Below are 140,246 nucleotides of genomic sequence, written 5' to 3'. Positions count from 1 at the left end.
TGTGAATCTTTGACTTTTTGTTATTATTTGCTATTATAGGCAAAGTTTGCGCTCACTTTTCTTGTAAAAATTTGTCTTCTTTCTCATTCTTGTCTCTTGTGCAGGGAATTGAACCAGACATAAGGATGGAGGTGTGGCCTTTTCTCCTTGGAGTGTAAGTTACTCTCTCTGCATTCTGCTCTTTGGAATTCTCTCAAGCCTTTTTTAATGTAGGGGCCTGTATCTCTTATATACTGTTTTGAGTTAGTGTTTTGGTAGCCTGTTGTTGAAGATGACACATCTAAAAGGTGCATATTTTCACAAGGTATGAAAATGTGGGTTTTCACCTTTCACGCTGTTTACCTCTACATTTCTGTATTTGCGATAGGAATCAAAATTACCTGTGAAAGTTGAGAAATCACAGGGGTAGCAAACATCATGCAACTCTTAGTCACAAGGGATGCATTTTAGATACTTAGCTTCCAGTTTGTGCAGGAGAAAAAATTAAGGTAGTGTTTGATGACACACTCAAAAAAATTGTTTTTGTGAAAATTAGTTTTATAAAAGTTTTTTTAGTCAGTTTTAAAAAACTGGTTTGTATGTTCGGGTAATAGGACCAAAACACAATTTTTTGTGAATTCACTCCCTCTTAGAAAACAGGTTTTGCCAAAAATGAGTTTTGGCAAAACTCATTACTAATGGTATCATCTAAACGCGCCTGAAATAGCATTTTGGAAGCAAAACCATTTTTTACCTCCCGAAATTGGTTTTGGGGTGTTATCTAAATGCTCCCTAAGATCCATGGGGTTTTTGTTGCAATGTGCAAGGACACTTCCTGCAGATGCTTCATTTCCCAGAGCTGAGGAGTTCTAATGCACCATCTGAATGGGATGCTTTTACAAGGAAAATTGGCTGTCTGCCCATCCAAGGGGGCATGTATTTAGCCTCCATGGAAAATGGTCCTTGTTTCATATGAAAGATCGCCTTCCTTTCATGATATCTGGTTGAAGCAAATGACCATGTGTTTTCTTCATCAACCTTCTTATTAATTTTTTTGCTGTTTAAGTGGACTTTGCTAGTTTTCTTTGGATTCATTCACGAGTAGTAGGTTTTGCTTTGAAGAGTGCTTGATGCTGTTAACCATTTTGGCTTTTTTTATTTTCATATATTCTTGATCATTTTCCTTTGTTTGATTAGCTACACTTTGCTTTTCAGATATGAACTGGATAGTACAAAGGTGGATAGAGATGCTACGAGGGCTTTGAGAAGGTATATTTTTAAACTCAATCAACTTTCTTATCTCTGTGCATGTGACCTTTAAAAGAACAAGCAGTTGGATTTAATTTTTTGCGATGGTTGTGCTTCTTGTCCATCTCGGCTTGCTTTTTTATTGCTTCAACCTTATTTGGATTTTGATTATATCACTTGATATGTTGTATACATAGAAAAGAATATGAAGACCTGAGAACGCGATGTAAGCAGCTGTTACAGAATGAGAATGAAAAGCAAAATACAAATGAACTACTTAGCAATAGTGGAGGAGAGGGTTCTAGTTCACTAGAGAATCTGGAACCACTTTGCTCGGAGGAGGTTAGTGTGAGGCAGTCGCTTTCCGCTGAGGAAGGGAGTGGAAATGACACCAGCCCTACCATATCATGTGCTGATGATCAACATGAGGACACAGAGAGCTCTGGTGAACATGAGGACACAGAGAACTCACAAATGAGTTCATGTATAACGGAAGAACCTTTTTCAGGCACCCAATCATCTCTTAACCTCACTGATGTGGTGGAGAGTGAATCATCAGATAGTGAATCCTCAACAGAGGAAATGGCTGCATCATTTCCCACCACAGGAAGAACTGATGAAACTGGCACAAAAAGTACGCCAACAGATCCACTTGATGAAAAAAGTTCATGCTTGAATATCATTGAGGATTATAGTACATGGCAGAGAATTATCCGGCTAGATGCTATCCGCGCCAATGCAGAGTGGGTACCATACTCACCTTCTCAAGCAGAGGTCTCAGAGGAGAGTGCAACAAAGTTGGCTGAGTCTGTGGGTTTGAAAGATTATGATGATTTGGAGCCCTGCCGAGTACGCCATGCTGCTCGATTGGTTGCTATACTTGAGGCTTATGCAATTCATGACACAGAGATTGGTTACTGTCAGGGAATGAGTGATCTACTTGCACCAATAATTGCTGTCATGGATGAAGATGACGAAGCCTTCTGGTGTTTTGTGGGGTTTATGAAGAAAGCTAGACACAATTTCAGACTTGATGAAATTGGAATCCGGAGGCAGCTCAACATAGTGTCCAAGATCATAAAGTCCAAAGATTCACACTTGTACAAACATTTAGAGATGCTCCAGGCTGAAGACTGTTTCTTTGTCTACAGAATGGTGGTGGTGCTGTTCAGAAGAGAGCTGAATTTTGAGCAGACATTGTGCCTGTGGGAGGTCATGTGGGCGGATCAAGCTGCTGTGAGAGCTGGGATCAGCAAATCTGCTTGGGGAAGAATAAGACAGCAAGCACCACCTACTGACGATCTATTGTTGTATGCCATAGCTGCGTGTGTTCTACAGAGAAGGAAGTTGATAATTGAGAAGTACAGCAGCATGGACGAGATCATGAGAGAGTGCAATGATATGGCTGGGCAGCTTGATGTATGGAAGTTGTTGGATGATGCTCACGACTTGGTGGTAACTTTGCATGATAAAGTATAGCTTTGGGAAGATTTGCTCCTCTTTCTTCTTTCTTGATCAATAGCCAGACTCCTTTAGCAACCCCAATATTCGCTGGTAGCTTTTCTCTTCCCATCTTTGGGTTCAATTGACCATGGGCAGCTGCCACTAAAATATTGCGGCACTATCTTCAGGTTACTGCTTCAGTGGTATTCCTTATGTAAGAGTTGGAGCTTCGCATGGACAGAGAAGCTATAGTGAAGAGGGATGGAATGATGTAATATCCTTGTACTGTTAGAACCCCCCATTTGTTGCGGTTTTCTCGAACAAAGGCATTTCATTTGATTGCCCTCGAGAAAGAAGGCATGCCGTTGTATACGGTTACTTCCAATACTCAATTTTCTGACACTTGTTTTACAATCTGTCCTTTTCGCTTTTTCCTTTTTGTCTACAATTTACCAGTATGATTCTCGGGGGAAGATAGACAACTTCCAAAACGTGCTGATTGAAATCTAATGTCTAAGATATCCAATCCTCTTGAATGAGAGCAACATTCTCCTCGGCCATCAGCAGGCATAGATACAGCTGTAGTCTATGGACTAAACATGCTTTAATATGTCACTGGATTTGATGAATTGAGGGCAGACACGAGTACCGGTTTGGTCCTGAGCCCTTGACTCCTGGAACCAGGTGGAGTGGAAGGTTCATTGGTGGTATCAAATAAAACATCCAGAGTTCAAAGACTGGTAGAGAGAGAGAGGTAGAGATAGAGAAATGGAATCCCTGACTCCTAGTTGATGTTATCAGATACCATTAATTTCACTGGAAAGTGAAAAACGTTAATATAGGAGGCATGTCTTCGGTGTATATGAAGCTGTTAATCTGATTTCGGTTACTGTCTCAGAGTCGAGACTCAAAGCATCCAAACATTGCATTAAATATGAAATGCAGTACTGGAAATTTAATGCCTTTGTAAGTGTTCCTGCTACTTGTTGAAAAGATGGTCCTTCACTCTGGCAGGAACAGGAACCCTAGAAGGGTGGAGTCAGAAATTTTTGTTTACAAGTAACTAAATTTTAAACCTTCAAAAAATGTAGATTTACATTAACAGTAAAACGAATGAGGGGCACAATATATAAATAAGGGAATGAATGGCCGCATATATATAAATTTTAAGAGAGGAATCCAACAAATGACTAGCTACGAAGGGCAATGGCCAAGCATGGTTGACATGTCACTTGTTAGAAAACAATAGTTCATTCTGAGATGAATCTTTTCGAAAAGAAAAGGCACGGATGAACCTTGAACAAAAAACTTACACGTTCGCATTTCTTTTACCACCTTTGCGGAAATTGGGGTACATTTGCGTGCATGAACAGGCAAACCTTTTGTTCTATGTTCTTAAACGGAGCAAGAAAAAGATTTGATCTTCTTGGATTTTAAGACATCCAAAGGAAACGACGCTAATGAATGAATCAGGTTTTGAACTTTGAGGCTAGGACAAAAAATCCAACCATTTATTAACTGGATTCAGATTATTGATATTTGGAGTCAGATGTAGTCTATTAAAATAAACCTTGTCAATAATAGCTTTAGACCCAAACTGCAACAGGTGAAGGGATTTGGGATTCTGATGCAAAATTGCATACTGAACGTATCAATTGGGAGTTATTTTTCTTCCCAAATCTGATGTGTCTAGATTCATATTCAGGGGCAGTAATCAAATAGATTCAAACATTGGCATTCCTCTAATCCGCAATGGGCTGATGTAACATGGGCCTCATGATTAAGTTCGAGACATTTCAAACGCATGATGTAAAATGTCGTTGCGCGAAGGTTTTATAGAGTATGACTAGACTACATAACACAACATATGCATAATTTTATAGCTATTGCAGTCCGAAGAAAAGGAATAGAGAGGTGATATACGATCAGCAGACATTTGTGAATGAAATTGATAACCGTTCGGTGTGGTGCTTTTAGAAGCACATGCAACCAGAAGAAAAAGGTACATGCAGTTAATGGAAAAGCAGTCCACTGGTAGCAATATTAGTTATCTGCCGGTCACCGGTAGTTTCACATCAGCATCCGATCATTTCATCATCAATTTGCAAGAACATTAGTTCGAACTCGGGCAACATCATCATAGAATTGCCAGGCAAAATATCCAAGCAAGCACAAGCCAGTAGTTTCAGGGTTTAGCGCACTAAGCTAACACCAAGGAAGTTCTGTGTTTGACAGGTTCTCAAATAACCAGTCCAATCTATTGGAATTTGAAAAACCAAGTTCTCAACCAACAACGAATTCCCGTTGTTCCATTAATGTTTTGAATTCACCACACTCACACTACGGAAAAGACACAGAAAATTCTAACAGGTCATTTATAGTGAAAAAGAAAAAAAAATCTGCAGGGAACACATTCAGCTGCTCTTGGTGTAATATCTTACTGCAACAGCCAATGCCAAAATCAACAATGGCACCAGGAACTGCAAAATCTTGATCACAAACTCAGGTGTCTTATCAGGGTTGTAAGGTGCCTGCTTGGCTGGAACGTATGTGCGTTTCAAGGGGATAGTTGAGACATCAATCTTGCCTATACAGTACTTGGCCATCATATCCCTCGCAGCCTTGCTATGACCAACATCTTCAAAATCATTTGTTGCATCTTTCCCTGCAAAAGAAGGGAGGGTACACTTAGCCTACATATTGTGTACATGACAAAAACCTTGTCCAAGGGTAACAGTTTTGTGTCTATTTCCCATAAGGCGATAACATGGTATCTAGTAGAAAAATATAAAAGATGACTTTTATCTGTGACCACATTACATGTTTAGCACTCAATCATTTAAGAAGCACCTTACACAACCTGACCGCTAAAATTTTAATAAGCATCATATCGATGAGTATTGAGTTACAAATGTCAGTTTACAAGTAAAAAAAAAAAAAAAAAAAAGATCATTTATATGCACTTACCAAATAAACTACGAAAACAAAATTCATGGGGCTCATTTACAATATTTGGAAGCAAATAGAAGAACCCACAAGTTAAACAAGATGATGCAGTAGAGAGATAAACATAACAGCCACCAATTACACAAGCACACACATGTATCCTGACATGTAATAAAATGATGAGTACAGATTATTCAGTATGAAAAGAAGTGTGGTGCCTACCAGTTGCAGATAGAAGGACCTCGTCTCCTCCAGGATGGTCATCCATGAACGAGGTCACGTCATATACCTAGGAAGAAGGAAAAAGATGGCTATTAATATATATAAATATTTGAAAAATGAATTAAAATGTAATGATCTGTATAACTTATTAAAGTAAATACAGGCATTGACACACCCAGTCTCTAAATACAGAGAAACCAAATCAAACTACAGCCACAACTTCAGTGTCACCATCCAAATAATCCTTACAACCAAAGAACCAAGTAGTATCAAAACAATGTTTTCCATGATACGGTCACAAATGTGAAGGAACTAGTTCTGTGCCACTCCCTTTTTGACATGGTAGATGGAAAGTTTAGCTTTCCCTCTGCATGACAAAAGGGAAGGAAGAAATATGTTGAGGTGAAATTGACAATGGAAATGGTGTTACATGTACAGCACATCAGTAGAAGTAAATTTCAATTTTCTAAGAAGAAATGAGCATTTGCCATGAAGGGGCAAACGACATGAACATAAAATTCTGGCCAAAAACTTGACTTTTCTTTTCCAACTATCAGCCTCAAAGCATTATCGTGAACATTGTTTTCGGGCTTATACCATTAAGGTTTTCCTCAGATATCAATCATGAAATTCACTTTTCTCAGGATAAAAAATATAAAAAATTAACAGAAAAATTTATTAAAATTTGAATTTTCTACTATTTTTCTTACAAAAAAATTGACAAAAAAGCAAAACAAAAATTATAATCCTAAAAAGAAACCTAAAAAATATAAAATATAAGAAACATATCATTTTGGAAGAATGTGAAAAACCTGCCATATTAAAATTTGGTGTTTTTTTGCAAAAAATATTGTGATTTCTTTCACGTTTCTTCTATTTTTTGTCTGTTTTTCTAAAAAGCTGATATTTGTCACAGTAGTACAACGTAAAATGATCAATACAGCAACACAATAGCCAATACATGTATTACCGATTCTTACAACAATTGGTTCAATATATCCTCCAACAGATGAGAGGCTGAAAAGTCCTCAATCTTCACAACTATAATTTTTCATCTCCTAACATTATTATCCTTTGATGAGAAATACATATTTTTGTCATTAAGACGGTCATGGTCCTTGTTCGTGCGTTCTGGGAAATAATCAAGAAATTATAAAATTCTCTTTCTTATTGCCATCCTGAAACTAACCCTAATCATTAATAAAGTCAAAGCAAAAGTTCCACCGAGTAGGGATCACATCACAGATAATGCTGCAACAAAGTAACCATAAGAATGTTGCATTATTCACAACTAATTGCCACAAATGATAGAAAGTGCATGAACATGTGCAGTGATCACGTGAATGTGCAACAAATATAGAAAAGGTAGCCTATGAATTTCAGTTTGACTTTCACTTGGAAAGAAACCAAAGAGAGCTTCAACAAATTTCTAGTGTGATAATGCCAAAGCGTAGTTTCACCACTGTAACAACCATCAATACTAAGGTAGAGCAGCAGTGTACATTCATATAAGAATCAAACCAAAAGCTTTATCCAAATCAATCATCCTTCTTCTTAAGTAGAATAAGGAAGAGCAGAATGTACAATATAATGAAATAAAACATGGGCTTGAAGTCAACAAGAACAACGATTCTAGGCAATCTGTGTCGGCTACATATCCGTCAAATGGAATCAAATGCACTAAAAATTGTAATCCGTCAAGTAGAATCAATTTATTCTGCATGACTACACCAAAAAGGATTAGGAAAAAGACCGACTGAAAAGGGTCCAAGGAAGAGAAAGAGATAATGGACATCTGTAGAAGATATAACTCCACCAACAATTGCTAAGCAAAATCCCGGTTGTGAGAAGTTACAATTAAATGCTAGTTAACGAAAGAAAGCCGCTACTGCCTTGAAAAAAGATCATGGACTAAGCAGCGGGGCAGGATCTCTGACATTGCCCTCTACTTAATTTACGACAGGTTCATCAGTCAGGCTGAGGCAGATCCATTCACCAAACGGTCTTTCAGCTTTTCTATCTAGGGGACAGAACCATGCATGAAAAAGCTACTGCTTCAGCAAAACCTCAAGTGAGTTGATGCCCACAAAGCTTTTCATCAGATGATGAAGAGGCTTGTAACAAGTTGGGTAACTAAGACTACCGTGAACCTGTTTCATGGGCAGATCTGATCGAAAGAAGGCATCGTTTTAGCCACAAACAGGTGGTCAGGAAAAGAGGCAGCTTTGCATGGTGGACATATATGTGGACAACTCGACAACGCACAGAAACACACAAACAGGAACATAAACCAGCAAAACCCAAAACAAAAAAACCAGGGAATCCAAGCACTCATGATCTAAATAGAAATAAGCAATACAGTGATCCCAAACAGAAACTGATACCACTATATCTCAACAACCAAAAAAGATGAGCACGAAACCGAGAGGCGAGAATCAGATATTGGGCTTAGAACTCAAAACCAAAAAACATGCAAATCGACCAAATCCAACACAGATCGACCAAATACAAAGCATCAACACAGAAAAACGCATACGGGCCACAAAACAGACGAGAACAAGTCCCAACCTTCCCCTCGATGATGAGCCAACAATCCTTGGTGAGATTGTGCTTGGAGACCTCCTCAAAAGTGTGAACCTTCTCATCAGAAGCCATTTCTGCTCCACTGCAGACAGTACAACAGAAGATCACGACACAAATCTTCCACAACAAGAACAATCTTCGGATCCAAAAGTATGAAAGGATTACCGGGAAGAAGAGATCTTCACTGCACTGTGGAACGCAGAAGGTCAGCGAGTTGTGATGGCTGGAAGCCCAGCCAGGAACGGCAGCTATTTAGAGGAGCCCCGACGAAATGCCAAATGCCCAAATGGTGCAGGAAATTAAGAGGATGTAACGAAAATGGCCTCCTCCTCGTGTTACTTTCTCCGCAACGTTGTATTTCAATACCCCGCACGAACTTTCCTTATTTGCAATTCACTTATTATATTGCATTTAATTAAGTATCATTTGATTTGACGCTTACTTATTTTACGTGCAACCGTTGTTATAAATATATTGTCCCGTATCCAGTATCCACTCTTATTGTATTTAAAAAGTTAATTTAAAATATTTTTGAATTAATAGAAGAATAAAATCCCCTTAAGAGCAGCCTCTTATTTTGTCATTGTATTAAGAGTGGAGTTTCCTCTAAGTCAAACAAGTGCTGCTCAAATGAAAATCACAACTTGTCCCACTACACCAAACCCCTACGATATTCTGATAGTTGGCATTAGTGCTTATTAAGTAGAGATTATTGATTTTATGTGCATACCAGTTAAATGCAAATAAGGATTATTCGTCTCATCTTATATATGACATTTACAAAATGCATAAATTGAAACACATGTGGGGTCGTGTATACATAAATATTAATTAAGTTAACGATAGTTTCGAAGGTTCATTCATACTTTATGTGATTTCCTCAATCCATAAATATTATAGGTACAATTCTTCCTCTGTCTCTCTCTCATTATAATACTGGCATTTACTATATGGCTTGGATTTTCCTGCAATTTAAAGCTGTCTTTGATTAGTTTGATTGAAGGAGTCACTTAGAACTATAAGATTCAAAGGAATCGGAAAAAATACTTTCCCGAGGGAGTCGACCGGGGATCAAAGGAAGCTCGCCGCCGGAAAGACTGATTCCTTCCAATTTCATATCGTAAAGATGGGACCGCCGCCATCAAGGCTTTGGTAGGTATTACTACTGCCGGACAAATTTTTAAGAGAACGGCGGGGCCCCAGGGTAGGTGGCGCTCAACCTAATTTGAATTCAAATTGTGTTCTTCTTCTTTATCCTGGTGTATATATTTGCATGATTTACTGAAATTCGACCTTCGAACCCGAAACCTGATGGTAGTTGGGATGACTTATGACCACCAAGCTAGGGGAGGACGTGTGCAGAGAGGGAGAGACTGGAATTTATTTGAGTTAATTATCTGGAGTCTTACAACTCCTCCCATTTGGTGGGTGCAGCTACCAAAACCAGCCTGCTCCACAACTTGGCCTTTAAAGCACTCCGACACTGGCACTAACATTAGGAGACTAAAGCTAACTGATTATTTGGCAACAGCGACAACATGTTGTTATTGTATCTGTTTTAAAAATCAGGGAAGATTTATTATACTTTGAATTGTTTCGCCAACTTGCTTAATTTTTGAGACAGATACATGAAACGGTAACATCTTGTTATTATTCTCAAACAACTTTTAAAAGAGCCAATGAGATTAAATACCAACATTCATGGTGGCTTTTTTTTAGTTATATTAGTTATTTTTTGGGTCATCTGGATTGCCAGCCAAACGAGAGGTGGTAAATATGATCTAAAGGGCACAATATTTTCTTTGGACCATCCTCCATTTGCCTGCCCCTCTTCGGGACCACAAACAGGAGAGAGATTTTGCTTGTTTCTTTCTCAATGGTAGTAGATGGTGGATCTGATGGACATCTTTAGATTGTTTTTTTCTCGTAGATTCAATGTTTGGGACACGGGCAGAGTAAAAAAATTTTCATGAAAGGGGCACAATTAAATTAAAGTTTCTAAATTTTGGCATAGGCCGAAATATCATTTTTTTAAAGTTTTGTTTATGATAAGTAAAATTTTCTAAAATTTACGTATAAATTAAAAAAAACTGGCTCGTGACATACTAATTAATATTGGTTGACGCACTCATCTAACTCAATTTTACAAAAACAAAGTTTCTTAATGACTTTTAAATAGTGGGTTTATATGATGGGCGACACACTAAACGTAGTCTTCATGAATATCAATTTTCAGTCCCTTTTGTAAAACTATGCTTTGAGAAAATTGGGTTTTTTCCCAAAAAAAAAGAAAACCAAAATTTTACCCAAAACTTGGCTTTAGGATATCATCCAAATGCCCTCTTTAATCACTTTTACATGATCTAATAATCAAGAATATGCTTAACTACTCATGGAGACAAATGTGTGCGAGGAACATAGACTTGTAAACCTTTTACAACCCTTCTTGATTATGTTAACTACTTGGTTTTAAATTGAAAGAAAGAAAAAAAAAACACTGCAGATATAGTTTCAAAGCCAAAAGGAGGTTTTTATAAACATTGTTAATTTCATCGTCATCAAAATGAAAGATTCAAGACCACAATCAACGTACAAAAATATTATTGTATTCATTTAACAGTATCTTATAAAGAATAATCAAAAGAAAAAATTTAACAGCAACAAAGAAAAAACTGGCGGGTTCAGCCCTCAGATTCCGATGTTAACAGTAATAAGAAAAATGTTTTTTTTTTTTTCAAAAATATATATACATTAATTACGAATAAGAAAGCCAAAAACAAACAAAAGAGATGGCTTGGGTTCTTCTTATACGTTCGTCTACTGTACACTTACATTTTCCATGGGCAAGATGACAAAAATACCTCGAAGAAAAACCAAGAATAAAATGAAAGAAAACAAAAAAGTTTTTTTTTTTTTTCATTTTGCCTACAAATGTAAGCGTGTACAATGAGTCTTGCCAACTCAAGCTTGACTTGAGTTCCACTCTTTGTAAATGAGTCGAGTTTGAACTTAACAGAAAGCTCAAACCCACAATTGAACTCTATTTAACTCAAGTAAGCTCCCAACTTAAAACTAAAAAAAGAGAATAAGTCAAATGAAGAGTTTATAAGAAGGCTTAAACTAATCAAGTAGTGAACTCGACTTGACTCGAGCTCGACTCGAACTGAACTGAGCCAAATTAAGTCAAACTGACCACGAAAATGTTACTTTCAGAAAATAATCATTTAAATGAAGACCCCAATTGACCTACGAAAGTGTCCCATTTTTTCGAGGAACTTACGTGAATAGGATCTAAACGGGTCCACCCCGCACTTGCTTTTAGCCGGGCTAAGCCTCCGGCCAGGCCTCTTGGTCGACGACGGTCCAAAATCAACGGCGTGGCATATACGGTAATTGGAGGTGCTCCTCCGTGTCCATTTTCGGCAAGAACTTTTTGGAGGAAAACCACGAGCTGCCCGTGCCAATGGGCTCTCCCACCACATCGCCCACAGGAACCAAGTCAACGGTCAAACAGGACGTGGACCTTTTGATTGGTCCAAGCCAGCAGCCCACCAACCCCCAACTCCCATGGAATGTTTTACGTATCGGCTGCAAGGCGAATCGCCCTGCAAACAATGAGGCGGAGAATCGGGATGTCTTGTCCCGAATTGACCAATCTAAGGTTAGTTTTGAATAATTTAAAATTAAGAATCAGTACAAGGTGGCTTCAATTCATTTAAATTGATTTTTTTATTATTTTTGAATATTTAAATGAAAAGTAGTGCATGTACGCCAAATGAACTACCATATCACGTGGACTCATTTGCCAACAACTTTTATCAACTCCTCAAACTAAACTCATATTAAAGTCTTCATTTGGTCGAACTATAACTTTGCTCATAATTATATTAATATGGTTTTTTAATAAACACAAAAACCGCCAGTCATGATCCTTTTGTCAAATTGAATAGTTTGTAACTATTACATTTTAATTTTGGTTCAAATTGAATTCAGATTAAGATGTGAATGTAATAAATCAGATCCGGATTAGATTCAGATTGTGAAATCAGATTTTAGATTCTGATATGACTTTTTTTTGTTCGTATTTAAATTCGAATTTGACTTTGAATGTATGAAAAAAGTGGATACAATTATGGGCATATCTGATTTAAATATAATACATTGACATCCCTATGAAATGAGGTTGTGTTTGATATCCTCGTATTTGCATCAACAGACACGTTTGAGATATCATCGGTCTCAGTAGCATGGATTTCAAATCCATTCTACATGTTAAAAACTGTAGATTTAAGAGCGAATGTGGGTGGGGTCCGATCTTAAATCCATAGATTTGAAATCTTTTGGATCTCAAATCATCATAGATCTCAGATCTGCAGTGAATCAAACACAAGCTAAAAGAATTCCAACACATAAGAATTGTGTCTTGGTTTATTGGAATGTTTACTTTATCTCCCTTCTCATATAAAAAGCTTCATCGGCTAGATGACAGAAACAACCAACATTTAAGTTCCTTTTAGCTTGTATAACTGGTCGAGCTCGATATTGAGAGTAATGACCGCGTTTGTGCAGGCAGCTGCCCACACATGACATGCGTATGCCTAGCTCTGCAACTAAACTGATTGATTGCACTAGTTGGCAAGTCAAATGCAAAACTAATGAAAACTTTTTAAGTAATAACTAGTTGGCTGTTACATTAATTGATAAACCTATATATTGGATCATGCAGTTAGCTATAAGTGTTCTTGAGTATATATTTAAAATCCACTCAACTCAAGAACTAGTGTTGCTAAACAACTTGTCCTCGTATTTCCTTGCAAGCACATAATATTGGACCCAGACAAACCAGTAATTAATTTAGAAATTGGCTCGATAACGTTGAAGTTTTCATCTCGCCAAGAGATCTAAGCCAAGTAAGTTGGTGTTTATCTAGATTATTATTCAGCCAGAAGTCAGAAATGAATCTCTTTCGGAGAGAAAGAGATTGCTAAACATTCATTTGATCTTGATTCTTGTGGACAGAACAAGACACACACACACACACACACACACACACACATATATATATATATATATATATATATATATATATAGAGAGAGAGAGAGAGAGAGGTGTAGAACACATAAACTAGATACCTTATGACCAAAGTGAACTGGTACCGATCCAATGAGATCCCTGGAGAGCAACGATCAGGATAGTTACAGGATTTGGTAATTGGATCTGAATCTCCTCCAAAGCTAGACAGCGACGGTGTTTTACTTCCTTAGTGAAAATTTTCCTCGCAACCAGGTAGCAAGGTGGCTTACACTGAAGAGGATCGAGGTACGAATCTCATGGTTGCTGTCATGCTCTATGAATTCCATGGTTGCTGTCATGCTCTAGTGTTTTACTTCTTTGGGCTGCAAAGCATGGCACCCGAGTTGACGGATCTACTATAGATGCACCCAAACCCTGAACCAAGTCGGAACTTCAAAGGTTTAAGGGTATGGTCTTGGAAGTTTGATGCCGAAAGTAGTTTCTCGTAAACATTCAAAAACGAAGGCAAAACTGAAAGAACCAAACGGATCTTCCATTCAAGACTGGAATGGACTCCTAATGGCCAATTTACTCACAAAATGCTCCTCACTGGAGTGATATGGAATGAGTTATGATCTGGAGACTAGGAAGGCTAGGTTATTCTGAAAATCGTCTCTGTAGAGAATAAAAAGGGGATCTGATCATGTCATTTGGTTGCAGGAATCATGTTTCGGAATTTACTTGTGCAGGTGTTAGAAAGCTTTGTTTGCCATGATAAAATCTTTCATGAAATTGATTAATTTGTTGACCCAGTTTAGTTTCTCTTGACCACCAACTTTCTCTAGAAGGATAAGAACAATTTTTGAATGTTTTTAGTGAATAAAACCAAAAGATATTGACTGGATCATAACTTATAACCAAGGAAGCATAAAAATCGTGTGATATTCGCGTTGTTGTTTGCAAAGTCTGCCGAAACATGCATTCAGGATTAGCACTTCAGTAACTTATGAAGTTTCTTTGACACGCTGTGTAGCATACAGGGTAAACTAGAGACCAGATGAGCATAGTTTAAGATCGTTTAATTAATTAGACGTGACCTATATTGCGTATTCTGAAACAACATAAGATATAACTTAAGGAAATAACCTGAAACAGGCATGCCTTGAAGATGTAAATATGAAAATAAAGAAACATCGACGGGATGGTGTGGGCAGTTGCCCACACCAGTCTCAATGCTGTTGATTGCAAAAGGCGATGGATCGTGCTGTTGCCTGTCGGGCAGAAAAAGAACTTTGTTCGACACAAAATTCATGTTTTCGGCTGTTCAAACAGACCCATTTTTTCAAGGGTGAATCTGAACAAGAAGGGGTGAAGTCGGGAATCTTTTGTAGCAAAGGTCAAACTATAGTTTCAAAATTTTAATAGAGGCCGAAATAAAAAAAAAAAATCAAATTTTTTATATATATTAAACTAAAATTTTTAGATTTGCATATAAATTTTTAAAGTTTTCAAAATCTGAATGCATGCTTGTGGTGCATCCATCACTTGTGCTAGGATTAATGGAACCAATGAACAGAGTTGGGCCCAGGCCAGCTGGGCCATGTGTAAGAGTTCCAAAACAAATGCACGGGGACATGAGGAAATCTGTAAAGCGGAGCTTCACCATCGTCTTCTTCGCCCAGCGGAATCCCGTTGTCCCCGAGAACGAAAGAAACGGGAAGGTACTGCCACAGACAAATCCCACCAACGCCTTCCCTACTTTCCCTTGTTTTCTTCACGACCAAAAGTATTACAGCCTGTGTTTGGGAGTAAACTGACATAAACATTGTCTGGATCATTAATCTCTTGAGAAGCGTTTCCATGAATGCCAACACTAACTAAGATACAATTTCGACGTTAAAGATACAATTACACTACTTGAACAAGTTGGTGATCGACGGACTTGCACAGGTTGACGGATTCTTTTTTTTTTCTCGTTTTATTTTGAATGGTTTAGATCATGTTGTCTAACCTATCAATTACTTACATTTAGGGGTGAAAACCCGTAATTCCCTACGTACTTCCTGTACTCAAACTGAATTGTCCAAGTGTTCTCCCGCTTTGTCTCACTTTGTATCCCGTGGACTCGAGCTCGACTTGTTAAAGCTCGACTTGTGAACGAGTTTGAACTGAGTCATTTGCTTAACGAGTCAACTCATTTAAATAATCAAGTCGAGTTTGAGTTCACTGAACTCGAACTGTTAAAACTCGATTTGGCTCGAAAATGATGTGTAACGATTTTTTAAATATCTAACTCGTTTTTTAATTAAAAAACCGGTATATTGACGTTAATTAATTAGGTAAGTTTTTACAAAAGTTTCTTCAAGTTTGTCAAGCCTTAATCGAGTTCGAGCTCGAGCTCGAGCTCAACATGTAACTGCCGAGTCAAAGCTTGAGCTACTTCGGTCGCTGCTCGAGAGGTTTCATTAGTTCGACTCTGCCTACTTGTTTGTTTGTGTGAGTTTGTTAGATCCTATATATCTATATCTATATCTATATATATATATATATATAAATAAATAAATCGGTGGATATGTAATCTGTTCATGTTTCTTCATTTTCAACGTTGTGTATTCCACTTAAAAAGATGATCAAAACAGTGACGAGCGGCAGCCATGCCTTGCATTTTGGAAGCCATCTTCTCCGACTTGTCCCATCAGAATCACGTGGGTGCTCAGAGAGAGTACTTATCATTGCTTTTGTGTGAATCAGCTCATCAGGGATTGGGATGCCATCAAACGCGTATAAACATAATTGGCCTTCACATCAATCTATTCTTTTATCTCACTCATTTCAGCTTTTCTTTGATGTCCATGCTGCAGTTTAACACCTGGGAGATTGGCAGTCCACAGCCAATGTCTGAATTTGACAGACTCCTGTCGTCTACCTAAATGTCTGAATTTAAGCACTGCACTGCATGAGCAAAATATCTATATCTACATGTACTGGAGGAACTGAGAGCCGCCCACTGTTACAATTTAGGAGATGAGATCCTTTAAGTATGGACTTGCGTTACTACAGAGCGTATATGTTTCTGAGAGAATATCCTCCTGATCATCTGTAGAAATAATATTGTGAATTGATGTTCGGATTCAGATTAGATACGTGAATGAGAAATTGAGCTCAGGTTAGATTCAATGCAACTAAAAGATGCGAAATATTTTGAAATGCATATCTCGATCGACAATTTACATCCTGCTCAGTTGCAGGATTGAAATTCGATTTGCTTGCCTTCATTGGAAAGCAGGTTAGCTTCGGTTCCATCTCAAAGTTTATCCAGCAGAAATGGATCAAATTTGTTGGTGGGTAGATTTCAAGTCACTGCATGCCACGGGAATGGAAGTTCTCGTTACTGTCACGTCACTTGACAGGGCCACCCATCGAGTTTAAATTTCTACAGGAGTGGAACTAAATCTTAGTAGAATTATTATGCACGCCCTTCTGAAAATCCAAGTTTTCAAATGCTTTAGAACTTAAGAATTAAGCAATTTCCTACACATCTTGCAGATCAGTACATCTAATATTATAGCTTTTAGTACAAGAAACACCATTTTTTCTACAAAAAAAAAAATCGTTTATTTTTCAGATTATTCTAACTTAAACTTTCCCCCGTTTTAAAGCTTTTATTGAGATAAAAAATAAAAGACAGAAAATTTCAAGAGGTAGCACTAATCAAAATTAGGGAGGCACTCAAGTGATCTTTTAAATAAATTAAAACTCTTAAATTACGGTCAGAAAGGGAAAAATTGTCTACAGTACTGGTTAACGTCTTTCCGCCGGAGTTTGAATCTCTTGAGAACGTACTTTCTCCACATTATGAAAGATGTCTCCACAAAAAAAAAAGACTCAAACGAATCGACGAGTACCACTTCATTCACCAGTTAAGAGCAGTGGAAAACAACTTGAATTGGCTGATTTAAATTGAATATTCATTAGCAAATCATGTCGGATCAGAAAAAAATCAGCCGCCTTGCAGATCCAATCGATTTAGTTTTTATTTTTACAACACTGGTTAGGAGCTGGGATTCATGCTAAACAAGATCCAGAGCCCAATACTGGATGACGGTTTTATATATATATATATATATATATATATATGTATATATATATATATATACCCAAACCGAAAGGACATAGCACAGCTTGTTGAGTGAGATGATCAAAGGTGACTCTAGTCGGATAGCTTTCACTCACCTAGAAAATAAGGGCCTGTGGATGATATTTCATAGTGTTTCATTTAAATTACTAGCAACCACATATGTGAAATCCATCACGGAGGCAGTTAGCCCAACGGATGGGGCGGGGGCTGGTAGATAGCCAGTCTTTATTTTGAATCTCCGATGCACCAACTTCATCAACTGTGAAAGAGCAGCCAAGTTGAATTTCAATAAGGTTGCTGCCTCGAGGCATTGAAAGCAAGTCTGTATCTTGGGGGATGAGGGGAAAGGTATAAGGGCTTCGGTCATTTTGTTGGGTAGAATGAAATACTCATCCTATTCACCAACGCATATATGAAATCCATACCTTTTCCATGATAGGGCGGCGGACCATGAGTTCCAATACTGAGGGATTTGTGCCTGCTGAAAAGATACCTAGTAGTCTCTTTTTTGGCCAAGAACAGGACAACTAGACCCACCAACAAACAACAGACCAAGATCACATGAACTCAAAGTCCTAATGAAATCATGATACATAAAGCCACACAAATATTACAGACTGCATCATTCATTTGCAAAAGCAACCAGTTTCAAAGTAACATATGAGGGAGAGTAAGAGAGCAATCATATCATGCTGGTGAAGCCAGTGTGCGTGATTGCCTGTCTAATATGCTTTAGATGACGGAGATTTTGTTCATCCAACTCTTCTTGCTTCTTTGAGTGGAGCCACCGAGCATGGCGTATTTGCGGCTGCTAGATCCATCAGCCTCTTGATAAACAGTTGCACATTCCTGGATTTCCTTCACCTTGCCGGCGCCCTTTGGACCTGTATAATTTTCCGCCTCGGGATGGATCTTCCTCTTCATCATCTTCGCCATAAGCTGCACCTCGACCCCAAGTAACACATGAAAATAAGAGTTTTAGTGATAGCCATTAAAGGTCTCTTTGGTGACGCGTAATACAATTGGAAAGATACAATGATACGAAATGAAAAAAGGGTATGGTTTTTTTTTTTTTTTTAAGTACGAAAATTGAAACAATCAATACCATGTGAAAAAAGAACATGATATTTTTGGAACATGCATTTTAAGAACATGTGTTTCAGCCATACCATGCTCATGTTGCTTTGATTCCAAAAGATTAACGCTAGCAATGTTAAGTGCTACTGAGACCAGTCCAAATAATACCTGCCATTACTTTTTCTAATGGTGAAGTCACAGGACTGCCAATTTGCTGATATTATGTCAGACATAACCAATAATAGTGAACCTGGTTATATGCACAAGCATGGTGTATAGGTTCCTGTACATGTACTCATAAAATTAAAAGTGGGTCGCGGCCCAATGCAAGTGGGCTAGGGGTACAATTAGCCTTTTTTTTTTTTTATAAAAGTGGGTCGGGGCCGGGCCCAATGCAAGTGGGCTAGGGGTACAATTAGCCTTTTTTTTTTTTTTATAAAAGTGGGTCGGGGCCGGGCCCAATGCAAGTGGGCTAGGGGTACAATTAGCTTTTTTTTAAGCCTGTGCACCGTGCATGTAACTCCTTGGCCTACCACGACCCGGTCAAATCATGTGAGCCCAGGCAGTAGGGCCATGTCTCGACTCATATCATAATTCACTATTCAGTGGGCCTTCCACCAAGGATTCGACAGGACTCGACACAAAATTGAAGCTGACCCCACCACCAATCCAAGATTCTGGCTCGATCAATGTCAAGCCAAGCCATGCCCATGTTGGCTCGGTGGGCCGACCATATGATCAGGGAATGTACCATCTCGACCAGGTCTGACCAAGGCTGGGACCCATTTCACAGCGACCCATATCTAGGCTTAAACTTAGCTCAGTTGGGAGTTAGATCTAAGTCCATTCGCATGTATGACGGTGTAGTGTTTGATAAGAAGAACATTATGTTTTTGGATCACGTAACCGAATGATCCAAAATTATGATCTGATGCAGTAAACCTGGCACCACATTCAGATCCGTGGCTCATTAGACACCCAGCGTTTTAAATCCTGGGCCTCTGATTCTGCAGGTGCTCCAGACTTAAAAGCATATAGGATTTATAATACCAAGGATCTGAGATCTCAGATCTGACTCATGTCAGATTTGAAGATCGGCATGCTTCCAAATTAGATCGGGATGGTCTGACTCTGACCTTAGTTTAGATCTGAGAATCTCAGTTCTGAGTATTTTAGATTTTCTCAGATCTGAAATGATCAAATGCGTCCACGTTCGAGAGTTTAAACCGTCACATTTTCGGGTCAAGCATGGCACCGACCCATAACTCAACGAGAGAGACGACCATACCTTCTGGATCTTGGCGCTTGCTCCGGTTTCCTCTCCTTTGGATCCGGCCGCCGCGGCGGCTTTGGCCGCAGCCTCGCCGGGCTTAACACAGCAGGTCGGTTTCTTTCCACCATCCCGCGCTCCTGCGTCCTTCTTCTCACCGGATTCCGCCGATGGCTCGTCGTGAACGTCGTGGCGCGAGAAGAGGTCGGCCAACGTCGTCCTCGTCCTCTCTTCCTTCATCTCGCTCTTCGTCTCCACCTCCAGGATCGAGTCTTCTTGTGGGTGCTGCAACAAAGAGAGCCGGTGCGTCTCGTAGTCATCGCCATCGGCGGAGCCCAGACCCACCTGTGGTTTCGAGCCCAGGACGTTGATTGTCTCGTCCTTCCTGCGCGCGAACCCCGCCGTCGCTTTCAGGAGCTCTCGCGTCTTGGCTTCGTCGCGGCCCAGAGTGGGCTCGAAGACGTCGGCGTCGTCTTCCTCCACCATGATCTCGTCGAACCCGAATGTCCCGATGGCCAGGATGCCGTCGTGCCACCCATTCAGCGTTTCCACCAGGCCTACGTGCTCCAGCAGCAGCGCCTGCTTGTCTTCTTCGTGGTTGCTCTGACCACCTGCAGCTGTGAGCTTGTCTTCGTCCTCGCCACCCGGGACTATCGACAAGCAAATTATTGACAGAAAATGATCAGACTCTTGTTCGTTGGCAATAATGAGAAAATCAAAAGGGTTTTTGTTGTTTTATACACTAAGCTCAAACAATTTACAATTTTACAATTGAAAATGGTAGCTTCACACACACACACACACACTTAGCACAACTTTTGTAAATTATGTGAAGAAAAAGATGCATGATATGAATTTGGGGCCTCCCCTTGGACTCGAAATTTTTAAATCATCTTGACAAGTTCGTGTATATAACCTGTTTTGGCTTCCAGAAAAGAGAATTGATTACGACGTTTCACAATTTAAATACAACAAATTTTGTGTTAAATAACGGCAGAAGCAGTGAGCCAGAATACACGTACATATGATAACATGTATCCATTTTTGGCTCGTTTCTTTTGGAGCCGTGCTCCTTCAGCGGGGCCGCAGAGGACCAAGTACACCGAGCACTCTCCCTTCTAATAGCAACAGAGTCATATATTGATGAGTGCTACCCAATAGTATTAGTAGAATTGACTTGCCAAGCCGTTTTAGCATCGTAGATTGTCTTCGGTGCAACATATCATGCTTTCTTCTAGTAGAGTAATCGCACACTTTTTCATTGCTTATATACAAAGACTTCTAACTTCATGACCCTTCTGACAAGCAGAGACTGAGTCTTGAAATTCTAAGTAGTTTTGCATATTTTCGGCTTTAAAAGCATGAAGGCACTCTTGCCACTAACTCTTACACAACAAATTTTTCAAGTTTTAGATCTGCTACCTACGGGTAGTTGGCATACCGGACTCTCATCTAACCACTACCAAGAGAAAAAAAAAACATTTACTGACGGATAGAAAGTCATGTTTAATAAACATTTGTCTTTACTGACGTTTCCGTCTGAATGTCAATAAAAGAGAATCATGTTGTGCATGTTTACTGATTGAAGAGGATGCTTGATAAGAAGGGGGCATAAGTTTGCAGCTTGACGAGACATGCAGTGTTCCGGTATGCTATTTTGTCAAATGGGCAGCAGGGAATGGAACATATTATGCAATAAATAAAAGAAAAAACCATGCTTTTGAACTTGTATTTTAATCGGTTCTGACTGCTGAAAAAGAGTCCTGGCTATTAGAAAAAAGAAGGGAAAAAGCACCATTCTATAAACTAAGAATGCAACAGTTTACTACCTTTGCTCCGAGCAACCATAGCAATATAGCCCTTGCTCTCGCGCGGTTTGCGGTGCATCCAACCGAAGATCTTGCCACCAAAAGAATCAACCAGAAGAAAAGAAAAAAAATCATCAGTAACCAAAACTATCGATTCACTAAAGCAAGGAAAGCAATTTCAAAGCTAAAAATGTACGGTGAGTTTGCAAAGAAAGCAATTCGAAAAGGTGATCTTGTCCGTAAAATTCTCAAACTGCCGCTAAAAGGAACCGTCCACCTAGAGAAGGAACTATATTCCTCTTAGCAGCCTAGCATATCAAAGGACCACGATCAGAACATCACGTCCATGATCATCACCTTCATTTTTCCTGGGAAGGAAAGCTCCTTGGTCGAGTCAATTAGACTGAGGGGGATTGGAGAGAGTCGTAGATCTCAAGAGATGAGGAACTGAACGTAGGTGAGGCGCTATAAGGAAGGTGATGTTGATATAAGATACAGGCTTGTAGTCTTCTGGATCGCAGGTTTGTAGTTTTCTGAAGACATGTGTACTGTCGGTCTCCATAATGGAAATATTTTGGACCCACCTCTGAGTCCAACTCACTCTTGGTTAGAAGTGTATGTATGGCACACTCACCCCCATCTGGCTATTTGTCAAATCTAGCATCACATATGAGCCAATATATAATATAAAGGCTTCCCTAATCAAGCTCCATTCAAAAAGATGCATTCTGTTTGTAAGCTAGTGCAGTAATGGGTTAAGCAGCACCACCGTTTGCCCAAGGAAAACAAAATGATAAGGAGACCGAAAAGGCATGTATAGTATATCAATAAAATAATGAGAATAACTTCTATTTTCACTTATAATTTTATTGTGGCTGAGGTTTAGCAGTACAAGATGGAGACCGATATTTAAGACATTGAGGCTGCCATCCTGCTGAATACAAATTGCAGTACTAGCTAAGCTCTTGGCCATGGCTAGGGTGTATTTAAGTATGGCTTGTTTAGATAAATGAGATTGGAGCTAGAAACATATAACAAGTTGGACTAATAATAGGAACTAAACCATTATGGCAAGGAAAAGTTTTATACATAGAGAGAAGAAGAGGCAGAAACTAGAAGAGTTGTCGACCATGAAAAGAGAGACAAGCGAAGTTTCATCGATGAATTCATGCAAAATTGGCGAACTTAAGTTGCGCCAACTTGGTTGGCACATTCGAAAATGAACTTACATCTTACCGAAGAAATTTAGGCCCCAAATGTCCGAAACATGCAACCTTCTGAGCAAAGTATTTGGTCAAAGACGTTCCTCAGACTTGCTGACAAGCGTCCCAACTTTTCAGCGTTGAACGGCATTAATGGACTGCTATGTGACATATCTAGGACAGCCTGCATTCAAAATCCATGGCTGGCATCCCTATTATCAGATTCAAGCTGGTGCACTCTCTGATGGGCAGTGGGGGCCTCAAGAGCTAGCTTTTATGGAGAAGAAGCTGCCTACTATATATCTGGTTCTGGCTAAGTTTGTTTTTGAATTACCCATGTCAAATGATCAATTATACCTGGTCAGAAAAACTAATATTGGGTATCTAAAGCAACAGCATCTTACTATTATTAACCTCGATCTACCCATCCGTAGTTCTATACTATACTGTCAAAAAAAAGACCATATATATGGATCACTTCTTTATTGCCCATTTCGAAACAACACAAGAAAATGGCAACCGGATTAATGTTGAATGGTATGGGTATAAGACTGAAGATGGAGGTCGCAGAATTTGGCTTGCATTCTAGCACTATTACTTGTCAAGTAGCCCACGTCTGCTAAGTTTTAACCTGGTTAATTAGCTGCTGTTCCTAATCACCAGAAGGTTTGATGTTGGCTCTCTAGGGAGGTGGGTGCGTGTGGTATGCTTATGTTTGCATTTGCGTAGATTTCAGAATATTATCAATAAACTTGATGTTCTGTGAACTATATCATCCTCTTGATCTTAAACAGGTTACAGAGCAGTTTGATGTGTGTTTCCGTACGGGCACGCACAGAGTGATTCGTATTGGTGGGAGCTTTACGATTCCTCTCTGCAACTGCTTCTTCTCCCAGCTTCACGGAGGAGAGAACATGTCAAGTACTTCCTTACAGAATTTTTACTTTGGTAAAGGCAGGTAAGTCAGGTAATGGCAGAGAAGAATTCACTATATCTGCAGTTTAATTATGCTGCTGATTCGCATAAGGCGGGACAGGGTTCCATTACTGGTCAAGGGAGGAGGCATTAGCTTCTTGGTCATAGTTCCTCATCGTAAAAGAGGATAAAACAAAATAAAACACAAATGCAAAAGCTGCACAGGATAATCTGGATTTTTGATTTCCTAGTGACGTCCGTAATCCTTATCATGAACTTTGACCTCTTCATCCTGAGCCACAACATTGTAGTCTGCAGATCATCTGTCGAAAAACTGAGCAGATACAATGACCATGGAATCAAGATGGGATGGTCACATGAAACTGGAAAGGAGGAGGCCTGAACGCATGACCAGAGAACATGGAAGCATCCACGTGCTCTGTGGTGTGGCTAAGGGTGAGGTCCTTTCTCAGGCAAGGCCAAAAGATAGGAAAATGCCTAGCGCATAACGTCACAGTCCCCATTCCCCTAGCGTTGAGCAGCTATTCAACAAGCTGGGAAGCATCCTAAGAAGTATGTTGGCAACCAAAAGTACCAAAATGCCCGGCCACACTCTTCTATTTCTCTCTGTTTTGCCTTTATTCTTTCTTGTGCCTTGTAAGATCAAGAGTTTAGTGTAAGAAATGGTCCGGATTATCTGTATTTCTTGTTTACAGGAAAAGTGACTAGAGATGGCATGATATAATTGTCATGCTAGAAAATTTTGCTTCATACAGTTTTAACATTTTCTGGACTAGTGCAAAAGAAAATCTTGAACCTGAATTCTCCTTGAGAAAAGGGGCATGCAAGAAAAGTAATTCAAGTTCTGCTTTTTCCTCTGCGTGTGTTGGAGTGTGACCGTTTTTGAGATCATGGCATGTCTCTCTTTTTCACATCTCTTTGCATGAGTAAACAGTATTTCTACATGATCCATGCTTTTACAGAAAGATTCATATTTCAGTGAGCCGCACCTGCCACATATCCTCAAATTCGAGATGTAAACTCATAAACCACAGCTTCTAATGATGATGTCAAATTAAACTGTTATTGCTGAACCCTCCACAAGGAAACTAACAAACTCCAGCTACCCAGCTAAGAATTCGGATTACAGACTGTTAAGTTGAAGAATTCAATATCCCAGATGCATGTCTAATGTCATAATCAAATATGGGTTGCCTTCGTCTATTTGAAGTTTTTATATTTAAGCACTCCAGCTATTAATAGGAAAACCATTGTTCGACCTTTTGGCTCATTTGTGAGGGCAATTAATGATAACTAAAAACAAACAAGAAAACCAGGCTATGGCTATGTTCATCCTTCATCTAATAGTTCTGTCATCTTTCCATCTAATAGCTCTTTCTTCCCTCCTGTCAGCTACTCACTGTTACCGGCTATGGCCCAAATTCACAACCTTCCTCTCTATAGCAGCTTGAAAGAAAACCACCAAAAAAAATTCAGTACTATTTACTTCATCAGTTGGCAAAATCAAGATTCAAAACAAAATATTTTTTTCTTTCCTTTTAATCAGTAGCACCAAACAAATTTTGCATTTTTGCAGGGAAAGCGATATCATTCTCTTTAAATTCTTACTTTGAACATGTGCACTGCTCAATGGGTATGGAAGGCGGCCACACCATCAGAAAGGAACAAAGTGAACTCAGACTCTTCTTTCTTTTATTTTTCCAATTATTTACGTGAGTCCTATGCGCAGTGCTGGGGATACTTATTTGCCATATGCCCCAGTACTGAATGGCAGAAGCTGTCAACGTACTGGAAGATATTAGGGTGTGGTGACAATGACTACGTGCCTACGGCAGGTACACACAATGGCAGTATTGTCGCGTTCTTTCATACATTTGCATGATCAGTGTTATTATCAACATTCGGTGCATATCCATTGTATTAGGTAGTACAGATATTGATTAATCTCGCATTAGGGAGAGTCCTTTCGCAAAAAGATTCGGCATCTGCATGAATTCAATGTATGGCATCAGATCAGTACTGACATGTTAAAATACTTCCATTTTACTTCATATTAAAGGCAAGAATGATTTTTGACATAAGTTTATCAAAACAAGGGGCTGACAGATGCTGATTTTTGCTTCCACAAAAGGAATTCGGCTGATACACAAACCAAAAAAACAGGGCAGCCCAATCTTAATCTTATTTGAAGAGAAAAACTTTGTTAGTTATTCAAGGTTAGTTTAAATCATTTTAGTCCTGAATTAGAAGTATACCAATTCATCAAGATCCGATACAACAGATTGTTTGAATCAGTTTGCAGAATGACTCAGCCTTTTGACTGGCAGTAGATCATTATTGCTCGGAATGGTGGCACTGGTCAAGGGAAGAGGATGAGAATGAACAGAGCCTGCCAAAATTTCTTTGTCCGTTGGAAACTCTGTAAAGTGATTAAACCTTTCCGTTTAACACTAGATGTGCGGTAGCGGCGCACTGTTACTGTGTTGAAAAAATATAAAAGAAACAGAGTAAACAAGAAAGTGCAATGAAAAGTTTATTTTCATTAAACATGCATGGTTTTCACCATGGAAGGTCATCATTAACATTCTTCCTCAAACCGAACGATGAATCTAAAAGTCTAAGTTTGCTGCAGAACTTTGTAAAAGCTGATCATTTCATCTCTTTGGCGGTGATTCGGCAAACCCAAATTTGTTTCATAAAGTTTTTCTTCAACAAGATCAAGTCCTTGCTTTGATGAAGAATGCAGCAATCTCTTTGGTCATTTGCAGGCAAGCTTTGGGTTTTGATCTTCTTTTCTTGCTCTGATACAATGCTGAAAAAATATAAAAGAAATAGAGTAAATAAGAAAATGCAATGAATAGCTTATTCTCAACTAAAGAATGCCTCCTTCAAATCTTAGGCCCCTCGGCTCATAAAAACCAAAGACTTTTGGCCATTTGAAAATATATGCAACAGTGACATACTGTTCCTTGGCTTATTTGGTAAATAAAACAGTTTATAACTGTTTCATGAATCTATCTCAAAAGTCGATGAAGATTCATAAAACACTTTGCAAGGTATTCTATGAGGCTATTCTGTAGTATATTTATGAAACAATTACTTATTGTTCTTTTTTACCAAAGGAACCCTTAGGAATCATTTGGAAGTAGAGACTTTGCGGATGTCTGAAGCTGCCTTAAAGATTGATGCAAGTTTAGAGGACATTAAAAGTATTGTTCTATGAACGTGTCCCAACCTTTGGAGCTAATTCATACAATACTTACAAAGTGTTTCTGCTGCCAATGCCAAACTACCCCAAATGTCCTCCTCATTGTTTGTTGAAGTTTCATTGCAAAATATACCGAGTAGTCTCTTCCTCTCCATGCAATGGAAATCAATCCTAGTGCCGTGAATAAAAGGGATTTACTTAAGTTGCTTCAACTGTCCCAACAAAGCTATCAATAGTGTTTATCAAAATCCAGCTATAAGTGTCTCTACTACAATGGGCTTCAGCATTTTTTGTGCCATCTGATCAATTGGCCTGTAAGGTATAATAATAAAGCAAGGTGATTCAAGCTAGAGAACAAATCCACATGTCCTGTTAAGCATGTGCCAACGTCCAATTTGAAAATGGCCAAAGCCAAACTTATTCACATCAAAAAATGTTTGAGTTGAGAAAAAAAAATGAATATCTAAGACAGGAAAGCAACTCCCGATCACAATCACTTAACCGGTTAATGTAAACTAGCTACTTTGTAGATGAGCATCTTCATCTTCCCTTTCATTTTTTTGATGCTCAGAATCACTGATTATGGCTTCTAGCTGTTCTCGCTAATGCCAAAAGCTAGCAGTTGCTGTGAATCTTCCGATTAAGCAGCAGTCATGCATGACAGTGTCTTTTAACCTGTTACTATCTAATAATGAAATGATATTGCATCAAAGATTCAAATGACAAAGACAATGTAGAGGAAGAAATGACTTTATTTGATTTATGCACCTTGAGAAAGATGTTTAATTAGCTAGAAAAATATGCAATTGTGAAAGAAAGATCAAGTAGAGCAACATTGACCAAACGGTGGATTATTAGAAGTTGTATTTCATCTATAAGATTATATATGAGATTTAATATTCCTTTTAGAACAATACCATATATACCTTTAATTCCGCAATTCAGTTTTTGGTACCGATGCAGTTCTGAACCCTATAAACAAAAAGAAGTGGGGGAGCTTCGGCTCTTGTTTGGACGGTAGAATAACCTCCCTCACCCAAATTACTATGAATGATATCATTTAACATAAACATAAAATTCTTCATGTCCCTGCGTTACTAATGTACATTGATCAAGGGAAAAACAAAGTGATACGAGCCTGAATATGTTCCCTCATAACATCACATCAAAATTTCTTAAGGAGCAGCTTATAAAACACAATTATTTTTTTTTATATACAAATACTCAAATACCTATGTTCAGGACGAATACTTCAAGTGCTAAGGAAGGAGTGCTAGTTCTATAAGAAGTACTTTTATAAATTTATATGAAAAAAACAATGCTTTCTGTTAAGGCACTTCTTTGAAAATTTCTGTCAGAAATTGAGTTAATGTATTAACTTTTAAAAGTTGAGCTTGATTTGTTATTTACTCAAATATTAAGCGCATTTTTTTAATTTTTAAATGATAAAATAAACCTTTTTTTTTTTTTACTTTTATTTCGTTTGTTGAATGGAACTTAGATCTCATGCGTGCACTGTGAAATCGATTTTGGATCAATTAGCATAACACAGCTTCAACTCGATCCACCTTCAGGATTGCTTCATCTTTTTTTGGATCCCAGTATGAATTTGATCAGGCATTTGTTGGACATAGATAGATTTAGAGGTCAAAGTTTTTTTCGAATATAAACAACATTTATAGACATTTAATTTCATCGTACCTCTAGTGGCACAATGTTAGGATCCAGATCTGGAACCAACTATATCTCGTGATCAGCTCTATTCCAAGCTTGAGCGCTACAAATAAAATCAACCAATGCGTCTGCACTGGATAACCGGACTTGTAAGTGCATTCGTTCTAGCGTCAATCTAAGTACGGATGGAACTATTCGGATCTCACCCACGCATGCTCAGTTCTCAAGCAAGTCCATATCTGAAATCCCGTAAATGTTGAGCCTTTGATCCCGTATGGAATTTCCTATGTACCTATGCCAGATTCTTGTGGGCCCGAGATTCAATTTGGAGATCTGAGATGGGTCTCGTTTGGAAAACCAAAATTTAGAAACATATCGGATCTGGTACACCAAATGCATAAGAAATCAGATCCGAATTATAAAATTTACAAAATCCTCCAATAAACAAGTCCAAACCACTTTCACCCTTGAGTAAGGTGTACTATCAAGTCTCAACCTTCGATCCCCTCAATATATATATATATATATATATATATATATATATATATATATATAGTTTGGTTTTTTTAGAGTTACTCAACTGTTTAATCTATCATGACAAATGATAAACGATTAAGAGAAAAATAAAAGAAAAGTGATGAACATTTTTGTCATCTAGTATTAGTTTCTACTTTTTTTTCTTGACACTTTTCTTCATCTATGTACAACAGATAAACAACTCTGATTAGATGACTGAGTGAATTTGAATAACAAGAATCACCATTCACTCGTGTGTGTGTATATATATATAATACTTGATTCTGACCAACTTTACCCAAGGAGTATATTATATATATATAAAGCTTAATCGGACCCCTAATACTCGACTCTGACCAACCTGACCTGACGAGTTTTGGTTCAAAGATTAAATAACCAGCATACGGCAGACTCAAGTATCCGACAACCTATGCCCAGCTCAATGCCCATCTAAACTCAATTTATTTGGCCTTCCTCAATCTTCTTAGTCCAAAAACTGTATTAACATTTAAATGAGAAACATTGAAGGCGGTTTTCTGGAATTATGCACAATGAGGGGAGTCTTTTCCTACCGACCGAATTCCAGGGGGTACCCATACGAGATTTTGAATCCTTACGGTTGAAGTGGTAGTTTGTTTCTAAAAAATGGGTATTTTCGTAGTATGGGCTAATAGACTGAAGTCCAACTGGGAGAACGCCCCCATCCCCGCCGGCTCCCGCGCTTGGTTCGTGCGCAATCCGGCAAGTGACCGGGAGGGTTGCGAATCGCATTTTCTGTCTAGGATTCCGGCAATCATCTCCAAAGCAATAAAGTTCCGGCGATCCGCTTCAGCAAATCAGGTGATTCAGCGATCTACTGCAAAAAAGGAAGGAGGTTGGCCTCCTGGACCCACTCTGCCGACTGGATCCTCGGGGCTCGTGTTGATTCTTGCCCTAATTCTTCGAGATGTCTGGAGATGCTGACGAATCCGAGCCCAATAAGAGCATTAATGAGCCAGATTTGCGGTCGGATCAGCCAGAAACCGAGATCGTTGAAAATGCAGTCCACAGATCGGATTTACGGACTGGAGGTCAGCCCGTTTCTGAGATTGTAGAAGAGACTGCAGATCCAGGGGAAGGCGGTGCGAAGTCTGAAATTGAGGCCGAGGGAGACGGCCAGGAGGAAGGTGCGCAATCTGAGCCGCCGCTGAAGGAAGGCGGGCGAACATTCACGATGAGGGAGTTACTTGACGAACTAAAGGAGAGGAAAGGGGAGAGAAAGCAAGAGACGAGGTCTTATGATGGAGAGTTTGTCAGGAATGAAGCGTCTCCGGATGTAACTCCGCAGAAGGAGAGTCCGTCAGCTAGGTATTTTATTTCTCTGGTTCATCACAGTTTATGTGGTCAGAGTTATTTTATTTTTCTTGTTCACCACATTTTATGTGGTCAGTGCTTATTGAACTTGTGGAGGATTTGTAGCAAAGTCGACGCTGTCATGCTGATTTGATGCCTTGCGTGCATTTCGTCTAAACGTCCTGTTTCAATCGTGGAATTATTTATCCTCTTCTTGTTGCTTTTCATTTTTTGTTGTGGATGGAGAGATTTTTCTCTGTAAACGCTGAACCAGTTCCATGTACTTCTTCCTATGCGTATCAGACTATCACTATCTGCAAGCCAGAAGGGTATAGTACTCGATTTTGAAATAAGCGTATTGTGCAATTCTTCTTCATTTAGGTCACTAGATATTCAACGAAGCTGCCATCTTGAGGTAGTTGATTGCCAGTAGGCTTCAGGCCAACTCTTCTATTTATGTTTTTCTTCTTTTACTTGATTAGATACAGAGTATGGATCACGGAACTGACCATTTTTTATGAAATGGATCTACTATGGGACACAAATTTCTGCTTAAGGATGGTGTAACATTTGACTTACAATCTTAGGCCTTGCCTAAAGCCTTTCCAGGGATCATTCACTAAAACGTGCTACCTTCTTGTTAGTTTTTGTCCTTTTCAGCAAAAATATGGATCTCTAGATTTTATATTTCTTATTATGCATTAAAAGCTGAACTCATTCTATCTGTTGAAATTAAAAAATTAGACTCGTGTCCTCTGTCAGAAGTTTTTCAGCTAGATACTATGTCTCCTGATTCATTCAATTTGAACCTGTATCCATCAATGATTCTTTCACTACAAAAAGAACATAAAGGTCCTTATTATCTTATACAATATCAGCCAGGAAAGCTCACAGCAGCAATATGTTGGTCAAAACAACGTCGCCATGGATTTGATCAATAGTGTATCTGGAGTGGATGAGGAGGGACGTTCCCGTCAGCGTATTCTTTCTTTTGCTGCCAAAAGGTATTTCTCCTTCTGATCCTTTCGTGTTTTGGTACGTTCTTTATATACAATTGCTTTTGGATTGGCATGGGTTCAACAGGTTTCTCATTTGCTTTTTGCACAATGTTCTTTTGCTTATGGGCAATAGCTGTTCTAGGAATAGCTTCTGATGCACCAGTTCTGCTTGGAAGCAAATATACCTTTTCATCCAGTTCCTGTTTTCAGCGTGCTATCTTCTTGTCTAAGCGTTGAGCATGCTATCATATTAATCTACTTCTCAAGCTGTTGAACTAAGGGTTCTCTACACATTCCTGGCCTCTTTTTTGTGTGTATGAGTATGTATATGCATGTCCACAGCATATGCACATGCATGTAAGTTTATTTCTTTATGCACATGCATATGTGTGGGCTTGCATGTGGGTCTTGATTGAGCTCTTTAATTGTTTCTCTCAGGTATGCTACTGCATTAGAAAGGAACCCAGAAGACTATGATGCACTTTACAATTGGGCATTAGTACTCCAGGTGATATTTTGGAGTTCCCCATTGAACATATTTGCAATACTGCTATTAAACATCTAAACAAATTTTTTGTCCTATTATTGATGATTTTGATTTTATTTTTTTCTCATTTATATTGAGTATATCATGTTTTTTAATTCTTAAATATTTAATGTAGAAAAAATATGTGATTTAATGGTCCGTAATCAGTTTCATATTAAACTTTGATTGCATTACTCCTATCTTGTGGAGCCTGAGTTCATGATTTGGTGCTGATTTGGTTTATGATTGATCTCATTTTTTATGTCGTGCTCATTTGTTAAAATTTTAATTTGGAAATTTGTCATGCAGGAAAGTGCAGATAATGTTGGGCCAGATTCAAGCTCACCTTCCAAAGATGCTTTGCTTGAAGAGGCTTGTAAGAAATATGATGAAGCTACTCGTCTTTGCCCTACTCTGCATGATGTAAGCTTCAGTAACCATACCAGAAATCTCAAACCCTTTTTCTCCAGTTGAGGTTTTGCCATTCTGGATTTGAACTAAATCACATTAACATTTTTTTACTTGATGAGTTTGGGAGATTCCATCTGAATGTGTGGTTTTCTTTGATGAAGTAATCCTCTTAACTTAGGTTGATACACCATGTGTATGTTTATCCATTACCATATTTATCCTTTAACAGATGAAGATAACATGTGACATTCTTGTTCATTTATTTTTGCCTTTGATCATCTACATGGTTCACTAATATGCAACCTATTAGCGTTTGGATAAAAATTCTTGACGTCTTCACCTTTCGGAGACTCACGAAAATAACTTACTCGGGTACTTTCACAATCTGTTCTACGTACAACAATATGTTGAACTACGTCAACAAGTCTACACATGAGGTTTCCAGCGTACATACAACAGTATCTACAACTCCTTTGCAGGCTCCGTCGCAAGAAATTGTATATTCTGTCAAAGAAAGTCCTTTGTGTGAACTACTTTGAATGGGTAAATCAATTATTTATCCTAGGGGATCTGACATTAATCCTCTCATACCTACTAATTGGTGGACCTATTACTGTAAGGATCTTCTTTTGTTATTGTTTCTTCATTTTTTGAACATATGACTTTCTTTGTTTTGAAATTGACAGTCATGCCAAGCCTGTTTTCAGCTTGACATCATCATTCTGTTGTAGATAGTGTATTCAATTGCCAATTGAACTGGTTCTTTCTTTGTACTTTTATGTCATTGACTTGAAACGATGATGTAAAATCTCCTTGCCAATTTTTGTAAGCAATGATTACGAGCAAGTTCTCAATTATAAAAATCTAATATTTAGCCATAATTATGTTTACTTCCTTGCACTCAAGCTCTGATTACTGTGGGGCATTCAGATTGATAATCTTTTTTCGATGTCAGGCGTTTTACAATTGGGCCATTGCTATTTCTGACCGGGCAAAAATGCGAGGCCGAACGAAAGAGGCAGAAGAGTTGTGGAAGCAGGTATCTTTAATATTAACCTTAATTAGTATTTGGTGTTATCATTAGATTATGATTCTTGGATCAAGGATGACTAATGGGAAGTACTTTATCTGACCTTGTGCAGGCTACAGAGAACTATGAAAAAGCTGTTAAACTCAACTGGAACAGCCCACAGGTACTATTTTTTGAAAACTTGAAAGGGTAGCTGCGAATTCACCTTTGTTACGTTTAGAGAAACAAATAAATTAGACCCTTTTTGTTTACATTTTTCCTTATCTTTCAGGTCTTAAATGGTTTTAATCAAGTTTCTTGGCTTACACTTTATAAACATATCTGACCTGTTGGTGCAGGTCACGTTTAAATGAAGTTGAATCTCAGATTTAAGTTTTTAGTGAGCTGAACTTGGGTTGGGTCTTGACTGGTCAGTATCAATACCAATACTGAAGCCAAGTTGGGTTTTGAACAATCCTACCCACATTTGAGATGCTTTTGCCTTTTGCATTAGGTGATCTTAGCTAAGTTCATCACAAGGTTAAAACCTTTACTTCAAAAAGGGAATCTGTTGCATATTTGATCTAGATGCACCATTAGGAGCACAGTCTGACTAATCCCACTTTATATTGGCATCTTTAAAGTTTTAAACAACTATGAACATCATTTATGGAAATAATGTTGTAAACCCCACATGATTAACTTAACATGAACAGCTAGATATTCACAGTCATCTGCTTTTGTTTCATCTCCTTCCTTTCTGATGTGTCCAAGCTTTTTGAACAGACATTAACAATTATAAATTTAAAAAGTTGTGATTCCCTTATATAGGCTTGATATCTTTTCTTATTCTAGGGACCAGTTCCCAAAATCCTGTTTCATACTTGTTGACGAAAGTAGATTTTCTGTTATTGTCTTTGAAAGTTGAATTGTGAATGCCTCTGGAAACATGACTTTGGAGGCTGACTACTTGTTCATGGCATAGAAATGGAATTTCCAAAAAAGTGTAATTTAGTAATACATGAAACCTTCCCATCTACTAATTCATTGCCTTATCTACTACATGAGTTACTGCTAGGTCTCTCAGACAAAGAAAAGTGGATACAGATAGACTTATATGGAAATTTCATATATTTGTCCAGAATTGCTATTTTTCTTTCATCAGTTTTCCTTCTTTCTCTAATTATGAATTGTCGTGTTCTTGTTAGGCACTCAACAACTGGGGACTGGCGTTACAGGTAATTATATAATTTGATTTTGGTTTGTACTTTGTCCTCCTCAAATTCATTTTTTATAATTTCAGAAGCTTTGGTTGTTCTTTGGTTTTTTTTACTCATCTCCATATTGCATCTTTTATGAATGTTTTCCTATCTAGTGTGTGGCTTTTCTTCCTGACATAATTTGCATATCCTTTACACTGTAATTGCACTGTTTCTGTTGGCATGCCAGGAACTAAGTGCCATTGTCCCTCTGAAAGAAAAGCAGACAATTGTTAAGACTGCAATCAGCAAGGTAGATAGTTCATGATAAATGTCTGAAAATTTAAGTCCAGATACATAGAAGCCACGAAATGTTGACATTTTTGTATCTATTATGATGGCAGTTTCGTGCAGCAATTAGATTGCAATTTGATTTCCATCGAGCAATTTACAATCTGGGCACAGTTCTGGTTCGTTCATTTGTTTGTTCAACTTTTGGATTTGTGCTCTTTCGTCAATGATAAAGGATGTTTTTTTTGGAATGCATTGCATGTTTTTGTAGTGACAATTACTAATTTTAGCAATGTTACTAAGCTTTGTTATTGTATAGTACGGTTTGGCAGAAGACACATTAAGAACTGGACGGCCAGTTAATGCAAAAGATATTTCACCTAATGAGCTGTACAGTCAATCTGCAATCTATATTGCTGCTGCCCATGCTTTGAAACCAAATTACTCAGTAAGTTGTTTCCTTTCCTTTCCATATTATATAGTTTTTTTTGTTAGAACCTTCTGATGGCTATTCACTGTTCAGTGCATAGGAAACCTATGTTAACTTCCCCTGTTGAATCGTGTGCCAAACTCGATACAGCAAACGTTTCTTCAAAATCCTTGCTGTCAGAGTTTTCTACTGATGTAGAATGCAATGTATATCAATGCCTCATTTTTCTTTGTTTCTGGATGATGACAAACCCTTCAAGGAAACATCTAGTTAACATTAGAATTTCACAATTTGAATCACACAATATGAATCATGTCTGATGTTTTAAATTCTTATAAAAAAAATTTCAAGATTCATTATTTACTGAATGCATGATTCATTGTTTTAACAACACTTCCAGCAGTATTAATGTCACATGGAGCAAGGAAATCTCATTCAGGGCCACTTGTTAATGAAGATTCTGCTTTGATTTAACAGCCTGTTGGTTGTCTTGTACATCTAGTTTGCATTAACAAGAGATCTCTCTTAGATTTTTTTCATTTCCATTTTCTGGTTGACACACTTTCTAAGCTGGAATTAATTGACTTGTTCTCATTCCTTCTACATGTTCATGCAGGTTTATCGCAGTGCCTTGAGGCTTGTGCGTTCCATGGTCAGTAACGTGCCTCACTGATTCTGAATGTAATAATGTTTTAATCATTGTTATGTTTTTTAGGACATATAGTGTCATGCTCTTAGTTGTGCAGATTTTGGGCAAGCTTTGGGATTTGTAAACATCTAGATACTTTGGGAAAACCTATCTTATAATCCATGTGGCACCATTTGTGGCTCATAGCCTATGTCACATGCACACCACTTTTCAAAAAAAAAAAACTTGTATTCGTGTGGCACAAGGATATGTATAGAGTTCATGAACATGTAGACTAAATATGAGGATTGTGTGAATTGAATATGAGCTGTCTCATCAATTTAGTTGATAGTTCACAAACTGTCATATATAAAGTTGCCTTTTCAAAGTCAATGCTAGTTATCATCCACCTTTTGGAAAAGTTGCTTTGCACATGGAATCTTGTGTCATCAAACAAGTATATTGAATGTCTTATTGTCAATCTACATACTTATCATATATTTCATGAGACAAATAAATAAATGAATAACTAAATAAATGAATGAATATATATATATATATATATATATATATATATGTATGATATTTTTGAATGTAAAAGAAATATATATATTTGATTTAAAGATAAAATATAATGACCACATGGCTGCTCAGCAGTTCACCGCATGTGAACTGGACTTGCTTCTGCAACCTGTTTACTGCACCCATATGGCAGAGGTCTGACTGATTTATTTTTGTAATAAATTTTTTCAAACCTGCAATCAGATTGAAACAGTTGTTTTTCTTGTTAGGTTTTCCAGGTTTTTCGCTTACGTAAATAAAAAGCGATGAACAGAATTGTGGCACTCCACTCATCACCAATGCAGAAATTTAAGTTGCTTTTAAGGACTAGATTGTACTCCTATAAAAATTCTTTTGAAAGAAACCAAGGCTACTTCTAAAGCGCCCGTGTGTAGTGTAGTAGGGAACTTTATTGGACCATTAATAATTCAACTCTTATTGATCTTACCACCTCAGTTCTTTGTTTTGTGTTAACTGACTGTCAGTTTTTTAATCTTAAAATGTATTGTTTGTCAATGAGAAATGGATACTGTTAGGCCTGTAGTAAAATGCAACCAGTCATCTATATACTTCAACCTATTTTTTCATATATTTGGTCCCTACTTTGCCCGTGTACATGTATGTATTTGTTCATCTGTTAATTACCACAAATATTAATATCTTGTGCTTTTTGAAACTGTGGCACAATTTTGTAAGTCAACTTCTGAAAGGACATATTACATGTTTTCATTTTTTATTTTTTTATTTCCAGTTGCTATGTTCATGATCTCCTTGTTGCTAACTTTTATAACAGTAAAAAATCAATATATGAGAGTTTGTGTTTACTGACCAGGTTTTTTTGGATGTAGTTTAGGCAATTAAACAGTACCACTCACTAGTCACTATTATGTACTGATGGGTTTTTTATTCGCAGCTGCCTCTGCCCTACCTGAAAGTAGGAGATTTGCTTGCACCACCTGCAGGGAATCAACTTGCTCCACATAATGATTGGAAAAGGTCTCAGTTTGTTTTGAACCATGAAGGCCTACAACAGGTGACATTCTACTTTGACAAGTAAAATCTGCTAAATTGCTAATGCTGTTGTTTTTTTAGTTTTGTTATATTTATGCAGATCATGTCTTTAAGTGATAAAATCTTCATTTGTTGCTGAATGATATTAGTTGGCTGAAGTATGCAGTATGTGCTACTGGTTTCTAGTTGGTTCCTTTTCACTATCTGAGTTGGTAGAATTTTACTACTATCTCATGTTAATGTCCTTTTCATTCCTTCTATTGTCCAATCTTGTGGGGTTCATGCATTGAACAGTGGATCCGATTGCTGCTCGGCACTTGCCACTTCATGTGTATATTTGAGTTAGAGATGATAAAAGCCTAGATATTCTACATATATTTGTCAGGTTCAGATGCCTAATTTTGGATTTTCTTCCTGGTTTTGTGCTTTTCTATTTTCTTTTGTGGACTAGAATATTTTGCTGCTTTATTCAGATGTATCAACCATTTCTTAGGGACATTCTAGAAGGCACAGAAATCACTAGAATTGTTGCAATTTTTTCTTTATCCAAGTGAAAGTTGAGTGTTTAAACTATTAGACATTCTCAAGCGTCTGCAGACATCTCTCTAATTGGTAAGCTAACAGATGTGGTCAGAGGTGTCAATGGATTATTTCTGGTATATAGTTGATTTTTATTATATAAATCTTTTCTTCCAAAAGTTGAGATATTTATGTGATTGCCTAATTCTTGTGCTTTCAGTTGCTGATCTGTATATTTCCATGGATGGTTCGTCTTGTATCTTTTATTATTATTTTTTTCTATTGTGCCCACTTTTCTATTATAGAAGACAATATTTTTTGAATTTTATATAAACATGTATCCATCATCTTATCAATATTTTAGAAATTGGCATTTGCTATATACTGCAGGTAAGCAAGACTGAACAGGCACAACCCCCGCGGAGCTCTTCTAGCAAGCTTGGAGGCAGCACAGGAACCGACAAGTCATTAATTAAAATTGACATTTCAGAGATTATCTCTATATCTCCATGTGCAGATCTTACACTCCCTCCAGGTGCTGGTCTGTGCATTGATACCACCCATGGCCCACATTTCTTGGTAAAGTTCCCACTTCTGCTTATCTTGTAAATGGCATTGAAGAGACCATTTTGAAACTATTTAACTCGTCTATATTTTGTAGCTTTTTTTATTTGCTGCTAATGGAGACCATTACCTTGTTCTGATCAAGATGCCCCCAGTAGCTGTACATGTGATCAAATTTTCTGCATCCTAAGACTTTGAACTAAAAAGAGCATCGGCAGACATGCATGGATCTTAGGAAGTTAGACATTTCACTATTGCATTAAACGGAGACATCATTGTTTTCTTCCTAGTACTACATTTATGGAGTATGGCTTCTCCAAGGGGCTTTGCTTCTAAGTTATATGGTGAAAGTCACTTTCTCGAGCAGAATCCTTAATGTGTTCTGTCCTTTTAATTATAAACAGATGTTATGGTATTTGCTGGAGTACTATACTGACTATGGGCTCTGATCTGTCATGTTGATTCTTATGAAATAACCTTTTATTTCGTAGCAATGTCCTTTTGCTTTCAAGCAATATTCTAGACTGGAACTCTGTGTCTACCTCTAGCTGAATCAAATTGATGGTTTCTTCTCCCCCCCTCCCCGCCCCCCCCCCCGCCCCCCAACACACACACACACCTCCCCCTTTTTTTTCTCTATATAGCAGCTGTTTGGCTCTCTCGAGATTTGCTGATTTGACCTAAATGTGTACAAAAGAACCCTACGTTGGAATCATGAAAATGGAAGTGCTTGTTTCAGGTTGCTGATACTTGGGAGACTTTGGATGGATGGATGGACGCTGTTCGACTTGTTTACACCATCTATGCACGTGGAAAAAGTGACATACTTGCGGGTGTTATAACTGGCTGATCATCGCCGGTTGTTGGGAGAAGTGACATGTAGCCTACACTAGATTTGCAGGAACCTTGCGTAGGAGGGAGCTTCCAGTTTGATTATTTGGTTTCAGATCATGAAGATGAGTTTGTCGAAATTCTCATGATTTAATTGAACGTCACAGAACGACGTGGAAGTCTAGAAGAGAAAATGAGAGGTTTTCCCGTTCGTGGTCTCCTTGTTGGACGGCATACAGCAGATCTATGCCACACATACAACTGTATTAGACTGAAAAGAATCATAATTGGTTTTGTATCTTGTATACATTAATAAAAGAAGATGATGTCAGGAATTTTCAGATCCCTGGCATTCCGGGCTCTCTTCAGCTTTGCAAAGCTTAGCTAATATTTTGTGTCTGCATGTTGGGCTCTCCAGATGGTACATTCGTTTTTCACTTCTTTTCACTCTCTCCCCTCCAGCTAATTGAAGAGTCGCGTAGCATTAATGACGTCTGTTTCTTTTTACCTTTCCCGACTGGAAAGTAGGGTTGGGATTGAGGAGACGACAAAGGCTGAAGGTGAAATGACCTGGGGATCTTACACTTCTAGCCTGCGCAGTGTCGCCAACTTCAGTGTCTGAAAAGCATCGGCTGCTGATTCAGTATATGATTATTTGAGGGATCCGCAGTGCAATTTGGGAGGATGCCTTGAAACTGCAAGTACCACATGCTTATGGGCCCGATTAAGCCTGCATCAGGTCAGGTATTCGGCCTCGGCCTGGCATCCGCTCGATTTGGTTTGATAAAATATTTTTAATATTATTTTTATTGATGTATATATATTATTATGATTAATTATATTTATATATTATTTTATATTAAAATTATATTTTTAATTTTAACCTGATTGGGTTGGGCCGAGCCTGTGATCGGGTTTTGGATGTTGGCCCAAACTAATTTCTTAGATGGGTTGGGCCGGGCTGATGCCCAGGCCTAGTTCCGATTCATCATTTTGTTGTGATTGACTGATGTGTTGTGTATCAAGCAACACTGTAGCGATAAGGGGTAAAAAAGGCTTCATTAGAATAGTAGCTGATATGAATATGCTAAAATCAGTCTGTGTCGGCTGATACAGCCCCATATCAATCGATATACAAATAAAAGATAATTATTTTCTTCAAATTTTCAACAAAAAATGTCCAGAAGATGGCCGATTAGAGGCTTATACGTCGTGGTGCATATTGGTTGAGATGCTTCCTCGTTGGATTGGCATTGGTTCCCACTGCTTTCCTTGTTTTTTGGGTAGTTTTTAGAAGGTCACCGACTCTTTTGCCGTTTAAGTGAACTGCATGAAATGTGATTACATTTATCTTTAGGGTTTCATGAACTATGTTTTACATAACATGCTTGGTCGTAATCAGTTAATTGACATTGCCTGGTAAAAGAAAGTACGATGCCTTCAGTGTTTTTTTAAGAAAGACCTAAGTTTTGACTCGAAGATTCCTCCAAAGGTCTGGTGCACTGAGCTGGGCTTTGTATGCCACCAAGGAGTCAACTTAAATATCATAGGCACCGTCATCTGGGCAAGCCTAAATAGGTATGAGCCCTGGCTGATGGTGCCAACTGTATGATTTTTGCTGTTGAGAATGCGATTAAGACTCACATCTACTTTGCAGTGTTCTTATTTTGACTCCATGTTCACACCTTACAGTTTTTTATTTTGGCAACATTTGCCAAATCTGATCTTAAATCTCATGACATCTCAGGTCAATAATTTGCCAAATCTGATCTTAAATCTCATGACATCTCAGGTCAATAATTTGCCGTCTATATTCGAGAATTTCTGCTTCACTGCTTTGCACGTGCCGAAGCTCCGTCTTTGATGTTGCATGATCTGGCTTTCCTTTCTCATCTTATGAAACACTGAAATTTTTGTCACTGCAGAGGGAAATTGATGTTCTGGCGTTTGTTTTCCTTGCCGACAGTTTGACTGCGATGGCCCTCGCAGAAACGTATCGCTTCAGAGAAAAAGCTATACTTCCCATTTTTCTGTATTAAGATTTTCTTTTTTGGAAGAAATATGACATGTAAGCTGAATTGGAAGGAAATCAGCCAAAAACGATCCTTCTATACATTCAGATTTGCTTTAAATAGTGGACAGGCTAAGGTTGAACCATGGTGAACTTGAGAGAGCAGGGGATAAAATGGCTTCTAGAAGTGCTGCTCAGTGGTTTTACCTGCTGAGAAGTGGAACACCATCCACAAACTATTTTCCCTGAGGCACATGGTTCTCTGACCTCTCCGAACCTGCCCCTCCCACCGTTCACGGCGCCCCCTTCCTCTTTTCTATCGTGTGGTGCAGGGGTATTATTGTAAAGTAATATAAATTCTATCATTTCTTTTCGTTTACGTAGTCCAAACAAACATGACTTTAACAATTCCTTCATTTCTAACCAAACAAACGTTATAATCACCTCTTTCATTTCTTCTCTTTTCATTTCTCATTTCCCATCCCTTCCTTTCTTTTCCTTTCCCCATCACTTCTCCCTTTCCTTGGCAAACAAAGTGTAAATGATCTCTCCTCAATTCTGTATTCTCATGCTAAAGGAACATAGCCCATTTCTTATGATGACGAAAAACCTATTTCTATCACCAATTGTAGTCCTCGAAGGATGCTCTTCCTCACCTTGTTGATCAAAAGAATATCATTAGCAAAGAAGAGAGAAGAAACCACATTAAACTTGGGAATGGAGGGTGACGGGTCCGCTGTTTGATGTCCACCAGCTCTAACTTCCTAGTTACTACTTCTGCGTCAACGAAAGAAAAATTCATTATGGAGGATCTATGAACGTTTTGTCCCAATGATATGACCTCTTTCTTCCCTTTTGATGCATCAACAATGGCTTTATCACTGGACACTGATGAACCTTGATCTGAAGGCTCACTGGGGAGTGCAAAGTCTCTTTGAAAAGAAATTTTCTGTTATCTTCTCAAGTCCAGAAAAGGAATCCATGAGATTAGTTGGCAACCCTTTAGACAACATTCTTCTACCAATTTGAATAGAAAGATATTTAGTTTTTTTAGATGCCTCATAGAAAGATTTTTAGTTTTTTTAGATGCCTCAGGCCAACCGTTCACTGCTTAGCTTCCCGTCTCTTCCGAAGTAAGCCGACTCTTCTCTACACTTCGTTGATTCTCTAGTGAGTCCTCAGAGAAGATCACATTCTCCTCGTCAATCATTTGATCTTCCATCAGTTTCAAGGTTTTCCGATACATCACCAGAAAGAGAGAGGCAGGTTGCTTATGTTCTAGACAGGTCAGGAATCACCAGCCTAGATGAAGGTCTGCATTTCGGAGGAAATAAATTTCCAAGCTTGAACAATAAAACTATGTCACAGAGACATAGTCGCCTGGTTCACCATCATCATCATCGAACAACAAAAAAGAAGAATGATATGATCACTGATCCAGCAGCAGTACCGAGTGTTTCCTACTCTGCACATTCTACTCATACTTTCATGGCATGGATCACTGATCAGATACCCATGTAGAATCAAAACTAATCAGAATTGAGACCATGCCTTGAGGGTCTGAACTTGTGATCTCTGTGGGGCCGCATGCAGATCTTGATGGATGACGATGCACCCACATTGAATGGAAGAAGTTCCCACTTTCCCATATTGTGGTAGCAGTGCCCAGATTTCGATAGATTTGGCAATATCTTTTATATTTTCATCCTTGGCATAAATCATATGTCATGAGAATATCTGATAAGATCCCATGAGATAATCGGAACTGTCAGGAACCTTGGTGCAGTATGGCACGCTTGCACTATGAATGCCACTTTATATATATATATATATATATATATATATATATATATATATATATATATATATATATATATATATATATATATATATTCCTCCGACTTCAAGATCAAGTGGCTTTGATGGGAAAAAATCCTTCGGGCCATATTCACTCACTATTTATACTGCTCAAAATCGTCGGGGGGTTTTTTGAGATATGACTTTGAATTCAAAAGTTCTAATGTATTACAAAAGATATAAATCTCATGCGTGGATTGAATTTTACGAGGATTTAAACGCAACAGTTTTGAAAAAACGGATGAATTATAAAGTCCACTTTGGAAATCGTATTGATTTAGTCGTATAGGGTTGAGCCTCTCTTTACCTCTCATTTTTGGAATAAAAAGTCTCAACTTTTTGAATTTTTCTTTGATGATGTGCTTTTGAGAACTGTAGCTTCACTGCTGTTCACTTCAGAAAACAACTCATATCAATAAACAAAAGAAACAACCCTTGTAAGGAATTTTCTTAGGTTCAACCTTTTTCACCTTCAGCTTGTCCTTTTCCCCGATTTCCTCATATGATCAGCTAAAAATGAAAATGAGTTTCTGCAATTGCCTCAGACGTCAATTTCGACAAGATGACAGATACATAATTAATGGATAAAAACAAAAAAGAGGATGGAAAAAAATGATATTAATTAATGTCACCCTTTTCAATGAAAATATGGTACAAACATGAGCTTGAACATAATGACAAAGTCAGCCCATCCCTGAGACACATGTCAGGAAACCAAAGTTTCTCAACCATATATTTCAGACATATTACTTTAGTTGAGCAAGGAAAGAGGAACAAAATAGAAGAATGGCGTCAGCGTTCTGAAAATCTCTCGGGTGACGAACAAATTAAGAATTTGTCCATCGCGCCCTCTTCGAAGAAGAGAATCTAAACTATTTACTTTTTGAAGTTTTTGTGCTTTGAACAGTACAATATGCTTCAAATTATTATTATTTTTTTCTGTTTATCTGTCAGTCTTTTGAGTATATTCTACTTCCCGTGAACACCACTTGGTTTATTTTGTTTAATCTGGGCAGCTTATAGGCAGTCGGTTGCTAGTTCGAGTCCGCTCTCATGTGTTGTGTATCGGAATGCAATCATGAATTAATTGAGGTGCAGTTTATTGTTTTTCTAAAGCACCGATGCAACCCTAAACCTTAGAGGTAGAAAAAAAGGAGTCTAACTCGAGCAGTGGGTTCTCCTCGCCCTCATCCAAATAATGTGTCCTGTTCTTGATATGGAGAAAGAGAGGTATTTTGTCTATTGTACACAAAAAAAATGTTTTTACCTCTTTCACTTTTACCCTTTGAGTAAGGGTATGTTTTTTTAAGCACAAGGACATTTTAGTCATTTTAGATTTGAACACCTCAATTGCATTGCAAGTTGCTCAGGCTCTGCTGGTGAAAAAAGAAAAAGGTTAGCTAAATGTGAGGGCCATTGAAAAATCCATGGCTGCCTTTTACTTGCCTTAATCTAAATTAGTCTTTGACGTTTGCTTGTCATTTAAAACTATTTTCCTTTTAATGAAAATGCATAAATTACCTTTACAATGAGGAAAAAATCAATTAGTGAAGTGAATCAAGGTGCTTTTTTAATAGCAAAAACCCACCTTTATTTTTGGCGTATGCAACTTTAAGGCTGCGTTTGATTGCAAGGAAGAATTCAACGTGGTAAATTTTTTTGAAAAAAAAAATAGGAAGAAAGTTAACCCTCTTTCGATTTGAGGCTCTGTTTGATTGCAGAGATATTTTTTGCAGGGTAAAATTAACTGTGTTTGATGCACATGGTAGTTTTTTTGCTGGGAAAATTTAATTGTGTTTGGTGCACATGGTAAAAAATAAGAGACTTTTTTCCTGACCGTTAGAACTTGTTGTTTTATTGGTTCTCCTCAAATAAAAAAAGGGTACAAAATGAAAGATGATGTAAACAAATACCATTAACACAATTCTAAAAACTCGAAACCTCACAACATTCATGCATCCAAGCAAGTGACATATCAGACCTTACAAAAACTAGACCAAACAATAAACAACCCATAAATTTACCAGTTTAAACCTCGTAACAAAGATATGTCCGACATTGCACAATTACCGTAGCACACTGAAACCTGTTAGGAAATCGTGGTTGCAATGTGGTAAAAGTTTGATTGCAATTATAATTAAAGCAATTAAAATTAAAAATGCGGCGTACGTTGCTGCAATATAATTAAAGCAATGTTGTTGCACGTATGTTTCTGCACAATGATTCCAGAGAACAAAGAAGTGCCAAGAAATATGTAATGAGATAAAAGTTTCCATTAAAAACAAGCATTAGAAAGAGTAATTAGTGAAGCACACAACTCATAGTTGATTTCACAGGTGGAACTTAGATGAGTGATGCTTAAGCCTGCACTTGTTAAACCATTAGAACAGAAAGACACTCTGGGCATGGGGAAATGGGCAGCACTCTTTTATTTGAATCTTACATCACATATCTAATTGATTGAGCAGGAAAATCCATGTTCATTTGCAATTTAAGCAGATAAAATACAGTAAAACAGCTACTCATGCAAAAGCACACTTAAGCTGCAAAATGTCAGATGAATCTTTTGCCCTAAGCCCATACAAGCTGCTACAGCTTGCAATTACTTAATTACATGGACCTCTCGGACCAGAAAGAACTTCTTTGCTTGGTCTGAGCATGCAAAGATGCCATTTAGAATATCATTAGAAAATATAAAGAAACAATTTCAATTGCATTAAGAGATACCAAGCTCGTCGTGCTATGCAGTCCTTAATTACAACATGCATGTATATATGATTCACTGTATGTGATTCAGGCAGCGACAGACAGGAAGAGGCAGCGACGGAGAGCAGTCTGATTGCATGGACCTTCAGGCAGCGACAGAGGAGAACGGGGCTTCAGGTGGCAGGGTGGAGACGCAGGGATGGAGAGCAAAAGGCTAAGAAAGAGAGGCAGCACGAAAGAGGAGAAGGGGGCTTCAGGCAGTGACAGAGGAGAAGGGAGCTTCAGGCAGCGACAGAGGAGAAGGGGGCTTCAGGGGGAAGGGTGGAGACGCGCGGGCTTCGACGGAAGGGGAAACCGAGAGAAAGGGAGGATGAAATTTTGAGTCCTAATGGCTCAAAATTTTGTCCGCGGTAAAAAGTCGGAGGTCTACCTCCGACATTTTTCTCCGACTTTTTTTTGCGTTAAATTTACCCGCATCGTACAAAAAATTCGCGTGAATTTTTCACGCGTTTGATGCTCTCAGGTTGCGTCGGTTGAAATTTCAACTCGTCGTACACTTTTCACCCACCCCTCCAATTTTCCCCCCGCAATCAAATGCAGCCTAAGTTTCCAACCATAATTAAAGTAACTAATGGAATGCCGAATTTGCGTAGATGCAAATTTTCATGAATGGTCTATGTTATAGATCAATTAGCCAATTGATTATAAATCATGGATGAATTTGAAAAAAACCAATACTTTGTTAGTGCAAGAAGTTTACAACAAATATGAAATATTTTGGAATATATAATTTTCTAAACATAAATTTTAAAGTTTGATTCATATTGAATCAACTTTGTTGGATTTTTGAAGAATTTGTATACAGGAAGAAAGTGGAGAAGGATCGCTTCTATCGTCTAGCTAGCCTTTCAAATTTTGAAGTTCACTTTATACTTAAACTAATTATATATAAAATCTTTGTGGATGGAGAAATCCTCCAGCCTCTCATAAAATACATTTTAATGTGATACATCAAGGGGTGTTTAATAATGTCCAACTGATGCAATGGTTAAAAAAAATGAAAAGAAAAAGGTGATGGGTATTTTTATTATAGAAATAGACGACTTTAGATAGACGGCTGGGTGACTCTGAATCGCTAGAATCATAATTCTATCACTCTTTTTTTTCTTTCTCTCTCTACACACATATATATATATATATATAAACTCTTTCTTCTTTTGTTAATGTCCCTGAGTCACTGTACATTCTTTGAGTTGCCTCCATGTGAGCAATTCCAAGCTCACATCCTTTATGGGCACGAAAGCGAAACAACCTTTTTCCCAAGCATTTAAATCGGCATCCTCGAATAAACTTAATGGACCAACACACTCAAATTTCGCCGGATTCACTTTCAAGATTTACCAAAAAAAAAAAAAAGTTTGGCACTCGAGCCTCAGACATCTTATTTCTTGGAATATCTAGAAAAGCAAAGGTTCCTGCACATCCATATGCAACATAGCCAACAACATTGTGGCGCTCTAATGCTTCCACACCTTTATCGAATCATTCACTTAGATTCGTCCTCCACACCCTTTTTCGATTAAAGTACTCAAACTTTATGAAGAACAGAACCCCAACAAAAAATGAAAAGGCAAGATGGGGAGCTTGCTTTCTTCATACCAATCATCACTCATTTATATGTGCAACAACAAGAACACAACGATGCCCACGCTTCGACCAAACTTATGACATATATATATATATATATATATATAACATAGTCACAAAGATGGGAATAATAATACTCAACAGCCATAGGCTCTCTTAAAGGTGGCCTTGGCTTTTTGTCTAGTAATCTGATGTATTCATCTGTATCTTTTTGCTCCCATCTATGTGTGACCTACAATTTAGGAGACATAGTGCCCAAGAAAGTTTTTCATTTGATTGGCTGATGTGGACCTAAAGCCAATGTTTACGAACACTAACATGACGTGTTCATAAGGTCATAACTTACTACTACAGCGCAAATGGCAGCCCTCATTGAGGACACTCTGTCTCACTTTTTATTAGAACAGACAAATGTAAGTTGCCGAAAAATGTGGACTACCAGTCATAGTGTTGATGTTCACATTGATTAGATACAAAAAGGTGAGACACCCTGTCGTTGACATGATGTTCGTAAACATGAAGCTGTAGACAATGCCCCGAACACCATCAGATGAGCCCTCCTCTTCTTGAGTGGGTGCAAATTTATTCAAGAAAAGAGATGCATCAATCAAGTGAATTGAATAAAAGATGGACGACATCTTGGGGAGATTGGTTCATGTAGAACCCAGAGCTCTGTCAAACAGTTGTGGGTTTGTCAAACAGATGTGTTTTATGTTAATCGGATTTCAAAATAAGAGTTTTCTATTTTTTAAAGGGTTGTTTGATAACAGGAACATTTTGTGAGTGTCTCATGAACATATCCAAAAATTGAGGTAGATTCTTAAAATACTATAACTAGTGGTCTATGAAACTACCTTAATCTTTAAGGTCCATTCATGAGACACTCACAAACTATCCCTACTGACAAACGACCCATAGGTAATCAAACACAGTTAGAACATAGACTTCCATATTTGCTTGTTTCCATATCAAAAGGAACTTTTGGGACTCCTTCTCTTAGGAATGTGAATGGTAGTGTCCAAAGAAGTTGCTTATTAAATGGTTGCGGGAGTGTTGGAATCAGACATTCCAATTAGTAACTTGGATGATTTGGTTACTTCACAACAAGGCGCTTTGTGAGCATATTTTTGTTCTGAGTAGGAAAACTTCTTGTAGAGTGCTCTGTGCATGCCTTGCAGCAGTGGCAGAGCCAGAATTTTTCGGTTATGGGGCACTATTATACAAATTCTCATTTTTGAAGGGGCACAACATATATAAATAAGTACATAATTGTAAAAAATCTATATAAAAATATGTATAAATAAATACTTTTTATTTTTGCTGGCGTCAGCAACTGCCCACGCCGGCCTATATGCAACTCTGAGGACGGGTGCACCGGGGCAACACAAACGGGGATTATCCTCTGTCTGTCTTGTTCTTAGGAATGACAGGACATGACGCTCTGTTCCTGTTGCTCCCTCCTTATAGTTAAGATTTGCATTATATCTGGGCCTCCAGTAACAGCCCAACCGGGGTGTTTGACAACCTGAATTCTAAGGCAATGTTTAGGAACATGATTTATAAACATCAACAAACGTTGGTGTGCTCGTTTGACCACATATTTGGTTGGTGCAATAAATTTATTTAGGTTTTGGATCCAAATCCAAATCTATACGAGTCACAACCATATGGAGGGTAGGCAGGAGAAGAACACTCAAATTCATAGATTTTTATATTCGAAACGGCACTCAAATTCATAGATTTTTATATTCGAAACGGCATATTTTGTTTGCGTTTGTTTTTGTATTTAGGGGACCTCTTGTTCTTAAATTTTGTTACATATTCTTATTTTATCGGCATATTTGGAAACGACATATATATAACAAATATTTAAAAATATTAATATAAAAATAAAGAAACATTGAGAAGTTGGTGTGAGCAACCCATAAGTGTGGGATCAAAATCTGGACCTTATCACCCAATACAGGTTTGGATTGAGTAAGTCGGTTTGATCTGTACGCGTGTAGGAGGTCGTCCTTATCTGGTCGAGCCTATATTCAGATTATGGATAAGTTTTCTATTTTTATCGATTCTATATCGGATTTGGATAATTTTGTATTTTATGTGGAGTTGGGCAGTTCCAGAAAAACGAAAACTACCAACTTTTACAATTAATTAACCGTTTTTTTATTCTGAAATTGCCATGTTTAAGAGGAACAATAAAAGAAAAAAAGAAACTTGAGAGATTTATCCTGGCCCTCAGATTTGGGATCCAACGGATATTAGACCAAAAGGGATGGGAATTAAGATCCATGATCCAGGAATCAAGGACTCATGGATGTCGCCATCATGCATCCCCATCCCATCACATGCCAACATGATCAAATGATAATGACTCATACATTCCCGGCGCCACTCTTCTGGCGCCACGTGTCGGAGGGGTCAGCGTGGGTGCGCCTGTGCCGCAGCTGGTAGCCACACGCGTGAGCCCGTGCCAAGCGGGTCCCACCGCCCCTTCCCCCCTCCGTCTCTATTTCTGCAGCGTCTGCGCTCTCGCTCTCGTCTCCCATGGCGCTCCGCCTCTTCCTCTACTAAGCAGCAGAGCGGGAGAGAGAGAGCGATTAAGAGTGGGATGGTGTGAGCTAGCGGATAAAGCAGATTGGCGGCAGAATGGAGGACGAGATCCCGGGAGCAACGCGCAGGAGTGGCAACTCCTCGGCCATCCGTTTCCTCGGCATATTGAAGCAGCCCGATCCTGACTCATGCGCCCTCGAGCTCGAGGAGAGCGACGTCGTCTGGTCCCGAGATTTCTCCGACACCTCTGTTTACCGACCGTCGGGCGAGTCCTCCCCTACCTTCGAGAACGGCAACCATAACTCTGGTTCATCGCCGGCGTCGCTCTCGCCGGCCTCGTCTGGTGGTGGCCGGCGCGTTCAGGCCTTCAAGCAGGAGCGCTCCGGGCTATCGGCGGCGCTCGTTGGGGAGAACCGGTCGTTCGTCCAGCGGAAGGCGGCGTTGGACCCGCTGCTGTCTGCGGCGCGGAACATCCCGCCTCCGGTGCCCGTACCGAGGTCGGGATCGGGCTCGGATGATTTCTCCGGAAGCGGTGGGGGATCTTCCGGGAAGTATCACCAGTCGGCCCCGGTGAACGTGCCGGTCTGGTCTAGGGCGAATAATCGCCCTGTTAATCCGCCTAATTTCGACGAGGACGATGACGAGACTGACGAAGAAATGCTGCCTCCACATCTTTTGGTCGCACGGGCGTCGGCAAGGTCGCATATGACGACGTTCTCCGTGTTTGAAGGCGTGGGCCGGACCCTCAAGGGAAGGGATCTCCGGCGGGTGAGGAATGCTGTGTTCCAGAAGACAGGTTTTCTGGACTGAGTCCTTCCTCTTCTACATTTTTCCGTTTCTTTTTTTTTTCCCTCCCTTCTTCCTACAGAAAAACCGAAATTTTCTTATTTGGCTCCTTTTCTTTTCCCCTTTCTTCACGAATTCCTTCTATGAGTTGTGGTTTCTTTTCTTGACTTTTCCCCCATTTGTTGGATTGGGGTTAATGTCGAGCAATAGACTGAGATCGTTGGGCCATAATGAAACTAGGTGCCTGGTGGTGTAATTTTGTTGGAACAAGGATATAGTGAACAGGATCGCCATTACCTTGCTGTTGGGTATCTAAAATGCGATCAAGTATTAGAAATAAACATGATTTTTTTGTCCCTTCGTGTTTTCTGCCATGTTTTACCAGCAGGTTCTTCTGGAACCCTCTTTTGTTGGTTGTTATCCCGTCTATGTAGTGGTTAATTTCTCATTTCAGGGATTGCTGTTCAAGTTTCTCTTCGGATAATCAGAGAAAGCTACAAAATTTGCTGGTGGCTAACTCCAGTTTTGTTAATTGGTCTTTCGGTATGAAAACGGTATTATATTTGGCGCCGTGTTTGCAATTGTCCCTGTTGCATCCTTGCAATGATGACCATCTTTTGGTTAATTGAAGCCACTCGAGTAGGCCTTTGGCGCCATATTCCTAATTGTATTGTTGAACGGTGTGGACATGCTTCGCTTATGATTGCCTTCCATTTTAGTATGAACGAGGGTGAACATGCAGTCTGGTTGGAAATGATAACCTCTTTCTGCGGGGTTATTTTCTTTGAAACGTCACAGAAGAAATAGAACTTTTTGTCTTTTATTAGACAAAAAATGTTTGATTTTCCTATAAAGTGCTAAAATCTTCATGGGCTGTGTGTGTGCGTGTCTGGATGAACTACATGAACTTTAATTCATGGTAAGAGTGAAGCAAGCTTTTCCTGATTGACAGTTTTTTGTGTTTGGAAAATTTGCTGATATGAATTTTCTAAATGATACGTCGACTTGTATATCTGGACTTCTAGAAGGTTCTTTATGACACTAGCGGACCAAGTGGTGAAGGGTGATATTTTTTTCCAATTGAGTCGGTTATTTTTTTGTCGTGGAATCTGGTTGACTCCAAAGATGGTGTTTGTTTCTTCACACCAGGACAATAGTAATTGACATTGTCTACTTTCTTGTCTGGTGGATTGATGTTCTAAGTGCTAGCTGATCCTTTTAGGGTGTAAGCCTATTAGTTGGCTGGATATTGCTAAGCTTTCCCACTACCAATTTAACTCATTGCTTTCACAAATTTACTCATGGATTTTTCTTCTTTTGGCAAAATTGCTAAAAGCACTAATCTTTTGGTTCAATGTTGTTCCGCTTGACTGAGAATTACATATTGCTATTTTATATATGGGATTAGTGATTAGTGTCCATTGCTTTGTCTTTAGTCATACTAGCTTATTCCTTGAAAATTTAGCTGTGAGGATGTTGATGTTGATGATCAATTTCTCTGTCATTATTTAGGGTTTTATGCAGAAGCTGGTAAAGATCCCAAATAAAAGTCTAATTTACTGGTCATGGAGGGTAGGGTTATAACTGTGTCTTTAGTGTGGAGAGAAGGATCTTCAGCAAATTGAGAACTGGGTAATCCTGAGAAAGAAGATATGGGTGATGTCAATAATTGTTAAGGGCACTATCTTAACCTTTGCACCACTGAGTCAATAAAAATTTCCAGGAATGTGCTCTTGTTATTCCTTAAACATTCTGAGATACACTTGCATTGTGCTCTTGTTGTTCCATAGACATTCTAGGATAGTGTGCATCAGTTGCATTTGTGCAAATCTGTGATATTGATGTCTAATTAAGTTTGCTCAAAAAATACAGACCAACATTTGCATGATAGGATCAATCAAAATTTCCAGGGGTTAGATCTTGGTTGTCTTTAGGCATTCTGGATACACGTATGCTGTCCTCTTGTGTTCCAAACTTTCTTGGATAGTGTGCTTCAGTTGCAGATGTGTGCATGTGTGATCAATTATACCTGATTAATTTTGCGGATACGGATATATAAATGCATACATAGAGTATTTATGTCTCTTTTTGAAAAAAAATTGGAGGGCGAAAGATATTGAAAGTTTAAAAGTATAGAAAAAGCCAGTAAAATATGTTAAAGATTTTAAAGTACTCCAACTTCTGGTTTAATCTCATATGCCAATACGTGAGGACTAAAACAGGAAGTGAGGGATCATGGGGATGATCTCCAAATTGGAAATTCTGGGGCTATTCTGACTCCCTTTTGGTTGCTGTTATGTGGGTATGGATGGCAGGTCTATTAAGGCTTCTGCACTGCATATAAATGTGGTGTTTTTGTACTGATTTTCTCTGTCACCTATTGTTTTAAATCCTTTTCATTTCTTATTTGTGGTGCTTTACCCTGTTCTACAATATGCTTCCAGCAATCCTTCGCTTCTTCTTTCATCAAGATAAATCTTTCTTTCTTCTCCTCCATAGCTTCACCTTCTCCACGATTGGTTTGGAGTTTGGACTATCTTGAGCAGTTCATAACACTGTATTATACTCATTCTGTTGAAGCCTTTCTGTGACAAGGGGACTTGTTGATTGCCTGTTAGTCTTTTCGTTGAACCATGAATCATGAATTATTTCGCAACTTAGCATTGTCCTTGTCTTGTTGCCTTTTATTTCATTCATGAATAGCATCTTCTCTGCAAATGGTTGTAAACTTTGTTTATCTGCCAGGTGCCAAAGAGTGAATTTTGTTTTCTAATAGTTTATTTCAGCAACTCGGCTGAAATTGCCATGGAGGCTTTGAGCACCATATAATGTTCAAGTGAGCCAGGCTCTTATCCTATTGTAGGCTAGTGACATGGAATTTTCTGGTCTTGATAATCACATGAATCCAGGCCTTATCAGTCTCATTGACTCTATGTAGATATTCCAATTTATTTAATGAAGTCTTGATCTATCATCCTTTTGTCTTTTTATTTCTCATCTGTTATTAATTTTGATCGCATAAGGAAATTGCAGTGTGTTTAGCACATATGTGATAGAAAATTATGGTGTAGACAGAGCATTGCTTTGAATGATAAGTTCATCTTTTACTTGTCTGCTGTTTGACAATACAGGAATTGCATTGCCCCAATTGCAGTGGGAAGTATGGTGTAGGTGGAACTAGGTTTCGTAGGTTTTTGTTTTCACCTTAAATCTCAATTTGTCTTATTCTGCTGGACTTTAAGTCAATCTCCACGTTATGAGGTGGTACTGTAGCTATAGGGAATGTTTGTTGATCTAATTGTTCAAAGGCCATGGTTGATAAAAGCCCATTAGGAGGTCGTGCTGCCAAAATTTATTAAGAAGGAGAGATGTAACTATGCAGGTTGAAGGAAGAAGGAAGATGGTAGGCACACGTAGAAGAAAAACCAGTCTCATTTCTCAAAATGAAAGGCAAAGTACTCTGGTCTGCAGCTAGGGTTATACCGATTTGGTTGGTATTAAACAGGTACCATGATAGAGTCGAGAAATTTGAAGACGTAAACAATTTTAGGATGACATCAGGGATTAATGACGTGAAACTTGCAAAGGTTAGTAAGTGGGAAAATTTGGAGAATAAAATTCCAGAACAGAGTTACTCTTTGGCTTTGTTATGAGGGATACCGCCATAGTTTATTGCAAAGTTCTCATGCATTTTCATACAACCAAACCACACTGTCACAAAAAATGGGGAAAGAGTAGCTTTATGACCGGCTCGTGGGTGGTAGTTCATCATCCTTTTATCTGATCTATATTACAGGAATAAATATTTTTAATTGACAAGTTCTTTAAGAGCTAAGCGTTGGATGTGTGGTTTCCTTATTAATGTTTAAACTGGCAGCGTCTTGTTTATTGATCCTTGTGATTTTTCTTATGCATATGTTCAGGTTGATGAATTTACTTTCCCTTTTTTGCTATCATTTTTAGTCATGTATTCATTTAACCTTTCATGATGTCCTACGGCTCTCGTTTGGTCCTCCATTTGGATTATTTTATATTTGTACATTTGAACAATTAAGCACATCTTTTTTAGTTATGTCTGGAAGCAAGAATTTCAATGAGAAGCACTCAAGATGAGGCTTGTACAAATCCTACAAAATAGTTTGGGCAACAATGACTTTGTCATGGATAGATCCGGCTAGATATTTATTCATTCGCATCATACTTTCTTGCATCTGAGTCATTATGCTGATCAGTTTCTTCATTTGATCTTCATTAGTTAGTCTTCTATATTTTTTTTTCTTTTTCAATCTCCTCACTAAAGACCTCTTCCAAATACCAGATCGTCCATGGTAATCTCAAATATCACGGAAATCGAGGTGGCACGCTGAGCTTTGATACCAATCTGATGCAATGATTGGAGTTCTTCACTCTAATCCCCACAAAAAAAGCACCATAAAGCAAACAATGGAAGGGAGAACATGGGAAAAGAGGGAAATTTAATAGCAAAAGGCAGTAAGGGTTTTCCATCAACAATTATCCCTAACAAAAAAAAAAAAAAGCCTTCTTAAGAGGCCTTCTCTTTAGATCCGAATGGGGCCTCGGGTCCAATAACTGAAAAGGTTCAAACCCAAAATAACATCCATGTCCAAGGAAACCAAACTCAAAGCTTAAATGGATCTGAATCTGGTATCCTACTATCTCTAAACTACATTGTGTCAATCTTCTTGGGTTGAAGACTTCAGCTTCTGATGAAGATGTGTGCTTGGATCGGTGGAAGATGGACAACGATGGGACGAGTCGTTTTGAACTCGAGTACATACACAGAGTAGCTTCTCTCTGTCGAGAAGAGCCTACAAGAAAATCCTTGGCCTCGATCACTGTATCTACTTGTAGTGCTGGTTGTGTTCTTGGTGTCCGTGAGAGAGCACCCTGCATATATGTATCCTCTACTAGCTGCTCAGATTTTGACGAGTCAACGTAACATCACAGTGGGGATATAAATTGGCTACATTAAAGATGGTGATATGTGCCATCTTCGAGAAGCTCCATGATGTAAGCATTCGTTCCCAAACACTGTAGAATCCGGTAAGAGTCGTCTTTACGAAACTCAACTTATGATAATTGCCAACAGGGAAACGTTCTAGACATAATAAGTATATTCAGGCAAGTTCGCCTACCTCAAAAGTATTCTTTCACCATCCTTGGTCAACATAGGCCTTGTAGAACTCATAGCTTTCATGTGGTTTCTGCTTGACTTACTAATGTATATCACACATGTACGCAACAAAATCTAAGGCCTGATGGTCGACATCAGCAGGAGGAGACACAAGAGCCAAGTCAACCACATGAACAGGTGAACGCCCATGCACAATCTAGAAAGGACACTTTTTAGTAGAGCGGTTTAAAGAACTGTTATAGGCAAACTTGGCATGGGGCAACACTAAATCTCAAGTCTTGACGTGATCTCCAACTAAGCAACAAACTGTCATAGACAAATCTCCCCCATGAAGTTCAGAAATCAGCTCTAAACGAAGGGAGAAGTTAGGATGCACAACTTATTTCCCCGGAAAAGAAAACCATTGTGAATGCGAAAAAAAAAAAGTTTGAAATACTAGGCTTTGCAATGCATTCATCTCATGGTTTCGAAAAATGAGCACTAGTGTATAACTCCTTACAACCCTCAAAGCCAATAATATTCGCTCACATGGTCACAAGGAGAACATTTTTCATGCTAAGAGCGTCAACAACCTTGTTAAGAGTACCAAACTGATGTTTAATAAAAAAATGTGTATTCTTGTAGGAAACTAAGCCGCTGAGCATGCCAAGCACTAAGCTTCTTTTGGCTTTGCAAAACTTTTAATGTCTCATGTTCTGTGTATAAAGCAAACTCTTCGGGAATCAAATAATGATGCAATAGTGCAAGGCCTGCGCCACAACGTAAAGCTCTAGATCATGAGAGGAATAATGGTGCTTGGCTCGAGTTAACTTTTCACTGTAAAATACAACTGGTCTTCGATTTTAATCAAGACAACACCAATACTTAGGTTAGAAGCATCACATTCTACTTCAAAAACCTTGCAAAAATCTAGTAGTGCTAAAACAGGAGCAGTGGTCATCCTCTCTTTGATAAGTTAAAATGCCCTATCATTTACGGAGCTCCATATAAAGTTGGCACTCTGTAATATAAAGTTGGCACTCTGTAATGGATGCCATAATAGTACTAAAGCCTCGTATAGAGCATCGATAGGAAGAGGCCAACCCATGAAAATTACGGATCTCTCTCAAAGTCCTACGGGTAAGTCAATCGGCAATCACTTGCATCTTTGAGGGATTTGCTTTGATCCCCTCAGAAGAAACAATAAATCTCAGAAAAATCAAATTATCAGGAAGAAAATCACATTTCTTGGCATTGGCTAACCGTTTTTCTTTTCTCAAAATTCCTAAAACATGATGTAGATAAGAAATTGACACAAGATAACGATGCCAACAAAGTACACAACAAACTTAACCAATCATGGATGCAATACCTGAATACAAGGCATAGATTTTGGAAAATTTTACATGTCAGACTAAAAATTAAATGTCAACTAAAATAAGCAAGGCGGAGGCCCTGAATTGAAGTTTGTTTATCATAGCATACTGCGAGATATTTCCTTCCTTTCCTAAATCAAGTTAGTTGCTCTAGTACCGATGTCATAATGTCATATTGCTTTCTGTCAGCAAGTTTTGAAGAACATCTTCCAGGCACAATTGCCACGGGTGTCAGAACATTCACTACCCAAGCTCATGTGTGATGATATGTATGGTCTTGTCTTTAATGACCTAATGATACACCGATAACAACTCTTGATATGATACAAATGGAGGGTATGAACAGAAGGGGAAGAAGAATACTAAGGAACACGAAGGAACAGAAGCCATAGCTATAGGTAGGAGTGGAACCATGAACAAAAGCCACAACTGTAGATAGTGTTAACAGAAACACCAAGAAGGCTCTCAATGTGTATTACTTGGGAGATGAAAAGTCATATCTCTTGAGAGATGAAAAGTCATGTCTGTTGGAAGATGAAAAGTCATGTCTCTTAGTAAATGAAAAGACATGTCTCTTGAGAGATGAAAAGTCATGTCTCTTGAGGGATGAAAAGTCATGTATGTTGAAAGATGAAAAGTCATGTCTCTTGGGAACTAGAGACCCCTTATGTAATTCCTCTATATAAATGAGCCTCTCCACCAAAGGAAGGCAAGCAAGAAATGATAGACTAGTGGACGTAGGCCTATTGGCTGAACCACTTTAAAAATTTTTGTCCCTTTAATTATTTCTTCATTTTGATTTCTTACATGGTATCAGAGCCACTGGTCCTTGTTAGTGTTGCTGCTAGATCCTAAGGATTACATCTTTTGTTGCCGCGTTTCATTCTCATGGCAAATCAAGAAGCATCATCAAATACAAGAGTCAACTCTGATACGGGTATGAATTTTCTTGCTTCTCCTCTTCAGTGCCCAAGCAATTTACAGCATTTCATCACCATCAAGTTAAATGCTGAAAATTATCTTATTTGGGAATCTCAATTCACTTCAATTTTGATCTCATTTGGTCTTATGGGATATATTGATAGAAGCAAACCTGCTCCATCAATGTTTAGAAGTGGAACAACTGAAATTAGTTCAGAATATATTGAATGGTTGAGAAATGATCAACTACTTTTGAGTTGGATTAAGTCATCTCTATCTGAAACAATACATACCCAAATTATTGGTTTAAAAACCTCTCTAGAGGTTTGGAGCGCTCTTAGGCAGTCATATGCCACTCAATCTAGGGCTCGAATAATGCAGTTAAAATCACAGTTTCAAGATTTGAAAAAGGGGTCTAGTTCTATGGATGTTTATATAAACAAAGCAAAATCTATTGGTCATCAATTAGCCATTGCATCCAAACCTGTTGATGAAGATGATTTTGTTCTTCAAATTCTTAGAGGATTGCCAAGTGAATATCTTGCTTTTAAAGTCAGTATGGAAACTCGAAAGGACCCTGTCTCTTTGAACGAACTTCATGGGCTTCTTCTCATACAAGAAGCCAACTTAAAAGAAGATGATTCTCAAACTTTTGAATCTATTATGCCGGCTGCGAATATTGCCTCAAAACAAGTTTACAACAATCAAACCAACTACAGAGGTCGTGGTAGAAACAACTATCAATCTAGAGGAGGAGTCCGGAAAAGTGATCAATACAAAGGTGATCGTTTTGTGTGCCAAATATGTGGAAAAGTTGGTCATATTGCAAAGTTTTGTTGGTCATATACTTACTTGCTTAAAGAAAAAGAGACAACGCCTCCTCAAGCATATCATGCAGTTTCTTGTAGCACTCTGAATCAAGACACTGGAGATGACAATTGGTATCCTGACTCCGGTGCGACTCATCACATCACCAATGATATCAATAACTTGTCCATTCATGCCAAATACAAAGGTGGAGATGCAGTAAAAATCGGAGATGGATCAGGTTTGAGAATTTTTCATATTGGTTCTTCAAAGACATCTCAAAATTTAGTTTTAAATGATCTCCTTCATGTGCCCAAAATAACAAGAAACTTGTTATCTGTACAACGTTTTTCTAAGGATAATGGAGTCTATTTTGAGTTTCATCCTAATATGTGCTCTGTTAAGCAGCAGGGAACGGAAAAAATTCTTCATCAAAGAACGAGCAGTGATGGGCTATATAAGATAGACCTTAGTAGCAGAAAAAAGGAAGCACAACTTGGAGAAAGACATACTATTGGGCAGTGGCACAAAAGACTTGGTCACCCTTCATTTTTCATTGTTAAGAAGGTTTTGAACAAGTATGATTTGTCTTATTATTATGATGATTGTTTAAATTATTTGTGTGAAGCTTGTCAAAAGGCTAAGAGTCATAAACTTCCATTTAATGCTATTTCAAGTAAGGTGAAACGCCCGCTTGAACTCATTTATTCTGATGTATGGGGTCCAGCCCCAGTGGAGAGTGTGAATGGTTTTAAGTACTATGTGATTTTTATGGATGCGTTTTCAAGATATACTTGGATTTATTTGATGAAAAAAAAATCAGATGTCAGTCATGTTTTTAAAGCTTTCAAGGTACTTTCTGAAAATCTCACTGGGCACAAGATAAAATATTTTCACTCAGATTGGGGAGGAGAATTTCAAGGGCTTCAATCATATCTTGTCGATAATGGGATTGGACATAGAATATCATGTCCTCATACCCCTGAACAAAATGGAGCAGCTGAAAGGAGACATAAACATATTGTTGAAACATGTTTATCTCTAATGGCAGAAGGTAATATTCCTAAGAACTTTTGGTCATATGCTTTTTGTACTGCTGTATATTTGATTAACCGAATGCCAACCAAGATTCTTGATTTTGCTTCTCATTTGGAAAAATTGTTCAAAGAGAAACCTGACTATGGCTTCCTCAAAATCTTTGGATGTGAATGCTTTCCTTGTTTAAGAGCTTATCAGAAAAATAAATTAGATTATCGTTCTGAAAGATGTGTTTTCTTGGGTTATGCTCCTCAACATAAAGGATATTATTGTTTGGGTGTACGAACCCGTAAAATCTATATTTCGAGACATGTCCAATTTAATGAGAAAAAATTTCCTTTTATTGATACTCAAGAAACTAGAACTCAAGATCTAGAAACTCAAAACCAAGCTATAATTTTAACCTCCCCTCATGAATATCAGTTCTCAAACCCTACAATACCATCATCTAGTACCTCCACAACTTCAGAGGAACCCTTACTTCAGTCTGAAACAAATAGTGAATCTCAACCTGAAACTCTTGAAAATGAGGAGCCTACCCAATCCAATGAAAATGAACCAAATCAAGAACGAGTCCATCCTATGACTACTAGATCTCAAGTGGGAATCTTCAAACCTAATTCTAAATACAATGAGTTCCATACATATTTTTCTAGCAAACACTCTCTTCCAAGAGCTCTTGTCTCCACTCTTCTTGAAGACAAAGAACCCTCAAGTTTTAAGGAAGCATATGAAGATGAAAATTGGAGGAAGGCCATGCAAGAAGAATATGATGCTCTTATTCGAAACAATACTTGGAAACTTGTTCCAAAGAAAGAAGCCAAACACATTGTAGGATGTAAATGGGTGTTCAAAATCAAGCGAAAGGCAGATGGATCATTGGAAAGATACAAGGTTAGACTCGTCGCCAAGGGATATAGTAAAAAAGAAGGAATTGACTATACTGAAACTTTCAGCCCTGTTGTGAAGCCTACTACAATTCGAACAGTATTGACTATTTCTATTAGTCACAAATGGAAAATACATCAGCTGGATATTCAAAATGCATTCCTATATGGATCTATTAAAGAAGAAGTTTATATGGCTCAACCACCCGGATTTCAAAATCATTCTTTCCCAAATCATGTATGCAAGCTTGAACGTGCTTTATATGGTTTAAAACAGGCTCCTAGGGCATGGTTTGCCCGTCTTAGTATATTCCTCCAAAATCTTGGTTTTAAAGGGGCTCAAACAGATTCATCTCTTTTTATTTTGAGAAAAAGAGAAATACTTCTATATGTTTTGGTATACGTGGATGACATGATCATAACAGGAAGCTCACCAGAATATATTCATAAAATTATTTGTCAATTCAAAAGTGAGTTCGCCATTAAAGATCTGGGTGAGCTTCATTTCTTTTTGGGCATAGAAGCAAAAAGAATTGACAATAAACTAATATTGTCTTAAAGGAAGTACATATTCGAGCTTCTCAAAAGAACAAATATGCTTGGAGCTAAGGGAGTTTCAACTCCCATGGCATGCTCCCCTGCTTTATCTGCTCAAACTGGATCAAATTTTTATGATCCAACTCTTTATCGCAGCATTGTTGGCGCTCTTCAATACTCTACTGTGACTCGTCCAGACATCTCTTATGCTGTCAACAAAGTTTGTCAATACATGCATCATCCTACTGATGCCCATTGGGATGCCGTAAAGAGAATCCTAAGATATTTGAAGCACACTATTGATTATGGCCTTGTTATTAGACCTAGTTCAGTTTTAAATATTAATGCTTACAGTGATGCAGATTGGGCAGGATGTCTTGATGATAGACGCTCTACAGGTGGATATGCAGTGTTTATTGGATCCAATCTAGTTTCATGGAGTGCTAAAAAGCAGTCAGTTGTCTCTCGTTCTAGCACTGAGGTTGAGTATCGATCCATTGCCAACACTACTGCTGAAATCATGTGGTTACAATTTTTATTAAAAGAACTTTGTGTTGATCAATCACAACCTCCCATATTATGGTGCGACAACATCGGCGCAGCCTATCTTGCAGCTCATCCTGTGTATCATAGTCGCAGCAAACACATAGAGATTGACCTTCATTTTGTTCGAGAAAAATTGGCTAAAGGAGATTTGAAAATTCAGTACATCTCTTTCAAAGATCAGGTTGCTGATATTTTAACTAAGCCACTTAGTAAGCATCACCATTATCAAATAATTAACAAGCTCAATCTCATTGTTGGAGCATTGAGCTTGCGGGGGGATGTTAACAGAAACACCAAGAAGGCTCTCAATATGTATTACTTGGGAGATGAAAAGTCATATCTCTTGAGAGATGAAAAGTCATGTCTGTTGGAAGATGAAAAGTCATGTCTCTTAGTAAATGAAAAGACATGTCTCTTGAGAGATGAAAAGTCATGTCTCTTGAGGGATGAAAAGTCATGTATGTTGAAAGATGAAAAGTCATGTCTCTTGGGAACTAGAGACCCCTTATGTAATTCCTCTATATAAATGAGCCTCTCCACCAAAGGAAGGCAAGCAAGAAATGATAGACTAGTGGACGTAGGCCTATTGGCTGAACCACTTTAAAAATTTTTGTCCCTTTAATTATTTCTTCATTTTGATTTCTTATAGATAGGAATGGAGAACTACGGACCACAGATGTCGATTCTGTACTGTTCGCTTACAGCTTGTGATGATAACCAATATTGAGGCAAGTTGGCGGACTGTGTTCTGGCTTTTATTGAGTCGATCTGGATATTATTTGAGATTTAATTGATAAAAAGCTTATAGAAAAACTTAATACTCTACGGAAAGTATGATTTCCATGAACTGTCAATTTTGAATTTTTTCTGGGGCACTCAACTTTTAAGTGCGTGCTTATTCTGTATCCTAAAGGTGTACAGTCACTTCTACGACGGTTTGCGTTGTACCAGTGGAGTAGAGGAGCTACTTGTTAGCTGGAGTGGGCCACTGCCCACGCCAGCCATTCAAACATTCTATTATAATGTCCCAACATTACATTGTTATGACCCTAAAATTATATGCAGTGCTCACCCCAAATTTGTATCGCCAACGCAAGTTCCCCATTATTAAAAAATCCTAGCTCCTCTATTACATCGTACACCTGTACGATTGTTTGTGGTGTACACATTTGTCCTAAACTTCTAGGACGGTCTGTGTTGTACACCTGTAAATTCACAAGTGTCTTTTCTAGCGCTGAGCATCAGGAAGTCGGAGTATCAGACCTTTCTCTTGATGTGGACACTATGCTTGTCCAATGTGTTCTTGGTTCAATGCATGACATTTGAGGGGGCGTTTAAGATCCTTCGAGTTAGAGATTAATGGATTTAAAATCAGTCCCTCCTTTGATCTTAGATCAGACTTTTTCCCAATGCAAAAAGTAACATGAAGATTTGAAATATGAATCTCAGGTCTAACTAAAAATACTTATTTTGATGAACCATGGATTTTAGCGCAGATCTTTTGCCCCATCAGCCAATCATGTCACTTTCTGAGTGCATAAAATAAGATGATAAACCTCCATGGTTTGCCACAGGTTGAGCTTTGTATATGTCATCTGTTAAGACCGGAATGAGCCACTAAATATCCTCCCTGTTCAGGCGAGAGATAGACAATTCTTGGATTGGCTACCTAATGGTGGTGTACAACACCAACGCTTGTTTGAAATGTATTCCCATATCGATTGGTTTGAGTCACTTGTGAGCACAGCTCGCGGGAAGATCATGATAAGTTACGAACCGTGCTTCCTTACATTGAAGAGGTAATGTTTTCCATGCTTGTCCATTAAGCTGTAGTTTTGGCTTTGGTTGCAAAGAAATATTCATCTAGAATGAAAATGGGATTCAAGGAATTCACCTCTGATAGTCATGTGTGTGTGCATGCTTGCGTGCATGCACTTACCATGTTATGTAACTAAGCTAACGTGAAAGATCCTCCTCAACTGTGCGTGCATGCACTCAACATGTTATGTACCTATAATAACATGAAAGATCAACTGCATTGTTTGTACCATCAAAGGATTTGATATTATTTCATGCGTCGTCCACAATGTATTGTGTAGATATACATGATCTGGTTGAGATATGGTTCTGTACCACACATTGGTGAACATGTTAAGAGGGAAAAGAAAGCAACTCCAGGTAGATCTTCTGCATGGGAGGCTGCATTTGAAATACTGATATAAGCAAATTAAGTTTATAGGTTTTGAGAAGGCTTCGTCTTCCTTTCCACGAAAATTTTGCCGGTCGAAAGTTCTTCTCCTTAGCACTGTACATGTAGACATCCAGGGAGAGAGAAATACTCTCTCTATGATATACAAATATATGCTTGACCAAGGAATTGGACAGGTTTGGTGAAGCAAAAGGGTGCAAATGAATAATGTTGCCTAAGGCCACGTTGTGAACTCAAAGACCTTGTAGACAATCTCGATTCCTGTGGGGATCTGCCAGACGAACAGGACGACATTGAGGGCATTAAGGGCTATGTGAAGATTCCTTGCCGTCTCGCTTCCTTTTTGCATTGAGGGCACCAGAGCTGCAGCAGCTGCCCACAGCACAGTGATGGCTGCATTCGTGGTCACAATAACAAATTAGTCACCTCTAGTATCAGATATTGATGATCTGCTTATAGAAGAATCATAAGGCAACACAATTCTATCGTTTATGCACATAAATGATCTAAGTTGAATCTTGGAAAGTCATAGTTTTTTTCATGATGCAGATTATATAAAATAACTAATAGAATCAACCAAACAGTAAGTCTAAAAAAAAAAAAAATCAAAACTTGCATGTGTCATTGCAAAAACATCATAGTGTAACTCCTGACATATACAGATCGTGGCTGTTGTTAAATGAAGAATTTGTCACAGTAAATTGTTAATTGTATGTAGTTCGAAATTCAGAGAGAGAGAGAGAGAGAGAGATGCCTGCTCCGGCGAATAAATGGGGTCCTGGGAAAAGCTTGCCGGTCCTAAACCAGGTGTTGAGACAACCACCAACTGCTTCAAGCACCCCGAATCCGAGAAGAATTGATCCTGCGTTGAAGTGCCTGTCCCTGAAGGACCCTTTTAGCAGCTCCTTCCTCTCCTGTTGAAAGATATGTAAATACGTTATCTGCATTTCGTGCTTTTTTTTCCCCGCTTAATAGACAGAGCTCTTTTTGAACTTCTCTAGTCTGCACACGGATTTGCAATTGACCTTGAGATAAGACACATCACGTGGTGGAGAAGCATTGCTGTGCAGCCTTCTCAAGCTAGGTTGTCCATCTTCCCTCTGTTCTAAGGTGCTTCTATTTCATCAGAAATTTTGTGGAAGATTACAACACAAAGAATTCCAATAAAACAGAAAAATTCTTGATTTTTGTTGGTGTATTTCAAAATCAACTACTAGGATCTATGTCTGCTATCTGTCGGCAGAGTAGGCTACGTTGAATGAGGTTTTTGTGCGAGGCAGTAAGTTCGGTGAAATAATAACAGTCATAATATTATTACTAGAATATCTTGATTAAAATAGAATATAATCTATATGATTAAGTTTGTACCTCTAATAATCAATGTCTGGATAGGTCAATTATCTGCTACGCCTAAATGTTTAAAAAACGACCACCCAGAAATTTTATCAATTCTTTGTCTTCAAAATATCTTTTTTCATGAAGAAACATGATTTAAGTATTCATTCCTAGCAAACGTATCAGTACAACATTTTAGTTCAATATTTTATAAATTTTAGTTCTCATATTTCAATCAGTCATAGATTCATAGTCCAGATAATCAGCATAACCAAGGCCGGTGGCGTTGTTTCAAATCATCAAAACTGGGGGTCGCGGAAAAAGGCACATTTTCAATACATAAATAGACCATAATGAACGTCTATAAAGAAAAGGGAAAAAACATTGTTTCCAAACCATTTAATCTCTCTCTCTCTCTCTCTCTCTCTCGTTAGATCAAGGTCTACGCAATAAGAAAATAAAATTCTCAATCAGCAAACAAATTCATCACAATATCAGAAAATAAAATTTTTTACTTGTTCTTTTTTTTTTTTTTTTGAAAAACGGAACTCTTAGGAGTTAGATGGCCAGCTATACCTCAGTGAGTTGCTGAATCTTGATCTCAACAGGGGACAACTTAGGCGGCTCTGCAGAAGCTTCGCCTTCAGAAGCGGCAGGCTTCACCTGCTTTTTGAGATCGTTGATCTCATTCTGGATGGTCCTTACCCTCCGCCACTGCCAGCCGAGGTACCCTGCCCACAGGGTGTACAAGAAGAGCCCCCCCATGACGATTGGGTGAACCAAAGCAAAGCTCCGCCCTTCCAGAAGCCCAAATTCACCGTCCGCCGCAAGCGCATTCTGCCAACAGAAACCCATTTCAACTATTACGAACAAGAAGCACATTGCCCATCTCATGCTTTTCATTCCCCGTGTTGGGCAAAGGCCAAAATCAACAACAACAACAAGAAGAAACAGAAATGCGGCTGCATTGTGTAATAAACGAGGAAAAAAATGAAGAAGTAGAAGAAGAAACAGCAGTGTGAGTATGTCCGGTGCAAGCAATAAGAACATACGAACCTGAGGAACATACTCACTTGGGTATAACTTGAAAAACTGTGAAAAAGGTTGAATTAAATCTCACCTCGGGGTTAAGGAAGAACGGCAACGCGACAGCAGCAGCTGGAAGAGAAATGGGTTTCAAGAGATCGAGGCTCTGGTAGAAGAGGTGATGGAGCTGGGACGTGTCTTTGGAGAATTTGGTTAACTGGTTTGACGCTGGAATTGAAGGCTTCTGCGGAATTAGTTTTGGTTTCTGGGGAGGAAGGAGTTGAAGGAAGGTGAGTGTGGTCGCCATTTTGAGGATGGAGCAAAATGGTCCTCGCGCTTTTCCCTTTCCTTCTCTCTGGTATCGTGGAGAGGATAACAGAAGGGATAAGTGATACAGTTCGTGGATCCTCCTACTGGTTGAGCGGTGGATTGCATTAAAAAGATGAGGAGTGCATAGTCCGTGGCCCCGAGGCCTGACACACATGATGTCACAAATCACCGGTTTCCTCTGGTTTTGCATCCGGGCCGTCCGCTCAAGCAATCGACGGCAGATAAGCTTTTGATGATGTCGTGCGAGACATCGGAGCGCGAGCCGTTCTTGTGCTCACCACAAGCTGCCAAGGACAAGGAAGTGAACGACATATATATATATATATATATATATAAGAAATTTAAATCACTTCTGTAACTTAACAACCGTTGTAAAAAGTACATTGGCAACAGCCAGTTGTTGTTTGGCCACGATTTTTAATGACAAAATGTATTTTTATAATGGTTTTTAACAACTCTCTCTCTCTCTCTCTCTCTATATATATATATATATATATATATATATATATATAAAGAGGGAGAGGAAAGGAGGGAGGGAGGGGGAGAGATCTCGTACAGGCTCCCCTTACGAATCAACAACATTAGGCTTCATCTTGAAAATTTTTTATTTAATTGCTTTTCTATAACTATTTTAGGTGACTAAAAATAGAACATTCAAACTTAGCTTGTTTGTGTAAATTTCAACAAATTTCTATGGTTGTTAATTAGTACTACCGTTACCGTTTTTTTTTTTTTTACAAAGTGAAGCTCTGTTTGAGTATTGCAGGCTAAAAGGATTGGGGTTTGTGTGGATGGTACCAAAATCAGAGAAGCTTTACAAACCAAGTTTGGGTTTTGTCCATGTTTGGATGATAGAAGTCTCAGTTTTGGCAAATCATAGATGTTGATTCACTTTCAAATTCAGGAATTACGATAGTAGTTGAACCCGGCCGAACTAAGTCCGGGGATATCACAATTGTTGAATAGAGAATTGTTGAATAGAGTGAAATGAAATAGCAACGGTTATGTAAAACATAGTTCATGTTGTCTTGCCGAGTGTCCCAAAAACCCAGTTTCAAAAAAAGCTAGTGGGGTGCAGCATTTTACCCTCAATTTCTTAGGGGAGGAGTTCCTGATACCCAAGGGCGGAGCTACCTTCCCAAGGGCGGAGCTAAGGTAGTGTCCGAATGGGCCGTAGCCCCACCTTTAAAAAAAATATATATATATGTAAATTTTAGAAAATTTAACTTGTTTTATATAAAAATTTTGAAAAATGATATTTTGACCCTAGTTAAAATTTAGAAACTTTAATCCAGCCTACCTCATTTAAAATTTCTAGCTCCGCCCCTACCGTTACCCACCTTGCCTGTCATTCATCTTCCACCGCCACCACCTCTCTTCCTCTTCTTCTTACACTCAAGCTCTCCTAATCTCCTCTTCCACCCACATTAACATCTGCATGTATTTTGTATTCAGATTCTTGATTTGAGAGCACACCATATTTGAATTCAATGAAAAACTACATACCTTGTCAAAGTAGACTGACTGAGCCTAAACAAGCAGACTCAGCTTCAAGTCAGCGATAAGTCCTAATGGCATTTTTTTGTACAGTGAATACTAATGACATTTAATTGCAATTAGTTCTTACCTTTCTACAATGAGTCCTAACCTTTCAAAAGAGTCCTTACCTTTCAAAACAATCCTCAATTGCGTCCTTAGAAGTTATTGTCCACTGTGGTTCAACAAAATTCCATGCTCAAACTGGATATGGTTCTCAATGGATTTAGATTTGGACCTGTATTAGTATATTACAAGACTACATTCTCATATGTGTCCGATTGGCACCTTTTATTTAATGCGAGTATTTAGTACAAGGCCACATACACCTTGATCATTATGCATATGACGGGGCCAAGTCAAAAGCCCTAGACCTTATTTGGCAAAAATTTGGTGTTCAAAGTTGGCATCCAAATGGGTCATTAGGGACTTGCACTTAAGTTTGGAGCAATTTAGCTTCAGTGTTTGGTGCATGTTGAATGTTCAAAATTCTATATGCGCCATGGGTAGAGGCAGGTGTGGGCAATTTCCCACACAGAGGCATTAAAACTATTTATTGTTATGTTGTTTCCTCAAGGCAATTTTTCTCATTTTTATATGTTGTTGCTCTTTAAAAATTTTAAATTTATTACTAGTCCCCCTTAGTCAGAAATTTTTGGCTCTGCCCTTGATAAGCGCCACCCGATACACAAACTTAAGAATGCATAAGCCTTAGATCAAGAGTACTAGGCACAAAGTTTGGTAAAATCGAAATCGTGCAGTCTGAATCTCATATCTCAGGTGTATTCTTCTTGTGTTGAAAACAAAGGAGGCTGTTTGGACCCCAAGTTTTAAATTTATGGATTTGAGGCGGCATGTTTTTGCTCATGTAAAATTTGCACAAAAATCTATGGTTCATGAAACTCTCTCAGTTCATACTAGGGATGTGAATAAGCCGGATATCTCTGGTTATTGACTCCATTTTGAACTCATTTAGTCAGACCATATGAAAAGAAAACGTCTAACTGAATTATAGGATATGTTTATGTGAGTGGGGTTCCCCTAATTAGTTAATCCGATTACAGACAAAGTGTCAGTTCCGAATTGGGTTTAAAAGAAAAAAATGGTCGGAATCCGATTACATAAAATCTGATTAGTTGAACCCGGCAAAAAATGAAAACGACCCAAATCCGGGCGGCTTACATCTCCTCCAGTTCCAACATCCATCTGCTGCCTTGCTTTCGAAAAAAAAAAAAAAAAACTTCTCGCTTTCTTCATTTTTGTTTTTTAATGTTCAGTTAATAGAAACTGCCTTTGACATAGAGCCCTATCCGACATTCGTTTGCTTTCGGAAGGATCCGACTTGGTTTAAGGCCTGGATGAACCTACAGGACATTCTTTTAAGGCCTGGATGAACCTATAGTACATTCTTTTAACTTTAACTAGGGTGCGTGTTTTCGATCGAAGTGATGCGCTGAAATCCGAAGGCAACCACGAGATTTCACCTTAGGCTCATTGAGTGTGAGAGTTTCTTGCCACTCAGTTCTGTTAAATCTCCCTGAAGCTTCATTTTTATTGTTTTATTCGTCGAAAAAATATGGATTCATGAATAAATGGAATGATGACACCAAAAGTTAAGTTCCCAAGTTCAGCATTTTTAACTTCACTGAGGTGTCTCTGATTCCCGAGCGCTCTCCGTCGTCTTCGAAATCGGAATGTACCTGCCCAATTGCTAAAACGAGGCAGTTTGGTACAACTTTTGAATTTTCATGTTTGTTTTTCATTGTTTAATTGTTTTAAATTAGGAATATTTGCTTTTCTAATTAATAAATCAAGATAAATCGATTCAATGCCGACGTTACAGCGGATTCTTTTTATTGTTTTGCAGCACGATTCACTTCCAAAACCGACGCTCACAACATTGATACCATATAATTCATGCTCGCTTGAAGGAGGTAGGAGTTTGGTTCACAAAATATGCTACAGAAAAGGCCTGTTGATTAATAATTAATATTACATTTGCAGACTTAATGACAATTAAATGACAATAAATTGCAGGCAAGAAGCATCCAGATTGATAGGAAATATCCAATGTTTTCGGATAGTTTATGGTGCATGAGAAGACTTTGAACTGCTACTGAGTACTGACATACTTTCTTCCTTTTCTTCCGGGCAAAGGATTTCGTGATTACTGAACCGTAGCAGGCAGCAGCAGTGTCAGCTGATAATATTAGGATGATTATCTTTTTGATTCATGAGGAAGCTTATTAAGTCGCCATACTTTTCCCATTGTTGACACAAGCTTGCCACCATCTTAAACTAGTTGCATGCATCGAGGAATAATTCATCTGATGATCTTTTGAAGAAATCTGGTGCAGTCACTGAACAAAAGAATGTGGAAATGGTCCTCACTTGTACATGCCACTCATTCCTTCAACAACTATACTGCGGAGAATCTCATGCACATGGGTGGATTGACCTTAGCCAGAGCTAATACGGATGAAGGGAGGATCCAGAGCCCTTCCCCACATATAAGACCAGAAGCAACAGCAGGAACCATCACAGTAGCCTTCCTGTGGTCAAGTTTACCCCATAGATATCTAACCAAGCTTCCAATGCACATGTCGATTGCAAAGTAAGCACCTACCAAAAATGGGACTGCCATTGCCATAGGCAAAGGAGCATACTTCCCAATAGTGTCTGGCAGCAAGTCTCTGGCCAGATTCATCAGCAGTGCAAAAGCAAAAAAAACACAGCAGAGCTGCAAGCAATGATGTGGAAGTGCAGAAAAGCCTTCTACACCAAGTATAGCCATGTTCCTATAGATAAGTGCATAGGGAGCTTTGTATTCTCCATTTGGGTCTCCCACATCGAAGGCCTTGTAGAACAGCCAGAATGTCAAGGGAGCAACAACACATCCCATTGCCGTCCCAATAGCTTGGCTTATTACCATAGACCTTGGAGAAGTAAGAGTCAAATGGGCAGTTTTAAAATCCTGCATAAGGTCAGCTGAGATGGAAACTATCGACTTGATTAGCCCACAACCAACTAGGCCAGCAATGACCCCACCACCATCTTTCCCAGCCCATGCAGCTAAAATGAAAAGTGAGACTTTGCCATAGTTATATGCCATGTTCATATCTGTGAGACCTGCCCCATACGCGTTGCAGAATCCCAGGGCAGGGGCAAGTATGTATGCTAGTGTCACGTAGTACCATCTCATCTCAACAAACATGTGGGGAATTAAGATTGTGGAGATCACAGCAAGGACCAGATATCCTGACGCAGCCAACCATAATGGAATTTTTTCTCTCAAGAAGAACTCATTCAATCCATGATCTTCATTTGGGTTTTGATAAGCGACTGTAAACAGAATGAGAAAAAAAAATTATGCAAAGCCCAGAAGTCTGATTTCTTTTGTTTTAATCTGCTTCTTCTTTTACCTGGTTTGACATTTCTGTTTTTAAGTTGGCTGCATAAGTTTCTGACAGTAAAAGCAAGAATCTTTACAAAATTGTAGAGGCCGTCACCAAGGATAAGAGCAATGGAGATGAAAACCTGCAAAAACAAAAAAAAATTGTGAATGAATCAACTGAACGGCTGATATAATTTTTCCTTGGTTGTGAATATAAAAGGTTCCATTAGGATGTTCAGCTTCATTTCCTAGATGATTGTTGACAAAATATTATCAGGTAACTTAAGTTATGCACCTCAAGGCTTTGGAATAAAAATGGATGAGTAATTCATCATTTTTTTTTTCCTTAGCATGAGTAACTGAATATAGGTCAATTTTCTTAAAAGTTTGGTTTAGAACATTTCACTAGTAGCAACAACTACAGAAGAAGCAAAAAGGGAGAAGAAGCTCATGATGATGATTTAGAGAAGAATGCACAACCAGAAATCTTTTCACGAATGAGAATAAGAAACAGAAACAGCAATGACCATTAAACTTAATGTGATATATTAATGTGAGACTTGAGAACCCCAAAGATTGTCTAACTTGCAATTCCTCTGATCAATTTTCCCACTTTGCAGCCAGTCTAACAACAACATTTCGACTCATGAATCCTGCAATCGATAGATCAGTTTAAATTACTCATATGAACAAAAGAGAGTTAACAGTTTGTTTTTCCAGATCTGCATTAAGCTTTTGAGTTGACTGGAAAACCCAAATTGAATTGTTAAGTAACGTAGGTCACTGCTCTGGAGATGGATGCCATATAAACAAAGCATGTCAAAATGTATGAGTGAACAACAAGTTGGGGAAAAGTTCACTGTTACCTTGTAACCTTGAAGGCTTTTCATACTGCTTTCAGGTAGATTTGAAGGAAACCAGTTTCCCTTGAGATCACCTATCAGAGGCCACATTATTCCCCATGAAAGTACGGCTCCAAGTAGAAGAGACAGGTTAACTAAATGTGAACAAATCATTCCTGCCCCAACATATGTCATGCTGAAATCAAAGTAAAACCTGAAAACCAACAATACGAGTTCAGGAGGCAGGAAGATAGTCAATCTCTGAAAACTTCACTGAATTGATATGGTAGAATACGTTTGCTTCCAGGCTTGTAGTCCAAAAGTGGGGAAGTATGAAAATCCACATGATCGTCCACCTGAGTAAAGCCATTGGAAGAATCCCCAAAAAAAGCTGAGGCTGAAATACTTTGCAAAACCTTGGACCTGCCTCCTGTAAAAGAAATAGTACGCTGTAATAAGCACAAAACTAGACTGAAGATAAGCAGAAATTGAGTTATTCAACAAATGCAAGATCGAAGACCACTATATGAATTACCTGGCCGTTCTATCTCCTTCAGCAGTATGGAAGCCATTGATGAGAACAGCTGTTGCGGTGCCACTTGGGTAAGTCAGTTTGTAATCAATTATCATAATCTGCAAAAGAATTCCAAAGGCAGAAACTTCAGATGCTATTAACTGTAAGGAGAAAAAAAAATCATAGAGGGGTGGGCAGTCCTAAACCAGACTGCTAATCAGAAGATTCAGAACTTTTCTTAAATTCCCAATAAATGATTGGGACGCTCGGGTGAATGAGATAGATACATACTGAAGTTGCATTATCACAACCTGGGGGTTTCTTAGATTCCAATTTTATGATGCCTATCCCAGCTCGCCTATTAAAGAAAAAAGTGTTTATTTTCTGTAACGGTATCTTGTCAAGCATAAGGTGGGGAAAATGAAAACCAAAGTAGGGAAAAGTTCGTAAAATCCATGTATGAGAAAAAGATCAAGCAAACAGAGCCTACTCAAAAATAGAAATTAAACTTGCCTTCCTGAGAGGAACCAGGGCTAAAAGCCCAACAAAAGCAGTGACAAAGAGAAAGCCAGTCATCCACCCAATTTCTAGTTCCTTGTAACTGCCAGGAGTATTCCCCTCTGTATCCACCCCTGCCTGTTCGTAAGTCTTCTTGTTCATACCCAGAAGATATGATCCAAAGCCACCTAAACACCATGCACCGCCAAAACAGAAGGCAAACCCCACGTTAACATTATTTTTTGTAGTATTGTCAATATGTCTTGGAGTCATACACAATTAGAAACCATGTTTCTCCTTTTATGGGTTACTTCAGAATCAAGCATGTTCATCGGTTTCAGTTGGTTGCTCAGCTATATCTATATTCTATACAAAATCTTAAAGTCATGCTATCGAATGAACATATAGTGCAGCTAATGGATTCGGTAATAAGTCAGATGGCTATGCATAGATCGACCAAGAAATGAAACTAAGACCAACACTAGTCTCACCTTTCCAGCTCAAGACTATCTAGTGAAGACAGAGAAGCCAACACTCTGAGATAAGCTAGGTACTTGTGTATAGAGATGACAAAGAAGCAGCAAAAAATTGAGCTTGAGGTTTTCAACATCGAGTCCTGCTTGTCATGATCCAAGCATAAGCAGACTCTTTTGCACAATAATTGTTACGTCCGCTTAGTCAATATAGAAATTCCTCCTAGGAAAGTTTACACTGTTTAGAATCTAGAAGTAAGACTGGAACTCTTTCATAAAAGTCCCATGTCAACCAGACATCATATAGGAATGGAATATGTGCAGTCCATGCATTAAAACAGAACAAGCATATGCGAGTGGTAGAATCTGCTAGAAATTGCGGACGAGCGGTGAGCAGCTTATCTAGTTTCCTAATCCTTTGTTTGTGATCAAACTCGGGTAGAGTTCCGCATATATAAGTTGGCTTAATGTTCTCAAGACTGAAGGAGGTCAAGTCTCAGACGACCAGGCCGTGCTTCCCTTGCTGCAAGGCTGAAGGCGATGGAAGTTACATTTCCTGTGGCCAACAGAAGGGTAACAGGCAGGTTTCACAATATGAGACAACGAAATCTTGATTTTGCATCAAATTCACTTAGAAAATATTTCTAGAATTTTTTTTGCATCAAATTCAATTTGAAAACATTTCCCAAGGTTAGTTCCTAACATGATGTTAGCATCGTTAATATAGGTTCATCAAAAGCCTGTTCTACTTCTGATTTAAAATGGACAAAAATAAAACAAAAAAAGAGAAAAGGAAAACATCAAATTCCTTTGGCACAGCCGGAGCCGCTAGCTGCTGCCCATTTGAGCAATCTTAGTTGGACAACCGTTGGAGATCTCTCTGCGCGGAGCAGTGAACCATTCCTAGCTCGGTAATTTTTTCACAGAGCCGAAAAGGAAGAAAAGGAATGAAAAAGGCACGTTCACCTCCTACAGCAATGCTATAGCACGCGACTGCACACGTCTGCACCACTGTATTCTCCTGGCGAGTGAAGGGCACGGTAACGATCCCTGCTTGGTGGAGGATCGAAGTCCAACTCTTCAAGCACACGAACGCCAGCAACGCAGCCGAGACATTAAGGGAAGGGACCAGCCCCGTAGTTAGGTTCAGTTTCATGACAATCACACTGTACATCACCCCAATCACCAGGCTAGCAATTAGACCCCTCGCTGTTATCTGTCGAAACCATGGTGGTGGCTTCTTATAATCCTCCAGAATGGCGGCTCCATTTCCCTCCATTTCTTCATCCCAACCATCCTGTTGCAACTCTGCAAATCCCTCTGCCGATCTTCCTCTTTCTTCCATCATTGGATTCACTTGGGTATCTCTCCTTCACACCTCAAGGAAGAAGGATTCGGCTTTTAGACGACACAATCCTCCTGCAAGTACATGCTGCAGTACATGATGGATACAGGAGCGAAGAGCAACAGAGATGGGCAAGTCAAGTTGCTTTCTTGCCTATGTTGCAATTTCTTCTCCTTCTTCTGTCTTCTCTCATTTATGAAGAGAAGTTTCTCACTCAAAAGATTTTGCTTTCTATTGAATTTTTCCGGTCACACCTTGAAAAGAAGTGCTGATCGCGATTGGCTTAGCCTGTTGAAATAGGCAGACACATATTTTATAGACAGTTGATTGGTAGGCGGCAAGAATGATTTGACTTCTGGAGAAAGTAAGAGAGCGTGAACAGAGGAAGGTCCTTCTCTTCCGATGGTCGCGTGCCGTCCATGCCGCCGATCGCGTGTACGCGGAAGCGTCCATTCCCGCTTCTCACTTGCATCCGATTAAAAAAACTAACCCAGAAGGGTGTCTTTCCGATGATGGCGATCTTTCACTTTTCACCCAACCCACCGGTTAAAATTTCTTTCTGCAGACCTGCTTTTGCCTATAATTTAAAAAGGTCATTACCTTCCATGAATTTTTAATAATATCTTATATTTGCGGATGTGAAATAATAATATGAGCAAATAATAATATGAGCATTATATTCCTTTAGATTTTTTTAGCTTGTAAAGGAGTCTTCCATGTACCAATATGAGCATTTTTTATTATCATAACATATAACCAGCCAGAACACGACACTTGACTGTAGTCCAGGTCCAACCCAACCACACGAAACGAGACGAGACCGGCCCGACCTTATTAAAATTAAAAAATATACTTTTAATATAAAATAATATATAATTATAATTAATTATAATAAAATATATAATTATATATATATATATACTAACAAAATAATATCAAATATAAATTATCGGATGGAATCAAACTATATTGGGTCAACCTGACCTGATCTGACAACTATTGGGCCAGACTGACTGCAGCCAATTTTTGGGCAAACCCCAATTTTTAGCCCGGGCCCAAACCCGAGTTTATCAGAGATCTTGTATCTTATCTTAAATATAAGCATTTAAAACTCATTAAAAGAAATTTGATTTTCACAAAACATGTTCTCACAGAACTGGCTTAAATGAGAGTGTCATTGGAAAGACGACAAATGGTTACACTCTATTTTCTTTGTTAGAAACCTTCCTTGTTGACAGAAAACCATCCTTGGTGACAGAAAACCATCGATGATGTAGAAACTTGTTCAAGCACTGCAATCACTTTCACATCTGTCACTGTTTATCCTTTCTTTTTAGAAAATTTTAATTTGTGAACCAATGTTTTCTAAAGAACAACCGACACAACCGAAAGCAAAGAAATCCCAGAGGAAAACAAAATCGATGCTTTCTGATCTCTCGCTTTTCATGTCGATCTCAAATTAAATCCTAAAGATCCTTAGGCCTGTTTGGGAAGCTCCTGCAATCATTTTAGAAACTGGTTTTGGTATCAAAACAACTAAGACCAGGTCACTGAAATTGACTTAAAGAACATCTAAAACAGTCAACTAACCTTTCTACATACCAATAAGCAGTAAGCGACTAAGACTTTTGATTTTCTTTCATTTTCATGTACTTCGCTATCACTCTTACCACAAGGAATTCGGTAGTCAAGAACTTCTGCTGCAAGGAGTGTAGCGTAGTTGGTGAGCTAGTGAAAGTGTGACTGTCAATTCAATTCTGTGGTCGTTATTCATCTAAACTATAAATGGTAGATGAGTTGTATTCTAATAGACAAGTGTTCCACTCTCTACGAAATCCCGAAGCAGCACTAAGGCAGGAGAAAGGAAAGAAGTTTTGCCCTCTTCAAGGTACCTCGATACCGAAGAAAAATGGCATTATCCTCAGTTCTTACTGTTATTTTACCTTGCTTTTCTTCTAATCTCAAACTTCTGATTACAAAACGACCCCAAAAATAAAGCAAGAAATCGTTGGGGAGCAGTGTGGAGAAAGACAGCAAATTTAGCAGATTGAAACATTTGTGACAGAGAGCTGAAGAGCTAAACCCGGGATTGATCTAATTTGGTATTTCAAATTCTGCAGATAAATTGGACCAAGAATTTCATAAGAAAGGTAGGTCCAGCAAGCAAGAACCTGCAGCTTCCATGATCTCAAATAAGATAAAGAATCATATTCGGGCATTACCATCCAACAAGAAGAGGAGAAATGTCTACATCCCTTCTTTTTGCATAAGACACAAGAGTGCCGAGGCCTTGTAGAGTCCTTTCAATAATGTGTGAAATAAATACATCCTTGTGTGAAAATACTTATGGATAGAAGCAAGGATTGCCTTCGCTTTTCATTTCCTAAGCTACGGCTGTAGCTTGGCGGTCTATCTTCACAACTTCTTTTTATTGCAACCTTCAGTTTTTTCGTGCTTTCGTCCACACTTATCATCATCATCATGATATAGAGAAAGTACTGGTCAAGGTCGAAGGGAGGCGTGAAATATCTATGAGATAAGAGGCGTCGGCTTTATGTATGTTCCTTTCATCAAAGCGAAAAACGTCAGGTTCATGTGCAGTGGTGATTCTCCGCACACACTATTACAGGGATTGGGCTGCGAAATTCGCCATGTTTTCTATGGGCTGTCTTCTAAGTTCATTCCCCACACTGAATCAGGAGCCGAGGTACGTGTGGGTTACATGTGGGCAATTGCCCACACAGACTCTAAAAATTTTCCTGTTTTGATGTTGATATTTCCATGTGATTTTTCCTCAAATATTTTAAATTTTATGCCTAGTGCCTCTTAACCAGAATTATCTGCCTCCGCCCTTATACTGAACTCATCTACATATCTCCAAATTAGTGATCACGCACCTAATTTACCAACTAAGCTGTTTTCTTTTTCTTTTTCTTTTAAGAAAATGACATAAAACCATAGTCACAAATAATGTTTTAAAGTTTTAAACGGTAAAACTTTTCTCACGTATAATACGGCGAGCATGAAAAAAAACAAGAAAAATATGGCAAATTTTTAAAAATGTTGAAAAATTAAAAATAGGAGAAAATAAAATAAGTGAGATACTAATAACATAAACATCAAAAGATTTTGCAACAAATAAAAAATAGAAAAAAAACTGTTTGACATTAAAAAATGAAAAAAATGAAAAAAACACGTTTTATCTGTTTTTGATGTTTTTTTTTTCAAAAAATGCGTGTTTTTAGTTTTAAACGGCCATTTTTTTCAAAAAAAAAAAAGCACTATGCACAAAACCATTTAAAAACAAATAACTATGACATATAAATAAAGCTTCAAATGGCATAATCTGTCTGTTTGCATGCGTAAGGTTGTTTATTGACTCCCGAAAGGCTGATGAACAATCTAAAAAGAAGAAAATGAACAGTCTGAAATAGATGTTTGTCCTTGTAAAATTATTGAGCAAGCTTATCATTTTCGTTGATGATGCAATAACTAGACCGCCCCATCCAGATAAAAGCGGGTGGGGACAAGATTCATGACTGGAAAAGGACAGATTTGTTGCGGAGCAAACAACATCAATGATGGAGGACAAATAGGACAGGTAGCAGCATCTTGGTGGACATGAATTATTGCAGCGAGTGGTTTTGGTCCTGTGACATAATTCATCTCCAAAATGATCAAAAGGAATTACTGAGAACTCACGTTCAAGAACAGGTTGGTGTTTGATCTAGGCAACTTAGTTCTCAATTCTGATCAGTTCAGGGCATGCATGTGCAATTTTGTCTTCATAACAAGCGTACTTATGGCTTGAGCTTTCAGTCTAAAGGTGCTTTATTTTTTCACCTTTATGACAGAAGCTGCAGCAGAGTTTCCTAAGGTAGTAGAGTTTCATGTTGACGAAGTGTTTGATTCCTTCGATAAATCCATTAAAAGTGTTTGGTAGAAAGAATATTGCGTAACATATATTTTTAAATTTATGTTACAGAAGAACCCCATCATATTTTTGAGAATGTTATAGAATTATATCTAGCTAGCATTTAACTGTCGGTTTCTGGTGAGCGACAAAAACCCACCACCCAGCAAAAACAAGCGGCAGCTCCCACTGAATCTTTTGCCCTCTTAAAGATATAGGACTTGCTTTCTGCCTGGGCTCTCGCTCTCGCTAAGGCTGCCAGCTTGAACTTGACTCATTTGTCTTGAAAGGAACTCGAACTTGACACAAGCCCGACTCGAGTTCAATTTTATTAGCTCGAGCTCGACTCGGCTTGAGTCCTTAAAACTCAAACTCGGCTCGATTCAGCTCGAGCCAAAGATTGGCTTGAGCCGAGCCAAGCATTTCATTAAAAAAAAAATTTATTTATTAACCAAAGAGGCAGCATATAGGCTTGAACATGGAACCTCCCACTTGTATACTCATTTGATCAATCTACTTCTTTTGATAATTTTATGAGACTTATTTTATATATATTTTTTCTTGAGCTTAACCGAGTTTAACTGAGCCGAGCCCATGTAACTCGAGCTCGATTCGTTTTAGGTTGTTGAGTTCATTTCTTAACTCGAACTCGACTCGTTTAATAAATGAGACGAGTTCGAGTCAAGTTTATCAAGCGAATTCGAGTCAAGCTCGAGTTAAATCAACTCGTTGAACAGCCGTAGCTCTCGTTATGTTTCAACTTGCACATCGGTGAATCTCTTTTCCTTTTTCCCATTTTCCTTTTGTAGCATAAAAGGTCAATGCATACTCCTGATACTCAAAATAAAGACTAACCGCGTACGATCCCCTACTCCAAACTGTTGCGCTAACTTCCTTGGAAACATTTAACTGTCCATTTGAAAATAACATTGATAACAACAACATGAACACGTTCAAAGTTTATCAACATGTCTTATGTCTTATGATGAAGAAACATGAAATTTATAAGTTCCAAGTTAATTGATATCCATTGGGGGCGCTGGGGAGAAAGGTTATTGTGTTTTCCGTGAGTGTTTTAGACCGAGTTCTCCTGTGTCTCAAAAAATTTGTATCTATACAAAGGAACAAGATATTCACGGCGTGTTTGAGTGGTGTGTCATGAGACACCTCAATTCCGACAATTTCCCACAGCACCTTGCGGCAGATTTTTATTTTTTAGATAAGTAGAGATGCTCAGTCTCGTGTTTGAAATACACCATATACTTTTGAACTAGGTGACTCAAACTTCCATTTTGAGGCTCTCCTTTGGGTCACTCAAACATGTCCTCAAGTTAGCCTAGAATGAGACTTAAACACCTGGGTATATCTAAGACCTGTTTGATAAGATGTGATGAAAACTAGGGGCGGAGGGAAGGTGGGGCTGGCAGGGATCATGGCTTTTAGAACCAAAAAAAAAAAATTATATTTGTGTTTTTGAAAATTTTTAGTTTGGCCCATCTGAGAGAAAGATATATATATATATATCTATCTTTAATTCTGATGTAATCATGCAAAGTGCTCCGCATTCTAATTAAATCGCTGAGGTCATTGGACCTTTTAACTCTGCTTTTCATAGCCATCCGAATTGTTAAACGATAAGATGATACAGTTTCAAATATGTTTCTTTATTGTGCATTATTTTAAAAATACCTTGTTAAATTGTAAATGGGGTTTAAAAGTGAACTTTGTGCGCCCTGACTTTTCAAGTAAAGAAAAAAAAAAAAAATGTACCTGCGCTTTGAAAGTGAACTTCGGCCTCATAAGTAAATTATAGCATTTTAATAAGCACAATTTCTTTAATGCGACGAAGTACATGAGATGCATCTTATAACTTAAATTATCGTCCATGAAGAACTTCTTGGCAGTTAACTTTCCGAAATAGAACTAATGGTGCAGCTATGCAGGGCTTCCACATCTTTACATTATTCAATATTTTTTATAACTCCTAAGTATATAAAAAGTTTTTTTGCTGTTTATTTTTTTATTCGTTGTTTCAACAAATAAATATAGTAGCATTTTTTTGGTCGACTAAGTTCATTCGCTAAATTAGCCAGCCCGTTCACTGTAGATTCGGAACCCTGGCTGGTTATAGGAATCGGTTTTTGTATCGCTTTTGAATCCTCGACGACACGCCGTTTTTGCAATATATTGGCATGTATCGGCCATTCACAATTAGTTATTGTCTTTAAAAAAATTAAAAAATAGAATTAAGCATTTGTATTGACTGATATGGATCCCAGGGATCGATTTGGCCTATACAAAAAAATGTAATAAAACTTTTAAATCCTCCAACTTAATCGGTTTATATGCATAGTAAGTTGGACTTTGAATTCAGATCCTACATCTTAGAACTTCTCTTTGGATCAGACTGGCATAAAATTTCATTGGTTTTTACCGGATTTCTGTCAACCGGACTCGGACTAGAACCTGAATTAGTGATGAAATTGCATTCTGGTCTGAATTCGATTAGTAACCAGACCCCGTATCTCTTCATCAGATCCACGTAAATAGATCCAAAATCCAATGAGCAGTACCAAGTTTGTTAGCAAACTGCTGGGCCTACACCAAAAGTTAAGAGCGATCAGTTCGGTATTTCGTGAAAATATTATGGGGCAAATGACAAATTTTGAGGGGCTTGAGCTTACCGTACTCTCCGACCCTCTCAGCGTAAAAAGGCATAATACGCAAGCGTCAAGACGAGGTTTGTATTGGTCGCACGACGCCGACATCGCGGCGCCAAAACCGTGTGCGCGATTCTGGCGGGTGTTCAAAACCAAGCGGCGCCGCCGGCGGGAACTGCTTCCATTGTATCTTCCCCAGTCACGTCCACTGGATTTTTCCCACTGGCTCTTTTAAGATAGCTTTTTGAAGGCAGACGACTCCGTTCAATGTGAGTGGCGTGCACGACGAAAACGCGAAATTCCGACGAGAAATGTGCCGATCGTTAGTTGAAGACCCTGGGTTCCGGGAGCGGAGGGAGTGCCTCCAGGTCCAGCAATTCCAAATCCGCCTGGCGGTGCCCAAGGCCGAGCGCCGTCTCCTTCCTAGCACCCTAACTCTTCTGTACATCCCCCGCAACGGACACTCCGTACTCGAGGTGAACGGCCAGGCGATCCGGCCGGAAGCAGGAACGTTTATCGCGCTGGAGAGGCGGGAGGACGGCGAAGGGGCTGCGTGCTTTGGGAGCTCGGAGAAGGTGCGGGCGAGCGAGGGGGTGAGCTTCGAGGTGTATGCGTGGGAGGAGAGGGTGCTGAGCGGGAGCTTCTGGAGGGAGGACGGGGCATGGAGGACGCGGAGCCGATGCGAGATGGAGGCGCCGCTGGGGTTCGATGTGGCTGAGGCGGAGGTGTGGGTGACGGAGGAGCGGAGAGGAACGGGCGCCATGAGGGAGAGGGTGGAGATGAGGAAAAGCGAGTGGCGCAGGAGGAGGAGAGCGACCACGGCGCTCGAGGACATACCGGAGGGAGAAGGGGAAGGGGAAGGGGAAGGGGAGGTGTGGGAGGAGGAGTTGTGGAAGGAGGAGATGTGGGATTGCGAGGAGAAGGAGATGGAGGTGGAGGAGGAGATGAGGTGGCTGGACGTCGGGTTCGTCGCCGTCTGCGTAGGCGTGGGGTTCCTAGCGTCCGCCGCTGCGACGAAGCGCCTCCGTCGGAGGTTTTTCTGATCGTTTTAACAGTAGAGAGAGAGAGAGAGAGAGATTGTAAACAATTAATTACATCACAGTTTTAATGAGATCGTTACATCCCGAAATCAAATTGACAAGCGATTCATAAAGATTGGATTCGAAGGAACAGAGTAGCCTCAATTAATATAGGCAGCACTTGAATCACAATTTTTTTTGGTTAAAATGTCGAGAACTGATGAGAAAAGCTTAAGTAAAACGACGAGGACGGACTCGGCCGTCACTGCAACTCCGAGTCAGTGCTTGTTGATCTCTGTTAAGAGGGGACTATGAACAATATAGATGAACTGATCGCCTGAACATGTAACGAAAGAGATGAGCTAACTGTTACCAGAAGCTCTAGGTTACAAGTGATACAAAACCCCCGCTTTGTGTATTAATTTGGCTATAATGTTGGGGACCTATTATCCATCAATTACTGCTGGATATGTCGATGGCCCATAAGAAAGACGAGTATGAAAAAGGGTTCAGAAGCAACGGGTAAACTTTGGCATGAATCATTTTTTCTGATTGGATATTATTGGAATACATTTACAAACGCATTGGACTAACGAATCAAAGAAATAATGCGTTATGAATAACAACAATTTACAAGGAGAACTGAGCAAGTACAAAAGACAGTGCTATACTTCCCTCTTTATTTTTCTTACACGGTAAGGTTTTCTTGGACCATCATGAAGCTTCCCAAAATGGTCCCTCCACAATCGGGGAACGTTTCACAGCCAGGAAGAGCCTTCACCTTGCCTCTGGAGTCCACCTCAACTGGGTATCTCATAAGATGCCCTCTCATCTCCGTCACCTGATCGGACGCAAACTGTTTCCAGTTCAACTCCGCCATATGGTTGACCCTTCTGATACATCCCAGACTCTCTGGATGTCTAAAACAGTCTTCCAGTATGCCAAGGTGCTCTGCCCAGAGGGACATACGGTAGCCATAGATCTGCAAACAGCAGAAAGTCATTAACAGCTGTAAATACAAACGGATGACATTTTCAGCAAGGTGTAGCAATATCTGATCTATTCATGTAATGCAGAAACTAGAAGCCGAATTTGATTGCCAACAAGCTGTGGCAATATCTGATCTACTCATGTAATGCATAATCTAGAAACCGAATTTAGGATTGTCAACATAAAAAACCACCAAAAGATGGTGCCCCTATCCAGAAGAACCAAATATGCCTTGGGGGTAAAAAGGAGAGTGGTGCCATCCTGGAAAAGACAAGGTTATAGAGAGAAAAAAAAAAATCAAAAGGCCACCTGTTATCAAGGAGATATCAGAGGCTTATTGTCAGGATAAATACTCTAAGAGAAGCCTTTTGCTGCTTCAGAACGGACAACGCATCAAACATGTCACAGGCACAAGGCCACCTTGACCGTGTCTGGTGGCAAAAGGATCTGCTACAACATGATGATTTAGCTGGAGGCACTATTCCAATATTTTAATGGTTTATACTTCTTAGAATTCCTAATAATAATTATGTGTAAAAACTCAGAAAACGGTCCCCTCGTGCAGACTCATGTCTACGTAACACAGACTCTTCAAAAAGGTTGACAGAACTCAGGTGTGGGCATGGTTGGGTCAGCAACTGACAATCTTCTTTCTCTTTTGTTGAATCATTGATAGAATCATAGCTTGTTAGTTGCTAAGTTTGTTCAATCTTATATCCCAGATATGAGTAATTGGTATATCCCAGGGCCCAGGCTATTAGGCCAGGTACAAGATCCAGAACCTTTAAAATTGATTGTTAAAAAAACCTTGTTGTACAATCTTACCTCATTATGATCTTAACAATGTTTTGATCAGAAGCATAAAGTAAGTAATCATTCGATCTTTCTATGATAATAAAAAAATGAATGGTTCTTAGACCATCAAAATCTTAGTAGTAGAAAAATTAATGTTCTTCATAGAAATAACTTGATTTAAGCTCCTTCAAATTAGATTACTTTTTTATAATTATAATAAAATGTTAATATTCTGTTGAAAGTTTTTTTTTTTTTAAAGAATTCAAGAGGTCTAATTTTTGTCCCTGACCTAACTCGTTTCATGTCATATCTATATTTTTGGGCTGCAACTTCAATCGCACTTACAGTAGTAATTTTTTGACGTGATAAGAAATAGTGAAATACCAAGGAACATACATAGAAAGGCAAGCACATAATTTATTAAATATGTTACAAACATTTACCTGCCCACGTGGATTAGAAAATTTTCTTGCCCAAGTATGGTGAGGTTGATAAGCACCCATTGCAATCTCTGAATCTCTTGTACCATCCATTGATCGCTGGTTGATATTTGCTGAGCCCAAAATTACATACTCATCATCCACTATCATTCCTTTAGAATGGACATAGATCATGAAGCGACCATTCTTCTGAGCAAGTGCCTAAGTAATAAAATTTATGTTAACTGATACAAGGTTTGCAGCTTAAAGCACCACAGGAAGCCAAAACTTTTAACCTAGAGAAAAATTTAAAACGTTGTAACACAGAGAGAAGGATTAAAGGTTACTTGAGGGGTGTTTGCTGGAGCAGCTGTTGGTGATAATATCCTACACCCATCTTCCACCTCACGGTTTCCAAGGCAGAAGAAAGTCAAGTAATCTCGTGGATGATATGTCTTGTCAAGGTTTGCTTCTTCCAGAGCCTTGTAAATGGTATCATACATCATCTGCATTGTTTGACGCTGCACATATGAACAAAAATGGCAGAAACGAATGCTTAGCACAAAATATATGTATCATGCAGAGTGGCCAAATGTTCCAAAGCAATACAAGACTCATGTAATGTAATAAAGGAACACAGATTGGTGCAGCCCCATAACATGTTCAACACCTAACTTTCGAAGTCACCAGAGGAGCCCCAAGCGGGTTTGGTACAGTGGAAAGTCAAAGTCATCAGGAATAAGAAAAAGTAGATACCTGCCAATAAAGAATCCTTTGCGTAGCATTCCCAGTAGGCACACCTTCAGGCCACATTGGAATTACAATATAAGCAGAAAATCTTTCATTTGCTTTGATTTTTTTTGCAATTTTCAGTGCTATTTCCATAGGTATTAGGTTATTAGCACCTGCTCCAAATGATTAACAAAGTCAAAGAAAAATGAATTAAGTAATCAGCAAGGACGGGAAAAAGATAATCCAATTATTATACTGGCCATGCAGTAAAAGAAATTTGATGTTCCAAATGTAAACAATGAATAAAAATGGAATTAGTACAGACAGCTACAGGTTGGACAACAACAATTTATAGAAAAAGGATCTATAGACCTGAAGAGTGTATGATAAGTATCATCTATTCAAGAGTACAGTCAACAGAAGCATCATCTTTACTGGATACGTAGTATTTCTAATATTTTGGCCAATTTACGTAGAAGGCAACCATGAAACAGTTTAATATTAAAAATGAAGTATGATAGGGTTGTCAGAGAAACATGATATTGCAATATGCATGGTTTAGGCCTCAACAAAAGACTTTTCTTGTAAATGGAACAGAACTGCCTTCTTAGAGCCTTTATATATGGTGCGGAGTAATAGCTAGGCTAAAACATACCTAGATCATTGTGAGCAGACCAGTTGAATGAGGACCCAATGAAATACTGATTCTCAATATAAATGAAATGTTGTGCAGCTCGAATGGCTTCAACATATGCTGTATGTATGCTCATATCAATCATCACATTTTTCCCACATGTCAAATTCTGTCACGTAGAGAATTCATCTTAGACTCTTAGCAGAATTAAGTTGGTAACCTAAGCCATCCATCCAAAAGAGTAACAAATCAAATACCGATTTCATAGCTTGTCTTGGGTCCTTTGGAAATCCTTTAACAGAATTGGAGTCAATTGAACGGAAGATCTGCAATGTTTAAGGAAATAAAAAACAATAAGGAAATGAAACATAAAATTGCAAATATTCATATAGGATGATCTGCAAGTGACACCTTGCAAATTGCATTCCTGGAACGGTTAACCAACCTGTACATGCCATGCCTCTGGGTCATTTTCATCCAAGCAAGGAGCTTCTGCCATTTTAAGTATATCAGGTATCCTTGAAAGATTAAGTAATGAATCATCCTCAGCCCTTTTAAGCTTTTCTATACCATGGGGCTTTGATGATTTTGACCATCTTTCTTCAAAATTGGTTAAGACATCATAAGCAGCAGGACCATCAAGTCTGCAGTGTAAATCATGCCATGGCTCCCGTGGAGATGTCACATCTGCCTGTAAAGGACCAGGTTTAAGGGAAAAATGAATAACCTGATTATAAAGTTAGTAAGATGAAGCTTACAGATAGTTCATCATCATTAGATGAACATCATTTGACATCTGGTAATGCATGAATAAACCAAAGACTCAAATCTTTGTGCATTATGAATGGTACACCAAAGCCTTTTCTTAAGCTACCGAGATGCTTTGGCAGTTAGGGGAAAGGGTGCACAAGTGCATAAACAAATACTTTCAACTTGGGAAATCAATTATCTGCTTTAAGTAGTATAGACGTTATAAAATGAGACTGTCAGAAACCATCAATCAAAAGGATTGCTGGATTATGTTATATGTGCATGAAGAATAATTATATTAGAGCTTTTATGAGTCTTGCCATTTTTAATTTAAACACAAAAATATTTAGTGCTCATGCAGCTATAAAGCTACTACAAAGAAATCAACTTTTCTCTAGTTTCCAATTTCTCTATTTAAATCCTTTATCAACTAAATGGAACATGACGAGTGTGGCTTGTCCTAAAAAAAGGGTTTTGAATATTGAAACAAACAAGTATCTTTTCAAGTCGTTTAGAAACCAATCACCGCAGTAACAAAACTTGATGGTCTAACAACCAAGAAGGCTTTCTTTTGAAAAAAATACATGATTCATGATCCAACTCCTAGTAAAAACACCATGAAGAACATATTTATGAGGTGATACAACTTCCACCTGTGATTTCCAGGCAATAATATGTTCAGCAGTATTACCACGTAAATGCATAGAGGCGAACAATCAAAATGATGTCATTATATGCCACAATGAGAAGAAACTCGGACCCTAACAGACAATGAACATTTCACTTCGTCAATGGCAATCATGGCATCAAAATATGTCCTGCAAGAGAAAAAGAAGCAGAAAATAATTACTGGAAAAGTTGGATTATGATAGTCTTCTCTATGTGTGGTTTGTAATGTCCTGAACAATGAATGCGTTGGAGTATCATATCGCCCGTCACATAAATCAAGCCCTCCAACAAAGGCAATAATCTTTCTCTTGCCATTACCAGCATCAGCATCCAAGACTACCGATTTCTGATGATGAGTATAGATGGCCCCCGTTTCCTGGAAACAAATAAAATGAACTGCAATGAATATTTCCAGCTCAGGTTCAACTAATATATGCTGACCGAACTCCAACCTGAATATTATACCTTCCGGTAACTCATAAACAACTTGTTAAAAACCAACAAATGTTTCCTACTTTCCTATGCCTTTAGCAGAGAATTAGTAGACACCAAATGAGGGCCAAAGCAGTTAGGGGAAAGTCATGCAGCTGCTTGAAGGTTTTGTAACTAGCCTTACCAAGTCCAGCAGTTGGACATCATTCACAGAGAGAGAGAGAGACAGACAGACAGAGAGAGAGAATCTAATGAACACTTTACAAGCATCACATTTATATCAGACTGAGAATGACTTGCATATTTTCTCACAGTTCCTTCATAGCCAATGTCCACATCACGATGGCCTGGTCCTTTCCTAAAATTTCAGAAAGGTGGAAGAAGTTAAGTTGCTCTTTATATTTTAACCAGCAGACAGTAAACTGGTCAACAAAGGAGATATAGTTGGTCCTGTTATGGCTCATCGTCCATGCTAAACATGGGTGAATGGTTTCCATTCTCATGTACACGTGGGGGAGTGGGTAGTTTCAATTTCTCTTTCTCATGGGAACATGGAGAGTGGGTAGTTATCAGTCCCCACTTCTCATGGAACCATGAAGAGTGGATAGTTATATTAATTTTCAGTTTCAGTATAAGGGAGAGAAGTGGTGGCATGTATGCGAGGGAAAAGTGAGACAGTTATTGCAAGAGAGAATTTGTTTATCTTGGGGTGAGCATTCTACTCATGTGTAATTCTCCATATTCAGTAAAGCTTTGGATCACCGTTCTGTGTGTAAGTGTCAGCTACTACTGATGCACCCGTTGTTACAAGCCTACCAAACATCAATCCCCATCCATGAGAAGTATATATATGACTGCTCAGGTGATGGGGTTTATTACACCTAACTGACCCACCCGATCCACCATTCGTAAACATTTGCTCAAGGCACTTCCTACCTACTGAGATATAAAGCAGGGGGATTAACAAGGAAAGTGAGATACAAGTCTCGGTCCTTGTCCAAGACTAACAGGATGTAGGGACGCATTTGGCCTCTGAACAGCATGAATTCTGTCTTCTTGCTTGGTGTGCCTTTTTTGCCTTCTTTTTTCATTACTAACTTTGCATTTTGTGAAGATCTTGGGCACTACTCAGTTTGTCTTAGTCAAGTTTTAACAAGGGTTCCTACTGGAGTATGTATAGTCGGATAACTTCCTACAAGAGTACGAATAGTCTTACACCAGACAACTGAAGGTTCTATACTGAATGTGCCATAAGTGGCATTTTAGGAGGCCTGGGAGAAATATGATGTTGTTCATAGGTCATAGCCAACAGGTATTGAAGTATGCGCTGGTTCAATGACCTAATTACTGACATCTTAGACATGGAATACTATTTGCTTCAAAGCGAAAAAAGAGGTATAAGCAACTAACAGGATCAACAACAGATAGTTTCGTCACTTAAAAATCACCTGTTGTTTGGCCCAACTGTGACGCTTTCCTGCAGACCGAGGACAGAGCAACACACGTACTGATGAATGCTTGAAAAACTTTTTCGTCTCCTCATCATGGGTTGCCATTAGACCATCCTGCATAGGATAAGCAATAGTAACTATAACATACAATCATTAATTTTTTTTTTTTTTTTAAATGACAGTAACGTCCATCCACCAATATAAGCTCTATAAGCTAAAACTCCAATAAGAATTCAAGTTAGAATGCAGCATGACTTAAGTATCACGTCTCATGACATTTTAGAATTTTAGATGAATCTTAGGTAACTTCAGCGAATATAAACTCTAGTAAGAAGTTGAATTCCAGTATTTTAAAAAAACAAAAAACAAAATAATAACTTGATGACATTTTCCAAACAAATTCACTCTTCGAGGAAATCTCCATTCACTTAGTTCTCCAATAGTGTCAAGAACAAGCAGGAAAAAATGGAACCAATGTCTTTGTGGCCCATGCTTCTGGATATACGACAGACAATCTTGCCTAATACCATCGAGAAAAACTACGAACAAGGTTCTATCCTCCATCAGTGTTGCAGAGCTATCGTTACGTACGAGTTGAATTATAATCATACATGATAGAAACAAATCGAATCGTTTTGTGCTAAGTGCATATCGATACATGTGACTGTGCAGGCCCCACCCCCTTAACTGCTTAATATTCATACCGTTTGGAAACCCAAAATGCGCCTTGAAGTAGGATCATCCCACACTAGAAGCAAAACTCTGACACCTTCCTGTGACTTGGCCCTCAAAATCTCTCCCAGAGTATCAGAGTAGTAATCTGCATCTCGGACCAATCTAACCATGTGATACACCGACCACCCGGTAATATAGATCAGCCGACGAGCCTGCTTTACCGCTTCGAAGATGTCCCTCCAACACTTGCCATGGTGGTAGTGGGCATCTCCCTCAAGTCTCAAAGCCGGAAGAGAACCATCCGGTACGTGCGCGTCCTGATACAGAGTCACCCTTCCACCCTTCCTCAGAGGGAAATATGTACCAGGAATTCCTTTGTGGTCTGGCCCACCAACTCCAAGATTGTATAGAGTCTGCTCCTCCATGGGTATATACTGAATCGAGATTCTCAAAGTGGCTCCAGATTTGCAAGGCTTCTTGTTGAGGCCAAGGATGGGAAACGATCCCTCGACTCTCGCGCCTGAGTAGATCTGCTCCGCCGGAATCGAAACGATTCCGATGAGCTGAGAACCAATCATGTCACTGTCCTTAACGATGAACTGCACCTCCGCAGCATGATGGGCAACGGGGACGCGAGAATGCTGGTTCCAAACTGGGTTTTCATTATTGGAGACCACATAAGTTCTAGCAACCACAGCGTTTGATACACAAACAGAAACGTAAGGGTCGCTCGTTATGGAGCCAGGCATATGCTCGTCGATCTTATTGGCAAGTTTGGAAACCCTTCTTCCGAAGAGATCACTTAGGGTCTTCGAGAACATATCCATGTTGGGCAAGTTTCTCGCTTCGTAGATATGGATATCAAGGCTGCCATGCAACAAAAGCACTTTGAGAGAAGCTTTTGAAGGCGAGTAGGGAACTATCTGCTGGCTTACACCATGCTGCGACGCATCAGAAGCCGAAGGGAAGGAATAATTGGGGTACCCATAAATCCCAGGGCGTGCTGGTCCCAAATCCTGATGCTGAAATCCACTGAACGAGGTAGAAGTAGAAAGAGTTCCAGGTGTAGGACGATCATCAGACAAGTGGCAGGAAGCCAGTACGTCCTCGATCGGGTAGAGCTGCGAAGAAGAAGACGTTGAAGGGGTCGGAGGCCGGTGAATTGACGAATTTGGAGATAAAGAATTGTTCGCTTGATGAGAATGAATACGTTCTGGGGGAGGATGTGGAGGAGAACTGTGATGGTAGTACTGATAGGACTCAGAAACGTTCTGAAGACTCCCCTGTTGCTGGACATTGTGCGGGTAACCGAAATTCAACGACGTCGGAAGAGAGTTCGAATGGAAACTAGGTGGCGGGTGAGGATTAGAGTTTGGGTAAGGGAATAGGGGCCCGGAATGGTGGAATACATGCTGCTGCGGAGGTGAATGAACGTGAGGGTGGGGAATCCCGTACGGAGGGTAAGGAGAATAGGCGTTCGGAGGCGCCGGCGGCATCGGATATCCAGGATAGGCCCCAGGAGGGGGAGGGTAATAGGGTCTGTAATTCGGATTAAACGAGTGATAATTCTCCATCCCGATCGGCAGCGAATATCCAATCGATCAATGGCACAGCTCAAATTTCTATCAGTCAAGCCCGAAGCATTCTTTCACAAATGAAATTCTTCAACGATGGATTCAGCCAGAAGCCACTCCTCCTTCCCGGTTCTGCGATCGAATCAAAACCAGAAAAAGGAAACAATCAACAAAATCCCGGTTTATTTCAACTAAATTTGAAATAAAGCAAAGTTACGAAGGATCTACGCACCTTTTCCAGATAGTGATGAATTCCAGAACCAAAAGCGAGGCAAAAGATGGGGCGTAGCTAAAAAGCAGAGGAGTGTCTTCTCAAAAGCTCGGAGAATGAAATAAAATGAAGAGGAAGCAACAAATCCAAACAATTAACGTGAATAATGAGAGTCAACGAGCTTAGGAACGGCACACGTCAATTTCAGAAGTAAAATGAGGAAGGAAGAAGATCAATGAGAAACGCGCACGAAGAGGAAAGAGCGACGAAGGAGACGAGGAGGAGGACGAGGGAGGATGGGGCCTCCTCTCTCACTCTCTCTCGCTCCCTCTCTCTCTCTCTCTCTCGCCTGGTGTGGTGAGGTATTCATTCATTCGAGGTCGCGCGGCCAATGTCACCGCATTGACAGCAAGAGACACGTCCCTCTGATCTCGTCCCACAGTTTTCCATTGGAAAAGAAATTTATAAAAACAGCCCCAAACTTTTCATGGTATAACAAAAAACTAGTTTAGTTTGAACCCTTTTTGTTCAACCTATTAAACTATATGCAAAATGGGCAGTCAAGTGAATTAATTTTGATTCTTATTGAATGCCTGGTATTAAAATATATGACATTAAAATGTCAAATATTTTAAATAAACTTTGTTGTGATTGAACAATAATTATGGTGTGTGAATGCTTGGAATTTTTCATGGTTTTAAAATTCCATGAAAGCTGCTGAACTGTTTATACTCTTTTGATAATGCAAAGTTGAAACCTTTCAATTAAATTATTCAACGTTATAACGTAAAAGAAAGCGGCAGCTGGGACCATGTATGGAGTATGGAAAACGTTATGGAAGCGTCAAAAGACTGTCACTATGTAATCAGTATCTGTGTGTCACAATGTCCTTACAAACACGAGCATAAAAATAAATGGCATTAATATCATCGTGTGGAACACGCTGGGCCTGGACCAACACGGTCCTAAAACTTTGAAAAATTATATTTTGGTTCCTGTTAAAATTTTAGAATTATCATTTAACCTCACATAAAAAAAATTTGGTTGTGCCCCTAAAAACATGTTATAAAGATAAATAAACTTGCTCACTGCATAAAAATGAAGCGGCTCTATTGACATCACAATCCCATGCAAGATGGGCAAAATATTTCTTAGGCATAGTGAAATAATGTTGGACATTAACAAGCAGGGGAATCAATGTCCCTAGAAAGGTGACCTCCCAAGTAACAAATATCAGCAAACTTTTCAACATATCACTCCGATATATTTTGCCAAAACAGGTCTAAAGAATTTGCCAGAAATATATAATGAATATATATATATATATATATATATATATATATATAGAGAGAGAGAGAGAGAGAGAGAGAGAGAGGGAGAGGAAATCCAAAGGAAAAAGGTGAAGGCTAGGAAGATGATGAGTAGCTGCTTAATTTAGGAATCCCCTTTTCATAAATCAAGTAAATCTTTTCAATAAAGTTGGTTAAGGTCTTCAAATGGATATGTACTATGTAGTTGCCTCCTTAGTAAGATGTTAAAGATTGGATTCGAATTAAATATATCTTTAATCATATCCGCTTTTTCAGATATTCACATATTTGGATTCGAATTCGAATAAAAAAAATCACATCCAAATTCGAATCTAAAATCCAATTTTACAATTCGAATTTGATCCAAATCCAATTTTTATATTTATATCTGAATCCAAATTTTGTCAATTTTTAAAATTTAATAGCATTAGATACATGATATTTGTTTAAAAATGAATTTGATCTGAATCCATATCTGAATCTGATCAGATATTTATGTATATCCCAATCAGAATCCAAATCCGATCAGATGACATTTGTTAAATTCAAATCCGATTCGATTTTTTAATTGGATATTAATGTTTTTTTTCATCTTTGATTTTTTCGAAGATTCAAATCCGATGGATATTCTGTTTTTTGAACCATAGAGGTTAGGAACCGGCAGATGAGAATGAATAAAATAATTTTATTAAAATAATAAAAATAAACTTTTAAAAAGGGTAAAAAAGGATTGTAAAAAAGTGATAATGTATAAAATGTCCACTCCTTTATTTAAAAAAAAGTTCAAAAATGCCCGCAGTCCCTTTGATGCATATTTATTGGGTATAAAGACCTATCTTAATGTACATCGAAACCTTTTCTCTATATTTTCTGTCATCCAAAAATAATATTTTTTCCTATTCTAATATATTACATGGGGAACAGGTTACTTATTCGAGGAGCCCATATGCCCCGACAGCTACCATGGACTGACTTTTCTTCTGGCAGGGGCATGTTGCCTTTTAGCATTTGGTATTCATCAAATTTTCAAGGGTAAGATTGTCATTTAGAAAAAAAATTCTTTTTTTCTAGCATACTCTTATCCTTCCAATGGGGCCTTTTTCAGGCATGCAGAGTGACTCAATCCGAATGACCATCTCATTGAGTCTAATTTATATGAATTGGCCTAGGGGTAAACAAAGGTCGGCTCGTGAATGAGTTCAAGCTGAGTCATTTGCTTAATGAGTTGATATCAAGTTAATGAGTCAACTCGTTCAAGTAATCGAGTTGAGTTTGAGCTGAACACGTGATTGCTTAGTCAAGTCGATTTGCTTAATGAGTTGATATCAAGTTAATGAGTCAACTCGTTCAAGTAATCGAGTTGAGTTTGAACTGAACATGTGATTGCTTAGTCAAGTCGATATATTCAAATAAGTTTATGAGTTTGTCGAACCATAATCGAGTCGAACTCGAGCTCAACACGTAATGATGAACATTAATATTTTATGACTTAAACGAGTTTGTCGAGCCTTAATCGAGTTGAGCTCCAGCTGAACACGCTGAGTCAAGTTCGAGCTGCTTTTGTCGAGCTATTCTCGAGCTCGAGCCAAATCGAGCTCGAGGTTTCATTAGTCGAGCCTAGCTCGAGCTGGCTGATTGAACTTAACTCGGCTCTTGTTCACCCCTACCTATACATGGGCTACAAATAACTTAACGAGTTTTAAACAGGACATCATGATAATGTAGCAAATCATCGAGGCCCACTTGTATGTGCATGAAACTCTCCAAGAATTTAAGTTAGCATCCATGATTTAGAAATTGTTGATTCTATTTTTGTGAGTGCTACTTCCATGAAATCACAATTATTGAAAAGTGTACCATACTCTACCAAAATCCAAGGTCTTGGAATCTTCGGCCCAAGACCTCGGAAGTTTGGCTCATCCAGGACAATACGTATGCATGGATGGATTTCATGTTTATCCGTTAGAGTTGGTGTTCATTACAACGACAGTGCATTAACGGTACAAATCAAACTAAAAGGAATATTCACGATGAATTAGGTCTTGTGAAACCAGAGTAATTCTTCAAGACAGCAACAGATTCTATAGATTGTGTAGAAACAATTAGTACAAAGTGCCTAATTACAGGAAGAGAACTTCCAATGCCAAAATTTTTAGTACCAATGAACTTCTTTCTTGCTTGGCTCGAGCTATTACAGAGATTCAAGAGCCTTCATTTTACAGTGGCCGATCAAAAATGAGGGGGAAAAAAAAGAGAGTAAGAAATCTGGCAACTTCCTGTTACTACCATTCGTAAATTTATGAAGAACAAGGTTTGCTTTCTTTTTTGTAGCCAAAAAAGCTAGAAAGATGTCAGTATTTTGTTTAACTTGACATGATAACTATGGGGCTCCGGACGGTGCGAACGGAGTCGGACCAAATAAGCGCGGCCGACCGGATGTAATCGTTGAAGGAGGGCTTGGCTTTGACGATGACCATGAACGAAAACTTCTGGTGAGTGTGGTTGAAGGAGAAATTGGGCGGCTGGACGGTGACGGAGACGTCCGGCGGGCACTCGACCTTGGCGCTGTACTCGGATTGGGGCGGGCCGACGTTGGTGAGCTTCCGGACGAAGATGGCCGTGGTTGGCTGGGGTTGGCTGGTCTTGTTGTCCGCCGGCGGGACGGTCATGAACATGGAGGGGTAGTTCAGGTCATCGAAGCCCATGGCCTTGGGGAAGTCGGCGCAGTTGATGGATTTATTGCCGGTAATGATCTTCAGGGAGTTGGATTCCATGTACCCCTGGCTGCAGAGGAAGCTCATGTAGCCGTGCTCGTCCGTGTCGTAAACTAGCCCTGGGTGCAGAGCCTTTACTGGGTTCAGCTGTCCTGAACCATAGGCCATTTCTGCCTCTTTGTCGTTCTGTGAGCTCATAGGGGTCGCTGGAATGATCAGAAAAACAAAGGGGAGAGTTTGAAACCATGTTCATCTCTGTGTGTTTTTTGTTAAAGATAGAAGATGAGCTCATTGAGCGCAGGCGATCGATTCCTGTGGCCTAATTACCTGTGGTCATGATGGCTGATTTGATCATGGCCGGAGACCAAGTCGGATGGAAGGATTTGACGTAGGCAGCCACGCCACTAACATGAGGGCAGGCCATTGAGGTGCCGGACATCATCATGAACTTCACAACTCGAGTGTCACCACTGGTTCCTGTCATGGAAGTCAATGTGCTGTAGGCTGCCAAAATGTCGACTCCAGGTGCTGCAATATCAGGCTGTCACAACATACATACCACGCACACACATGAACAACACTAAGAAAAGATCTCTCTCTCATGTATATATCAACTCAGCTAGCTAGCAGCGGAGGGGTGAGCCAGAGAGAATTATTCATTCACAGTAAGAGCCTTCTATTTGGTTAGTAGCAGATTCTTATCAATGCAGTGACAACTCTTATAAGACTAAACATATGTTGTAAGTAAATGGATAACACAAATGAATGGTGACATGATCTCAATTGAAGTGGGAGTAGATGATGCACACACTTCTTGGTTGATGGATCCATTGGCAGGACGTTGTTGCTTTTGTAACCCTGCTGTTTTCTTAAGCTTAAATGCACAATTGAAGTTTTTTACTTGTTCAATTTCGTCCAAAAAATTCTCTGATCTAGCCTTAAAATCCAACTATAGATGATTGGTATAAATGGAGCAGTATAATCAGACTAATGAAATGCTGAAATCAAGCCACACAGTTAGAACTGGCACCACCAGGCTTACCTTGATGAACCTTAGAGAGGAAGGGCCTGGGCCACGGGAAGAGAACGTGGCCACAAATGGGGCTTTAATGTTGGCAGCGAAGGATTTTGAGATCTCCACAGTTGCGTTCCTGCAAGATGAATGAATCAAACCGTTGAGTACCCCGGTTTACTGCACTAACTAGGAAGAAGAAATGTTTAGATATGGGGCAACTAATCACATCGACATTTTTAGATAAAAATGCGGAAGATTTGAATACGAAATAAGTACATTAATGAAAAATAGTGTCAGAAGAAGACTGCATTTATAAAAGCATGAGACAATAGTCATATCAGATTAACACCAATTTGCAAACTTAGTTGCCATTTGACCTTATTCAACTAAATTGAGTTCATGTTACCGCATGCATGCGAGAGTTGTCAGGATACTAATAACAGTACTCGTGACTCAGTAATGTAAAACGAGTAGAGGCCAGATCTCCATTCTTTTCAAACTAAAGGTTCTCAAATTAGAGATGGACAGAGCTCTTGTTATCAAGAGTTAGTCCTCTGGTAGTGTTAAAATGTAATGATTTTTACGAACACCAAGTACAGCTGAGCTGATAAGGATAAAAAGGTAGTATACCTTGTAGAGTTCAAGTATTCGGTAATGATCTTGCCCTGGCGAGGGCTAACCACAGTTCCAGGCAATGAATATGCAGCTGCCGTGTCCAAGTATTGGGTGGTCTCAAGAATGAAACCTTCACCTCCAACCATCTGAACGCTTTCAGATACCCCTGGCTCCAGTGCCTTACAATACACAACCTTTCCTTTTGCCTTCTCAGGGTCCAGTGCGTCACCCGAGCAGAACCTAAAAGACAACGGAATTTTACAGAGAACCAATTAAGATAGATATTGATTGTCAGCACCTTTGACCATTAAAAACTGTAATTGATTTCTCAAGAGTTTTCGAGATAGAATTAAGGTCTGTTCGTTTCACCCTGAACCCCTCCATTTTTTTTTATGGGAAATGGAGCTCTGATATCTGATATCTGCTGCCAATAATTAAAAATGACTTTTTGCTACTGAAACAAAGGTTGGTTTCTTGTCATAGTAGGCAGAAAGATGGCTTTACATTATGCCAAAAAATCACTTACAGGTCATTTTATTTGACCCTCTCGTTTCAACAAAAGTGATTAAAACTTAGTCGGGGCCGATTAAACTGCATGCGCTAATTTGAAAGGGATAAACACAAACGATCATATCTATAAGGCCAAATTTAACTAATCAAAGACATTGATATTATTCAGACATGAACTAATTAGAGCACTCATCTGTTTCTGCCAAGAAATGGCGTGTTCGCTGCGACCGTGAAGATCGCAGTGGGTGGGGTAAAGCATTGGGCAAGGGTAAAGGGTTAAGAAGGCTTACTCGGCCAAGCTGGAGTCAGGTTTGCCGATTTCGTCGCCAGTAACCAGAGGATACGCCGTCTTCGCAGGAGTAAATGTGTTGATTCCGATTCCCTGCAAGTCGAGTTTGCCACAGTACAATTGACATTCCCAACAATTTGCTTATTTTCAGACAATATCCAAAGAGGTAGCTATTCATCTGATTTGGTATGCAATCCAACAATTTTTATTTTCATAGCCAAAACAGAAACGAATTAAAAACATGAGTACTTGATGCGTGAATCAGATTTCACAACTAATTAATAAAGCTACGAGAATTGATTCTTAAACTTTCGAAGAATTTAATTTGCCCATCAATTTCTTTTCAGAATCCCACATTTTGGGAGATGTAACCTATCTAATCAAGTGAGCGAGAGAGAGAGACAGAGTGAGAGAGATTACGGCAAGTTTCATTCCATTGCCCAGAGAAATTTGGCTTCTGAATTGTCTGTCCGTTGCACTAGCAGCGACGGTGAAGATCCATGGAGCATAATTCTGGACGGTTCCAGCAGAGGGTCCACTATTTCCGGCGGAGCAAACTGTCATGATCCCCTTCTTCATCGCGTGGAAGGCGCCGATGGAGATGGTGTCGGTGAAGAAATCACTGGAAGATCCGCCGATCGATACCGAGATCACGTCAACGCCATCAGCGATGGCCGCATCGAACGCCGCAAGCAGGTCCATGTCTGAGCAACCAAGCCCGAGCCAGCACACCTTGTAGGCGGCAACCCTGGCCGAAGGGACGGCGCCCCGAGCCGTGCCGGAAGCCAAGCCGTAAAGGTTAGCTCCCGGCACAGCTGCACCAGCCACAGTGGAAGCAGTATGGGTGCCATGGCCTTGAACGTCAGTTGGGGACAGTACGTCACCTGGAACTGGTGCACCTTCAAGGTTGAAGTACTTTGCACCAATGAGTTTGCTGAAAATATTGCTTCAAATCAGAGATATCCCTTAAAATAATATATATATATATATATATATATATATATATATATATATATGATTTCTTCATGAAGTTAAGTGGAGTTAATTTTTGAAAACGAAAGTACCAGTTGTCATCTACATTTTTGAAAAGTAATAACTTTTCATATAGTACTTTCTAAGTAATCAATCAAATTAATACACGATCAATTCACATAGTCCTCTCCTCATACTTCCAAAGTATCCATATTTCACAAATCATACATGGTAATATCTTGTACCAATAAAAGTACAAGATTATTGACTTAAAAACTGATTGTATCGATTCAAACCAAATATTTTTGATATACTTGACATGGTTTGTTCACAAATGACCAAAAGTGCATGTTTAGAATTGCCTGTTCTAGGTAACTGTTTGATCAACACTCCCCTGCCCATGAGGAGAGTAGTTGAACCTTTTGGGAGAGATTTATATTAGAGGCATTAAACTTTAAAACTCCGCATGCAGACTTTCGCAGCTCATCTATTGTTCTGTCTCAATTCAGAGAAGAAGCACCCCCTAAGAATTGAACAGGGTTTTTATTGGCCTACCAGCCCGATCAACTATGCAATGTCCCTCGGTACCATAACCCGCAAGAGTAAGAAGCTACTGAAGGGAGGGGAAATTGAGGTCTTGATTAGATAAAGTAAGGATGAGATCAAAACAAGGTGTTACTTGTTGCAACCGGAGAAGTTAGTGTATGGACCGCAGCGCCCCTTCCATTTCTCCGGTGGCGGACCAAATCCCTTGTCGTTGAAACTCTCAGAAGTAGGCTCAATTCCTGGCATTTTGAACAAGAAAATGTCATGTTAGTGATATATATACTTCTAGCTAAACAGCTTTTGGGCTATAAACTGGTCTAAAAGCTTCTAAAAACATGTTTTTGTTTTTGGATCCAAGTTGGTACTCAGCACTTTCATTAGTTGCCAACTTTGATGAATAAATCTTGGTTTTGTTTTACTGAATTTTTCGTGCAATATGAACCCTTGGTTTTGGTTTCTTTCCACGTTAAAAACACTAAACAACATGAAAGATGCCTAACTTATTATCAAGAAGTTTCTGCTCAAAAAAGACAACAGTTTCCACTTTTGAATAAGTGAAAACAAACAATAAGTATATGTGTCCTTTCTTATGCCATTTAATCTACTTTTGAGACCACTAAATCATGTGCTTATATATATATATATATATATAGACACACACACACATATATACATACACATATGCACATGAGTGAGTGAATGATTATTATAGCTACCTAAAGTCACCTCAACCTAACCAGGACCGATCATTTGAAGGAGATGGATGGTTACAAAAAAAAAATGTGTAAACTAATATTAGATAATGAAAATGCTATCATTTTTTCTTTTTTCTTTTCTCTTAATGGTCTATCATGATGTATACGGCCTTAATTATATGTTTGGGTGTCTCAAAAAAAAACTAAGGTACCATTCAATTTTCCTATATGTGTATGTGTGTGTGTGGATTTCTCCATCTGAGTTTGGATGGAGAGATCCTCCTGCCTCTCAAAGCATATTGTTTGATTCTCCGGTCTCTCACCACACATTGTTTGATGCATTGGACCAGATTGTATGTCTAATTACACCCACTCGATCAGATGGGTGTGATTGAACAGAACTGAAGATAGCTGGAGGATTTCAGCTCCTACACACACACACACACACACACATATATATATATATATATATATATATATATATATATATATATATATATATATATATATATATATATATATTTGAAATTTTATTGTTGAGAGAGAGAGAGAGAGAGAGAACTTTAATAAGGGCACCCCACATCACCTGTATCCATGACACCTACAATGACGTTGCTCTCTTCTTGCAGGTTTCTCTCTGCGTTTTGAGGAAACCCTATAAAGTCCCATGATCTTGTGGTGTCGAGCTTGTGATATTTGTTAGGGAAGACTGTGAGCACACCCTTAGCATCTGTAACAGAAGAGGCCTAAACTTCAGTGCTTAGGTTTTGTCTTCTTTTTATTTTACCAAGCCAAGGAAAACATAAATATCTATATATTTACAAGTAAAATTTATTGGGCAGCTATAATCCTACATCTTATTTGGCGATATATTTTTGTGGAGAAACTTCTTCTGTTAATTTTTAAAAAGGAAAGCATTTTTGCTGGTGGAATAATACTATTATCCAGATACTTGAGAAAGAAAGCCTCTCAAATGAAACAGAAGGCTAGCTTTGGGGATTCTCATGGATGCTAACCTTTAATGCTGTCAGCCTCTCCTGGCGATAGTTTCGCGACGAATGCGCTGAAACTCTTTGCGTAGTTGTGGACGATCACGTTCTTAGCTGTGTCCATGCTGTAAATTATTAGTCATTAGCCTCAACCCTAGCTAGTTCTTTCATCATGCATATTGATTAATGTGTGCTGCATGGATCACAAGTTTACGTAAATAGAAGTGTCACTAAAAATTAACATCAATAAATGTGCCATCATGTTGTCGAATGAAGAGCTCCTTTGCGAATGATGACTTTGCTATGCATAATTATCCAACCATCTAATGGATGGTTGATAGAAAAAAATATTTGAACTAATCCTAGATGAAAAAAATGTTCTTCACGTTTTTCTCTTTATTTTTCTGTCATGATGGATATGATGCCACTGATTAAATGGTTGAGTGACTATAAAAAACTATAGTCACCATTCAAATATAATATATATATATATATATATATATATATATATATATATATATATATATATATATATATAAAGGTAGTTATCATACTCTTGTATACCGAACTTAATGGAAATTGTATGAGTCGTCGTCAATTACAAAGAGATCACATGGTTGAGATTAAGTTGCAAAAATAAAAGTCAAATTCTATTTTTACAAGTCCAAAATATTGTTTAAAGGAGGATGGAGAAATGGAGAGAAAGAGGAAAATAAATGAATGAGTTTCCTCAAACAAAACTCTTTGTATCCATTAATGGGTATTTTAAACTATTGAGAAAACATTCTATTTTTATATTTGCAATTTAATACCCATCATGTGATCTACTTCAAACCGATGGGTCAAATAATTCTTCTCAAAAGTCTGGTATACAAAGGTCTAGTAGCTATCTGTTTTCCTCTCTATATGTATAGGATGATTCAAATACTGATGGTTTAAAATTAAAAATGGGTTGCTAAAAGTACTATTAACTGTTACTCAAAGCACCATGAGCTATTGAGACACTATAAATCGTCGCCAATGCTCGTATGGCGGGTGTTTTTGAATGAAAACGGTAACTAATATAATATATGCTGAAGCTTTGAGTTTCATTTACCCTCCAACGGCGGTGGAGAGGACATCAAAATGCATATCGATGGCCACTGTGGACGACTCCGCAAAAGAAGGCAGATCACCCATGTAAACGATGTAATGCTGCATCGCAGAATTAGCAGTTAGTTCAGCACATTACATATATATATTATAGATTGTTTGATTGTTAAATAAAACACTTGTTTTGAAAACAGGAACAGCACACTCAACCAAATAAAAGACATGATGTCAGCGGCAAAGCCAGAAATTTTCTTTTGAAAATCTCAAGCTAGCATGAAGAGCAATGATATTTTGGAAAAATGCCAATATCTGTGATTGTGATAAAAAATTAGACGATATATAGATGGCACATAACAGACCTGTTTGTCTATCAGTTCGTCGTCAGAGACCCCAAGGCCACCGGCGGCGGCGGCGGCGGCCGCCGCAGTGGAGAGGATGATCGTGAAAAGGAGAGAAAAAGGCAGAGTTCCTCCCATCTTCATTCTTGGAGCGGCTCACGGGAAATGAAGAGCATGCACCCGCACCTCTTCATTAAATAGCAGATTAGATCCACACTTAGAAATTCAAACCCTCCTACTAAAAGCTTTTACTATTTTTACGTTAACGGCTTCCTCTTTTCTCCATACAATTTTCTGGACAAAATTAAGAGCAAAGATTTAAAGCAGAAAAAATTTTCTTACTCAGAAGAAGGCACAAATATCGTGTGACACAGAAGAACACATGAACATTAAGCCGCCATCCACCTTCATAGCATTGATCGACCTTTAAGCTCAAGTAGATACGTTGCGGAAGATGGTAGCAGGTCTTGTTTTTAAAATCCAATAATTAGTCAGGAAACGTTTTGGCCTGACGTGCATGAGGAAGAAGGAGACCAAGTCATCGGTTGGAAAAATGTGGCTTGGATGCTTCGGTCTATATTAGGGCGGTTTGGGCTCATATGGTTGAGCGCATCCGGGCATCTCAAGTACAGTGGGAAACCCGTAGGTCTTGCTAGATCCAGATCCAAAATGCAACTTTTTTTTGGATCTAAGTCTCGATCCAAACAAAAACCCATCATGGTAATTGTCCAAAATATGTGTGCTGATGTTTGGTACCAATATCCTCTAGAAAAAAAGGACAGTTTAGACGTAACATTTAGATTTTGACTAGATTTGGTGTTCAATCTGATGAAGAACCACTCCAAAATTAAACGAGAACGACAAAACAAATTCTAGAAAAGAGAAACATGTTTCCTTTCTCTGCCGAAAAGATAAAAATGGAGTTCAACAAGATCCCTGATCTTGATTAACCAAAAAACAAAAGTTAAAAAAGAACATGTGTACAATTAATTTTCAGTTTAAAACTAACATTTTAATGGAAATAAGCTGAAGTTTGTAGTGGTATAAGGGTATCTCACATATTTGAATTTGACTCTTACTATTGCTAAACATGTGACACAAGACTTTTGTTGATACTAATTGTTGTATGATGCACATGACTTTGAGTAAGTGGAGATAAGTATGTTGCATATGATAATTGGTCACTCGTCATATTCTATAACAAAATGACTGGTCTCACATGGTCTCGACATGCGGGTAATCAATTTAAAGGAGCTCCACCAGTTGAGTCATATAAATAATCGAGTTGAGTTCGAGCTCAATGAAAATTATTATCGAGTCGAGTTCGAGGTCAATGAAATAATCAAGTCAAATGAAATAATCAAGTCAAGTTCGAGCTCAATGAAAATTATAATCGAATAGTAACTTGAGTTCGAGCCGAATTTTATGGCTCAACTCTAGTTTTACTTGGCTTACTTTCAGCCCCATCAATTAGAGTGGACTCCTGGCTTGGGCGGCGAAACACAATTTAGTTCAGGAAGTTGTTCTAGTAAGCTCACGATTTCATCACATTTCCTGCGACGCACAATTTAGTTCAGGAACTTGTTCCAGTAAAGTTCACGATTTCGTCACATTTCCATCGGCGGAAAAAAACGAAAAAAAGATTCCCACGAAGGTGGAGGAAAGAAGGTGCTAGAAGAAAAGAGCGGCAGGGGAATGGCTTCCCTGAGTTCGCCGGCAGCAGCTTCTCTTGTTCTTCCCTTTGGCGCCGCGGCTGCGATCTCCTCGTCTCCTTTTTCCTCCAGGTATTCTTAAACCCTCCCTCTTGGTTTCCGCGTTCGGCTCTCGTTGACGAACTCGTTCATGCTTCTGTGACCTGTCACCTCCGAGCGATTGAAGACTCTGGCTGCCGCTGACCACATGGGAACTCCAACTTCAATGGCGGATCCCTCGGACCCTAAGGAAGAGGTATGGAGATTGTATCTTCTGTTCGAATAATACAGGTTCCGGAATCTATGGTTTTACCGCTTAAGAGATTTCGACGGTTTCCTTCTCAGACGCTCAAATGGGTTGTTATTTAACTGGGATTCGGTTCAGGATGGGATTCGATTGTAGGGTTTCCTGCGGTTGCGTTTGGCTATTAGGTTTACATTTTTGTGGATTCCTGTGGTCTAAGTCAATTGAAACTCGAATTTTGTCGATATCCTGTGATTTCATCTGACTCAATACATGAACTTTTGGTTTTCAATCATACTTTCTCATAGATTGTGGTAATTGCAAGTGAATCCTTTGTGAGTATACTGTCGGGGAACTATTATTAGTATTTCAAGATGATACCCCTGGAGGTAATGCTTGAAATTTACATGGCAATTGCGTTAAGTCTTAAGAAATCTTTGAATGGTTCCGGTGAAGTGGGCTTCTGTTTAGTATCTTAGATTCTGATGATTAAGAGACTGCAGTATTCCTTTTGTGCAGTTTGCTGTATCTCTTCATCAATTTTTTGGATCTCATTACTGTTAGGGATATCAGAAGCTATCTGTCACATTCACATGAATTTGGCAACAAGGATTGGCCTAATTTGCTTTGGATTGAACCAATAATTTTTTTCCTTGTTTAGCTTAGTTCTGCGTTATATTTCTCCAACTTCTGAACGATAAAAAAACGAGGCCACATCGACGTAGGAAGAGAAGCTTGGGTGTACTTAAGAAGAACGGAAAGTAATGAGGAATGTTTTCGTAGTTTTAACAATTGCTTGAAAGCTATAAAGTAGAAGCAGATATTCGCTGCAGATTGTTCACGCATACTCATAAATATGTTGTTTTTGACATCTGAACTCATAAATATGCCCTATGAGTGGCCTAACATAGTTTTGCTTGCTCTTTTCTTGCAGACTGAAGGAGTACTATCTGAGCTACTGGTAATTTACAACCCAGAAAGGAACTTTCTCTTCATTCCATTGAGTGTTTTTTCGTGAAGCAAATAGTTAGCTAATAGGTAATCCAACGATTGTGAAGTCTTGGTTAGTGATGATTGATATAGCGGAAAGACGATTCCCTGTTTTGTTCTTTTCCTGAGCCCAGGAAAAGTATAGCCGCTGAATTGATCTACTGCCCATCTCCGTGACCCAGGATTAGATTGGTATTTTATCTAATCTTCAAATCTATGTTTCAGCCGATATTTTTGTCAAAAAGAATTCGGCAATCTTTCATAAGTTTGCCTGTGACCTAATGCATCTGGGTGTCTCGAAACTATGCACATATGTGAATATTTTAAAACCTTGGCGAGGGCTTTATCCACTTTATGATTTGTGCGCTTTAGTATATTTTTCTTGGAGGCTTCAAGCCTTCATCTGCTGTTGGATGTCTTGATAAAAGTAAGTTGTCAAACTCCTGACATTCTTCTTTTCTCCCAGACGGAGTTCATGGTTGATATGAAGTGCGATAGTTGTGTTTCAGCTGTTAAAAACAAATTGCAAACAGTAGATGGTACGACTGTACATCACTTGGATTAACTCAAATTTTTTTTTATACTTCAGTTCCTAGCCTTCTTTTTACTCCCTTCGTCATGTATCACTTCAAGATCTATCTATTATTTCTTTTGTTGCAGGTGTCAGAATAGTTGATGCCGACATGACTAATCAACTTGTGAGAGTTCTCGGTTCTGCTTCTTTGAGGACTCTGACAGATGCTCTAGACCAAACAGGTCGTAAGGCTCGTCTGATTGGCCAAGGGAATCCCGAAGGTAAGCAATTCAGCTTAATATGGTCATATCAAGTTACTTTATAAGCTGTTTAAAGCGAACCGGTGAGATCATTAAATTAAGTTCTTCACTATATGGATGTCGTTAGAATCTTTCGTCTATTTCTGTTCTTGCATCTGTGACTTGCAAAACCCACTTGCTTCCGTCTGTCTACGAATGCACCCTTCAACAATGGCTTGGGAAAATTGTCTTATTTCGTAAAGCGTAACTGGTATAACTTCGTTGAGGTTTAAATCCTAAAATGCCACGTTATCATAGTGCAGATTTCTTAGTTTCAGCTGCTGTGGCTGAGTTTAAAGGCCCTGTCGTTCACGGCGTCGTTCGATTTGCGCAAGTAAATATGGAATTGGCAAGAATAGAGGCCAGTTTCAGCGGCTTGTCACCGGGTATACATAGATGGTCCATAAATGAATACGGAGATCTGACAGAAGGAGCAGCCAGCACGGGGAGGATGTTCAATCCTTCAAATGGGGGCATTTCCGGAGAGGTTAGTTTTGGCATTGTCTGCGGATACGATCTATATCTGTCTGTTTGAGATGCCGTTGCGATGGGAGGGATATTCTTCTTAAGTTTTTATATTGGAAAACGTACTGAGGTGCTCAGTTATGGATGGACTATCTTTATTCTTCTCATCTTTCTTATATGCCTATGGACGATCTTTATTCTTCTCATCTTTCTTATATGCCTTTGCTTGCATACTAGATCGAATAATCCTGCAAATCTTGGATTCAGTTAGTACTGTTATATACACAGAGAAGAAAACAACGCCTATTGCCAGAAGGATAGTTTTTGTATACTTGTGATTAACCTATATGTGCTTAGGTGCTGCCTTCTCGTTGGTCCATTCTGCTTTTCTGTTTGATTGTATACTTCCTTTCGATCGTGTTGCCTGTTCTTGTATTCTTCATTTCGCAGTCTTCTGGTTCAGAATTTGTTTGCATAACAGCTCAGGTTGGACAAATTTGCAAGCAACGGAGTCTGCTTCCATCTGATTCCTCTTAAAATCCCGTGCTAGATACCGGTGAAGATATGTTCAATAATTACCTCAATGAACTTCTGAAATAATATTTTCATATTATTATTCTAGGCTGTGGGTGACCTGGGAACACTGAACGTCAGCAGGGAGGGAGAAGCATTCTTCTCGGGCACAAAGAAGATGCTCCGAGTTGTTGATCTAATCGGTCGATCTGTCGTGGTATATGAAAGTGAGGATAAATCCAGCTCCGGGGTAGCTGCTGCAGTCATAGCAAGAAGTGCAGGTGTTGGGGAAAACTACAAAAAGATATGCACTTGCGATGGCACTGTCATCTGGGAATCAAGAAACAATGATTTCTCTTCCAGCTAATGCTGATTAATTCCTATTTGTAACCTCACTCGTCAAAGCAGCATAATGCTGAGGAACCAGTTGCGAGACAGACAATTTGTGTTATAATCCCCACTTTAGTTGGCATTGCTCGAAGTTCATGAATACTTGGCCTTCGGTAGTTAGCTTTGTTAATTTTAGAATGTGTTTCACTTCTATGTCTCTGCAACGCGAGTGAGTTCATGCGCATGCTTCCTATCATGCTTAAAAACTTGTTTCTATGGTTAGTATTGTGTGTGTATGTGCCCGAAGGCATTCATGTGCACTGGAAACATCTGTTTCTATGGTTAAATATACTGATGTTTGACTCAGAAGCTGTTTCAGTAGTTAGATATGTCGAATCTATCGATTCAGGAAGTCCATACTTAAATTGCTCAGTTGCACTTGGAGAGCTCACACGTTTCCAAGCTTGTAGGCTTTAAGCTGACATACCCTGATACGCAAAGAGGTTAGAACCTAAAGAGTTAAAAATTCAGCAACACTAACCAAAAAGAGCCAGCAAAAGAACACTGAAATGCATTGGAAGGAAGCAAGTTAGACACCAAGGTGGTCTAAGGAAGCGGGATACATATTGTTGCACCTGATTGAAACGGCAGTAAGAAAAGCCTAAGCTGGAGGAGTCCATGTGACGACGACTGGGCTTCTGACGTTGTGAACTCCATCGGTCCATGTCAACACACCAAATTGTGGCTCTGGTTGCAGCGCAACCGTGGCGAAGGTCACTTGGTACGACAGCTTCTGATACTTATTGGTGAATTGCAAGGTTCTCGGCTTAACTGTAATTGTTACACCTCTGATTGGTGCAATAGCAATGTGGTATCGGGAAGCAGGACTGCCCACATTGGTAACTGTCCTTTTGACGGTAATGACTGAGGTTGCAGGACGTTCCGGGAATGCGACGGAAATGGCCGGATAATTGAGGTCTCCGGGAGAGTTCCAGCCATGGTTGCAGGATAGGTTCGATGACTTGGCGAAGATTCTGAGCTCAGCAGGCGTCAACTTGATAGAGCAAAGCAAATTGAAGTAGTCTTCGGGGCCTATGTCATAAACTAGGCCGGGATCTAAGGCCTTGGATGGATCTATATGACCTGCACCGTGTTGGAAGGGTGTGGAGGAAGTGTTTGAGGCTGCGTCCTTCATGGGGTTGTGGGTGTTGTCATGAGAATAGGCAGTAGTCATTAGAGCAGATTTAATGGCTGCCGGACTCCATTTCGAGTGGACGGATTTAAGCAACGCAGCTATGCCGCTTACATGGGGGCATGACATGGAGGTGCCGGAGAGGATGTTGTACTTCACTCGCCTGTGGTCCTGGCGCAGAGTGGTCGGCCCGGCCTGTCCGCTCCAGGCGGCGAGGATGTTGACGCCGGGCGCAACCATGTCCGGTTTGAGTATCTCCGGAGTGACGAAGTTGGGACCTCTGGACGAGAATGCGGCAACAACAGGAGATGGCCTGATCCCCAACTTGGTTCCCTCAAAAGACAAGGTGGCTGTAGGACGTGGGCTGGTCCGCAAGTATCGCTTGATGGCATTTCCAGCGGTTTCGCCGACTGATGTGGCCGGAAGAAGGTGACAGTCTGCGACCAGTTCCTCCCCGTTCGATTCAGTGTTGGACAGGATCATTCCTATGCCGCCAGCTTCTTTCACCACCTCACCTTTTTCCACCCTCGGATTCATGCCTCTGTCGCAGAGTACAATCTTCCCGGCGACAGCATGCGCATCAAGAGAGCCAGGCAGGCACAGCGCGCTCGGTGTCGGGCTACTGATATTGTCGCCCATGTAGACAACAGGATACTGCTTATCAAAGGAGAGAACGCGCCGACCTCTGTAGAGGGAGACGCCGGAGAATATCCGGCCGTTGCCCAATTTCACAATAGAAGGGAAATCTCTGTCCATAGTGCTGGCGCCTATGGTTGCGATCCATGGGGCGACATTGGTCAGGCTACCCGGTCCTGGTCCGCCGTTGCCAGCCGAGCACGATACGAAGACCCCCTTCTCCATGGCTCCGAAAGCAGCAACAGAGAGGCTGTCCCTGTAGTAGGCGGAGACGCTGCCACCGAGCGAAATGGAGAGCACGTCAACGCCATCCGCAACCGCCCTGTCGATGGCGGAAAGTATATCTGAGCTGAAGCATCCGTTAACCCAACATACCTTGTAAACGGCAACTCTGGCTCCCGGCGCCATGCCTTTGGCAGTTCCAGAGGCGTAGCCGAGTAGGTTGGCGCCTCTCACCGGCACCCCGGCAACGGTCGCAGCGGTATGAGTGCCATGGCCGTCTTGATCCCTTGGCGACTTGAACTCTTCCTTCTCGTTGATGCTTCCGGTTGCAGCCTCATAGCCATTGAAAAATATGCGGGCACCAACAATCTTCTTGTTGCAGTGGCCGACGTTGAAGCCGCGGCCAGTCTCGCAGGCGCCCCTCCAGCGAGCTGGCCTTGCGGCCATGCCGCTGTCGTTGAAGCTCGGGCTCTCCGGCCATATTCCAGTGTCGAGCACTCCAATTATGACATCACGGCGAGATTTGACAGAGGCCCAGACGTCCCCGGCACCTCCGTTCCCTCGTTCAAGGCCTAGGAACTCTGGGCTCCTGGTTGTGTGAAGTTGGTAGACCGTCTCCGGGAAGATGGCCAATATACCTCGTTGGTTTTGAAGTTTCTCCGCTTCTCTCTCACTGAGCTTCGCTGCAAAGCCATGGAAAACATTTTCGTAGCTGTAGATAATCCGCTCATAGCCGTTCTTGAGATATGGCTCCTCTACTATTGAGCTCAGCGTGGCTGAGTACCAATCAAGATGATTGCTGAAGTCTTCTGGTAATTTAGATTTGTCTGCATGGATAACAAAGGTATTCCATGGAGTGTTGTCAGCGAGAACTGAACTGAAGGCACAGCAACAAGCAAGGCATAGCCAAAACCACCCGGTTGATGACCTCGCCATCGCCATCAACAGAGAGACAGAGACGGAGGGAGACGAAAGCCTCTTATGGTCCTCTGGATCTATTGAAGTAAAGGCAGGGGCACCCGTTGGTTGCTACGTGGCGAAAGTGGTCGGTCTCTTGGCGCCCCACCGACTTTGTTCACGGTTACTTTCGGGTTTTAATTCTTGTTTTCTGCGCAGGGTTTGGTGGGGGTTGCAGTTAACACGACTGGACCTACTGTGAGGTCGTGCCACCAAGTTCTGGTTCATTTTTAACCATGGTTGCAGGAGTCCTGTGTTGGGTTAAGTTTGCCGATCACAGTTTTTGTGAGTTCATTTCGCTTAGGTAACAGGTGTTTCGTTTTTTTCTTCATGTCATATAGCAGCAGATCTCGAATTTAGAAGCAGTTTGCTTACTTGACAGGTATCTCACTCTTCATTTAGGTGCCAAAACAATCTTAAATTTAAATTTCGAGACAAAACCTTCAGCCTCTTCCGCTTTCTCTCCTCTCAAATACACTACAAGCTTCCCAAAAGATTACTAGTCCTAGTACTACTTTCACATACATGACTTAATCCTTGGGTCCGACCATGCTTAGAGATGCTTCAGTTCTGCCATTTATCAAATTCCCTTTTCTCTCGTCTGCTCCCCGTTGAATCGTTTTAGGGAGAGTGATACTAAGGAAACGACTGCATTCAATGGCCTCGGCAGCTGAACAAGGCTTCAGTAATAACTGATGGGTGGTGGGTGGAACCCTCTTAAAAATTGTGCACGGCATCTCTTTTATCGCCCTTTTCCCACTCACCATCTCCTTTTCCCATCATCTTTTCCACAGCTCGGTCAGACTTGCTAGATCCCGGACCAATGAAACGGCGCTTGGTGCAGAGGCAAGAGAGTACTGAGAAACTGAAAGCGGTCCTTTTACTCAGGCGAGTATTCCGACAAAGAAAAAATGAAAATAAAAAGTGAAAGCTGCAAATATGCAGCTGACTGGGGAAAGAGCAAAACCATCTTAAGGAAGGCTGAGAAATTGGCTCTTTAGATAAGCTGGAGTTGCTTTAAAAAGTGTTCTCTTCATGAACGAATGCATGAAAAGTACGTGGCCATGACGGAAAGTGGTGGATATCGCTGAAAGGATATCACTTATTTAGGGTGGCAGTGCTAAAGTTGCTTCTGATTAGACCACTATGGGAAAGATAACCAAGTTGCTCACCTTAGTCACCTTTCCCCTTCAACCCTAATTCAGTTTCCGGCAGGTAAGACCGTAAGGGCAGGAGTTTCCCGTTTGCCTACTGAACCGGGGTCAGGTGCAATTTGGTTTATCAATTTATGCGCAATTATAGGTTAAAAATCAGATCTGTATAATGCTCTCTATCTTTTTTTTTTTTCTAACTTATAGATGTAAGAATCATGTTCAACAACTTAACCCACAGAGTTATGGAGAATTGGGGAGCCTTTGAACCTTTTTTTTCAGACGAGTACTTACCCGAAAGAATCATGTTGAAAAACAAGTTTTTTTTATCAGTTCCTTTAGATGCTTAACCAAAACTCTTAGTCTAGTGATTCTTTGGCCCTTATAAAGGCCCACTTGCGCATCAGAGATTGATCTGCGAGTTGATTTCTAAGTTTTAAGCTGAAATTGGAAGAGCAGTTGGGAATATTAAGTGTGTTAGAATCTAGAACATGTAAAAGAAAATTGGTACAGATTTGTTGCCTCTATCCTTAAGACTTTTTTTAACAAATGTTGTAGATAAGTTTATCGATATTGAGGTTCATATGTATATTTACAAGAATTGGTAAGTTCAGAAAGAAAAGAGTGCGTTTTTTCTCATGGATGTAAGCACTTTGGGCCAAACCACATTTATGTGAAGTCTCGCTCATCTCCCATGTCTCGCTTCTTTTTCTTTTTCTTCTGTGGATCAAACCATTTAATTTTCACGTGGTATCAAAGCCGGAGGTTCTTCTCGATTACTTGTTGTTTATTGATTAACATTTTCGTCTCCTTATTCCACACATTCCACAAAAATCTTCAGCAAATTCTTTTGCCTGCCTATGTTAAATGTCAAAATTTTGACATTTTTCACTTGATGCTTCAATTTTTTGGCCTTCATTAATATTCATCTTTGTTTGTTTCAAATTACAACGCATACCTTCTGCAGGTTTTTTTTATTAAATTTTATTTTTTGAATCGATTTAAAATATTTTAAATCAATCTAGATTATCTTAATTTACTTTTAAAAATAAAAAAGTAAGTTGACGAAAAGTGGCTTCACTGTTTTTTCAGAAAAACGAAAAGTTAATCATTGAAAGCAGTTCAAAGCCAGTTGTAATCAAGAGGAAATCTCCGGCGACAGTTGGTAGGCCAAGCAGCATCCATATAGAAGGACGCCAATGATGGCGCATCGTCAGGACTGTCCAGAATCACGCCGGTCCGGCATTGCAATAATGCCGGAGAGGCGCCTCTCCTTCTCAGAGCAGAGGCAAGTTGAATTTGTACTGGAGGGCACATGCTCATTAATGGCGATATCTTATATGATGACTGTTTGCAGGAGAAGGTGAAAACGTCAGTATCTTGAATCTTTAATCGTATTTGCAAACTTGGGAAAGAAGAAGCTTTGAATAGGTCCATGAAACGATGAAAATCATACTCGCGACCGCCGCTCCCTTTCTCCTTTTTTCCAACGATGATGGGTTTTACTCCTTTTTTTCAACAATGATGATGAGCTCTGCTCTCGATAAACGAAGTCAAATTTCTCGTTTAAGAAGAAAGAGTTCATGAAAGATAGATATGCATGTACTAAATCTCATGTTGTTATTGATTTCTTAGATCATTCATTCGTAAGATATATAAATATATTTGCATGTTTAAACAGATCTATACAAAAACAATTTCTTTCTTTCTTTTTTTTATATAAAATGAGTTTTAAAAGCAAAGGAATTCAAACCATTGTTTTTAAAACTTTATAAGCTTAGAATATTACATATTCAAAAGTATCTTTTTAACAAATTTATAATATTTTAAATGTGAAAACCACAATCGTAAGTAGAATATAAAAACCATTTGTAACAATATTAATTTAAACCAGAACTAACCTAATCCAGCAAAACCTTGCTTTAAACATGAACAAACCTACTGTTAAGTGTATAGCACATTTAAACATCCAAACACAATAAAACACTCAAGAGGCCTAAGCAGACAAGCCTGAAATCATCATAGAGGTGTAAAAAAGCGAAAACCCTCAGAAAGTGGTCTATACTTACTTTAACAAAAGCGGAAAAGTATAAAAAACCATAAAAAAAAAAAACATTTAAAGCCGGTTAAGAGTGAAAATCTCCGGCAACTTTGGTAGGCCAAACTGCACATGTAACAACAACAGACACTTCTTCAAAGACTGTAAACCTTAAAGTCTGTTCCTACACTGTGAATCTTAAAGTCTGTTCCTTTGAGCTTTCAATGAACATAACATAACTGGTCGGATTAGCAGTTAAATGAAACTTCCACCATCAATTTAATTCCTGTAGACACTGTATTTATATGCTATGAAAGGGGGCGCAGCGCCGTAAATGATGTCTATTAGATCTACACTCGTACCAAACAACCATACACGATGAAGGTAAAGAAGAAGAAAAAGATGGGAGAAATCTTCTTTCCATGATCATGGCCCCGACCCCTCTTACCTCTCCTACTCCCAAACCATCTACTACCATATTTTTTCCTTAATATAGTGGGATTTTTTTTGGCATGAAAAGTACATTTACGATCTATGATTTACATTTCAAGTAGCCTGAATTTGAGATCAGTCTGAGATTAGAAACATCTAGAGAACTTTGAAAATGAATAATGGCTCTGGCTGATGCTCAGGAGGACTACGTCGACCTGACCTGAAATGCACTGGTGAGGTACAGCAACAATGGCCCGCGAGCCAGCTGAAGGGACGAGGCGGTGGTTGTCCTCATGGGCACGTCAACTTTGTTGGCCGGAATGGACGGCACGTGCTCATTAATGCTCATATTTTACATGATCACTGTTAGCAGGAGAAGGTACCGTCCCTTACGTCATACATTCATCTAATGAGGACATCACTAGTCTTTATTGACAGTATTCATGGAAGCTTTAATTGCCTTTGCAACTTTTATATATATATATATATATAAAGCAAGGAGCGAAATATTCTTGTGTAGGTCCATGGAAATGATACTCACCACCGCTTTGTACTTTTCTTCTCCCGGAAAAGAAGCCAAGCTTTTTCTTTATTGAGAAACAGTTAAATGGAAGAACATATAGGTTGTGTTTGGGTGGATCTGAGATTAGTTGTAGCTTCATGGAACCGTAGGTATATCCTCTTTGATGAAGTCAAGACGTGGCTGGTCTTCTAAGACTACCGGATCCATGGCCCCCACCACTCTCGCTGAGTTTGATCTTCAACTTGCGATTGTTCAACTCTTCTCGCGTGTTAGAGTGGCGATTGGAATCAATTCCAGAAAAGGAAGAGACGCTTGCTTTGGAAGCTGTGCAGATCACTCTAGTTCTACGAGAGCAATTTTGCACCTCATTGGTGATATCCTCTTGTTCATCCCCAACTATAAGGTGTGAGCTCGTGTGCACTTGGAACACATTAACACCAGATGCAAGTCTTTTAGAACACTCTATCCAAGACATTCTCTTCTATAACAGAGGCTTTTCTTGTTACCACTGACATCTTGCTGTTGCTGTAGTGCATGCTTTTGATTCATATAGACAATATCATCGGAAGAAACCGCTTCACGTTTCATTGGTCTAACCGGGAGAGATTAGAGACAACTGCATGTATGTGAATCCTACCATGCATAATGCATTCATATATCTTAGCTTTTCGCAATCCCAAAGCTATAAATAACCTGAATAAAAGTACACGAACGATCCAACTCCAATGCCTTAAAAAAGGGGAAGGAACCTCACGGCCTTTCGGTCAAAGCACGCTATGGAACTGATTTTCAAGGATACACTTAACACTTAGCACTTCGTTTCAGGCTTTTTTGCTCTACAGGACGGCTTGCCATGAGATGGAAAGCCAAATGAAGATTTGAAAACCAAAGCTGTTGCCGTAAGATCATAAAACAAATGAAGATTTGAAAAAGCTAAAATTAGGTGTCACAACGGACTGGAACAATCAAAGAGAAGAACATCCTGTTTTGGCTTGAAAATTTCTCCCTTTCTCTTGCCTTGCCATCTTACTACAGTGATTCCTGTTTTTACTAAAAAGAAAAAAGAGTAAAAAGGAGAAAAACATAAAGCACCACCGTAGTGTGATGATGAAGACAATGGTTGCAGAACAAAAATCACCAAAGTCCTAGTTTTCCATCAAATCTCTCATAAACTAAAGATGTTGGAACTTTCATGTACCTATACGCTCACTCTAGCCTGCTGATGTCTGATTCTCCTCATTGAGATGTTTTCCCCTCCCAACCACCATAAGTCAAATCCACCGCCACGGAAACTCTAACCTAAATACAGATATCATGCATAGAGAGGGAGAGAGAGCAACATCCAAGGCAAGCGTAACCTAAAACATGGAAATGCGAGGGCATGATTCTGAATGAAAACTAGTTTTCTTCATTCATTATTCAATTTATAGTTCAAGATAGCAAGAGAACAATTGACATCAGGTGAGCAGCATCGACCACACACTTTGGTCCGTCTGCCTTATCAATATACACTTGATGATAAGTGCCAAGTAAATGAATACCTAATGGCATTTCACCTTGTTAAGTAGAAGCACCAGGTGACCTGGTCTGCACCTGGTAGGAAACACATGGTCTTGAACCACGTAAGAATAATGAGATGGAACCATGTGATTCTGAAATGAAAGCGAAACAAACATGCCCTCAGTTGATAAATCAAGGGAACATTTTCAAGTTCATTACTTTTTTCATTCTATTGTAAAGGAGGTGATCTCATCAATGTTTGCAGGTCAACTGTTCTTACAAACATGAAAAAACATAACCACTTGTGAAAGTAAAGAAGAAATTATCTAAAGTGAACAACCTATTGACACCAATCTGTCACAGGCATGAGCAGACTGGTGAAGGACGAAATGGCCGCCAAACCAATCCAGGTTTGACAAAACCAGCTTTCTATCAGCACTTATCTCCTCACTGGTGGTGCAGCACCCCTACCAAGAGCAGCTGGGGCAGCACGGCCTGCAGCTTGTGCCTGCACAAACTCGGTCATATTAGTCTAGCGACTCCTCACAACCAACCCATTCAGTCTAAAATGGATGTTAAAGAGTAAGGCATCCAAACATCAAATAACAGAGTAGATGAATAATCAATGCAAAGTCCAATTAACTGATAGATAATCAAATAAAAACTGACAAACTTGTTAATTTTGGACTGAAAGAGAAAAAGAACAAAGAGAAAACAGCAATTTATCAACAAAAGTCACTGCTTATCAACAAGCACTACATTAATGAGAATAATTGATATTAACTGATGTGTCTCACAAACTGTAAAAATGGGGTTCATTGGTTCATCGCTGCACCAACTAAGCTAATCCCCTTTACTAGTCTAGAGAATGTGACAGCACAAAGTCATACTCTAGAAGGATCCTAAAAAAAAAAAAAAAACAAATTGAAAGTGACAGAAACACCGAATTTCCAGAAGATATTCCATCAATAAATGTAGGGCAACATGAATCAAATACTATTGTGAGCAACAGACACACTGAACGTGCTTATACAACTGCCTTGTGGACACCATCATCTTCATTAATCTTTGGTAGCATTTAACTGCTCCGGCTCTTGCTATACTATAACGAGCTGTGGAGCCTTATAACCACTGACCAACATCAATAGCTGAAATTTCCACAATGGGAAGAGGAGAAAATCCGATCTTATTATTCTATATGAGATTATTTTATGAGAGGCACTACCACAAACAAATCAAGGAAGGCAGAACTAAAGTCTTCACAACTGAGTCATGTCTCTGAAGTCTCCGACGGGGGGCTTATTAATCAGCCTATGTCACTGCAAGTTTCTCAAACAAAATACTTCAATGCTCCACCCATGAACAGTTGCACTAAAGTCTTCACTGCATGATTTCCTCTAATGGACTTGTGCCCAGGAAGTTTGTAACTTTGTACATCCCCAAACCACTATTTTCCAACAATTATGCTGATTTCAGCAGATCTGACATCTTAAAACATGAAAGTCCCCAGTTTTAAGGACAGAAAAGTTAAAAAAGTGAAGCTTCAATATGTCCAACCAATGGGCCAAAACAAACTACTATATTGAAAGAGAAGAACTGCTAGGATTTATTCCCCTTCAGAGCCACGTGGCCAAAAACATAGGCAGAAATCAGTGACTTAACTTCAAGTTAAATGTTGACGCAGTTGGTCCCATGAGAAATGATATGCTCATCATTAGTCCCATTAGAAATGATATGCTCATCATTTTCCTTGAATATGTCAATCCTTACAATAGCAGTCAAACTTACCAAATCCTTTTCCATGGATTCACCTAACATTTTATATACATGTTAGACAAGTAAAAACCTTGGATAGGAAGAATGAAACCAATTTCTCAAATATCTGCGTGTTTTAGGAACAATGATCACACTTTTTTTTTTTGCCAAAAATGGAGGAAGCAAAAACACGTGCACCTAGACAGAAAACAGGAATCACTTGGAATCTCAAAAAGAATTGAATATCCTAACCTGGATATGTATTCCAATTATCTTAAACATGCAAAAAAGCATTAGAATCTTTGAGCCATCAGTAAAGAAAATATAAGACTTGACAAAAACAATACAGATGCTTCAATTCAAGTTCTCCATTAGACAAAGGGTATCGGAAATTATCCACATCATTGTAATGAAAGATGATTTACCCGTGCACGCATTGCAACCGCACGGCCACGCCCAACACCCAGGGATGAGCCTTTTCCCTGTACAAATTCAAGTTATGACCAAATCAATCGATAATCACACCAAGTGATGCCTAGCAAGCACTAATATGCATACCCTGATTCGCGCATCAAGACGCTTGAACATTGGTGCATTCTTTAGCATATCAGGTATGATCATAAACCTGCACAAAGTTTCAGTGTATGAGATTACAGTTACAAAGGAATAGCATCTTAAGTACTTTGAAACCAACCTGACTTTGCTACCACGAATGAAAACATGCTCCAACTGTGACATCCTTCCATCCTACCAAAAGAGAAGATAATGTTCAACAACAGATATATGCAATTTTATGTAAAGGGTACTCAGATCAATAGATAAAAATTGTCTATTTATATGTGTTCACAAACGAAAAGATGGTTGAGTGCTGATCTGCTCTTATCTATGAATGGAAATCCTGAAGATGAAAATGTTTGCGGACATGAAATAATACAAATAACAGACATCGGAAATAACTCAACGAGTGCCTATTTCTCCATGGATCTTCAAGCATCTTTGTCAGTGCCACATTTCAAATAGATAAAAAAAGGACATTGCATTCATCCTTCTCTCAGGAATCAGGGTATAACAGGTGGTTCGTGCATGCAGGAAAATGGCCCAGCTCTCTTTAAGTTGACGACACCAAGGTACCAGAATAAAATCATTTTTAACACCATGAAATTGACCTAGTTCAAACGCCACAAATTTCTTTAGTTACAAAGCGAGACGAGAAGTTGGTACGAGGTAACAACTAACAGGTACATTCTTTTTCCAGGTCTCTTTTTCATTCAGACAACCATCTGTGCCGTCTGAATGATCTAAACCTCATTGTTCATATCCAATTCTGGACCAGCTTCCCATGATAAACCATACCAAGTTCTGCTTCTCCAAAGTCCCACAGTCCCACTTATCCCGAACTGCGAAACATTCTCACCTACAAAAGCCCCAGCGAAACCCTTCTACATTCTTTTCGTTTTCCATAACAAGAATCAAAAAGCAACCAACGCCTCAAATTAGATGAGGGGCAAAAAAACATCACCAGAAATTCGTATATTTCAGAACCACACTACGAGTCATGCATATAAACTCATCTCAACCTTGCAAAACCATCAGAACACTTCCAATCGCCAGAACAGCATAGACTTCCTACCAGATTTTCGTCGGGAACATCTATCTCTCTCAAAAGTGGCAAACCCTGGTTTGTTTATTCTGCCCCACGAAGGGTTGTCCCAACTTATCCCCACCTGTTACGGAAGTAAGTTCACCACAAATAACCGAAACAGCAACACTTCCACAACTTGACGGGGAGTTAATAAGCATACAAAAAGCTTTTCAATATGCTCCACGGCGGAGAAAGAGAGACCATTACGGATCTACTGGTTAGTGTACGGAGAAAAGTAAAAAAGGAGACAACAGGAGAAAAAAGGGAAGAGAGAATGAAGAGACCTTCGCAGTGTAGGTGATGTTCTCGAGTTGGCAGTTCCAATTGTCCTCGCATTCGATCATGGACCCTCTGTAAAGCTCGCCGCTCTTGAGCTCCACAGTCACTATATGCCCCGCCGCCTCGTGGAGCAGCTTCACCGGGATGCCTAAACTTCTGCTCATCCCTCCCTTCCTCCCTCTCCTCCTCCTCCTCCTTCTTGCCCTTTTTTTTCCCTCCCGAAGAAAAATGAGAAAGAAAATCAAACCCTCGCTAACCACCCAAGAAGCAAAGGAGGGGCCATTTAGAGAGGCGGCTTTGCGTGCGGGTGGCCCTTGTGTAATTTAAAGGACAGAATGATCTAGAGCGTTAATTTGTTGAGATGAGGGGTTATGTTGGGCCGAACGGAATGTCCTTCCCTTCGGCGAGAAAGAACGGAGTTGTATTTTATGCTACAAATTAGACACCCAATCAAACTATTTCAAAAAAGTTGGATATGAAAAAAGAAAATAATAATAGCCTTACATTAAAAAAAAATTAGATTCGCTTGAAATTTGAGAAATGTCTTCGGATTTGGATTTGTTTTCTGTTTTAAATAAATATCCAAACGAATTCATATTTCAAACCGGGTTTAATTTTAAATAAATATTTTATATCCTTCGCTGGATTTGGAGTATGAATATGATAAATCGACATTCCTATCAACAAAATCATTTTCCATTATGCCTTCAAGTAATGATTGAGTGCGATCAACAACATTTTTCAGAAACATGCTTCGAAGGGCAAAACTTGTATAATGTTTGAAATGCATCTACAATTTCTTCTTTGTGTTTGAATTATTGGAAAGATCGATCTAATCAGCTCATTTAGATTTTGAGTGAGCGAGAGGTATTAATCTCACCACTCGAAAAAGACCCGAAGGCCCCCTTCGATGTCATGAACTGCATACCCTTCAACTTTAATTAACGAGTATACCAGTTCAAATATGAAGTGGAAACCGATACAACGGGTGAGTAAAATACTCAATTCCTCTCACTGCAAACTCATATTTTCATTTTTTTTCCTTTTTCTTTTTCTTTTTCTCCTTTCTATTAGTAAAATGACACATGTCCTAGAAACAGAGAGAGAAAACAAACACACTGCTTTAACTCTTTCTTTAAACGAAGGTCCAATGCAGTCTTCCTAGGCACAATAGTCTATATATTCTCCATCAGATAATAAACCCAACGCATCATACTTGCAGTCCCAAAGCATCGTAGCATCATAAAAATGACTCTTAGTCTGTGGCTAAGCTAGAAAATTTTGGCAGATCGGCACTAACCGATCTCTAACTAGAAAAATGAATGATTAGGAGCACTAACTAGGTTTGGTGTAAGCACCACATGCAACTAGACCTAGCTGATCCTAGGTTCAGTTTAATTACAATGTAAGATTTCAGGAACTGGCATGAACAGTGAACCTATGCTAGTCACACAATAGCTCTCTGTAACTGTCCTTAGCATGTGATCTCTCACTATTTAGAGGACGATAAAGAATCATGTTAGAACTTAATTACAGGATCAAAATGTTTTTTTTTTTAAGTTTCTATAGCAATTTTAGCACCATTTAAAATGGCTAACGTATGACCAACCACAAATTGTTCAAGCATCTCATCTTGGGAAAGTAGGTGTTAAGTTCATCGCTCTTCTATCTACACATGGCGTAGAAAGGTTCATTGCGTCAAGCTCCTCGACAATGGAAAACAACTCATTTCCTATGTTAAATTTAACATATGGGCCCGTTTAAATACATAGAACTTTAATTCAAATTTGGTAGAAAGTTTCAAATAGAAACAAATACTGAACTGCAGTGCCGGGAGTTTAGGGCCATTATGAACCTTTTGTACCAGTATAAAAGTTTCACCTAAATAGGTAAAACTTTAGTAAAGAGAAAAAAAATTTTGCCGGTCAGCTTCTCAACGCCTAGAACAAAAGTTCCATGAAATCAAACAAATGGGGTAAAATGGAAGGTGGAACAAAAATTCTACCATAAAAAGTGCCCAGTACTGTTTAGTTTAATGTATTCAAACGGGCCTAGAGAGTCGTTTCTCTGATAGAATGTGCAGGAATGCTGATGCTTGCATGCCTAAGAAAGCGAATTATGGGTGAACAAAGGAGACTAGACCTTTTAAGAGAGTGCTGCATATTATCCCTACTTTTTTCCACAACCGCTTTTGCCTTTGTCTTAAAACTGACTTTCTTCTTCAAATTACACAGAATTTAAGCAAAGAAATGGGCAAAAGTTTATGAAACAAATAAGTTTCAAGGTACATTTTCTTCAGAAAGACTCCACTGCAACCAGACGGTTCCAATCAAACAACTGGTATGAACAGTTTTTCCTGAAAGGAGCTTCGTGTTCGATCATTCATGCCACAATTACTTTCGTTTTGGAATGAAGGAAAAAAAAGTCATGCTAATGGTTTTTCTATTCCCCACCTGCAAAATTATCAGAGAACTCCTGATTTTAGAACACCAAGGTGCATGTCTCATGGAAGAAAAGTAATATTTCCTTATCTTTGCCATATTCTTACTAGTTAAAATAGAGATCAGAACTACACGTCCTGGATATTTGGTGCCATAAATATGGGCATGGAAGCAAGTCATGTGCGCGATCATGCATGAAAGATCGATCATTTTCTTCCCCATTTCTTACCAGATCACAGTTTATTCCCGCCAATCAATCGTGAAATAAGAATGAGAACATACCCTACAACTTCTGACCCTTGGAATATGGATCGAAATGAAGACCAATTGAAGCAATCAATGGCAATCTCTTAGCCTTGGCGACATGAATCCTCACAGCGCAGGCTTCGACCACGGACCCTAGTCTGTGCAGCCTCTTGTAACCAACGGTTGTTCCATTGGCCACCATTGTACCACTGTGCCGGGCACCCTCTGTTCCTGCGTCGGTAAGCTCTGCATACACTTCATGTCTGACGATTCTCTGTCCTAATGTGATAGGTTCTTGTACCCTCACCACATTGAACTTCACCGGCTTAGAGAATCTCAGTTCAATCCAGGGGTTCTCGTCGGAGTTGGCCGGTGACCAGTATGACTGTAAATCATTGTTCAGAACATTACCGGCTGAAAACCCTCCATTCTTGCCTCCTCTTTGGCTGCTGCCTTTAGCGACCGCACCCTTGATCAAGTTGACCAAGAATATGGTTGCTAATGCAGATCTGAACCCCATTAGTCTATCAATGTCTGTCTTTGAAATTAAACCGTCCGAGTTCGGTGGCACATTGAGCAACAGCACACAATTCCTTCCAACTGAAGTATAATAGATCTCCAGAAGCTCATCCAATGGCTTGGCTGTCTCGTTCCTATGCCAGAACCAACCATTTCTGATAGAAACATCACACTCTGGAGGAATCCAATCTCTACCGTTTTGGTCACCGGTGTTTAAATACCTGCAGTGGAACTCATCATCAGTTCATGATTTGGAATTTGCAGCAAGTACTGAAACGAAATTAGCATACCCAATTATACTGCCATCTCCAATTTTGAGAGAAGTTCTATTGATAGGAGACCAAGAAGTAATGCCAGCTGTGCCTGTTTCACCACCAACCCATCTGATATCAGGGCCGGCGTCAGAAAATATGTTGATGAAACCTTGCATTTGGTTGACCATGGAGAACCAGTCATCGAAATAGTAAGTCATGTTTTTGGCGTTGTTGCCTTTTGCTCCGTCGAACCATACCTCCGAGATACGACCATATTGGCTGAAAATTCAGAAGAGCAGATTTAGATTTAGTGAAAGTGAGGCTGTCGAAGCTTGGTGAGTTCATTCAATGGCAGTTCCAAACAGAGGAAGGATTCTGGAAGCCTTCCTGCATTTAGACAAGCCATTCACGGGTTTCATTAGATTTTGTGCCAAAGAAAGCTGTTAATCCCATACCCATTTAGTAATTCCTGAAGCTGACCCATGTAATACTCGTTGTATCCCAATTCAAGCCCATAGTTCTTCTCATGGCGATCCCAGGGAGAAAGATAGAGGCCGACATCTAAGCCTCTAGCTTGAGCTGCATCAACAAACTCTCTAACAACATCGCCACAGCCATTCTTCCATGGGCTGCTCTTTACAGAATGATCAGTGTACTTGGACGGCCACAGGCAGAAACCATCATGGTGTTTAGCAGTAAGGATTACCAGAGAGAACCCGGCGTCTGCGGCTACTTGGGCCCACTGGTTTGCATCAAGAGAAGATGGATTGAACAGCTTCGGGCTCTCATGTCCAGTTCCCCACTCCGAATCTGTAAATGTGTTCATTCCAAAATGGAAGAACATGATGAGCTCCCTCTGCTGCCATTTTAGCTGTGCTGCACTTGGCACGGGAAGAAGCGGCAATGGAGGAAGAACAGAGTTACGCCTGGCTAGCACTAAGTCTAGCAGTACACTAAGGACCAAGACTAACGAAAACCACAATATCGACATGATAAAAACTTGATTCAATAGTTCACAAGAGAAATCCTTATGTTATGTCTCTCTCAACAAGAGTTTCACAACAAACAATCCGAACAATTCAGTTCAAATAAATAAAGAGGATCAGGAAGGAGACTAAGAAAAACTAACAGAGAGAGAACAATCCAACGATCAGAATGGTCGATCAATTCTGAAGAAAAGAATGAAATGCAGAAAGGCTCACGGGTTAGCATGCACGTTAATCGAATCAATACTGCCTATTTACACAGTTTTTATAGTACACAGGCGACTGAGCTGTCGCCTCAAGATTGGCGTGGCCTGACGTTTTCCTGCCACAGGAATCGAAAGAGAAACTGCCAAAAACCAACACCACTTTTTAGGATGATTTTTTTGGATCTGAAAAGATAATGGTATTGTCGACGTTTCACCAAGTAACATATACTTCAGAAAAACGTTTTAGAGAGATGAATGAATTCTAGTTTCTTTCCCCTTCACACTTCTTTTCCATAAGATCTCTACAGAGATTGAAAACTCTCTTGGCTCATTGAATTGCTTAATCCAGAATCTGCAAATACCAAAATTAGCTCGGACTTCCTGAAATATAGTAGCAGATATCAGTACGTTTCTTGTGAAAATGACATTTAAAAAAATAGTGATAAATAGACGAATCACGTGATTAATTCAGATATTCTTTTACATTTTCTTAATCTACGCTATTTTATTTTCATGATCAGTTGCAGTAAAGTTGTCGAAAAATCTGGTATTGAACAACTAATCCCTACTTGTGCATGCGTAGAAAATGTCAGTTTTCAAATTAATAGCAAAATATTTTCAGTTTCATCATGTTAAAAATAAAACATCCGGCGCTAATGGAGGTATTGAACATTATTGGAAATTTAGGTGCAACATGTGCCTACCCTTTGCATATGTGGATTGATCAGATGTTTTATCTACTGCGACTTTTTTTCTCCTGTTGAGGTAAGAATATCACTTTATGAATGTCCCATGCTCTTTGCTAATGTTTGAATGCATATGGTCTCCGATGAGAGCATATTTGAGACAAGTCTCAGATCCAATTAGCAACGGTTCCTTAGATCTCTTGTTTCGGAGATCCGTGAATTATTGCAACAAGGATGTGCAACTCATTCATCTTTAGGACATAAATTAACTATAGTAAGAATCTCAATGTCAGACTCACACTTCTCGAGGCACAAAATGTCATAGTTAGTATCCTGCTTCTTAGACATATATGCAAATGGTAGTGTCAGTGGATACTAAGCACAGCCCATGAATGATTGCAACAAGGATATGCAACCTGTTCATCTTTTAGATGCATAAAAAGATGTGTTTCAGGAGACCCTCAGTTTAAGTGGTTGGATTTTAAATATGCTACATGTTAAAACTGAGGTATTAGAGGGTGGAGCGGGGTCCGACCTTAAATCCATGGGACCTCAGATCACCACGGATCTCAGGTCCACGGTGAAGCAAACGGAACCTAAATTAACTACAGTGAGAATCTCAATGTGACTTCGTCATACTTCTCAAGCTCAAAATCTCATAGTTAGTATCCTGCTTCTTAGACCTACATGCAAATGGTAGTGTCAATGGATCTGAACTAAGCACGACCCATTATACCAACTCTCTCTCTCTCTCTCTCTCTCTCTCTCTCTATATATATATATATATATATATATATATATATATATATATATATATATATATATATATATATATATATATATATATATATATATAGACACACACACACACACACATATATACACATATATAGAAAGGTTGTGTGGTCTAGAGAACAATGAAGAGGCAGGTGAATAAAGCTGGGAAAGCAACTGAACTCGAGCACTATGAAAAGTTTTTCCTTGTGGTCGTCCCCTCAACTCACCTACTCTTGGCTGGTTTCAACTCCAATGGCGCTTGTGGAATTCCATACTGTAAAGGTTGAAAGTTAAGTGCGATCCTAGTGGCTCTGTCCCCTCCTCTCTTCGTTCACATTCTTTCCTGTTCTGTTGGCTTTACTCTCCCATGTCTTGTTTTGCTAGAAACAGCTACTGACATTCATGTGCAACCAAATGATGATATTGGCGTGCCAATAAAAGAAAGAACATTAAATGTTCATTTACAGGTTCGATCGGTGCCCCTTTTTTCCCGTATATATGAAACCTAACAAGAATTCTGAGGGCACCCCTAACAAGGGATTGTAAAAGGATTATGTTTTATGTAATGGAAATGACCAAAACACCTCTGCAGTTAAATGCAAGAGCCCTCCCCCAATAAGGGCAAAAGTGGAATCTGAAAAAAAATACAACTCATAAAAATACCCAGATACCAAACTTATCTCAAGATGCGATTGTCTGGGTCAAAAGATGCGCGCAGCTTACAGTCTGGCGCATGGTTTCATGTACAATTTTTCTAAATGAAATCTCACGAGCACAAATTTTTAAAAAACTTTTAACCCGTAAACGAATATTCGAGTGATATGTCACTCCATAAAAATAATCTATTGTTTGACTATAGTAATATAGGCACTTAAAATTTTTTTACGAATGTTAAAATAATGCACGGAACTTTTTCCCTTTTTATTTAATGATAGATCGTAAAATAACTGACTGCATGTAGAGAGTGCGCGTTTGGAACCCATTCCTTGTAATTGGGTTGGCTTTGGTGCAAAAGCTGATTAATTTTTAGCGTTTTGTGTGATTTCTTTTCAACAGAGATGGAGATTTTGATTTAGGGATTTCAATCATAAGTCCCTTTTTCGATCATAAATCTTATTTTCCCAGTACAAAAAGGTAAAATAAGAATTTCAAGTATATATCTTGAGTCCAACTGAAGACCCTCAGCTTTATGAACCATGAATTCCACAATGGTACTTTTATCACATTAGCAAAAACATGCCACATCAAATCCATAGGTTTTAAATCTAAAGTAATTAAATGTCCTTAATTGCTTTGTCATAAACTTTAATTATGCCAATTATTGGAAAACAGGCTTTGTTAAGAACTTTAACTCCGAAGACTAATTTGGAATGGTTGAGAATTTGTACTATCATGAGACAATGAATACGTCAATAGCCCATAAGTTAGGGCTGACATATAAAGAAGCCCTGCTCAATATTTCAAACATTGAAGAAACGACAGTAAACTGTTGCAGAAGCTCGTCGGAAAGAAGGAACTAGGAGAACGAAGCTCCTGCAGCATTATAGAGATGATCCAGTCCTCAAGTTTATTATGCTAAGGGCTTGATCCTTTCGAGTTACTCGTCATTGGGAAAATTATTTTGAGTGCATCAACTATTATATAATCCACAGTGTAAAAAAGTGTTAAAGAAAGAATTGAGAATATAACAGTCTATACTAAAAAAATGAGCGAGTTCCATCACATTCCTTGTCCGTGATTCATGATGCGGTTTAAAATTAATTAAGTCCTGCTTACTGAACCAACCATTTTAATAGTTTCTCACTTTTCTCAGGAACGACAACATGAAGAGAGGTGATTATTATAAAAAGATAAAAAGTAAACACACATATAAAATAACAATGAAAACAGAAAATAAAAAGAGTTAATAGAAATTCCCAAACACCACCATCCCTGAGGTCCATGGCCTAAAAAATTGGGTGCACATGACCCCTAAGACAATTGCCTACCACAGGCATTAAATTACCTTTATAATGAAACATTGATGAAAACGCAAGGTCGCATCCCATGTGAAGTCAGAAAAAAAAGTTGCGCAACCTAAAAGCGTTTGAACCCCTTATTGAACCTAGTATTGCAAAAATGAAAAGTTGAATCAAAGCCGCTAAGTTGGTCTTGTGGTACCAGCAGATTCAGCTGAATCATGAAGAATATATATATATAGAAAGAGAGAGAGAGAGGGTATGAAGCTTGACACCCTTGTATCTACTGGTGAATGAAATCCAGTAGCCACTTATGACATTTGAATTGGCTGATCCAGGTTGATTTTTACAGCAATATCGAAACTCATATTTTCAACTTCCTTTTTCAGAAAACCAGAGGTATATTTCATATCAAAAAGACAAAAAATCAGAATACCAAACATTTTATTAATTTAGATAAGATTAGTGAAGAGTTCAACAACTATAGCTTTTAGTGTGCAAGGACACATAAATTTGAAAAAAAAAAAATGCAGCCGGCGGGCCTTTTAATCTAAAGACTGCATCTACATAATTGATTTGTGGACAGAAAAAAACATTCAGGTGTTTCTATTAGTGAGATTTGACGTTGAATCCATGGTATAGCAAATTATATGCCAAAGAGGGAGGTCGATACATGTAAGTAGTGATTATATATGAATGATCTCCTTTTTTTGTTATTTTAATTCAGGTGTCAGTCTCCGAAACTCCAAAATTATGAATAATTAGAGAATAAGCCATCTCGCAATTGACTCAGAATTTGTTATCTAAACTTCATATTTTATGTCTTCTGCACTTTTCAGGCCTTTTCATTTGTATCGTGCCAATTTTTCTTACTACTGTAATAAAATGTTTACATAAAACTTGATCATGCTGGAGGCTGGAGATAGCATGCATAGCCACAAATGAAAGGACCACCGCATAGGTGTCATTCGTGCAAGAGCCTGCAAACACGCACATGCACATGTATATGTATATATGCATGCACAGACAGGAATAAATCAAACTATATTGCAGAGAGATCAGGTGCATTTTTAGGAGGAGGTAGAAGTCCCTCCCTCTTAGCCATTTCATACAAAGCAATGGACGCTAGCACTTTTGCATCAGCGGTCAGACGCCAGAGCTTTTTGTATGGAACAACCCTCACCTTGATCAGTTCACCACGCTCACGCAGACCCGTTTCTTGGCCTTGCAGTGCTTCAATAACTTCCTTCTTCACATGGCCTCGGTATAGAAAGAGGATGAGTTCCTCATCACAACCACCCTGTGAAACAAACGAAGAGAATTGCATAAATGAACTCAAAGAATTAGAAATTCAAGCAGGAAAATGTACGACTGGCCTGACAGTGGTTATCTCTTATAAAACTCACGTAGATTTTCTAACATGATTTTCTCCCAAGAAAGTAAACTAATTTTCACCCAAGCTATGAAACTGTCTCATCTGTGAAAGATGAAATATTTTCTAATATAGAAGCTATGTCACATGGGTGCGGGTACGGCGGTACGGGTTCAGATACAGCAATTTTAAAAATTGTGGGTACGCGAGTATGCGAATTTTATATTTAAAAACATTAATAGTCTTATAATCTACAAAAAATCTCAAAATTAAAGAAAAATGAGAGGAAAACATAGAATCTTATTGGAAGGGAAATATAAAAGAAGGGAAAACAAAAATTAGAGAAAAAATTAAGTTTGAAAATATAATTTTAAAAGCTTTAAAATGCAGCCGTACCCATACCCATGTTGCCATACCCACGTACCGACACAAGTAAGTGGGCAAAACTGGCGTACCCATGTCATAATAGAAGGTATTTTATACGTCTCCAGATGTGTTCAAAGTGATGAGAGGCAAACAACACATGCACACATGCCAATTTTACCTTTAAAAATCTTTGAATGAAGCTGATGAAAAAAGATTTATCAACCAAATTTAAATAAACCAAAATTGATGAACAAAAAAACTGCATACCGGTGAAGGAAACATTCTGCATCCTGTTGATGGGTCCAGAAGGGCAGTGAGATTAACCAACTCATCCAGATTCAAATGTATACCAGTTTCCTCTTCAACCTACCAAATAGTAAACCACCTTGACAACCATATATACACAATAAGAGGACTGTTTTATGTAGTAAGTTATCAACAAGTTTCCAAGCACACATGCTACAGGTTAAAGAAAAGAGTGACGATTTTGCTAAGACCAAATAACATTTCAAAAATAATATTAAATGATTAACATCCACTAATTTCTGTTCCTGTTTAACGAGTGACTAAGAAGTCTTTGTTAAATCCACATGACACAGATGTACAACATAGGCATAATCCTTTTGAAGATCCGAAAATCTAGTTACACTTCAAGTTAATGCTCACCAACAGCGATAGTTTGTCTAATAATGCAAAATCCAGTTTCCAAAAGAATGGGAATTCACCTCACGAACTGCTGCACCAATAACATCACCTTTATCATCATCTAACATCCCAGCTGGCAATTCTAAGATGAATCTCCCAACAGGAACTCTAGCCTTCAAAAACAAGTAACAAAAAAAAAAGAGAAACAATCACTAGATTCCCATAAACAATGCAAAACTCATGTGGTCAAGCTATGTGACACGGGTACGACAATGCAAAACTCATGTGGTCAAGCTATGTGACACAGGTACGTGAGATTGCCCCACATACCCGCTCCGGTATGCTGGTACCCGGAACCGGGTACCGCGAGAGTGTTGGGTACGGGTTGGATCGGGTCTGGGTAAAACAAATCCAAACTATAAAAAAAACCATCGTTTTTATGTTACGAAGGTTGAGCTCTGCAGCTCAACCCCGACCGGAATTGTTACACAGTAGAGCGATGATGCCCAGCGACCGACGGCCACGTCCGCGGTGCATGGCGGAAACCGGCAGCAGCCAAGTAACTAAGTAAGTGCTTTTTTTTTTGCTTTTCACTATTACAACTTAGGGTTCCATTTTCTTGATTTGGGGCTTTTCGTTTTTTTGATTTGAGGATGTTTTGTGTGAAGATTGAAGGTAAATCTATAGATTTATATACTTCTTCGTGCTTTGTTTGATTTTATGTGACTGTCTATTGCTGCCACTTTTGTTTGGTTGTATTTTATTTCTATCAGCTACTCTGGCTGCCATTTTTGTTTGGTTGCTGCCACTTTCGATTAAAAATTTGATGAATCTATCAGCTATTTCTTTCAATTTTCTTCATCAACCAAAAAAAAAGTGATGCTGCCCATCAGCCAAGCTTATGCGCAAGCTTAAATGAAGAGTAATCACCTGATCGTGATTGGTTTTCTCACTTTTCTGTACCAGCTGATTGCTTATTATTTTATTCTTTGAATTTTTTGTTCATTATATATTTTTTTTTTTGCATCTTTTTATTGTTTTGTTTGTAAATTTTTTTATGGGATTACACTTATGAACTGTTAATGTTTTTTTTCCATTCTATCATCTTTGAAAATTTAAAAATTTGACGTACCCGTGTCCCCCGTGTATACCCGAACCTGTATCACCGTACCCACACCCATGTGACATGGAGGTCAAGCAGCCAAAAAAAAAACTGGTACAAAAATCTCAAAATCAAACAGCAAACTTTACCTGCTCAGTTAAAACAACAAATAGCTCGCCCTCAGACTCCAAAAGGATCAATGCTGCCACAGCTTGTCCTCGCCCAAAAACAATACCAGGAATCTAAACATAATTATGCATACGTGACTTTTCATTTCCAAAGTACTTTATCATAACCTTACTGGAAATAAAATTGAACTGGTGTTTATCAATACCAGTAAATAATATTTTCATAGATTAAAATGAGCTGATTGCCATTTCTGAAGTTAAGCAACTTAAAATTGACATGTAACCCTTCCAACAAAGTGAAAGAAAGAGAAGATTTGTTACCATCTTTCCTGTCTTCTTATCTATAATTTCAGCTTTGAACTTCAGAAAACCAACACTTCTGCCAAACATATCTACTCCCTGGGAGCCAGGTAAGGAATGGATAAGTAAAACAACCATCACAGAATTAGCATATAACAAACACCATGTTCAATACTAACAATTTCAGGTACACAATACATTCAAGCAAAAATTATTAGATAAAAAGATAGTATGAAATTAGACCTTTTATCATTTTATATCTAGGCACAATGAGTTCCCTTATCCTATCGGCCATTAGAAAGACTTCAGAGCAACTACATGAATTGCAGAAACAAAATCTCAGATGCAGCATAAGTTTGTGCTTCTTGACATGAGCGTAAACTGCAAATAAAATCCATTTTCCACATGTAGAATTGCAAGGGAGTCATGAGTGGCTGCTTCCAATTCTCGTAACAGTAAACAAACTATACAAGTCTTCTAGGCAATAACCGTTAATGCACCTGATGAATTGGGAAACATTCCAATACCACAAAGAGCCAGCTATATTAGGGTAATTTCTGGAGTTGAGTTGTATAGCTTCTCATTTGTTATGGCTTGGACCTTCTATGGCCGATATCGGTGCACAGACTCCTTTCTTCTATACTATGTGACACGGGTATGTCTAATTTGCCCAGGTACCCGTGTCGGTACATGGGTATGGTGACACAGGTACAGGTATGTGGGTACAGCTGCATTTTAAAACATTTAAAATTATATTTTCAAACTTAATTTTTTCTCTAATTTGATTTTTCCCTTCTTTTATATTTTCGTTCCACTAAGATTCTATATTTTCCTCTCATTTTTCTTTTAATTTTGAATATTTTTTTGGATTATAAGACTATTAATGCTTTTTTTTTTTCATTTTATCATTTTTGAGAACATAAAATTTGCCATAGCTGCGTATCCACAATTTTCAAAATTGTCATGTCTGAACCCATACCGCTGTACCCACACCCGTACCATACCCGCACCCATGTGACATAACTTCTATATTTTTAGAGAGGCAATTGTTATATGATCTATTCAAAGCTGCCATAAGCCACACACACTCGCAGCAAGGATTAAAGGATGACAAATCAGTCCGTGAAGTGCACATGGATACAACAATTATCATGCAATGTTATCGGCGTTGGGACAGTCCTTTCACATTTGAGTTAAGAACATGGCTTGTTCCTGGTAATAAATTAACTTCCTAAGCCTAATGCCTACAGAAACACTTTTCTGGGTTCGACGATATGCATTGAGACAAATATCACTCATTTGAAACAATGAAAGACATCAAGATCCTTGAACTGTGGGACATAACTTAATCAAAACAAAACAAATTACTAGTTCCAGTCTCTGTGGTGCTCACATTCAGCAAAAGAGCAGATCAAGACAACCTGTGGTTACTCCTGGTCAAGACCAATTAAACCATATATTATTCTTCTCCTCTCAGGATACATTGCTAAATGACCTTATTTTAAATTATAGTTCTCTTGCACACCAGCGACTACTCACTTTCTTAGAATGTAAAAGGAACACACATACACACACACACACACACACACACACACACAGAGTTTGACGGCGTGTCCTGATTTCAAGACATTGTTCTTCATCACGTACTCAATCATGCAGACAAATACAAATTCTGTAAATGATAGACTTATGATTCCTCATTTCTACGAAAGTCTTCATCTCATTATTCTCATAATTTCACTATCTTGTGATGTAGAACTTTACAGCACCAGGCAAGAGCCAGATTTCCAAAGGAACAAGGCAAACGATAAGAGTAGCCCAATGACTTTTAAGGAACCTACATAGTTTTCATATTAGCAAAGGTCAGAAGCAAAGAGTTTCATGTATAGTCTGTCATGCACAAGCAAATGAATCAGATCGCTGCTTTAACAATATAATCAGAGTGGGGAAATCTATTCAATAGTTGGTTTAGGAGATATATTTGCTGAATCCGGACAGAAGTCACCGCACTACTCTAGTCCTGTTAATTAATCGCATCCAATGTTAAACAAGCACCATGATTTGCACCGGCACCAACACCATGAAAAGGGAAACATGAGTACATCACGAACCGAAGAACAAAAGGTATAGAGAAAGAGAAACCTGAATCAGCACTTCCCTTAAGCTGAACGCTTCGGTTGCTAAGATGCCCTTCTCCCCATGCAGGTTCCTCAACCAATTCTTGAATACCAAGCAATCAACAGCTTTCCTGAAACCCACATTATAGACAAAAGAAACGCATGGGTTTTCTGAAACACCAACTACCCGAAATCAACAAACTACAAAGGTATAATCCCGCTCCAAAAACTTATGTAGAAAAGCCAGAGTGTTCAGGAATCTAATCACGTAGAAGTTCACAACTCATTCCACTTTTGAAGATAAACATCAGCTTTCAAAACCAACCTACATCCTAATAAGACGGACTACCTTTTTCCCTTTTTCGAGTGAAACCAGCTTCGTGTGACCTATTCCAATCATCCCACAACTTGAAATCATGAATTGGGGCGAAGAGAGAATGCACAAAGAAACTACCTGAATTCAGAGTCGGAAAGTGCCGGGGAGGCGACGACGCGAACAGGTGCCCCCAACACATCTAGGGTGAGAGAGAGAGGCCGTCCGCTTTCTACCTCCTGCGCTTCGCACATCGTCAGGTCCCTTGAGGCCGTGCTGAGGGGAAAGTAGGACGAAAGCCTCCTGGTCGTTGGTAACACCGGGAATGAATTACAGGCGCGACGCAGCCCCCCAAGCCAAGACGACCGACGGCGTGCGGGCACCCCTGCGAATGAGAAAAGCGCGCGAGCACAGATCATTGCCTTCACTAGTTTCATTCCGCCATTGACCGGCCGGCTGTCGCCCTAACCGGTTTCAGGGAGTCGGGTCATGGTTGGTTTACAGGTTCCAGATCCAATAAACTAAGGAGCTTGCCGACAGGCCAAGGCTCTTCTTTTCTCGGCTCAGCTCCGTTCAGCTTCCGTCGTTATAAAGAGGAAAACTCGTTCGTACTTTGAGGGCCCGACAAATGAAGTCGCGACACAAACACGAGAAAAACGGAGAGATTCGTGACAAAGTTTTGTGTTATCAACTACATTCACCGAAAATGAATTGAATTGACAACCATACTTTCACCGGCCTGTCAACTTAGGGATGAACACGAGTCAAGTGGAACCGAGTTCAGTCATCTCAAGACACGAGTCAAGTGGAACCGAGTTCAGTCATCTCAAGATAGGCTCGACTAATGAAACCTCAAACTCAACTCGACTCAAATTCGAGAATAGATCGACGGAAGCAGCTCGAGCTCGACTCAGCAGTTATGTATTGAGCTCAAACTCGTTTGAATAGAATTGATATTCATCGTTACCGTTATGTGTTGAGTTTGAACTCGACTCGATTAAGACTCGACAAATTCATATGTCGACTTGATTAAGACTCAACAAATTCGATTAAGGCTCGAACTCGACTCGACAATTACGTGTTGAGCTCGAACTCAACTCGATTATTTGAACGAGTCGACTCATGATCTTGAGCTCGACTCGTTAAGCAAATGACTCGGCTCGAATTTGTTCGCTAACCGAGCTTTAACGAGTCGAACTATTGTTCACCCCCACATCAACCTCACAAACTATGCTACTCCTAAAGGGAACGTGGTTGATGAAAATATTGACAAGTTATAAATAAAAACCGGTAGCAAGTAACTTTTCACAAGGAAAAGGCTTTGTATTCATGAAAAATGTTTCTACGGCACAATAATATTTACATACATACATTTGAATCAAAATGATTGCATAAATTAAAACAATCATGATGTTAATAATATTTTATTTTTTAGTAAGTGGAGGAGTTTTCCATATTCTAGTGAGAGATGAAATCTCCCTTCTCTTGCCCTTTGAGCCAAGAGTTGCATCGGCGCTGAAATTCTCAACGTACATCAGCTACTATTATGTGTGGGTTAGGATTTTACCCTTAAGGAGGCCGAACTGTGCCACATTGAATATAATTTTTTGCAAATTTTTCACAGGGATCAGTACTTATTTTTTAAAAGTTTTACAAGAGCTAAACTTACATTTCTAAAAAATTTAATAAGTAAAGTTTCGTTTTTCAAAATGTGGGAGAGAACATCAACCTCTATTGGGGTCCCTGGCGGTGTGTTATCATTCAGGGATAACAAGATTGACCACGAACTCTAGTGGAAAAGATAGTCAAAGTCAACTTTTGGTTGAATAAAAGCATTAAAAAATTAAAGATGAAAATAACAAGAGATAGATAAACTAAGCTTGTAAGACTACCAAAAGAGCTACATTGATCATATACTAAAAAAAAAAAATTGGACAGATCTAAAAGTTTAATTTGGGTATAATGTATATAATAGAATTTAAGCACAAATTATAATAATGGCAAAAATATAAAACTATATACATTATATCGCATAAATGAGAAAAAATATTGTTGAGTCTTTGCATGATTGCCGATCATTTGAAAAAAACACAACAGCTAGACTGTCGATAATATGAAGGAGATTATATATAAATATGTTGTCCACTTGTATAAAAGTAAGCACGTAAGCAAAAAACACAAATAGTACTCAATTATTCGTATACTTTATGCTTCTCCATTATTTAGTGTCTCTTGATTTTTTATTATGTCAAAAAATTTTTAAATTAGTGTTCTCCTCTAAAAATATATATATTTTTTAATTCCGCCACTGATTGGGCCAAATCAAGCCCCCGATACCCAGACTGCCCCGACTCGGTCAGTTATTTATGACAATTCCAAAGCAGACAGTGGAGCGGTTTTTTTTTTTTGACGTATTTTCTTCTTCTCAAAAATAGTTTTCTCATTAAAAAACAAAGGCTAATTTTTGCACTTTTGCCATTTTGTCCTTATAAAGGGGCTAGTGTTGTCCTTTTTATTGGTTTCAATTCAAGAATCTACCAGATTACAAAAGCCAAGAACTTTAATTTTATAGTGGATTGAATCTGTTATGATGCTTATCAAGTTGCTTTTAATTCTAAACTCTGTCATGATGCTTATCAAGTTGCTTCAAATTCTAAACTCTTGTTCGGCTCTTTGGATGAAATACTTCTCTTATTCCTACCCACTTGGAAGTTGCTTCTAAACTCTAGTCTGCTTCAATCAGTGTCTCATTGACAATCTTGTCATCGTTAGTAGATTGTATATAGGTTCGTGAAACTTACTCATAATTTATAATCTGATATAACTCCAATTAAATATAAAATTTCAATAACACATATATTTTACTTATAGTCGTTAATCTGATGCAATCAGTGTCTCATTGAGAATCTTGCCATCGTTAGTAGATTGTATATAGGTTCGAGAAACCTGCTTACAATTTTATAATCTGATATGACTCCTATTAAATATAAAACTTCAATAATACATACATTTTGTTTATAGTCGTCACCAAATTGTCACTCGCATCCCTCCAATCACAAGTTACAGCCAAACCATTCACTATTTTTCATAATCAAGTATTCCATTTGACAGTAGAAATTCAGACATTTCCCATTAAGCAGCCGTCAAAAGTTCAGTGCAGGAACAACCTTCAAGGGCACGCGTTTCTTCAATATGAGGCCAAACATGTCGTCCATATCAAGTTGTTCGGGTGTCATCCCATCAGGAAGCTTCCATGAAAAGCGGTGGACGAGAGAAGCCACAACAAATGGAACAACTCTCTTTGCCAGAGGAAGGCCGACGCAAATCCTCCGGCCTGCTCCGAAGGGAATGAACTTGAAATCCCGACCCTTGTAGTTTATTTCCGATCCGACGAACCTCTCCGGTGAAAATGACACGGGGTCTTCCCATGCCTGGGGATCCCGTCCGATCGCCCATGCATTGACGATCGTCTGAGTGCCGCCCGGAATGGTGTAGCCGCAAAGCTCGACTGTGTCTTCTGATTCGTGTGGTAAGAGAAGAGGAAGCGGCGGGTGCAATCTCAGCGTCTCCTTTACCACTGCATCGAGGTAAGCCAGCTGCGGGATGTCGGCCTCTTCCACAGGGCGGCCGTCGCCGATGAATTTTTTAAGCTCGGACCGGAGAGCAGCCATCTTTCCTGGGTGGTGAAGTAGTTCAGCCATCGCCCATTCGATGGTGGAGGAGGTTGTGTCGCTGCCGGCAACAAACATGTCCTGCTCATTTAATCGAATGTGAGAGAGACCTTTCAAATCAATGTAATTACATAGTTAAAGAATTAAACATGTGTAGTATAACTTTGCAAGAAGTTGTACATTGTTGATATCTTTTTTTACTTTTTAAGTTTTTTCAGTTTAAGGTCTTTTATAAAAAAAAAAGGTAGTGTCGTTTTCATCTTTTTGAAAAAAGTAGTGAGGGACTTCTTTATCTTTATTGAAAGTACTTTACCACCTTTTTAGATTTATCACCTTTAATTTAATGTCCACTTATTTTCGTCATCTAACCACCGAAACATTGTTTAATGGTTGGGCATCCAACATTAAGTTTGTTCAAGATTCGCTATCTCAACGACGTGATCGTTACACGATAGGGGGAAAAAAGACAAGCTACCTCAACAACGTCACCGTTATATGAAAGACTAGACTGAAAGAGAGGAATCTAGAGTCGCAGGTACGATTGCACGAGAGAGAGGGCCGGCACTTCCGTCCGTTCGATGCTGTTCCAGTCTGTTCTGCCAATCTTGCGTTCGCGTTTGCATTAGCTACGTGAAAAACGAAACCGGATGTGTTGTTCCAGGGAATTCAAACGACCTAGAATAGATTCCATCTCATATGTGTGTGCGTGTGCGCATGTGAAAAGATAGAAAAAGGCAAAGAAACAGACCATGAATAAGCTCTTGAGCACGTCCATGGTGTACTCAGACCCAGGCTTCCCACCCAGCTGTAGCAGGACGTCTAAGAAGTCGTCAGTCCGCACAGAAGAAGCCGCAGCGTAAGCCTGCAAGCGCTCCTCGATCATCGCGTCGAACAG

At 39.1% G+C, this 140,246-nt stretch overlaps 16 protein-coding genes across 20 annotated transcripts in view; 5 read left to right on the top strand and 11 right to left on the bottom strand.

The window, feature by feature from the left end:
* LOC116262413 (rab GTPase-activating protein 22-like) overlaps positions 1-3,084 on the top strand; it is a 6,929-nt gene extending 3,845 nt beyond the window's left edge. For both annotated transcript variants that reach the window (XM_031641759.2, XM_031641757.2), the window contains exons 3-5: positions 105-154; positions 1,195-1,248; positions 1,425-3,084. In XM_031641759.2, coding sequence (XP_031497619.1) covers positions 105-154; positions 1,195-1,248; positions 1,425-2,706 — 1,386 coding nt within the window. In that variant the 3' untranslated portion in view covers positions 2,707-3,084. The remainder of the gene's footprint in view (positions 1-104; positions 155-1,194; positions 1,249-1,424) is intronic.
* A 1,792-nt stretch (positions 3,085-4,876) lies between these two features.
* On the bottom strand, positions 4,877-8,729 carry LOC116261941 (cytochrome b5). The gene is made up of 4 exons (XM_031640896.2): positions 8,587-8,729; positions 8,407-8,503; positions 5,839-5,905; positions 4,877-5,335 (listed from the first exon to the last, which is right to left on the bottom strand). The coding sequence occupies exons 2-4, from the start codon at positions 8,491-8,493 to the stop codon at positions 5,085-5,087; spliced, it is 405 nt and encodes a 134-aa protein (XP_031496756.1). The 5' UTR covers positions 8,494-8,503; positions 8,587-8,729; the 3' UTR covers positions 4,877-5,084.
* A 9,438-nt stretch (positions 8,730-18,167) lies between these two features.
* Positions 18,168-22,176, bottom strand: LOC116261938 (protein TILLER ANGLE CONTROL 1). Of its 2 annotated transcripts, none has more exons than XM_031640892.2 (4): positions 22,086-22,176; positions 21,750-21,819; positions 19,939-20,570; positions 18,168-18,512 (listed from the first exon to the last, which is right to left on the bottom strand). In XM_031640892.2, exons 1-4 carry the CDS (start codon positions 22,089-22,091, stop codon positions 18,306-18,308), a joined length of 915 nt encoding a protein of 304 aa, XP_031496752.1. In that variant the 5' UTR covers positions 22,092-22,176; the 3' UTR covers positions 18,168-18,305. The 2 variants fall into 2 exon arrangements, with proteins under 2 accessions (XP_031496752.1, XP_049935925.1); XM_050079968.1 differs by lacking the exon at positions 22,086-22,176 and adding an exon at positions 21,925-22,052.
* A 7,764-nt stretch (positions 22,177-29,940) lies between these two features.
* LOC116261937 (protein HLB1) lies at positions 29,941-39,962 on the top strand. Its single transcript, XM_031640891.2, has 14 exons — positions 29,941-30,611; positions 31,475-31,600; positions 32,033-32,102; positions 32,430-32,543; positions 33,487-33,570; positions 33,674-33,724; positions 34,749-34,778; positions 34,990-35,052; positions 35,144-35,209; positions 35,350-35,478; positions 36,077-36,112; positions 37,563-37,682; positions 38,570-38,758; positions 39,483-39,962. Exons 1-14 carry the CDS (start codon positions 30,211-30,213, stop codon positions 39,591-39,593), a joined length of 1,590 nt encoding a protein of 529 aa, XP_031496751.1. The 5' UTR covers positions 29,941-30,210; the 3' UTR covers positions 39,594-39,962.
* A 10,359-nt stretch (positions 39,963-50,321) lies between these two features.
* Positions 50,322-51,491, top strand: LOC116261940 (uncharacterized). Its single transcript, XM_031640895.1, has one exon. The coding sequence runs from the start codon at positions 50,445-50,447 to the stop codon at positions 51,156-51,158; it is 714 nt and encodes a 237-aa protein (XP_031496755.1). The 5' UTR covers positions 50,322-50,444; the 3' UTR covers positions 51,159-51,491.
* Positions 51,492-64,421: 12,930 nt separating this feature from the next.
* On the bottom strand, positions 64,422-67,371 carry LOC116261939 (uncharacterized). The gene is made up of 4 exons (XM_031640893.2): positions 67,045-67,371; positions 66,501-66,761; positions 65,344-65,503; positions 64,422-64,982 (listed from the first exon to the last, which is right to left on the bottom strand). The coding sequence occupies exons 1-4, from the start codon at positions 67,255-67,257 to the stop codon at positions 64,804-64,806; spliced, it is 813 nt and encodes a 270-aa protein (XP_031496753.1). The 5' UTR covers positions 67,258-67,371; the 3' UTR covers positions 64,422-64,803.
* Positions 67,372-70,773: 3,402 nt separating this feature from the next.
* On the bottom strand, positions 70,774-76,328 carry LOC116261936 (probable metal-nicotianamine transporter YSL9). Its single transcript, XM_031640890.2, has 7 exons — positions 75,504-76,328; positions 74,080-74,252; positions 73,588-73,685; positions 73,348-73,482; positions 73,077-73,266; positions 72,239-72,353; positions 70,774-72,158 (listed from the first exon to the last, which is right to left on the bottom strand). The coding sequence occupies exons 1-7, from the start codon at positions 75,883-75,885 to the stop codon at positions 71,236-71,238; spliced, it is 2,016 nt and encodes a 671-aa protein (XP_031496750.1). The 5' UTR covers positions 75,886-76,328; the 3' UTR covers positions 70,774-71,235.
* Positions 76,329-82,624: 6,296 nt separating this feature from the next.
* On the top strand, positions 82,625-83,640 carry LOC116263067 (uncharacterized protein At1g01500). Its single transcript, XM_031642649.2, has one exon. It carries the CDS (start codon positions 82,767-82,769, stop codon positions 83,496-83,498), a length of 732 nt encoding a protein of 243 aa, XP_031498509.1. The 5' UTR covers positions 82,625-82,766; the 3' UTR covers positions 83,499-83,640.
* Positions 83,641-84,002: 362 nt separating this feature from the next.
* Positions 84,003-93,204, bottom strand: LOC116262022 (phospholipase D gamma 1-like). The gene is made up of 11 exons (XM_031641019.2): positions 92,828-93,204; positions 91,051-92,727; positions 90,344-90,460; positions 88,645-88,839; positions 87,490-87,735; positions 87,302-87,370; positions 87,066-87,213; positions 86,435-86,583; positions 86,026-86,199; positions 85,703-85,900; positions 84,003-84,456 (listed from the first exon to the last, which is right to left on the bottom strand). The coding sequence occupies exons 2-11, from the start codon at positions 92,593-92,595 to the stop codon at positions 84,163-84,165; spliced, it is 3,135 nt and encodes a 1,044-aa protein (XP_031496879.1). The 5' UTR covers positions 92,596-92,727; positions 92,828-93,204; the 3' UTR covers positions 84,003-84,162.
* Positions 93,205-96,172: 2,968 nt separating this feature from the next.
* LOC116262023 (subtilisin-like protease SBT4.14) lies at positions 96,173-104,070 on the bottom strand. Of its 2 annotated transcripts, XM_031641020.1 has the most exons (11): positions 103,913-104,070; positions 103,558-103,655; positions 102,489-102,586; positions 102,059-102,202; positions 100,911-101,016; positions 99,680-100,193; positions 99,261-99,352; positions 98,476-98,700; positions 97,873-97,981; positions 97,158-97,371; positions 96,173-97,036 (listed from the first exon to the last, which is right to left on the bottom strand). In XM_031641020.1, the coding sequence occupies exons 1-11, from the start codon at positions 104,033-104,035 to the stop codon at positions 96,480-96,482; spliced, it is 2,280 nt and encodes a 759-aa protein (XP_031496880.1). In that variant the 5' UTR covers positions 104,036-104,070; the 3' UTR covers positions 96,173-96,479. The 2 variants fall into 2 exon arrangements, with proteins under 2 accessions (XP_031496880.1, XP_031496882.1); XM_031641022.1 differs by lacking the exon at positions 96,173-97,036 and having other exon boundaries at positions 97,150-97,371.
* A 1,386-nt stretch (positions 104,071-105,456) lies between these two features.
* Positions 105,457-109,097, top strand: LOC116262315 (copper chaperone for superoxide dismutase, chloroplastic/cytosolic). Its single transcript, XM_031641562.2, has 7 exons — positions 105,457-105,675; positions 105,770-105,838; positions 106,761-106,787; positions 107,283-107,355; positions 107,477-107,611; positions 107,893-108,116; positions 108,717-109,097. Exons 2-7 carry the CDS (start codon positions 105,791-105,793, stop codon positions 108,972-108,974), a joined length of 765 nt encoding a protein of 254 aa, XP_031497422.1. The 5' UTR covers positions 105,457-105,675; positions 105,770-105,790; the 3' UTR covers positions 108,975-109,097.
* A 387-nt stretch (positions 109,098-109,484) lies between these two features.
* LOC116262314 (subtilisin-like protease SBT1.3) lies at positions 109,485-112,293 on the bottom strand. Its single transcript, XM_031641561.2, has one exon. It carries the CDS (start codon positions 111,927-111,929, stop codon positions 109,599-109,601), a length of 2,331 nt encoding a protein of 776 aa, XP_031497421.1. The 5' UTR covers positions 111,930-112,293; the 3' UTR covers positions 109,485-109,598.
* Positions 112,294-117,772: 5,479 nt separating this feature from the next.
* Positions 117,773-121,487, bottom strand: LOC116263423 (small nuclear ribonucleoprotein SmD3b-like). Its single transcript, XM_031643182.2, has 5 exons — positions 121,270-121,487; positions 120,038-120,090; positions 119,902-119,968; positions 119,769-119,825; positions 117,773-118,096 (listed from the first exon to the last, which is right to left on the bottom strand). Exons 1-5 carry the CDS (start codon positions 121,426-121,428, stop codon positions 118,028-118,030), a joined length of 405 nt encoding a protein of 134 aa, XP_031499042.1. The 5' UTR covers positions 121,429-121,487; the 3' UTR covers positions 117,773-118,027.
* A 2,409-nt stretch (positions 121,488-123,896) lies between these two features.
* LOC116262005 (alpha-L-fucosidase 1-like) lies at positions 123,897-125,935 on the bottom strand. The gene is made up of 3 exons (XM_031640986.2): positions 125,180-125,935; positions 124,761-125,003; positions 123,897-124,691 (listed from the first exon to the last, which is right to left on the bottom strand). Exons 1-3 carry the CDS (start codon positions 125,713-125,715, stop codon positions 123,989-123,991), a joined length of 1,482 nt encoding a protein of 493 aa, XP_031496846.1. The 5' UTR covers positions 125,716-125,935; the 3' UTR covers positions 123,897-123,988.
* A 4,427-nt stretch (positions 125,936-130,362) lies between these two features.
* Positions 130,363-136,231, bottom strand: LOC116263144 (nudix hydrolase 14, chloroplastic). Of its 2 annotated transcripts, XM_031642758.2 has the most exons (7): positions 135,822-136,229; positions 135,393-135,498; positions 133,272-133,349; positions 132,972-133,064; positions 131,801-131,893; positions 131,343-131,441; positions 130,363-130,637 (listed from the first exon to the last, which is right to left on the bottom strand). In XM_031642758.2, exons 1-7 carry the CDS (start codon positions 136,115-136,117, stop codon positions 130,380-130,382), a joined length of 1,023 nt encoding a protein of 340 aa, XP_031498618.1. In that variant the 5' UTR covers positions 136,118-136,229; the 3' UTR covers positions 130,363-130,379. The 2 variants fall into 2 exon arrangements, with proteins under 2 accessions (XP_031498618.1, XP_031498619.1); XM_031642759.2 differs by lacking the exon at positions 132,972-133,064 and having other exon boundaries at positions 135,822-136,231.
* Positions 136,232-138,621: 2,390 nt separating this feature from the next.
* LOC116263445 (geraniol 8-hydroxylase-like) overlaps positions 138,622-140,246 on the bottom strand; it is a 2,457-nt gene continuing 832 nt past the window's right edge. Inside the window, exons 1-2 of the mRNA XM_031643216.2 lie at positions 140,100-140,246; positions 138,622-139,432 (exon numbers count right to left, since the gene is read on the bottom strand). The exon at positions 140,100-140,246 is cut by the window's right edge and continues 832 nt beyond it. Coding sequence (XP_031499076.1) covers positions 138,824-139,432; positions 140,100-140,246 — 756 coding nt within the window. The 3' untranslated portion in view covers positions 138,622-138,823. The remainder of the gene's footprint in view (positions 139,433-140,099) is intronic.

Source organism: Nymphaea colorata, chromosome 10 (assembly GCF_008831285.2).
Source record: "Nymphaea colorata isolate Beijing-Zhang1983 chromosome 10, ASM883128v2, whole genome shotgun sequence".
Lineage (NCBI taxonomy): Eukaryota > Viridiplantae > Streptophyta > Magnoliopsida > Nymphaeales > Nymphaeaceae > Nymphaea > Nymphaea colorata.
This window is presented reverse-complemented; position numbering and strand designations above follow the sequence as displayed.

Bases quoted from the DNA above. Each gene is read 5' to 3' on its own strand.
- LOC116261941 (XM_031640896.2), bottom strand. From the start codon at position 8,493: ATGGCTTCTGATGAGAAGGTTCACACTTTTGAGGAGGTCTCCAAGCAC. The intron at 5,906-8,406 runs GTTGGGACTTGT...CCTTCTTCCTAG, and splicing joins GGCTCATCATCGAGGGGAAG to GTATATGACGTGACCTCGTT. The intron at 5,336-5,838 runs GTAGGCACCACA...CTTCTTTTGCAG, and splicing joins GGTCCTTCTATCTGCAACTG to GGAAAGATGCAACAAATGAT.
- LOC116261938 (XM_031640892.2), bottom strand. The intron at 20,571-21,749 runs GTAGTAAACTGT...GCTTGTCGATAG, and splicing joins TATGGTTGCTCGGAGCAAAG to TCCCGGGTGGCGAGGACGAA. The intron at 18,513-19,938 runs GTATGGTCGTCT...GTCGAGGTGCAG, and splicing joins CAAGCGCCAAGATCCAGAAG to CTTATGGCGAAGATGATGAA.
- LOC116261937 (XM_031640891.2), top strand. From the start codon at position 30,211: ATGTCTGGAGATGCTGACGAATCCGAGCCCAATAAGAGCATTAATGAG. The intron at 36,113-37,562 runs GTCAGTAACGTG...TTTTATTCGCAG, and splicing joins TGAGGCTTGTGCGTTCCATG to CTGCCTCTGCCCTACCTGAA. The intron at 38,759-39,482 runs GTAAAGTTCCCA...TGCTTGTTTCAG, and splicing joins CCCATGGCCCACATTTCTTG to GTTGCTGATACTTGGGAGAC.
- LOC116261940 (XM_031640895.1), top strand. From the start codon at position 50,445: ATGGAGGACGAGATCCCGGGAGCAACGCGCAGGAGTGGCAACTCCTCG.
- LOC116261939 (XM_031640893.2), bottom strand. From the start codon at position 67,257: ATGGCGACCACACTCACCTTCCTTCAACTCCTTCCTCCCCAGAAACCA. The intron at 66,762-67,044 runs GTGAGATTTAAT...TTCTGTTGGCAG, and splicing joins CGTTCTTCCTTAACCCCGAG to AATGCGCTTGCGGCGGACGG. The intron at 64,983-65,343 runs GCATCTCTCTCT...CCACGAATGCAG, and splicing joins CCATTTATTCGCCGGAGCAG to CCATCACTGTGCTGTGGGCA.
- LOC116261936 (XM_031640890.2), bottom strand. From the start codon at position 75,885: ATGATGGAAGAAAGAGGAAGATCGGCAGAGGGATTTGCAGAGTTGCAA. The intron at 74,253-75,503 runs GTGAACGTGCCT...CATGGTGTTTAG, and splicing joins CTATAGCATTGCTGTAGGAG to GTGGCTTTGGATCATATCTT. The intron at 73,686-74,079 runs GCAAGTTTAATT...ATTCTTTTGCAG, and splicing joins CCCTGGTTCCTCTCAGGAAG to ATTATGATAATTGATTACAA.
- LOC116263067 (XM_031642649.2), top strand. From the start codon at position 82,767: ATGTGCCGATCGTTAGTTGAAGACCCTGGGTTCCGGGAGCGGAGGGAG.
- LOC116262022 (XM_031641019.2), bottom strand. From the start codon at position 92,595: ATGGAGAATTATCACTCGTTTAATCCGAATTACAGACCCTATTACCCT. The intron at 90,461-91,050 runs GTATGAATATTA...TATCCTATGCAG, and splicing joins GCATTTTGGGTTTCCAAACG to GATGGTCTAATGGCAACCCA. The intron at 88,840-90,343 runs GTGATTTTTAAG...ATTTGTTTCCAG, and splicing joins ACAGTTGGGCCAAACAACAG to GAAACGGGGGCCATCTATAC.
- LOC116262023 (XM_031641020.1), bottom strand. From the start codon at position 104,035: ATGAAGATGGGAGGAACTCTGCCTTTTTCTCTCCTTTTCACGATCATC. The intron at 101,017-102,058 runs GTGATGTGGGGT...TCAAAATGCCAG, and splicing joins TGTAGGTGTCATGGATACAG to GAATTGAGCCTACTTCTGAG. The intron at 97,982-98,475 runs GTATACTACCTT...TTCATCTTGCAG, and splicing joins GAATACTTGAACTCTACAAG to GAACGCAACTGTGGAGATCT.
- LOC116262315 (XM_031641562.2), top strand. From the start codon at position 105,791: ATGGGAACTCCAACTTCAATGGCGGATCCCTCGGACCCTAAGGAAGAG. The intron at 106,788-107,282 runs GTAATTTACAAC...CTTTTCTCCCAG, and splicing joins GAGTACTATCTGAGCTACTG to ACGGAGTTCATGGTTGATAT. The intron at 107,612-107,892 runs GTAAGCAATTCA...ATCATAGTGCAG, and splicing joins TGGCCAAGGGAATCCCGAAG to ATTTCTTAGTTTCAGCTGCT.
- LOC116262314 (XM_031641561.2), bottom strand. From the start codon at position 111,929: ATGGCGATGGCGAGGTCATCAACCGGGTGGTTTTGGCTATGCCTTGCT.
- LOC116263423 (XM_031643182.2), bottom strand. From the start codon at position 121,428: ATGAGCAGAAGTTTAGGCATCCCGGTGAAGCTGCTCCACGAGGCGGCG. The intron at 120,091-121,269 runs GTCTCTTCATTC...CTCTTTTGGTAG, and splicing joins ACATCACCTACACTGCGAAG to GATGGAAGGATGTCACAGTT. The intron at 119,826-119,901 runs GTATGCATATTA...GAATTTGTACAG, and splicing joins GTCTTGATGCGCGAATCAGG to GGAAAAGGCTCATCCCTGGG.
- LOC116262005 (XM_031640986.2), bottom strand. From the start codon at position 125,715: ATGTCGATATTGTGGTTTTCGTTAGTCTTGGTCCTTAGTGTACTGCTA. The intron at 125,004-125,179 runs GTATGGGATTAA...CTGAATTTTCAG, and splicing joins CTTCAGGAATTACTAAATGG to CCAATATGGTCGTATCTCGG. The intron at 124,692-124,760 runs GTATGCTAATTT...GTTCCACTGCAG, and splicing joins GGAGATGGCAGTATAATTGG to GTATTTAAACACCGGTGACC.
- LOC116263144 (XM_031642758.2), bottom strand. From the start codon at position 136,117: ATGAAACTAGTGAAGGCAATGATCTGTGCTCGCGCGCTTTTCTCATTC. The intron at 133,350-135,392 runs GTTTCTCTTTCT...CCTGGCTCCCAG, and splicing joins TAAGGGAAGTGCTGATTCAG to GGAGTAGATATGTTTGGCAG. The intron at 131,442-131,800 runs GTGAATTCCCAT...ACTATTTGGTAG, and splicing joins TTGGTGCAGCAGTTCGTGAG to GTTGAAGAGGAAACTGGTAT.